The sequence below is a fragment of the Henckelia pumila genome, chromosome 4 (genome assembly GCF_033568475.1).
Source record: "Henckelia pumila isolate YLH828 chromosome 4, ASM3356847v2, whole genome shotgun sequence".
Taxonomy (NCBI): Eukaryota; Viridiplantae; Streptophyta; class Magnoliopsida; order Lamiales; family Gesneriaceae; genus Henckelia; species Henckelia pumila.
The window spans coordinates 34,106,956-34,218,122 of record NC_133123.1 but is presented as its reverse complement, the minus strand read 5'-3'; the positions used below and the strand labels follow the sequence as shown (position 1 = coordinate 34,218,122).

Below are 111,167 nucleotides of genomic sequence, written 5' to 3'. Positions count from 1 at the left end.
TGACATGAATGCAATTCTTTTTAGAGTGGTGTCTAGTACGAAAGTATTATGACAACTTGTATAGAAGAGCATTAATTGATCTGAAGAACTTCAGAAACAGCTAGCAGATTGAGTAGAAAAGAATTATGTAGTACCGAAATGATTCTATGACGATAAGTTATGTTGAAAATATTATATTCGACTATTGTCAGCTCAGAATTAATAAATGAACTCATATCATTAGAGAATCAGAAAAATTAGTTACAGTTGAGCTTTATCTTCAATTTTGCTGAAGCTATTACATCATAGAAATCATGATTCTTGAATTTCTTGATATCGATTCAGAGGTTGTGTTATTTGACCTCGATTGATATTGATCGACTCTTATTTTGCTAGAGTCTGCTTTGATTCACTCGCTGTCATTCAGAATATTTGATTTTGACTGACATTTCCTTGAGCGAGTTCCTTTGATTTGAAATTTGAGAATTATTGATTATTTGATGTGTTTATTCGGTGTATCTTGATGTATTTGGCTCGTAACTGATAGAAATTCAGATTCAGACTAGAAGCAAGATTTATGGGTTTTAGATAATTGATGAATTTATTGGGTACGGATTTGTACTTGTTGAATATTTATGCTTGACAGATACTTAAACGATCAGACTTGTTGCGATCCAAGCTAAACTCGATTGGTTTGGAACGATAAAAGTAACATTGATCTAAGATCAAGCAATAGAATATTGATTGAGAACGCTAGATTAAGATAAGAGATAAGACAGCAGAGCAGAACAGATGAATTTTTGCGGTGAATAATCGTTGGATTATGCCAGATATTCTAGATATGGAATATCAGATTCTGAAAGAGGCATATGACAACAGATGAATATCCATTCAGTTGTCTAAACATGTATGATTTACATGTAGTATTACTTGGAAATAAGTATTAGTGAAAGAAATGAAAGCATATACGACAGAATTGACGTTACCAATATTAGAATTCCAGTAAAAGAAGCAGAAAAGAAGAACTCAAGTGAGTTATGTAACAGATTAGTTACATAAAAGTTGAAAGAAGATCAACTTTACGAACAACTTTAGTTCAAATCTACTTGAATCGTCATGATTGTGCAAATTTAAATTTTAGTCGATTTCGACAGATTCAAGAATATGGTGTATTAGATATGATACAACCATAAAAGATAATGGTTATGCATTTAGCAAGATGATCAGATTACAGGAATGAGTGAAATCTATTGTCCAGATAGAGACTTTAGATTGGTTTTCTAGATTGTGGCAGTGATTGTCAGATGTTCTGAGTGTTGGGTTGTATGAGATTTCATTATAGCATCCTCTGATTAGTGGACTATCAGATGTGATTATCCAGATTTTCGAGGATATGCTCAGAACTATAGTACTAGATTCGGTACTAATTGATTGATTATGTGCCACTTGATTACTATGATTCCTGTAAGAGCTCTTGAATAGCTATAAATACAGTATTTTGATGATTGATTGATCAGAAACACAGAAATGTCTTTATATAGAAATGATCTTTCAGAACTATCAGCTATTTGACCAGTTATGAGTCAAGAAATGATAGAGAATGTGAAGATTGTTTTGAACAGAAATAGAACAGCAGTGACTGAGCTAGAAAATGGGCAACAGATATAGAGATTTGAAGCTTGAGCAGAATGATCAATTCAGAAATTGTTTATCGAGCATCAGTAGATTTAGAAAGAAATTTCAGAATTGATTTCTATGAGTATTTGATCTAGCTTATTGATTAATACTCAAGCATGAAGTATTAGATAGATGAATTGTTATCCATATGCATTGGCTGAATAATATCAGCTAGAACATGTATGTGTATTCAATTCAGATGCAACAGAAGTTGATAAGATTGTAAGCAAGACAAAGTAATTGATGCAGAGTTAGATCACAAGAAAGAGCAACTTAGATATAAGTTGACTCAACAATTATATGTGAATGCGAATAGATATGATTGCAGAAACAATCAGAAAGAAGATTAAGCTATGATAGAAGAGAAGATATCAGAATAGATATCGATAGCTCAGAGAATTGAAGTCAGTATTACTTCAGTCAGCTATACAACTTATGAGAATCAGCAGTAAGATCGAATGCGATTTCGAGGACGAAATCATTCCTTAGAAGGGAGGAATTGTAAGGCCCGAAAATATTAAGTTCTTAATTACGGGATTTAAGATTTAAATTTCGAAGAAAAGTGAAAAGATGAATTTAAGAATTTATGGAAATTGGAGATTTCAATTTCGGGTCAGAAATATTTAATTTGAGGATTTTTGGATTTTAAGATTTTAATATCCGGAATTCTTAAATTAAAAGATTAAAAATATTTGCAATTGATATTTATGGAATTTAAGATGTGAATTCCAATATGATAAATATCACAGATTTAATTTGAGGATGAAATCCGAGCAAGGGCCAATTTGCAAATATTGGGTAGTTCAGGGACTATAATGCGATAAGGTCCGAAATGATTTAATTTTAATACGAGAATATTTAATTTGAGAATATTTAGAGTTTAGAATTAAATTCTAATATTCTTAACTTATTTAGGATTGAAATTGAATTAAATCGCTTGTCCGGGGACTGAATTGCAATTAGGCCAAAGTTTAAGGACCAAACTGCAAATTCCTTGCAACTTGGCTGAATAAAACGTGTAATCAGAAGGAAATTCATCAGATTTCCAGAAAGTGGCCGAGAAAGGAGGAAAGAAAGGGGTTTCAACCATTTTTGCCTTTTTAAGTCCCGCTTAAATTCAATCCGCCCGGTAGAATTTCCGATTGATCGTATATTTGCGATCACAGCTCCGAGTGCTACGTTTTGACGTAAGTTTTATGAAGTTATACCATGTTTGAATTTTATGTTGTTGTTAGAATTAAGATTTGATTGTATAAACATGTTCTAGCATATACGACGATAATATATCTAAGACGGATCGAGAAAAGATCGTCGTTTGGACATGTTTTGGAATATTGAAAGAATTATCGAAATTCTGAATTTTGAGGGCTGCAATTCACGTGATTAGGCTGCTGAATTATGGATGTTATGATACTTATAAGATTGTCTAATTGATGTTTAAGCTTTTAGAATTTCCGGTTTTAATCCGTTACGCCGCCGGTTCAAGATTTTGAATTGTTATTCATTCTATATGTCTAGAGCTCATATTCAAGTGTTTAGTGGATGAATTGAATATGTGGTTATATTTAGAATGAAGGTATAATGATATTTGAATCGAAAGATTTATCGAATTCGAATAGTTGTGACGTCGGTTTGAATTTCGATTGTGTTAGTCAGATTTGAAATGTATCAGCTTTAAAGAAACATCGATTCAGATTGGAAATTGATGTTTAGATATGTTATACATTATTTTCAGATTTGACTTGAAGATTATCGAAGTTGAATTGACGAGTTCGAGTTCGAATGACTTAAAGTGTTTGAAGTTGAATCGAGAATACCTTCAAGTAGCACTGATTGAAATAAGCAGAATTTGATGTCAGATTTGGACAGCTTGTAGTTGATCAAGAATTGACAGAGTGTCAGCTATTTGAATCAGAAATGCAGGTATGAATAGACATTAATAAGATGGGCAGAATAACTCGAGATTGTTTTGCTTATCGAGTTGCCTAAAATCACATACTTTCCTGTTTTTATATATGTTATGGTTTACGTTTACATAAATGGGATAGATTATTCAGGATAGCTATTTTCTTGAATTTCCCAAAACATTTATGTAAATGTTTACCTGTGTAAGCTGATTTGTATTATTTGCTGTATTGAACATGTTTTACATGTTTTATGAGATGCTTGCAGATTTATTGCTATCTTTATGTGATTAGCTACTTTGTTTTGCTTAGTTGGTTATTGAGCAAGTGTTCAAGGTGTTTTATAGCTTTTAATGCATACAGCTTATATTTCATTCATCTTGAACTCCAGCCTTAATAGCACAGAGAGCAGCCATCGCCTAGAGTGCAGATGACGTTTGGAGAGCTGTAGTGAGTGGCATGGAATGTAGATTTATTTCTATAGTCAGCTTGACTCATGGCACAGAATATGGATTTATGTTCAGAGCCAGAAGACTCACTATAGTTGCACCAAAGTCAGAGGAGTAAAATACTTGATGCTGCCTCGAATGGGAGTGTCGGTAGTTTGAGAGCTATTTTATTCCTCGGGATCCCAAAGAACCAAGCTTTATTGGTATCAGCTTTGCTAGTCTATTCCTTGGCACATGCATTGCATTTATGCATTAACCTAGAGACTTATATGGTTTAGATTATGCGTTTATAAATGCTAGCATGTTATGTTAATTCAAGATGTGAATTAGTTATATGTTTAGATGATGTATATACATGCTATTTATACTGAGATTTATTCTCACCGGAGCTATCCGGCTGTTGCTTTATTTGTATGTGTGCATTGCATCAGGTTTGGGGCATGAGCGAGTCAGATGTGGCTTGGATAGCTCAAGATTGAGAAAGATTAGCATGTGGTGACTTCGGGCTAAGAATAGATTACTGTCAAATGCATGTTAGAAGGTGTTGATTTAGTTTGAGCTTAGAAAACTTAGAATTGAGTTTATTGTATTGCACCTTAGGAACATGTATGCGATTATTGTTATGTCTAGATATGCATGTGTTTATGCTTCGGACATATTGAGATTATGTATGCAAATTTTCAGATTTGAAATAGCCCTAGCAACTTTGATCTTTGTTGTAGCTTTTGATAATTTTTGTAAATTTCTGCACCGACCCTTCTTGGTAGAATGAGCATAACTTTTTATTGAAAATTCCGATTAGGGTGCGGTTGGTGGCATTGGAAAGCTAAGACAAATATCTACAACTTTTATGTTTATCATTTTACCAGATTCTGTCCGAAACCTATGCGCGGGCGCGCCTGAAGTGGGGCGCAGGCGCGCGTGGGGTTCTGAAAAAAAAAAAAAATTGGTTTGAATATTCTTTTATTATATGATTAATAGTTAATTAATCGTTTATTGCCCTAAGATGAGATTAGCAACCCGAGGTCCCCACAAATAATGTCTTCTAGATGTAAGTATATGTTTTTAATTTATTGGGTTGTTCTCTAAATATTGCCCTGAGCTCAAATTCAAGCCGAATTGAGAACTAGTTCGAATAACTCAGCATTCAAGCCGAATTTGAGCAAAATACATATAACTATTCAAACTTACCGAGCACGTACTCAAATTCGAGCTTTAAATTTTTTTTATATCTGAATTGATTGAAATCATTTACACGCCTAGGAAACCCCAAAGGCACAAAAACAGTAATGCCATTATGAATCTATGATGGCTATTACGGTAACATAAAAGGATACCATCAACATTAAATAGTAAAGTTTTGCCAGATTCTTCATAAGATTTCACTACATAAGACAACATGGTGAAAACATTACGACATATGGGTACCCCTGGTCGGGCGACAGACGTGGTTCCTCTTACGAGCATGTTCTTCGTTATGGTGTTGTGTTCGACATGCTGATCCATACCAGCAGTCTTCCCTCTGTAGTGCCTCCGAAGGTAGGTACTACAAAAATTTACAAATAGTTTAATCATTCAAATTACCATCAACATAAACATCAACAAACAACGATTATTTCCAGGAGGAAAAGAACCTGGACTTAGTTCATGCATATTGATGAGTCAGAGGTTAGAATTAAATGATTTATGACAGAATCCGCCGGTAGGAGTTAAAATAATCAGAAAGAAAGTAGTCAAAAAATTAAAAATTGCTAGGCAACAATCAGAAACCTGGACTTAGTTCATGCATATTGATGAGTGAGAGGTTAGAAATTTAAATGATTTATGACAGAATCCGCCGCTAGGAGTTAAAATAATCAGAAAGAAAGTAGTCAAAAAATTAAAAATTGCTAGGCTACAATCAGAAAGATAGTTTGTTAAAAGATCTGCTATTTGATGTCAAACCAGTACAGTTTATAAACTTTCAACTCACAGTGCAGAAAGTGAGAAAACTATGAGAATGAGCCACTGAAATTGAAAATTGCCCAAGGAAGCAGAAGCTTACATGTTTTGGTAATGTGACACGGAACCAGTATAAGAGAAACGAGACTAATTTGTCGTAGCACTCACTGCATTTAATCAAAGCCCAACAAAAACAAATTTACTTTGTGCTTGGACTCAGTAAAATAGAGTTATGAGAAGAAAGAGTCAAACAATTTTGATCGTCATGTGTGCTAATTAGATTTAATGGAAGACAACAAACATAGCACGATGGCAGCCATTATCTTCAACAAACTTTAAGGGGTCTAATTATATTCAATAACCACTAAATTCCAAGTTCAGAAGCTAGTACTTTTTCAGCTTTACATAATATGACATCGACTGGATTTGCATAAAAGCAGACATGTATAACATAGTGATGTACAGAATAACTAACTTACTTGCAGACGTATGTCTGCGGATTGATCATCTCAGAATGATTCAATGGTAGCCTTGTCCTGTCTGAAAAGAAGAAGAAAACCAAAACAAAATTTAAGTCAAAAGTTTTTATTCCCAAAGCAGATACGCACCAATTAAAATCCTAAACCAACCCCGAGCAACATCAAGGATATCCAAGATGTGTCAAGTGACAAAAGACATTGGCCACAATATTTGTCTTAGTTCAGGAAAAAAATATTGATAAAATTGATCGAAAGAAGTGGTGAAAGAGGATTTGCCTATTTCTCGGTTATTCATTTTTGTGAGCCATTCTGAGATGACATCCTGCAATGATTTTCCCATCTGCCTTAAGCATTTTTCAGTTATCTGCAAAGAGGAAAGAGAATATGTGAATATAACAAACAAAAAGAAAGAAAGAACAAAGAGAAGTATGAAGATTTCAATACGTCTTGTTCGTGTCTATTCTTTTCGTGCACCAAAAAGGGTATCCTAGAGACTGAGCGCTCAGTAATCTGCAGAATAATATTCATCAAGAAAGAAAAAACAAAAACATAGAAAATGAATTTTTCAACAAAAAAGAAGACAATATTTACGCCATGAAAGATATGGTACTCCAAACTGCGCAATTGTCCAAATGATAAGACACGCATTAAAGTAAGTCAAAGACAAAAGTCCACGAGCACTCAACCAGCAACTGAGATAATGATCAATGAGCATGCGCATCAGGAGAAAACAATGTGCTTACGGGTTTCAAAATTTCACGACTGCAGACAGGATGGATACCACTTCCTGTAACCCCCAGGGAATGCCAATAGGCACCACAAAATGCACGATCACATCCTAAACCTTCAAAGAAAGGAATCTTCTGAAGTTCATACAGATTTGTTGAAATATATGGTGAAAATATATTTAAACACCGAAGCAGTGCACACCACACAGCAAATATACGTACAAGAACAAATGGTTTTCCTACCCGTGCACATTGTTTTCACATTCACACCACTTATGGTAATTCCGAGTTAGATTTCTTCCTTCCTTCTAGTAGAATATATGATCATTTACAAAGTAAATCACAACCTAACCATCACCAAGGTAACATACCACTTGAATGGCAGGTAGACACGAACCATAGTAATGAAACAATACTTCAACTATGTGTTAAAAACTTTGACACTTTAGTGCTTAGGCTTAGTCCTAAGAATATCTATTCAAAAACGAAAATGCAGGAAATGACTTTTTTTTCGCTATGTCATGAAAATAATCATGAAGGTCATCTTCAGTCCCAATAATCTTAGATATGATTTCACTCTGAAGTATCACACTAGAGATGTCTGGACCTACAATGAAAATGCCTATTTAATGTTTCAAAAGAGTTTTAAGGAAAACTAAATTTAGATGATCCATAACCAATTTCTGTTTCCTCCCTCCTCTTTCTTTCTTTTACTAGTTTCTTGTTTATTAGTGGTTAGGGTTCACGTAGGAGGCTTTTGTTGAAAGTTTCAGGTTTGTTCAACCTAATATACTTATGGGAAAGAAAAAAAACAAAACTGTAAAGAATTTACAATCAGAATACATCAAAATTTTGCTACTGCCCTAGTTCTAACAACAGTTGCAGTGCCCACACCTCCCACCCGAAAGAAAAGAAAACTGTTGCATTCTTTCAAATACATAAACCAAATCTGCAGCCAAATTGACAGAAAATGAGAATCAATAAGCCATTACAGTGTTGTGGTACACTGGCATTTGATCTGGAAGGCATCATCCCACCACACGTTTGACATTGAAGATGAATTGTGTTTTGGTTGCATTGGAAACCAGCATACTCGTTGTCTGAGATACATGCATGCAATTCACAAATGAAAGAAACATCTAAAATTTGATTAAGCTAGTGAGAATACCAAATAACTGATGAAAAACTTAAAACTCAAGATAAAAGCAGCAATGACACTGAAACTCTATCACCATGAAATGAATGAGAATGCAAAAGTTTTGAGTCATAAGTAGCTAATGGTTTCCAATGAAAAAACAGTGGTTTATATCTGCCTCCTCCAAAATTAGCCACACTTTTGATGGTTCAAGTCATAAATAGTTTATTATTACCACATTGAGGGCATGGTGCATTCTCCTCATCTGGTGGAGCACGTGCTCTCTTCCTGCTAAATTTCCTTCCGCTATTGATTACCTATAAAAAGTAAAAACACATTAGCAGTCAGCAGTCACTCCAAGTTTATGTACCGACAGCTTAATGAACCTATAGCAATGTGTAAGATGAAAAAATTAGACATAATCCACGTAGAAGGCATCTACACATATGGTTCAAGAGCTTTTTATAGTCATCCATGTTCAACTCAATCAGAAACTTATGAAATACTTAATATCCAAATGCTTCTGAAGCGAGAAGAATTGAATGTCGATTACAAAGTTGTTTGTAGATAAGTGGAAAGTGGGAGGGAAGGTCTAGGATATCTCTATTTAGTGGGATGGGTATATGCAGAACAATGAATAGTACAAGTAAGTTACTTAAAACATCTGAACACACAGTGCAAAATAATCCTACAATAAATTATAGTGTTCTTTAGAGGAGAGTAGAAACAAAATGTTAAATGCTTTGTCACTAATTTTATAAATGCATATATATGACTCACAAAAAAAAATCAAGAATGGCAGCAGGTTTATAGTTCAGCAAATAAACGAATAATATAACCTCAATGACACAAGCAAAGAGATGACGAATTCTCAAGTTCAGCATGCTAAAAATTCATCCCTTATTGCAGCTTCAATCTGACTTATTTTCTGATCAGGGCAACAGAATATACCACTTACAAGGGGAGATTTAATTGATGCATACGAATCTAAAAGTGCAATGTCTTCACTTGAACGCCTTAGAGTAGAATCAGCTTGCAATATATCCTGTGCAGATAAAATATGAATTTAAGGCATAAGGAACTGTACTCCATACCTTCTCATTCCAAACAGTCAAATAACTGATGCAAGAGTGCATTCTACATGATTGAACTTTATGCTTTACGGAACTCAACATCATGAATACATTTCTGAGCTTTTCTCAGCAGAAATTAAGTTCAAATACACAAAATTCATATTTTATCAAATTTAATAGACCACCAATCACCGAAGAACCGGATAGAAACAACCCACGGGTATCTATCCGCCTACATGTTTGCATGATCAAGGGAAGAAAAAAAGTGTTGTTATAGTCTGACCATGTGAAAATCGACAAGAAAGTAAATAGGAAAATTCTTGACAAAAAATTATTCTAGTTTGCTACCACTTTAAAAGAAGAACAAAAAATACAACACAGATGAAATAGTCAATATGTATGTGTATTAAAAGATGTAGAAGATTTAAGAAAGTCAGACAAGATGGAGAAAACATTTCTGATTGAATTTGTGTGCTAATAACAAATAAAAAGCTATACACAATGCTGGCAGCAGAAAATCCCATACCTCTTCAATGTTATGCAAAAAATGGTTCCTTCCAACAAACTGCACAACTGCTCTACACTCAGGACATAAAATGCTAGAATGTTTCTCTTGACACCGTTTCAACCACTCCGAGAAGCACCCATTGCTGGATGAGACAAGAGGTAACTGATAATAAAATATGAGATGGAAATTGGTAGGAATAAGAGAAGGTTGAGAGACATACCAAAAATTGTGAAGGCAGGGTGCTACAGTTACGACGTCATGCCAAACACTTAAACAAATAGAACATTTTGTATGTTCTGGATCAAGAACTATCTGGCATAGACAAATTTACAACAATGTCAACTGTATCAACAAATTTAAGAGATAACAAAGATTATGTTTGAGGCCGGATTCGGTCACCTGCAGCTGTTTCTGGCAAATTTCCTCAGCTGGCATTACTTTAAACATGTACCTCATGAACCCTGATAGCATGCAAAGATGGGTAACTTGAGTCCCCAATTTCTATGAAATGTATAAAAGATTATTTGTTTCAAGTAACCATCAATCGCTTGTGATGAAACAAACTTCTTACAAATGTGGAGATGTACTGAATTTTAATAGATGAATGGTCTTGGGGGAATAATTACAAACATCAGAGAAATTTTGTAAAGTATACTTCAGAAAGCTTTGTTATTGATCAGCTGATAAAGCAATCTCAAAGCCAAGGGACAAGTTACTATTATACCAAATACTAATGCACTTCATCTGATCACATTTTCAAGCAATCTTATAAGAAACCGAATACCTGATGGATTTCAACTCTGCAGTGTATGATAAAGATAGAAACGTGTGAAGCCAACATCATTAGTGTTCGAAAAAAATAATATGAGCTACTTTGGAAATTGGAAAGGCAGAGCCTCAACTATATGGTGTCCTGGAAAGTGCTTCAGCTTAGACACCAAGATGGAGAGAAATGACATAGACTGTGATTCTTTTTGATAAATTACGTTCCGTATAAATTCTGCAAGCATTCACAGCAATTTACTGGTAAAGTTCCTCCAATGCTCGTTGGCGATGTATCACTATTACATGTTTGAACTAAATAGAGCTGAAGGCTAGTGTTACGCTGATGGTGGGGAGAAAGAAGGAAAAGGACAGGTTAAAACAAGAGACTTCGATGAGCATGGATTATACACTTATTCCTTCATTCTAATACATGTCTTTTCTTTAGTTTTCTCTCTGTTTTGTACCAACTCAGCTTCAGTTTCATCAAAATAATTAATCATTTCCTGCAGCTTTTCTTATAAGAACCTGCAGGCATGAACACTAGTTGCCATTGTCGAGGATCAGCTACGACACATACAGAGGTGGGTTAGACATTTACCACCAACTAATAGTTCCATAATATGACATCCATACTGAGTCAAAACACATTATCAACTAAAAATTGAAATGACCAACATTAACTCTTACCTTGAGCCTCAGGACCCAGGATTATTTCGCTGCCACAAGTGATGGTAGCTGTTTCATCATCTTCAATCACCGTGTCATCAACAACTATCGAATGAGAACTAGCTAGCAAAAAACAAAACTGTCAAGTGCTTGGAAATTTTTAAAAGTACGCATCTTGTTCTACAACAAAATATAGTGCACCTCAAAAAGAATCGACCATGCAACTGTCGTCTAAATATCTCAATCAGTCTCAAATGTCAAGCAAATGAAAGTGTTGCAGACCAAATTTAATGCCTGGCACATAGATACTTTTCAATGGAACAGTTATTGTTCTAAACTTTATAAATAGCACTTGTTCTTTGTTAAAAGAATCAAATTATTAAAACCATCACACAAATGTTCCCATGGGGAAATAAATAAAATTTGAACCAGTCATAGTAAAACACTTTATTCAGCAATTATATAGAGGATTTCAAGATCATTCCAACAAACTTTCATAAAGATATTGACTTTCAGATGTGAGCAGATACAATTCTATCACGACAAAAACTTCTGCCCAAAACTAACACAAAAGCAGAGAATTCAGCAAAAACGCAAGTACAAAAAAAATTCACAAACCACATATTCTTCATCAAGGCAGAAATTTTATTCTTATTCTTTTCTATCCTGCACCACTCTTGCTTTTCACTTGAAGAACTATTGATCTCTGATAAGACAGTGACATTATCAGATCTCAACTCTACATCTGGATAGCGTGAGTCCAAGGGCACTGCAGAAAGATGGAAGCAAAAATTTTATAAAGGCCAAGTTAAAGAAACAATGTATCTAAGTCACCGGCAAAAATTCAAAATAGTACAAGGGAAACATAAAAAGATTCCAGCTTGCTACCATTCCCAAAAACAGGCAATCGTTCGAATTGACAAAAAGATATAATCCAACAAAATTAAAATAAAATCCAAGAAACACTACATAACACACCTTTCGTTATGCCAATTGCCAAGCAAAGGTCACACAACAGTACTTGATCAATCTTACTCTAATATATGATATCATACACTGTATAAACACACGTTGATCATAAAATTTCCAGAGACCCAGAAACTCTTCACATCATAGAGTTGACTCAATCTAATAAAGATTCAAGCCCACAATCGAAAAGAGAATAACGAAACAGTTAGCTTAGTCTTTTAAACTTAAAAAACATAAATAAATAAAAAATATCATGTCTTGATTCTTATTCTTTATAAATTACCCAGTTTCGCCCAAATATCTGCACTAGCGGCGGCCCCTGAGCTTTCTCCTTTCTCCATTCTCTCTTCTTTCTTCTTGATTCTGCAACCGCCGTCGACTTGTATTCTTCTTCAAAGGCCTGATGATAATTGGTTTATGTAGATGACGAAGGTTGCAGAAAATTAATTAATAAATTAAATCTAATTAATAATTAATTATAGCAAAAACTTGATTCGGAAGGATTTTAAACTTCCAACAACGTTTCGTTTCAAGAAAGTCATTGCAGTCGCAACGGTGTTTTTACAAATACTAGCAAAAAGAACTGCGATTCACGTTGTCATCAATTAAATATAATATAAATTAAAAACATATATATATAATTAAGAAAGTTTATATCTAAAATTTGTATTATTAGCAAATGATAATATAATAACATAACGCATATATAACAATATGGATTGAAATAAATATTTATAAAATGTTTATCAATCTGTAAACCATACAATAAAAATTAAAGAGTAACAAAACAAAATAAATCAACAATTTAGATAGATATAATATAATTATGACTAATGTTTACATTAATATGTATCAAACTATTATGTTCATAACTAAGTACTAATAAAATATGTCTATAAAAAAAGTTGAACATATAAAATTAAATTAATTATCTACGATCTTGTTAATTTTTTTAGTACATTTATATGGAAGAAAAAAATAATTTATTTTTAATTGTTCATTATTATTTATTCTTACTGTTATTTAGATAGAAACTATTAGATATTAGACTGTCTTTTTTAATAATTTAATTTTTAATATACTATCATAAATAGTTTATTGCCAACAAATTAGAATATTAATAAAAAAAATTAACCAAGTATTAGATTTTTTTTCTTGATTTTCAAATTATACAAATTTAGATAATGATTATAGTTTATAATTAGATGATATCCTTCTAATTACATTTCATTATACGAATTTTTTTAATAAATTATAAATTAAATTAAATATATATTTTATTGGATATAATTAAGTTAATTAGGACAATTATATCACTAAAATTGATATGATATAATAAATTATAGAATGCAAAAATAGAATAAAGCATTTAAAATATTGCATTAGTTTTAAGTTTATTTTTTTTTATTAATTTTGTCATTTTATCAATAGTTATTATTTCTCCATTAGAGAAATTTTAAATTAAAAGTGAGCATGTGCACGTGACTAATATATATATAGTTTCTTTCAGCTGCCCACCACCATACTCACCAATGATGTAATACTATTCTATTAGATGTGATAAAAATGTGATAAATTGTAGGTTCAACCTAATTTAATAATTTTCTTGGACTCCAATTTAAATTACGAATTAAATAAATAATATTATTTATTGTTCTATTTCATCAGCCATTGAATAAACTTAATAAATTATTAACAATAATTATATGTAATTAAAAAACTCATATGGTAACACAAAAAAAGCACATAGTTAATTATTAATCATGAGTATAACATAACAACAAAAAATAAAAAGCTAATTGTAACATTGATTGAAATAAACATGTGACACATAGAATAAATATATATCAACTCATTTTTTGATTGATAAATTAAAAAAAAACTTAAAAAACAGATGTCTAAAAATTGAAACTCGGTGAACTTTTTTCCTAGTAAAATTCATTGCACGATATAACTATATTGATATATTTTACGAATAGTGAATTATATATTCATAACAATAATTGGGATGATTGATGTTAAATAAATTAAACCAGAATAAATTATGTAATATATTTTTTAAAAAAATATAATGCAGTCAATAATGAATAATTAATAATGAACTATGGATTATAGCACTATAAGATTTGGTCAATTTTTAAGTGAAATAACCATTAAAACATTATAAGTTCAATGGTGAATAAATGATGTAAATTTTTTTTAAAATAAATGTAATGCAGTCAATAATGAGATATGAATTAGAGAACTATAAAATTTGAATGGGCCACACTTCATAATAAAGAAATAAAATCAAAATACAGAGGTAAGATTTTTTTAAAAAATTAGTTTGAAAGAAGTAAATAATTTGGTCAAAATAATAGTAATTAAATAATTTGGTTAGTTGAGAAAGATGTGGGTCAATAATTTAGTGGACCAAAGTAAATGTAAAAATATTTGTAGGAGGTTAAATGTGTCAATACACAATTAGAAAACATGTTCTTCTATCCATAATTTTATATATAAGTTCAATAATGAATAATTAATAATGAGATAAAATTAGAGCACTATAAAATTTAAATGGGTCACAATTCATAATAATGAAATAAAATCAAAATAAAGGAGTTAAGATTTTTTTAAAAAAATTAATTTGAAAGAAGTAAATAATTTGATCAAAATAAAAGTAAATAATATGGTTAGTTGAGAAATATGTGGTTCAATAATTTAGTGGGCCAAACTAAATGTAAAAATATTTGTAAGAGGTTAAATGTGTCAATTAGAAAACATGTTCTACTATCCATATTTTTATAGGTATATAGATGTCGATTTTTTTAAAAATAAATATATATTCTAGTTAAAGAAAATGAAATTAAAATAAACAACATGGTATTTTGAGACTTCTGGAAATTAGATCAATACATTGTATAAAAAAAAAAATTATATTTTGAGACTTCTGGAAATTAGATCAATACATTGTATTAAAAAATAATTTATTATCTATGTGAGTAGATCTTTTGTGAGACGGCTGATTTTTATTTATGAGACGAATTAATCTTATCCATATTTACAATATAAAGTAATATTTTTGAAATAAAAGTAATATTTTTTCATGAATAATTCAAATAAATGATGTGTCTCACAAAATTAACCCGTAAGATTGTTAATTCTTAATTAAGAGTGATAGATAAATTTATTTATTTTTTGAGGCAGATAGATAAATTTATTTTAATCAAATATATTATATTAAAAATTTTAAAATACTTAACTTTAATTATCATCCACGCAAATATTTCAAGCATGCATGATTTAATAACGTTTACTAAATAAAATATTAAAGATTTTATAATTTTGTAAAAACTATCTTATTGGAAAATAATACTTAACCTCTTTTTTAACACCCGAAATCACTTAGCATGTATTTTGTCTCGAAACACTTACCATAATTATTAAAAACAAATGTTGTAAAATCAATTCCTTATTATTATTATTATTATTATTATTATTATTATTATTATTATTATTATTATTATTAAATTGTTTACATTAAAATTTAATTCGTACATGGGCTGCTTATTCCAAAATTTAATTACATAAACTGATAGGTGCATGCAGCATGTCAAACATTGCTGCAGTCTTAATTTCAGCTGCTGTGAAAGGGGCACTTAACACTGCATTCATATGAGCATCGACTCTTGGTTCAACACAATAAACATGAACAAACAAACCCAATAAACACAATAAACATGAACAAAACACAATAAAGAGCATTCATTCGGTGCTGTTAATTCTCAACAGTAGAGGATCCGGTTTCATGGAGAGCATCACAGGGTTCTTTTTCTGATTATCTTTTTTGTTTTCTTGTCCTCGAATATATATAGATAAGAGGCGAATTCATCGTGATCCGGCACTCCAGCACTCTTGTGTTTTTATCGAAATCCCACTTGTAATCTCTCCCGGGAAGGCAGAATTTTTCGAGGGGAAGAATTGGGTATGGAGATATTAATGAAGGGTTGGGACGTTTCGGATGAGATATTGGGCACGTTTGTACCGATAATTGTGTATTGGGTTTACTCAGGAACGTGTTCTAAAAGGTGGCTAGTCGCTCCAAACTCCGACTATATTAACATATAATATATTCTTATTTTTTTAATTTTAATTTTTTTAAAAAAATTATTTGGCATATTTTCCTATCAATAAGTCATGTAATTCGAGTTTGGATTTCATAAAAAAAATTAATGGAGAAATATTGAGATAAACAAAAATAATTAGATATGCAAGTGATTTGATAAAAAAAAAATTAATGGAGAAATATTAAGTTTGATTAGATTATAATAATCAGATATTTGGGTTAAAAAGAAAAAACTTAGGAGACCGCATTAACGTACAGCTTTTTAGAACATTGTTCATGAATAAATATTATGTTAGGAATATTTCTCGATATTTACAGGCTGTACACGTCCACGAAAGATTCAAAGCCGGCGTCCTTCAGAAGGCGCAGTTGTGTCCACGGTTCTCTTTGCCGTGAGTTATTCTTTATTTTCTTGATTTTGTTCAAGTATTTTGTTGATGCATATGGATACAATCATGAGTTCTAAGCATGTAGAAATTTATCTTGGATTTAAGAAATATAGTTTAGACAAAGTATTGATTAACAAATATATATTGTATGTACGTAGCGTTTGTTGAGATTTACTTCATGAAAGTGTTGTTTATGATCTAAAAGAACTCTTATATATTCCGGTGGTTCTATGTTTTAATTTATAAAGTGCTCCTTGTATATTTTTATTTTAGTGATTAAATAGATGAAGCATGACTATTGCTTTATTTAACTGGGCTGGTCTCTGTCGGGCTTTGTATATTTAGACACGTACCCGAGGGTGTTCTTGCCCGGAAATATTTTGGGGATGTTTCGAATTTTCTATATCTTGACTTTTGAAGCAATAATAATTTTCCAAATGTTCCATGTCTTAAAATATGAGTTTTTCTAGCTCAACCACGTGTAATTCTTTCCCTAAAATTTTATAAATAGTAACTGTATTGTCATGTAGGTTACTGGAAGTTACAATGATGCTGCACAAGCACAACAAGCCTCCCTTATTCTTCTTGACCGACAGTTTTTTGTCGCTATGGTGGTATTAGATACCTGGCAATATTTCATGCACCGTTACATGCACCACAACAAATTTTTGTACCGGCATATACATTATCAGCATCACCGGCTTGTTGTTCCAAATGCTTTTGGAGCTTTGTACAACCACCCTTTGGAGGTTCTTCTTGACACAATCGGTGGAGCTTTATCATTCATGATCTCAGACATGTCTCCTAGAGCTTCCATCTTCTTCTTTTCCTTGGCTAAGATCAAAACATTTGATGATTACTGTGGGCTATGTCTATCTACCCGGAAATCTATTCCACATTTTCTTTTGAAACTCAGCCTAGCTATCATGATAATCACCATCAGCTATATGGTAACAAATATAACTTTTCGCAGTCATTCTTTGTCACATGGGATAGGATTCTCGGCACTTACATGTCTTACTCACTCGTGAAGAGATCCTCTGGGGGGTTTGAAGCTCAGCCTATAAAAGTTGGCAAGGAAAAGTACTAACGAAGATAAGCCACTGCCAACCACTAGTGTGTATCGGTATAGGTTTTTGTCTCTTTTTTACCATACTAGGAAAAAAGCACAAAAACACGTGCGCACGTTGTATCAGAATTGTTTTTAGTCAATCTTTCAATCAAATGTTATATTAATAATTGAATATTTGCATTTCATAATTAATATTCAATTAAATGTAGTCATACTTATTGAAATATGAATAGAAAATTATATTGATTAGTATTGAGTTATCTGCAATATATAATACGATGAAACGATATTTTATTATAGAGAAACTTTATACAACTGCACATACTCTATAATTAACTCGTTTTTTAAAATCAAACACTCATCTAAAAGAGTGAATAAAAAGACAAAGTTTTACAATTGTGAATTGATAACTTTGTTCTTCTATAGTTTTATTCCACATTTTATGTAAGGTTACATAAATATATATAGATATTTAAAAGTAAATAGTCCAATTTAGCTAGGACATAAGAGTAAATATATTTTTATCTATTAAATATAAATACAATATTTCTGTTATATATATTTATGTCTATAACTTAATTGCAGTTAGTGGTGGGTCGGTTGACCCATTGAACAACTATTACTATATTTAATTTTTTTTATTTGATGATAATTAAAAAAATAATTCAATGAAAAAAGATTTCGATGACTTACCATTAAATATTTTATCTTTCTAATTTTCCATTTATATATTTTTAGTGTAATTAGCCATCAATGTATTTTATATGAACATCTATGAGAAAAAAAGGAATTAACTTATCTATTATTACATATCTAAAAGTGTAAATGCAAAAACATAATTTTAAAATTGTGAATTAACAATTTTGTCATTTTATTCCATATTTTATGTAAGGTTACATAAATAATATGTATGTATAATAATAATAATAAAAAGGAATCGATGACTTACCTCTAAATGCTTTACTTTAAAAATTTTCATTTATAACTGTTAAAGTCCTTGTGTTTTCAAATTTTGAACATAAACACCCATGAAAATACGTACGGATAAGGGGATGAATGCTCAAATTTGAAAACATGGGATGTATGTGCTCAAGATTTGAAAGCACAAGGAGTTAATAGATAATTCGTTTTTCATAAGGAATTTTTAGTAATCTTGAGATGTCACAAGGGTATGTATGCAATTATCTCATATGAAAATATAGAGCCAAAATCATAATGTGAAAAAAATAAACAGACCAAAATTGAAATTTTTTCTTTATTTTTCCATAATCATCATTGATTTATTTATATTGATGAATGTAATTTATAATATTTAATTTTTTTAATTTCAAATTAACTTTAAATTTTATATTTTATTTTACCTTAATTTTTTACACTCATTTTCCACCAAATGTTTATGCAATTATTTATCGATTCTTTTTATTCACACTTTTAAATATATTATTAAATATACATTATTTTTTTTCATAGTTTCAGTGAAAATTTTTTATTTTATTTTTCAAACATATATTCACTTTATATATATCAATTTTTATATTTTTAAAGCATTATGTATAAAATATACATACAATTAATCGAAAGAATATATACAATCTAAGGGCAAAATAGAAATTCATAGTGAAAAAATTAGTCATTCTATTTACACTTTAGTTATAACAAAATAAATATATATTATCTTGAATAATTTTAAGGAATACATATTTTATTTTTCAACATCTAATATTTTTATGTTAATTGTTTTTCGATTTTCCTAAAAATTATGTTTCAAACATATATTCACTTTATATATATATATATATATATATATATATATATATATATATCAATTTTTATATTTTTAAATCATTATGTAAAAAATATTCATACAATTAATCGAAAGAATATAAAATCTAAGGGCAAAATAGAAATCCATAGTGAAAAAATTAGTCATTCTATTTACACTTTAGTTATAACAAAATAAATATATATTATCTTGAATAATATAACTTTAAGGAATACATATTTTATTTTCCAACATCGATCTAATATTTTTATGTTAATTGTTTTTCGATTTTCCTAAAAATTATGTTTCAATAAAATGTTATATCTTTAATGAATTTTTATTATCAAATATCTATTCAATTTTTACGTATCATTGTTTTCGATCAAATTTTTTTATAAGTATGTTGTAATCAAATTTTATTTTCTATTATAATTTTTTTAAATAAACCACTTTGATATATACTCATGTGTTTTAAATTTTATTTTCTTAAATTCATAGAAAATAATTCAAATCAATTCATTGAAGTTGAATTTTTATAGTTAAATAAGAGGCAAATTGACACAATATATTTTTAATAACAAAGAAATTATATGAAAATAATTTATTCCTTGATTGCACTTATATTTTAATAGTATATGATTAACTTTATAAATGATATATGATATTTAAAAAACCAATTAAAATGTTGTGTTTAATGAGTTCAAAAAATATTATATATTTTTTATTTTTTTTCTAATATAGCATGCTTTTATTAGCATATTAAATTATGAAACTTATTCTTCATAATATTTATGGTGATTTTTTATATCCATATATTATATTAAACACAAATTTTGTAGAAGTGTAAATATTTCTTATAAATTTTTAATGATCAGTTATTTTTATTGTGATAGTACAAAAAATATTTGAATTCTTTCTGTTGCTATATTTGTTACGATCTATATGTAATTCATTATCTATTTCAACATGATTAATTCTTCATACTAAAAATAATTATATTTTTATTAGTATCTTACTATTATATTATCATAATCACAACAATATTTTTTTTCTTTTAATTTACCTCATAATTCTATTTTTTTAAGATAAAAACTCATTACTAACAATACCCATAAATTTTAGTATTAAAAAAAAATCACTTAGAACATAATCAACACAAGTTTTTTTGCTTCTTAATTTATCTCATATTTTTACATTTTTCAAGACAAAAAATAATAATAATTCATTTATAAAATTCAAAAATAGTCTATAAGAAAAAATAGATAGTAAAAAGGCATTATTTTATAATTTTCTTCTCATTGTTATTTTTTAAAGAATGAATTTAGGAATATGATGACAACCATTAAAATGTTGTATTCAATGAATAAAATAAATAAATAAATGCATCAATTAAATGAATAAGCAACACATTGATTTCTAAAAATTTCAGATATTTGGGTTAAAAAGAAAAAACTTAGGAGACCGCATTAACGTACAGCTTTTTAGAACATTGTTCATGAATAAATATTATGTTAGGAATATTTCTCGATATTTACAGGCTGTACACGTCCACGAAAGATTCAAAGCCGACGTCCTTCAGAAGGCGCAGTTGTGTCCACGGTTCTCTTTGCCGTGAGTTATTCTTTATTTTCTTGATTTTGTTCAAGTATTTTGTTGATGCATATGGATACAGTCATGAGTTCTAAGCATGTAGAAATTTATCTTGGATTTAAGAAATATAGTTTAGACCAAGTATTGATTAACAAATATATATTGTATGTACGTAGCGTTTGTTGAGATTTACTTCATGAAAGTGTTGTTTATGATCTAAAAGAACTCTTATATATTCCGGTGGTTCTATGTTTTAATTTATAAAGTGCTCCTTGTATATTTTTATTTTAGTGATTAAATAGATGAAGCATGACTATTGCTTTATTTAACTGGGCTGGTCTCTGTCGGGCTTTGTATATTTAGACACGTACCCGAGGGTGTTCTTGCCCGAAAATATTTTGGGGATGTTTCGAATTTTCTATATCTTGACTTTTGAAGCAATAATAATTTTCCAAATGTTCCATGTCTTAAAATATGAGTTTTTCTAGCTCAACCACGTGCAATTCTTTCCCTAAAATTTTATAAATAGTAACTGTATTGTCATGTAGGTTACTGGAAGTTACAATGATGCTGCACAAGCACAACAAGCCTCCCTTATTCTTCTTGACCGACAGTTTTTTGTCGCTATGGTGGTATTAGATACCTGGCAATATTTCATGCACCGTTACATGCACCACAACAAATTTTTGTACCGGCATATACATTATCAGCATCACCGGCTTGTTGTTCCAAATGCTTTTGGAGCTTTGTACAACCACCCTTTGGAGGTTCTTCTTGACACAATCGGTGGAGCTTTATCATTCATGGTCTCAGACATGTCTCCTAGAGCTTCCATCTTCTTCTTTTCCTTGGCTAAGATCAAAACATTTGATGATTACTGTGGGCTATGTCTATCTACCCGGAAATCTATTTCACATTTTCTTTTGAAACTCAGCCTAGCTATCATGATAATCACCATCAGCTATATGGTAACAAATATAACTTTTCGCAGTCATTCTTTGTCACATGGGATAGGATTCTCGGCACTTACATGTCTTACTCACTCGTGAAGAGATCCTCTGGGGGGTTTGAAGCTCAGCCTATAAAAGTTGGCAAGGAAAAGTACTAACGAAGATAAGCCACTGCCAACCACTAGTGTGTATCGGTATAGGTTTTTGTCTCTTTTTTACCATACTAGGAAAAAAGCACAAAAGCACGTGCGCACGTTGTATCAGAATTGTTTTTAGTCAATCTTTCAATCAAATGTTATATTAATAATTGAATATTTGCATTTCATAATTAATATTCAATTAAATGTAGTCATACTTATTGAAATATGAATAGAAAATTATATTGATTAGTATTGAGTTATCTGCAATATATAATACGATGAAACGATATTTTATTATAGAGAAACTTTATACAACTGCACATACTCTATAATTAACTCGTTTTTTAAAATCAAACACTCATCTAAAAGAGTGAATAAAAAGACAAAGTTTTACAATTGTGAATTGATAACTTTGTTCTTCTATAGTTTTATTCCACATTTTATGTAAGGTTACATAAATATATATAGATATTTAAAAGTAAATAGTCCAATTTAGCTAGGACATAAGAGTAAATATATATTTTTATCTATTAAATATAAATACAATATTTCTGTTATATATATTTATGTCTATAACTTAATTGCAGTTAGTGGTGGGTCGGTTGACCCATTGAACAACTATTACTATATTTAATTTTTTTTATTTGATGATAATTAAAAAAATAATTCAATGAAAAAAGATTTCGATGACTTACCATTAAATATTTTATCTTTCTAATTTTCCATTTATATATTTTTAGTGTAATTAGCCATCAATGTATTTTATATGAACATCTATGAGAAAAAAAGGAATTAACTTATCTATTATTACATATCTAAAAGTGTAAATACAAAAACATAATTTTAAGATTGTGAATTAACAATTTTGTCATTTTATTCCATATTTTATGTAAGGTTACATAAATAATATGTATGTATAATAATAATAATAAAAAGGAATCGATGACTTACCTCTAAATGCTTTACTTTAAAATTTTTCATTTATAACTGTTAAAGTCCTTGTGTTTTCAAATTTTGAACATAAACACCCATGAAAACACGTACGGATAAGGGGATGAATGCTCAAATTTGAAAACATGAGATGTATGTGCTTAAGATTTGAAAGCACAAGGAGTTAATAGATAATTCGTTTTTCATAAGGGATTTTTAGTAATCTTGAGATGTCACAAGGGTATGTATGCAATTATCTCATATGAAAATATAGAGCCAAAATCATAATGTGAAAAAAATAAACAGACCAAAATTGAAATTTTTTCTTTATTTTTCCATAATCATCATTGATTTATTTATATTGATGAATGTAATTTATAATATTTAATTTTTTTAATTTCAAATTAACTTTAAATTTTATATTTTATTTTACCTTAATTTTTTACACTCATTTTTCACCAAATGTTTATGCAATTATTTATCGATTCTTTTTATTCACACTTTTAAATATATTATTAAATATACATGATTTTTTTTCATAGTTTCAGTGAAAATTTTTTATTTTATTTTTCAAACATATATTCACTTTATATATATCAATTTTTAGATTTTTAAAGCATTATGTAGAAAATATACATACAATTAATCGAAAGAATATACAATCTAAGGGCAAAATAGAAATTCATAGTGAAAAAATTAGTCATTCTATTTATACTTTAGTTATAACAAAATAAATACATATTATCTTGAATAATTTTAAGGAATACATATTTTATTTTTCAACATCTAATATTTTTATGTTAATTGTTTTTCGATTTTCCTAAAAATTATGTTTCAAACATATATTCACTTTTTATATATATATATATATATATATCAATTTTTATATTTTTAAATCATTATGTAAAAAATATTCATACAATTAATCGAAAAAATATAAAATCTAAGGGCAAAATAGAAATCCATAGTGAAAAAATTAGTCATTCTATTTACACTTTAGTTATAACAAAATAAATATATATTATCTTGAATAATATAACTTTAAGGAATACATATTTTATTTTCCAACATCGATCTAATATTTTTATGTTAATTGTTTTTCGATTTTCCTAAGAATTATGTTTCAATAAAATGTTATATCTTTAATGAATTTTTATTATCAAATATCTATTCAATTTTTACGTATCATTGTTTTCGATCAAATTTTTTTATAAGTATGTTGTAATCAAATTTTATTTTCTATTATAATTTTTTTAAATAAACCACTTTGATATATACTCATGTGTTTTAAATTTTATTTTCTTAAATTCATAGAAAATAATTCAAATCAATTCATTGAAGTTGAATTTTTATAGTTAAATAAGAGGCAAATTGACACAATATATTTTTAATAACAAAGAAATTATATGAAAATAATTTATTCCTTGATTGCACTTATATTTTAATAGTATATGATTAACTTTATAAATGATATATGATATTTGAAAAACCAATTAAAATGTTGTGTTTAATGAGTTCATAAAATTTTTTATTTTCTTTATAATATAGCATGCTTTTATTAGCATATTAAATTATGAAACTTATTCTTCATAACATTTATGGTGATTTTTTATATCCATATATTATATTAAACACAAATTTTGTAGAAGTGTAAATATTTTTTATAAATTTTTAATGATCAGTTATTTTTATTGTGATAGTACAAAAAATATTTGAATTCTTTCTGTTGCTATATTTGTTACGATCTATATGTAATTCATTATCTATTTCAACATGATTAATTCTTCATACTAAAAATAATTATATTTTTATTAGTATCTTACTATTATATTATCATAATCACAACAATATTTTTTTCTTTTAATTTACCTCATAATTCTATTTTTTTAAGATAAAAACTCATTACTAACAATACCCATAAATATTAGTATTAAAAAAAAAATCACTTAGAACATAATCAACACAAGTTTTTTTGCTTCTTAATTTATCTCATATTTTTACATTTTTCAAGACAAAAAATAATAATAATTCATTTATAAAATTCAAAAATAGTCTATAAGAAAAAATAGATAGTAAAAAGGCATTATTTTATAATTTTCTTCTCATTGTTATTTTTTAAAGAATGAATTTAGGAATATGATGACAACCATTAAAATGTTGTATTCAATGAATAAAATAAATAAATAAATGCATCAATTAAATGAATAAGCAACACATTGATTTCTAAAAATTTCATATCCCAAATTTGACCCTAAATTTTACACCATTTTTCCACTCATGCCCATGCAATTAATATCAATCATTATTTTATAATTTTCTTCTCATTATTATTTTTTAAAGAATTAATTTAGGAATATGATGACAACCATTAAAATGTTGTATTCAATGGGTAAAATAAATAAATAAATGCATCAATTAAATGAATAAGCAACACATTGATTTCTACAAATTTCATATCCCAAATTTGACCATAAATTTTACACCATTTTTTCACTCAAGCCCATGCAATTAATATCAATCATTCATATTTTTTGGACAATGTAGTAAATATACAATGGAAAAACTGTGCCCTCTATTCATACTTTTATAGTAGAAAAATTGGTAAAATAAATAAATAAATAAATAAATAAATGCATCAATTAAATGAATAAGCAACACATTGATTTCTACAAATTCATATCCCAAATTTGACCCTAAATTTTACACCATTTTTTCACTCATGCCCATGCAATTAATATCAACCATTCATATTTTTTGGACAATGTAGTAAATACACAATGCAAAAACTTTACATTCTATTCATACTTTTTATAGTAGATTTTATAGTAAAAATAGATTCGTAATCTCTACATCTTACACAACATCTGATGTATTAGGGAATATGATCATCTACTGTGGCCCTTGCCACAGCAGACGGTGTTGTGGTGTGCTTCGTTTCACACCACATCACATATTTCTTTTTTTTTTTAATTTTTTTTTTTATAAATTTTAAATTCATTTGTTTTATCTCCTTTTCCATTTTTTTCATTTTTACCTTTTTTTATACACTCTAAATCTTTTTATATTGTAAATTTTTTTCTTCTTAACTTTTTGTTTTCTTTTTTATTTATATCATATTTTTTTATTTTTTAAAAATATAAATTAGTTTTTTTTAATATTTTCAAATTTTATTGTGTAATTTTATTGTTATAATTTATAATGACAATTTTTAGCATAACTACACAATTTTTTTGTAAAAACTTTTTTATGGTATTTTTTACATATATTTATTTTAATTTAATTTTTTCAGTTTTTTGGGCTTTGGTTTCCTTCTATCTTTAATTTCCTTTCAAAATTTTAATTTTTAAAAATTTTTAGACTATTTTTTTATATATTTTATATTCTTCCATTTTTTGAATTTTTTGTTTCCCTTTTTGGGATTTTGTTTCCCTCTTTCGTTTCAAAATTTTTTTTTTCTTCCATTCATTTTATAAAAATTATAACATGGGATTATAAGATTTTTATTTAAAAAATATGATTTTCTTGATCATTTAAATTTCATTTTTTTTCTAATTGTTTGGATCCGAACATGGAGTAAAATATATAATTATTTATTTTTGTTTTCATATCGACATATTTAATAAGTTCATGCATTATCTATTTTATTTTATAATAGATGATGATATCATAGATACTGCTTTGATATGTAAAAAACACACGAAAATATTCTTTCACAATTACTCTCTTCACATTGATTTTTCTTTTAATTTATCTTTTTAAGTCTAAATATTTAAAATACAAAAATCAAATTTTACTTCATGATAATTAATTTTTCAGAACATACACAAAGTCTGTGATTCGATTATTAGTTATATATATTATAGGATAAATTATAACAAATAAAAAAATGAATTTAAAATTTATAAAAAAATTAAAAAAAAATTAAAAAAAAAAAAAAAAGAAATAGATTCGTAATCTCTACATCTTACCCAACATCTGATGTATTATATTCCGCCTCTTTTCCGTCGAAATGTTTGAAATAAAAGATCGAGGTTGAAGCTTTTCTCGGAGACAGCTTGACTCCACGCTGCACGATGATCTCGTCTGTTGAACTCGAACTTTAGTTTGCTCCTTGTAAAACTTCAATTTGAATCTTGAATGTGGCTATAGTTCCGATACGATTCTTTCAATTGTAAGGCTACCTTTTTCAGAATATCAAGTCCATCAATAAGAAAATGTTTCCCATATTGGTCCCCTTACTTGATATCGAGTTACTAATGTGCGATGAAACATCTAAGGTTGTATTTGGACTGAGGTGTTTGAAATCATGTTTTTCAAATCCATTTGAATGTTTTGATGATTTTATATTTGGTGAATTGCAAACCGACCCTTGGTAATTGAGATGGATTTGAATAAACGCGAGATGAGTGTCATTTCAAATCCATTATTTAATCCTATGCTTCTTCTTGGTAGAAAAAGACTTGGATTAACGGTGAATGGACCCTTCTTCGGGTTTAATTCAGTGGGGCTGCGAACGGGTGATTGTCTTCTTCGAACTTATTTTCAGGTTTAATTCTGCTTCAGAATTGGCTGCAGTTGTATTGGTGAGCATTTACAGGAAAATGATCCATTTTAAAACTAGCAAAGACAAAATAAAATGAATCAGCCAAATCCAAAATGTCAATTAATAGGCCAATTAGCAAGCTAGGTAACCAAATCAAGAACTCAAAATGCTCTCTATGATGAATTCGCGCCACCTGAATTTGCAGAAGACTCTGCGAAATCCTTCAATCTCAACGCCTCTTCAACCCCCTTTCCCTTCACAACTGAGCTGTCCACAGCTCCATTCAGTCTATTTAGCCACACATCATAATCAACAGCATAAGGTGTTCCACATATACTATCCACATAGTCGGCAAATGCCTTCAGGAGAGGCGAAACCTCGCTTAAATGCTTCTGTATTGCACGTTTCGTCCAGCATCGCTGCCTCCATTTCAATGCTGATTCGATCGAGTCTTGCTGCTGCATTGATCCACCAGAAAGACAGTATACGAGGTAGATGAGGCTCTCTATGTCTGAAGATGGACAGAGCTTGCCATGCTGAAGTGCATGAGCTGATGAGAACTGTAAGTTCAACGCAGGGCTGTCTCTATCTTCTAAAATGGCACGACCCCACGAGATGAGAAAGAATGATCTGCTTTTACTTGATTTTTTGTTGTTAACGACGTGTATTATGTTTTCCGGAGAGATATCACCGTGCATGATGTTAGCCATTTTTGCGCTTCTCAGAGCTTCTAGGCAATCTCGGCAGCAGCGTATTGCTTCTTCATTAGAAAATGGGCCATAATGAGCTATGATGGATGAAACTGGTTCACCTACTGGAGATGCAACGAGAATCGGGGTTCCACACCACGGATGATCACAACATCCTTTCGAGGTTTTCTTTTCACAATGGCCAGAGTGCATGACTCGGCCTGATGCGATAATTTGAGGTAGATGTTCGCCTGAAATGCCTTGCTGTTTCAAGATATTCAACACTTTGGTTTGCCTTTGTACTTGGTACCATAGATTCATGTCTTCCCAAGATGGCTCCAGACGAGATGGATGAGCACCAACATATAAAGTCAGCAATTCTGTAGGATTCTCTGCAGCTGCAGCAATGTATGAGCAGCCACTCCTATCACCCATAGATTTCTGAATTTGGAAACTTTTGTGTCCCTGGTTTTGATCCTCGAGCAATATTATTTCACCCGGTCTAAGCTTTAAGTGTGGACTTTTCATCTTCATGTTCGGTTTGTTCTCATGGTCTAGTTCAACGATTTCTCCATAGTGGTTGCTACCATGTTCATAAGCTACAAGAGCATTTTCTCTTTCACTTAATTGACTCTCCATTCGGCGTTTTTGGACACGGCGACTGTGATTCTCTGCTAGGGAAGCCATTGACTTTCTTGGTGGCCCATTCCACCGAATCATGGAGTAAAAAATGGACAGAAGAATCTGTAAAGTTCCCAAGTCCCCCCAGTTCACATTTCCGAGCTTGTTCCATATTTGGTCTACAGGAGAAACACTTACTTCTGCATGAAATTTGATCCACTCTACTACAGATTCATATGGGTTACTAAAGTCCACTTCAAGTTTTCCAAGATTGCCACCAAGTTTGACAACACCTCCAAACTTAGAGTCGACAACCGATACAAAAACATAATCACCAGCAACACTATCATACTTGGTCAAACTCCTGGATAACAGTACGTGAATAGCATAGAAAAGGGCTTCACAGATAATGGAAGGAGAAAACCCCAATTCATTACCTTTCAGAACATCTCGTTTGAACAATAGGAGCATCACAACATCATCCCAATGTGCATTTAAATTGCCATTACTGTTTGACATTAAAGCTGCACCACAAAGCCCCTTGAGTCTTCCCTTTGATATTGCTTTGTCTACTGTATAAAACTTCGATCCAGGATAACGAGGACAAGCTACAAAATATGGAAAAGGCTTATTCTTATGCCAAAATGCACGCCACAGTCCTTCTGCGGCAGTATGAATAAAATCCTCCAGTGCAAGATATTCGTCTTCTTTCAGATTGTCAGAAGAATAAGGTGGATATGGCATCCGTAGTAGTTGTTGAAATAATACACTCTCCATCGCAAAGTCAAAGGTTCGCAGTTCATCGATCAAGAAGGGAGAGCTAAAACATTGTTCCTCATCACTTGTTTTACCACAGATATTCTCCCTAACCCAATCCTCAAGATACTCAGTAAATATATTAAGATCAACCATTCTCGTTGCATACTCCTTCAGGACTTTATGCACCCTTTTTGAAGTTGGGATAAATTTGCTTGAAGTGCTCGAGATTGAACGTGTTAAAGCTGCAGCTGTTGTGAAACTTGTCATGATTTAAAAGAGGAAAAACTATAATATATAAAACTTGGAAGATTGCTAGTCATAATATTAATGTTATTCCCCTTGCATCTTTCCCCCATTTTTTTCTCCTGCTCTTAAAGTTTCAAACAGTATACCAGAAAGAACATTCAAATCAATTAAGATGCAAGGTTAATGTAGAGTCCGAATTTCATAATCATTCAATTCCTAATAATTTTCAATGTAAATGCATATGAAAATAGAACAACTGAATAGAACAAACCAGATCCCAGCTTTCTAAAACTTCCATCCAAACTTGGCCCGGGGGACGAGTCAGAATCATTTTTCTGGATACCTGTTCACAAAAAATAACACACCCCATGAACAGAATGCTACACCTTGAAGAGTAAATAAATATACAGATATTCCTAAGGAGCCTTGCTCAAGACCATGGAAATGATAGCTGTTGCACTCTTGATATACAATCGCCAATGTCACCATGTCACAATAGTGTGATTTCATATGTTTCTCGCCCGAATCCCCACGCATCAAGTCTTCTAAATAGTTTTCTTTTCTTCAACGGATTAACCAAAGAGTAAGATCAATAGTTAAAACCCAAAATGTATAATGCAAACTCGAGCTCTGGTAGCTCACTGGTGTATTACTTTTATGGTAACTGTGTATCCCAGTTCACTCAGCTAGCTACTCTCATTAGCTCAATGTAAATACAAATCATTTAAAGACAAACTCAGTGCTGGAAAATGGCAAAGAAAAAGGCAAGAAATCAAACTCCTCTTCATTGTTTAGAATCCTAGTCCACTCTTTAACATCATAAAACCTAACTGACCACCAGACAATTGTCACACAGGTTAACTTGCCATATTGTGAGTGTCAATTACAAATTATTTCCTGTTGGAGATTGAAAGTATTTTGTATGTGGATAGTATCTTTATGTCAGAGAATTTAATGTAAGCATGTGCAGATTAATCGCCACTTAATCATAGAAAAGGTTAAAGATGGAAGTGTATGTATGATATATCTTCCCACGCAAATGCAAGTTGTAGATATTTTTGCTAAAGGTCTCCCAAAACAATTTGCAGACATGACACACCAGCTTGGAACAATGAGCATATTTCGAGATTCTGAAAGTATTGATATGTGAAGTGCATTTTTATGCTAGTCATGTGAATTCCTCGAGTGGACAAGAATGTCCCTTCTTCCTCCATGAATACTCAATTCAAGGTAACAAGCCAGGGCAAGATACAACAGATAAAGAAAAAAAAAAGCACATCCTTTTCCCAGCACATTCCCAAGTCAAAGATTCATCCTCCATTAGTCCACCCTCAACTTCAATTCACTCTTATCGCTCACTCTTATACACAAATCACTCAATAAAAATGTAACTTTCTATTATGACATCACCAAAGGAAAAAAATAAATATAAAAAGAAAAAGACCCAATGGAACCAGCAAACGCCATTAAAGAAAATGTGTAGACTATTAAAAGGTATTTAAAGAGCAAATACAACCCACCTGGTCTCATCTTAAGAACTGCTCCAAAATGGTACTAATTTGCAACAAAATCTGGCAGTATTTAAGGTTTCATCTCATACATGGAAAACACATTCTTACGACTCAACGCTTTCTCGCATACATCCAGCACGCAAAATGGGCCAAAACCCGCAAAAAAAATATCAAAATGCGCCAAAAGGTAAAGTGCTCTGGCGATGGAAAACATGGGATGTACTGAAAAATTATTCCGGGCAGTGGAAAACAGAGCGAATAGAATACTTGGATATATAGTTGTTGAATGATGATGCTGATTGTGCCACTTTTATGTGTGTGTGTAAGGCACGAAATCATTAAATAAAAAGTTTTGAAATTTGTATAAATCGTGTAATATTTTATGTTGGTTTTCATGTTTCAGGTCTGTTTCTGCTTTGTCCGCTTTCTCATGTCTCACCATTATTAATGCAATAGAATAATATTGGGCAGAAGCGAGCTACTGCGTAAGAGACAATCTTGTTTGGGTAATTGCAGATGCACCCTTTAACTTCCGAAAATTCAATAATCTATATAAATTGCTTAAATTGCCAAAGAAAAAAATTATAAGAAAGTGTGTGTAATAAGGAAGGGGGGAAAGGGTAAAAACATACAACAAATGCACACTAAAATTGTTAGTTTTGTTTCCGCAAGAAAGGTGCAAAAATATATGGGCCTCAATGGGGTTTGACTAAAGAACGAGGGGAAAATTGTAATTACCCGTAAAGTTGCATGTGTACAGATCACGGGAGTGGGAAGGCCAATAAATTAGAGTGTGGGGAGCAAGGAGTGCAACACACGACTGCTGGTCAATAATACTTTGGCGGTTGGTCCCAATTCAACTTTCTAGTATTCGTTTTGACCTCGTTTGATAATTTAATGTTACATTAGTCGATATTCATGTAAGTGTTCATAATAGATGCTTACATATATTATTGTAGTGTGAACACTCACACTGTGTTTTGTATGTTATTATAAAATATATGTGTGCACTATAAAAACTTATTTTATGATGCATTTGGATCGAGGCATTTTGAAAATTATTATGATTAACACGATTATAATGTACTAAATAGGAGATGGATTTTATTTCAAAAATAAAAAATAGGAGATAGATTTTAATTTGCGATGTTTTAAGTTATGTAAAGAGTGAAAATGTATTTGACTCGATTCAAATGCATCATTAGTAAACTTATAATCCATATATAAAGGTCTTATATTATATGTTCACATTTTGAAAACCTCAGTATTACTCAACATTTTTAATTCCGGTATTATATGATTTTAAACTTAGGAAAATAACGGACAAAGTATGCTTAATTTAATTATGATTAATGATAAAAAATTTCTAAAAAACAACTACGAGAAAAATCTATGTATGCAAATGATTGCATCCGGAAATTGATTTCTGAAATTAAAATTAAACTTTCGGTTTCGTAATGCTTTAATTCATTTATATATATATATATATATATATATATATATATATGTAAAGCAAACCAATAGGAAAAAATAAAAAAAAACCTCATGCAAACAATTTAGATTAGAAATAATAGAACGGAAATGATAAATTTTTCTATAACAAAAAGTAAATTCAGATCGATATATTATTTTTTCACTTTCTTAATTACTTAGATCGTCTCCAACTCATATCTTCTATTTTTCATCCCACATTCTCCAAAATAGAGATAAGTAATCTCAATTTTCGAAAAATTTCTCCTAATGATATCCTCAAAATATTACCAAATACTCTAGTTTTATTCCCTTAACAAACACAGACATATATATAATTATATAATTACATATATATATATAATATAGTGTTCAACTGAATTAATTCGATGACCTTGAAATAAAGCGTATAATAGTTTATTGATATTGAAAAACAAAGGAATACAATATATAATGAATTTAAGGAAGACAATAAAACATTAAGGTTGAACCCAATGTGTGTTGATGAATTGACTTGTGCATATTTGGTTAAAGAGCAACAAAAAAATTTTGGGAAAAGATTAGCGAAGGGGAACGGCTCCGACAGGACTTCTAGTATTTCATTTAGTATTGTCTATTTTTCTATGTCAAAAATATCACATGTTTATTAAATTAAATTAAGTCGATAATATGTGTTGGTGATAAATTGTGTTATGTGTTTTTTTGTCATGACATTGTTCATTATTCTATCGGGTGTTTATTATAAATATTAAAATTACAATTAATTAACGAATAAAATAAAAAACTTCAAATAAATTGAAAAATTGAAAAAAAAATTAATAAAAAGAATTATAAAAAATGGACAAAAAAATCTGAAAAAATATACAAAAATACCATTTTACAATTTTTGAAGATGGCCATTTTGTAATTAATGACATCATCTAAAATTGTGCTCTATATGTACATTGATCCTCAATATATGGAAAATAACGATAGCACTCTCCAAAATGGAAAAGACATATAGATAGAGCTGTCAGATGGGCTAACCCATGGCGGGGCGGATTGGCCCACCAAAACCCACCTTTTGGCGGGTCGAGGGCGGGGCGGCCAACCATTCCGGCGGGTTGGAAATCCTCAACTCAACCCAACTCAAGGTGGGTTGCGGGTTAGGCGGAACGGCTTGCGTGTTGGCTCACTACAAAGAAAAATAAATAAAAATTATTATACTTAATTATAAATTTATTTCATAAATAAATATTAATAAAAATTTTAATTATTGACTTCATACGTTTCATATAAAGTAATTAATACAAAAAAATTCACAATTTTCATAAAAAAAATACATATATCAATCATAATAAAAATAAAAAATAATAATAATTTTCCAGACCCGTGGGCCTAGGATGGTTGGCCCACCTTTTGTTGGGTTGAAAAAATTTCAACCCAACCCACTTAAATTGTGTGGTGGGACGGGTCGACCCTACGGACCTAGCTAACCCAAATTGATGGCTCTACATATAGAATAGGGTTCGAGGGGTGTCCCACCTCTGTAAGGGATAAATCCTCCATTATAGAAGACGTGAAACGACCTTAACTCTATAATTAATAAATAAATATGCGGAATTTTTTTTTTTTATACTTACTAAATAAAATATGTACATATATGCCCATACATATATGCACAGAATAAAAAGATTTAAAATAAATAAATAAATAAATAAACAATTAAATACTTAAATAAAAATGCATTCTTTAAAATAAAATAAACATTTGAGTCAAACATTTAATTAAAAATACTGCATAAATAAAATGATTAAAATTTGCATGCACTGACAATATTTCATAAAATATTCAAAATTCACAACCACTAAAAAAAATAATATAAAATGTAACATGCATGTGACTCAGCCATCTATCACGGTCACGGGGTCACTGCATGTCCGCTCATACATCCTCGCCTCCGGTGGGTACAACATCATCCTCAACGTCCTCACCTGCACCATACCAGTGTAGTGAGCCTAGAGGCCCAACATGCTAACATAACAAGGGTTTAAAATAATTTAAAACAATTAAATACTAATACATACATATACATGAATGAGCATGCTTAAAAATTACATAACATAACTTAACTTAAATAAACTTAAATAACATAATACATAACATTGTTGAGCAATTAATTTTCTAACATCGCATGGTTGTATCCGTAGTGTAACCTTAAATCATACATTAAATACTGATCAGCGTGGAAACCAACGTACGTGGCGGTGACGAATCACCTCTTAAATTGGCAGTAAACTGCCCTTCAATAGGTCATATATGGGGACGAATCCCCCTTAAATTGTCACACTACTTCAACTTCCAACGTAAAATATTTATTATTGCTCAACCTTAAACATTCAATTATGCATAAAATTATTTCATGGATGCATGTACTTAAATAAAAGGTGTGTCCTTCATATATATTTAATTTAATTTCTTACTAACATATAAATATTAAAATAACTTCAATGCATAAAATAATTAAATATATAATCAGGACACATGCAAATTTCTCACGGATGGTCCTAGACTGCTGGCCCTAACACTCAAGCCCATTTACTTAAATCTGGCCCATTAACACTGAGACTGGCCCAATAACATACTTAAGCCCAATAAAAATTATTCTAAGCCCAATTAAATAATTAAAGCCCACTTAAAACATTCTAAGCCCAATAACAACTTAAACTGGCCCAATGGGCTCAAAAACCCAAAGACTGGCCCAATAACTTTTATGGGCTTAAAAGCCCATAAAATTAATGGACTAACTTAATTAAAATTTTAAAAGCCCAAATAAAATTATTTGGGAACCCAAATAATTTTATTTCTAATTAATTGGCCCAAAAACCAATTAATTCCTAAAATACTTTAAAAATAAAAAGACTCGAGCCCGGCCCACCAAACCCGGACCCGGACCAACTTAACCCGACCCACTAACCTACTGACCCGACCCAAGCCCCACAACCCGACCCGGAACCCTGCAGGACACTAAACCCGACCCCCCCTCCTTGATTCCTCTCGGCCGAGAGCAGCAGGCCTTCTTGGCCTGCTGCCGGCCGGCTCCGGCCACCCCTGGCCGGAGCACCGCCGCTCAGATGTAGCCCACATCTGGGCGGTCCCAACCTATCATGGCTCAGCCCCAGCCATGGCCCCTAGCTCGAACCCGAACCACTCTTCCACTTAACCCTAAACTGCACTCACAGCCCCTTCCAAGCAAAACCCGATCGGCTAGCCCTCGCCCAGCCTGCAACCTGACCATGGTTCGATCCTTAGGCACCCAAGGACCCCTCTTGACCGAACCCTCAGCCCTGAACCAAGCCATGCCATCAAAACAACGTGAACCATGAACATGAATGCAAACAACAAGCTTCAACCATTTTCTGAAAAATACTTAAAGAATTTCGATGCCTTACCTTAACCTACATAATACATACTGATATGATGTTAAAAACAAGATTAAAATCATGCCTTTCACCGAAATAGTAGAGAAAACGAGAAGGCGACGAGTCCGGGACGACGGGACGATGATTCGACTTGAAAACCACAAGAGTTGAGGCTATGGAGGTGCTGGAAGCTGCTGGAGCGTGGCAATGGAGGCTGAAGAGGATGAGGAATAGTGGGGAGGCGGCTGATAGGTCTTGGGCGTGGAGTTGGGTAGAAATTTTAGGTTTTTTAAAATAATTAAAATTAGGTAGATAGATAATATAATTAATTAGGTTAGTAATATACAAAATAATATAATTTAAACTCCACTTAAAAGATTTAAATCTGATACTAAATCATAAATCCCGTAATATATAATTAAGAAAATTTTAAAAATAATAAAAAGTCATTATTTTGGCTTATTTTGAATAAAAACGGACTCCTAAAATTATATAAAATTAAATACTAAAAATTTTGAGGAACTAAAACTCAAAATAATATTTTTGGGCTCTTAAAAGGCTCATGAAATAAATTGGATAGGAAGTTGTCATCTCGTCCGTCCACGGTCCCGTCTACGCGATAAAATAATTAAAATACTAAAAATCATAAAAAATCACTAATTATGGGTTAAATGCTTAAAAATTAAATTAAATCATGCACAAATAATTCACATAATTATTTAACCCATAAATCTAAAATTTAAATAATTAATTATCCTAATTATGCATGCGAATTTACGTATTTAAAAATACCGGGTGTTACAAGACGTTTGGAGATGAGTGGCACCGTTTGGTGTAAAGGATAACACGTTGATTGATGAATCATCCTTGCTATGTACAATGTTTGGCTCAAGTTCTTCCAATGATTGATGTCATGCACCATTGTCTAATACAAGTATATTGATTTAAAATCCTTAGATTATTTATCCATCATCATCCAATTCATGAACCAAAGGGCGCCTATATTACAATTACAATACTATATTAATTTCCAAACTACCCCTATGGTTTATCAAAATTGTCAAAATACCCCTGTGATTTATAAAATTTCAAATACCTATATTAATTAGAGATTCAAATTGACACGATTTCAAAAAAAAAAAAAAAAGGGACAAAAAATAATTATAAAAAATAAACCCAATCAATTTTATGATTTCAACTAGAAAGAAAATTTACAAAAAATCAAATACTACTTGTAAACTTGCAACGTGTGCGTCGGATGACTAATATACATAGGGGTGCAAACGAACCGAATCGAGCCGAATAATGATAAAATTTTAAGGCTCGAATTCGGCTCGATAAGAGTATATTCGAGTTCGAGCTCGATTCGAAGTTCGATGATTTCAAATATTTGGGCTCGAGCTCGGCTCGAAATGAAGTTCGAGTTCGAGTTCGGTTCGAAATATTCGAACCTATTCGTGAACTATTCGAATATTATGGTTCGAAAAGCTCGAAATATATATATTTATTATATAATTATATTATATTAATTAAATATTAAAGTTCGCAAACTATTCGCGAACTATCGAACAGAGTAATTTCGGCTCGAACTCGACTCGAAAAAAAGTTCGAACATGTTCGAATTCGGCTCGAGTTCGATAAGTTCGAATACCAATCAAATATTTATCGAACGGGCTCGTAAAGCTCACGAACATATTCAATTCGTTTGAACTTTAAGATTGGTCTCTTCGTATGGCCTTACCAAATCGAACTTCTCCCCTTACAAATTGCTTGAAATTGCAGTTTGATCCTTACCAAATTGCATTATGGCCCTTCAGCAATTTTTAATTATTTTAATACTTTTATTTTAATATTTTTAAAAAGTGATTAAGCTTCAAATAATTTCACAAAATACAAGACTATATATATACAAGCATCTAGCACCTGCGTCCAAATACTAGTCATGATTAATAATTGTCCACGACTGGTAAAAAGTCGATATTGTATCAACATGGGGAAAAAGATCAAATTCAGAAAGTTATTTTAGGGACCAATTTTTATTGGATGATTGAAACAAATAAACTCTTAAATGTTCAATTATCAATGAATTTGTTAATGTTAAAGCGATCTATTTTTTAATTTCTGACATTAGTATTAGTAATTAACACAACCAAATCAATTTAATAAAATTGTTCCAATATATTAATTAATAACTTTTATGCCTTATTAATATATATCATTTTCTATCCTGTTTATATAAAATGGGAGAAATATTAAATTTTATTGTGCTAATATTTTTGTCTGAACATGATCTTCAAATTGCCTACCTCTCCATTTTAGAAAAGTATAAACTTTTATTGCAGTTATGTACATATAATTGTGATTAATTCCAAATTAAACCAACCAATTTCCCAGTCATATATATTTCATTATTAATTTACTCCTCAAATTTGCTTAGGAGTGTAAATGTGTTATTCCTTTACAATTAGTCGTACGTGAAGGTATGAGATTTTCCGATAATATAATCATCTTTAGAAAATTATCAAAAAACTAAATTAATATGCATCAACCAAGCTTAATTAGTCCATACATAAGTTAAATAATAGGATATGAAACCATTATATATATGATGATGATACATAAATTAAATTAACCTTCAATTAACACCAATACAACATGATGAGGTCCTTATATATAAGACCTACATTTATTTATAAGTAAGTGAAAACATGCAAGAAAAAATATATATAATTAGCATATGATATTTTAACATCAATATGGGATTGATTTGTGGATCCTCATACGGGTGAGTGACTGAAGATGCTCGATGCTTCCTCTATCCAACTGAAAAGCTTTAGCAAGAACGTCGGGATAGATCGGAGGCTCGACTCCGAACAACGCGTCCGGTAGGTTAAACGCTCCCGGATTCTGGCTGTTGAAGGTAGCAAACGCAAGTGCATCCGTCTTCCCCACGTTTCGCTGGAAGTGCAACAATCCCCGCGGAAACACGAGCACGTCTCCCGGGTATAGTATCTTGGCGTAGAGCTTGTTGGGGTCCGAAGGGTTCGAGCCGCCTATGAAACCGGCGTAGAGGGTGCCCTTCATGACCACAATGAGTTCAGTGGCACGAGGATGAACGTGTGGCAAGTTGACACCATTCGGCGCGTAGTCGATTCGGACTATAGTTAGTCCTTGGTGATTGAGGCCGTGCAGCTGATCTTCAGAGACAGTAGTTATGTTTATTCCCAATGGATTTGAAGTGTTGGCAGGTATGTTGAGGCCAGAATAGATGAAGTTTTCTACTGTCACGTTTTCGGGGTTCTTGCAAAACTTTCCATTCACCACCACTGTAATATAATATATATATATATGATTGGAATTATTACGTACATTACAAATTAACAATATCAAATATGTATGTACGTATGCTAAAAAAATGCATGGGAATAATTAAATTTTAGAAATTTGTAATATGAAAAGATAGCTAGCTAGCCACAAACCAGCGGCCTTTGGATCATCGAATCCAACGCAAAAATCCTGCAACGGGTCGGGATCGGCGGCGTAAGCACGTGAACAAACCACGGCCAAGATGGCCAAGAACAGTACCACAACTCGAGTCGTCAACATGGTATTTTTTTTCTGATGAATTAATTTAATTTTCTCCCTTTGTAAGCTAATTAGTACTGTTGTTTTGCTCAAATCTAGGCTGCATATCTACTGAAGAAAACTGGGTTATTTATAGTGGAAAACTTGGGAAAAATTTATGCAATCACTTGATCTTTAATTTCAGGCTTAATATGATATACAAGAAAACTCAGGCCCACCTACTTATCGTTAGTTTGAGAATTAAATCACAAGTAAAATTAATTTGCTTATACGTACAAATGATATCACAGGAAAAAGTCATTTTCCCGCATTACATTGCTTGATTCTTTGTAGATGTACAAAAATAGTATTATGGATTGTTAGCTCAAGCTAAGTCTTTCAACCGAATTTCAAACAAATCATATATATATATATATATATATATATATATATATATATAATTTTGATATTCTATGCGCATATTGTAGAGAGCTCTTTGGGCAGTGCAAGATATTCTCATATTCATATAACTTAACAATTATTAAGAATTTTATTTTCAATTTTATATCTAGATTTGTTTAAGATTAATTCAAAAGTTTGCTCTCCAGTCACATGAAATAAAAAAAAATTACTTCGAGCTAGGCTGTTAGTGAGAATCATATGTTTTTTTAAAAAAATTGAAAAATTGTATGCATTCATAATTAATATTTAAGATAACCTTTTTTTCATATGAAATTAAATTTTCATACTAAGAATACTTTTTTAATTTTTACAGCAAACTTGTGTGTTTTATTGAGTAGACAAAGTGTTATCAGATACTTCATCCGTTCCAATTATATTGTCCATGTTTTCTTTTTTGTTTGTCCCAAATATATAGTCATATACCATATTTAGTAATATTTTTTTACACTTCTTTACTAATATACCCCTATTAACTACACCTTGAAAATTATGTAATCAGTTTTTAATACATTAAGACACCATTTGGTTTGAGGTATGGTATAAATAATATATAGATAAATAATATAATGTAATAAAAAATAAATAATAAATGATAGTTAAAATAATATTGGATTTGATTGATATATTATGATTTATTTGATTTGATTTATTATTAAATGACTATTTTGTCCTTTTAATAATAAATAAAATAAAAATTATATTATTTATAAGGGATAATATAGTAATTTGAGTTCAATGATTTGATTGATGTGAGATAAATAATTAATGATTTGATTGATGTAAAATAAATAGTTCATATATAGATAAATAATATGACGAAAAGAACGTGAGATGAGATGAGATGATTTATACTTATATTAGTAATATAATGAACAGAACGGTGCCTAAATAGGGATAAAATAGAAAATTTATATAAAACTTATTTTTTCAATAATTTTTTCTTAATCTGTGTGAAAAAGAAAATAAGACAATATATATGGGACAAAGGGAGTACAAGTTTATCTAGCCAAAGAGTGGATTTGGAAAATAACATTAATTAGGTCGTAATAAATAGCACTGATACGTGATATAAATTTACTTAATTCTTATATGAAGTTACATGTTTAATTTTTTTAAAAAGAAAATTAAACCCTAAGGAGTATTACTTCCTAATTTTCATTAATCGAATGTCAACATCCAGGTTATGTGGAATCAAATTGAAATTACCTTCAAAATTTAAAAGAAAATAAAATAAAATAAAGTTGGGCACAATTTTATTTTAATCAGGTGCACTTAGTGGTAAAAAAGATGGATTAAAATTTTGACTGAAATTTGTGTCATAATAAAAGTTAAGCTGGTAGCTAGCTAAATTGTACGTGTGTCGTCCGTTAACAAATCTTCGTCTAAAAGAAGTTAATTGGTATTCGTTTTCAATGTTTGGGCTAGAGCTCGAGCCCAAAAATTTTTGTGGTCGACTAGAAACATAGCAAAAATCTCGAAATAATAACATATATTTTGATAAAATTATAATTTTGTTACGAATATTTGTCTTCTCAATTAAAATCACAAAATGGAAAAAGTATTCAGGACTAAAATTATAAATTTTCTAAATATTTTTGGTGGTTGGGCTTAGAATGAATTACTGTACGTGGTATGAATTAATTTGAGATGAAATTCAAAATATATATTAATATAATAAAACTTGGTTTTGTTTCTAATAATTATTAGTGAGACTATCTTTCAAAACAAAATAGAAGTATGACTATAAATATATTAAGATACCAAAAAATTGAAGAACATAAATATCTTGACTTCGATCTCGAACTTTTATGCTAGATTTTTTGTTTATAAATTCATCCCACTATACATAAAATCTTCCTATATATGCTCTTGATTCTAATTCTCGCGATTATGACGGAGTAAAAACCTATATATGAAAGAATCGTCGATGATGTATAGCTCATGTTTATCAAGATTTCAAGTATGAAATCACAAAGTCTCGCCCAATTGTGACAATATCATGGAGGACAAAAGCCATTAGGAAATGTCCTCCTTTCTCATAACTTAATCGGGCTTCACATAGGTTTTTTAACTTTTTTTTTTAAAAAAAATCAGAATTTAATTTTTTAGTATTCATTATATAGCTTGATATTTTTTAGAGCAACGTCCTTAGATAGGAGTTGGTTACTTGGTTTGCTTGACCATTAACACTATGTTTGGATTAGTGGAATTAAATGGAATTGAATTAAATGGGAGAGTTTGAAAAATGATCTTGGTCAACCAAATTTTTTGATTTATGATCTTTCTTCAAAAAAAATTTGCAAAATGACCTTCAAATATAAAGGAAATGAAAAAACAAAACAAAGAAAAAAATTGAGAAGGTTATATTTCCAAATCATGGTCAAACGGATGTTATTTAGTTAAATAAATCCGATTTTTTTTTATTTGAAATTGAAAATACTATTTTAGTATTTGGCAATTTGAGATTTCAAAACGGTATTGATCTTAATTAGATGAGATTTCATAAGATTTTAATTAGTTAAGTGAAATCTTGACAAAATTGGTTGGATTTTACGGGATTTCACGGGATTTGAGTTTATTAAACAATAAATTATTTTAATAATAAATTCATATATTACTTATAAATTTTAAGTTTTTTTTATAATTATTCACAAAATATTATTTATCCAAATTTTATACTATTAAATTCCAAAATATATTTTAACTTTTTGCCAAACGAAAAATGGAATTACAATTCCATGAATTTTAAAATTCAATTCTAATTCTAATTCTAATTCCAAATCCAATTCCAAATTTTATTTTTTAGACATCTAAACTAATGTAAATTGTTATCACAATTTTCATGACACAATCAGCAAAATTATCGAATTTTGTCAACACATGCACGAAGGTAATCAGCATTTAAAACAAGAAATAATCGATTTTAGTGCAAGTTCTACTTTAAAATAATACAATTTTTATTTGTACCAAACACAACATACACATCCAAGGAGTTTACTTCAAATACTAAAACAAATAATCTCGTAAATAATTGACGTAATATTATTTTTTTAGTTTACATACGTTATTTCTTGTCCTTTATTTAATATCTATTTATAAAATTTAACGATATAACTATATATGACTATAACTTCTATGATATAAACAATATTATATTAATAAATGATATAATAATAATATTTAAATTGTTGATTTAATTATATATATTAACTAATTTATAGATAATACGAGTTAATCGAAATGAAAACTGAAAAGTTTCATAATAAAACATGCCACACAATAAAATAAGTTAGCGAATGAATAGTCAGTTGTTTGGTGCATTTATTGGCTGGAAGCAGTAGTAGACCCAGTCATTTAAAACTGCAGATGGGGAGCATTTAAGTCCATGCAGACAGAAGATGCAATTATTGTCATCAAATAAAATAAAATAAATCAGGAAACATTCAAAGTTGGTTGTTTGGTGCATTTATTTCCAATTTTCACTCTATAAATTGGGCAAAGTTTCATTCACATGACATAATATTCATTCATTATCTCATATATATATATATATATTCAAACAATGGCAGAAAATTATACGGCAACCATTCTACAGAGCCGTGCTCTTTCCAAGGTTACATTTCTTTTAAAATTCAGATAATTTTATACATAGCTAGCTGTTCAGATCTTTCAAAATCTTTTGCTCCAAAATAGTAAAAGGGTCATTTTAGTCTCACATGTTTTTTGTGTGTTAATGTAATTGACTTCATAATTACTGAAGCGTTTCTTTAAACTGCAGTACATTTTGGAAACAAGTACATATCCCAGGGAGCATGAACAACTCAAAGAACTAAGAATGGCCACTTTCGACAAATATAATCTCGTGTAAGAACATGTTATATATCTTTAATTTCTCGATTAAATACGCCGAAAAATGTAAAAAAAATCAAATAAAATTATGCAAATAAATTAATCAGGAGCCTGATGAATGTACCGCCAGACGAGGGATTGTTCATATCAATGTTGTTGAAGCTCATGAACGCAAAAAAGACTATCGAAATCGGAGTTTTCACCGGCTACTCGCTTCTATCGACTGCTCTAGCACTTCCCGACGACGGAAAAGTACATGATTTAATTTTATGAAGCGGATCTCCATATAATTTCTGATTTATAAAACATGAATATTATGGAGACTTGCTAATATTTATTTTTTATTATTTTTATAAGATAGTAGCAATTGACATAGATAACGAAGCATTTGAGACGGGATTGCCATTCATCCAAAAGGCAAACGTGGCACACAAAATCCAGTACTTCGAATCTGAAGCCGACATAGTTCTCAAGCAACTTGTTGCTAATGTAAAATACTTTGGTTTAATTATTAATGTTACATGCATGCATATTATAAAATCAGCTGGTAATTATTATATATAAATTAAATGAAACTAAATTAAATATGGATGATGCAGGGTGAGAATGGGACATTTGATTTTGCATTTGTGGATGCTGATAAAGTAAACTACATAAACTACCACGAGGAATTATTGAAATTGATCAAGGTGGGAGGAGTTATAGCCTACGACAACACCCTGTGGAGCGGAACCGTGGCGATGGGCGACGGAGAAGAAGTAGAGGATCATTTGAGGCGTTGGAGGAAAGAAGTGCTGGTGGGATCCGATGAATTGTTGGACGATATATTGAATTATACGAGGGCTTGCAGGCAACCAGTGTTGGAGTTTAATGATTTCTTGGCTAAGGATTCTCGTATTGAATTGTCTCTTGTCTCTATTGGAGATGGACTCACTCTTTGCAGGCGTCTCATATAAGACCAAATTCAAACATTAATGTTCCCAAAAAAGAAACTCTGGTTCTAAATTTGCTCTTCTTTTTCTTTTGGAAAAGCTCTTATTATTATTCAGTTGTGATTCAATGAACAAAACATTTGTATTAGAAAATTTAATCATTTCATGTTTGTATTACAGCTCCAATTGGTTTAGTCATACATATTTATCTGGTTTAATCAAATGAGCCAACGTTTTTTTTCTTCATTTCCATTAATTTTTATTCTTTTTTTAGAAAAATTACTAAAGTAGGAAAGAAAATCCAACTTATTGGACTAAAGAACCAAATCTAAAACATGTCATCCAATGGATGAAATTTCCAATTTTCTCTCAAGTTAAAATTTGAATTTGAAGTGTAACACTAAATATTTTCTGTTTTTTCTTTTTTAAGAAACACTAGACACTTTCAAGAAAGTTAGATAAATGGACAACTATTGCATTAATATATTATCCCACTAAGCACAATTTATGGCACCAAAACTTTCCCATTCCAGCAAGTTCACTTCATGAGTCCCATATGCATGTTATCCACGGATTCTTAAAGCAATATTGAAATACACGTACAAAATCAAACATGTTTATTTGTGTATATATATAATCGGCCACTCGAAGGGCCTTATTATTCATTCAGTCAGTAGTCGATACAACATATATATAAAAGTAAAACTGCATGAAACACGGTACATTTAAAAATACTCATGAGTTGTTCATGTCCAGGTTAGCGATTGGAGATACTCGACGCTTTTCACATCAATTTGGAATGCTTTAGCAAGCAACACAGGATCAACAGGGGGCTCGGATCCGAACAACGAACTCGCTATCCTCACCACTCCAGGATTCTGGCTGTTGAAGCTGGCATATGCAACAGCTCTGGTTTTCCCAACATTGTATTGGAAGTGTATCGCCCCCCGCGGGAACACGTAAACTTGTCCTGGATACAGTATCTTAGCATATAGCTTGTTGGGAAGATTCGGGTTCGACGGATTCGCGGCTACGAAACCAACGTACATTGTCCCTTGGTACACGAAAATGATCTCAGAGGCACGAGGGTGAGCGTGGGGAGGATTGAGGCCTTTAGGCGCGAGCTCGATTTTGACCGTGGCGACTCCCTGATGGTTGAGGCCTGGTAGCTGATCCTGGAAGACTTGAGTGAGATTTGATCCCAGAGGATTGGAGGTGTTCCCGGCTATGTCGAGCCCGGAGTAGACGAAATCGTGCGGAGTCACGTGTTCCGGGTTCTTGCAGAACTTTCCATTCACTAGTACTACAATATATCATGACATATAACATACTAGCCATATCAATATTCTAACTACAAACTTCCATGACAAGAATAATATATATGAACCAATAAAGAATGTTACCAGCTGACTCAGAGTCATTGAATCCAACGCAGAAGTCCTGCAAAGGATCAGGATCCGCGGCGTAAGAAACAGAGGAAACAGCAGCCAAGATGACCAAAAACAACACAAAGCGACCAGCCAACATCTTTTAATTTGCAAGAAGAATATGTATCAAGTTATTTTAGCCTTTGTTTCTTTTGAAATTTATGCTGCGCGCGTATGTATTCAAGAAATCAAGCTGGCTATTTATAGTTGAAGATCGTAGGTATTGATTATGGAATTCTCTGTGCGGTTCATTTGAGGTTAGTGTGTAAGAAATCCGAGGCCTAACTAATAATTAATCATCAGTTGAACAGTTAAATCATTACTCCATTAATTCAAAGCTTGTGATTACAGGAATAAAATAACATGTATATTTAGGATGAAGTAAAATTTCATCATCGTATTGCTTGATTTTTTCGTACATGTATTAATAGGTATTATTGGTGGTGCAAGTCTTTCCACTTAATTTTAATTAATCTCAAGCGTGTTGATACATGCATGGAGTTTGGATTTGGATCGATGAATTTGATTTAGAACACAGTTTTTATTTGGAGAAAAGATTTGAAGCACGTATTTTTAATTTAAACTCGTATTCGAGTATTTTAATGCACCACAAGTCCACAACTACTATTAAAATTATTTAACTAGATACAAATGGATTTGAAATTCCTTCATATGGACTATGATGTACCTAGCCCTTCATATGAATAAATTAAAAAACATCAAGAGGATCAAGTCGTAAAATTTTCATACTGTATATCTATGGAAATCAATTTTTTTCTCTCTTTTTTTCCTTTCCTTTTCAATTTCAAATTAAATTCTAACAGTACTTTAATTGGATCGATTCCCCGTTTTTACAGAGCCTAACCTGTCGTCTATTATGTCTTGTGTATCTTCTCTATTTTGATTAGTTATGGAATTTGCGTTTTCGATTTGTTTTTTGGTAAATTGAATACAATTATATTATACAATCAACATAGTACAAATATAGTGCCAATATCATGCTCCAAGAAAATATTAATAAAATAAAATAATTTTATTATAAAAAAAAATTCTACAAAATACTCTGGCTATGCACAATCATAAAAAGTGTCGATACTCAAACAATGATACAATATTCACATCACCTTCGACTAAATAATTGATATATAAATTGTACATAAATCTGAAAACATGCAATTTAATTTTTTTTTAAAAAACTGTTATATCTAGAACCTCGTCAGAATTCTTAAAACATTTTAGCGTTTCGGGCTATCAAAATACAATGGTAAGTAGCAGAAAATGCTAGAGTTCTACCCTTGGTAATCATCCAAGAAGTCCCTCTAAATGCTTTCTTTAACCACTAGTGAGCACTGTGAATCGCAATCCAAGAAGTCCCCCTTCACATTAGCTAATCCTGAAATGAAAATGAGAAAGGATATATGCTTCCTCCAGGAAAGGCTCCCTTGTGTTCTCCGAGAAACGGTTATGGTCATGGATCAGACTTAAAAAACACAACAAAAGCATCCAATCCTGATCATCATTTCAAAGAGCTTCCAAGAACTCAATCCCAGGCAAGTTCACATAGCACAGGAGTTGCAAGTTGGCCGACGGGGTGGCAGCCATTTTTGGATTCGTATATTAACACATTGTCATGCCAGCCGCTGTAATTTGAAAGAGTAGCAACTCACTCAACTTACTCATATTCCACAGTTAACACAAATGCCAGATCAAGAAAACCTGTTGCTGACTGAGACTGGCATGGTTCGTCCAATTCGAAACAATTTCATGGATTAGAGAAACTAGTTGACAGTTCAACTGTCCTTGGGACAGTTACTCGTTATGAAACATTACATCTATGATCACATTGATGCAAATAGCAGAGTTCAACAAGTTGCTTACAAACCCTAAAACGTCAAGGAAGAAAGCCAAAATGAGAGAAATTTAGGAAAATTGCATAACCCGCATTTATAACTTGTAATATGGTATGCATCAATAATGATTGGTAATGAAAAGCTAGTCGGTATAAATCTCATGTCCAGCAGTTCTCAGTTAGGAGAGTAATATCATGAACAGACACAAGCATAAGGCTACCAATAATTAAGGTATTTTACAGAGCTGTGTTAAATTTGCATCATTCAAACAGATGAACAGTTTGGATCCGTTTCATCAGGTAATTCGTGTTGGACAATAATAATTTCCGTCTCTTGAAACTTCAAGAAGGTGGTTTCCCAAGGACACCTGCAGAAACACAGAGCAAAGAAATAAGAGTGTTTGGAACCCAAGAAAAACAGCAAATGCCAAATTGAAAGAAAAATATTCTGTCATTTTTTCTTTAGGAAAAAGAAATCGGTGGCACGTGCATTGGCTAATGGGGCATGGCATTTATACGGTGGATTTAATATTTCTTTGAAGAAGTCCCTGAATCATGCATTTCCTTTCTAACTCTAGATACAATTGGCTCAATGAGATTATGCACAAGTAGGGGTTCACCGTTTTAACATGTATGATATCTTTCTTTTAAGAAAAATCGCGCTTTCATCAAGTGATTATGACCCAACTATCCATTATCATTACCACTCGTCTGAGTTGGGACATCACAGTACACAGAAATACGAGTAGATAGAGGCAAATCTAGGCAACACAATCCTGAAAACCTCCGACATAAATAAACGGGAATTTTAGGAAATTGATTCTTTCAGCAGGAAATTGATTCTTTCAGCAGGAAATTTTAGGACATCACAGCACACGCTTGTTTACATTTATCAGAGCATCCATTCCATTAACACTAAAATAATTTCAAACACTCCTCTTAAATTAACCACCATAAATTTGAGTATTAAATATTTTTCTTTGTTTATTTGGAGTTTTTATTAGATATTAAACAAAAAGATTGAAAACAATTTAGAGAAATTGGGAAAACAAATAAATGATCAATTCTTCAGGTGATAATAACTACAGTAATAATACTGACAGAGAGGATATTCTATATCACAACTTTATTATTTCAAGTGGTGTATCTTGTTTATACTTCTTGTAGTATTGTATATAGATAATTTCTTGATCTTTCATAAGTTTTCTAGCTATATATTTAAAATCGATTGTAACAATTATTTATTCACACATAAAAATGTAATTTATTCATATTATTCTAAAATTGATTGCTTTAGTCGTCAATCTTTTTCACTATACGTTAATATAAAACAGTTAGTCAAGCAATATCAATATTTTCACATTAATAATTTTTTCTCTCTATTATGTTAGTGTCAGTTTAGTATATAATAACATATATAGTATTTTTAGTATGCTTTATCAATAAATCATTAAAATGGGAGGAGGGGTGGGGGGTTGGAATAATTTTTTATTTTAGAACGACTTATCTAAATTTTTTATTAAATCATATCCTATATTTAATTTGTTCCAAATGTTTTTTGAATGTCCAAACCATCGGAAACACTTACTAAATGACATACCATTTATAACTCTGAAATATGAAATACATCTTACAAGATGTTAGAAACCATACTTTTCTAACATTCATTATATTTTTCATTACATCATAAAAAAAATTAGAAGAAATTGTTATTTATATAGAAAAATATTTTTCCTCCTAATTTTTTCAATATAAGACTTTAGTCATTCATTATATATCTGATATTTTTTAATATTCATACGTTAATTATTTCTTTATTTATATTCACTGTTTTAATAGCTATATGATAATGATCGACAATACAGTTTAGATCCTGACTCTTACATAAACTAATTTGTTTAGTACTGTAACTTTACCGCAGTTCATCACGCCTAGAAAATACAAATGGTTTCTATAACATCAGGATACAAAGCAATGAATAAATACTAAAACAAAAGAAAAAAAAAATAATTACATATGCCCTAAAAACAACAATTCTTCCTCAATTTCTATTTTAATGGAACTCAGAAAAAGATTATATTTTGTTGTGGTACTTTGCTTGTTTCATTTAACCTTTGAAACAAAAATTACTACTAAATTATAATATTTTGATTAAACAAATATCTATGCATTTTCTATGTATCATTTTGTTTAGAGTTCCTTAAAATAATGTCGACAAAATGTTATTTTTCTAAATTTTATTATCAAATATCTAATCTTTTTTATGTATAACTGTTTACAGATTTTCTTAGAATTATGGTGCGACAAAATGTTATTTTTGTCAAAGAACCACTACTTTGATCCGTGTGTATTTTGATCTTGTTATCGTAAATTGATAGGAAACAGACCAAAACAATTCACTGAAGCTAAGTATTTTGGCAACTAAAGAAAATATTGATTTCTGTGGTGCAACATATCTGCTATTACTGATCATTTAATGGTAAGAGATTTGATTGATTTTGATTTTTAGTATATTTTGTAACTTTTAAATAAAAGAATATTTCATTACATAATTTTGCAAGTTATATTTTTTCGTTTATTTTGATTTAATATTGCTTTAGACAATACATTTGATGACATTCAATAAATGAGTATAGTGTACATTCAATTTTCTTGGTACATTTATAAACTTGTAGCCATTTTTCATATATCCATAAATCTTATGTTTCATCTTTGCCCTAATTTTTTGCTCCCATTTTCCATCAAGTGCCTACACAATTAATCTAGACAACACAATTTAAGGGCAAAGTAGAAAATCACGGTGCAAAAGCTATGTCATTCTATTCACTTTTAGAAATAAATAAATAACAACAACAACAATAATAATAAATATATATTGTCAAACAATCCTTGTCTAGAAAATGTATCAAACAACATTAACAAGGCTTCAACATGATTGAGCTGAAAGATTCAAGAGGGCAAAGATTCAGGAGTTGATTTTACCAAATCAAAATGAAGTAACACGTTGCACTTAACAATCTTATCTGAAAATAAATTACTTGTGTGGGATGAGAGATAAATAAAAAAAATTACATGGGAAAACCCATACCAGTTATAGTTGAACTCGAAAATGCTTCGAAATCCTTAACAGCTTGTCCAATTGCATGAAGAACAATTTTCTTCACCTTTAGACAAAAAAAATTTCAAATTAAGGTCTATTAATCATTAATCTTGAAGCAGTCATAGCAATAATAAACAATCATCAATGTGCTAGAGATGGGTTTCAACTGAGACTCCACAACCGCTTGAATGAATGTAAACCGGCTATATGGTGGTTGACTTTTTATTATTATTTTTTTGGATAAGAAGCGATACATTATTATATACGTAAAGTCTATTTATTACAATAAGCATACTAGGGGGAGAGGCTAAACAAGACTCTGATCATATCAACAATAGACAAAAGTTCAATCTCTCAATAAATCCAAGATTGCAACATTTTCAAACTCTATATGAGACCCAATCCAAGTAGATGGTCTAATCTTGATTTTTTTTCCCAGCATTCTTCGCTCGACTCTTCAATGTTATAAAAAATTCTTCTATTTCTCTCTAATCACACCGACGAACATATGACATGAACCACCATCCTTCAAAAAATTATGCCCCTCTTGTCAAGAAGATTTCCATGTTCCGTGGCGAATAAATCTTGTGTTGATCTCGGCACCACCCACACCAGTCTCAATTCATCCAAAGTTCTATTCCACAAACCACTCGTGAAGGTACAATGTATCTCAACATATGGTCCTGTGTCTCCCTCTCTTTCCAACACAACACACACCAATTTGGAAACAGAGCACACGCGGGCCATTTCTTTTGCATAATCTCCGAAGTCGGCAACTTACCAAGAACCGCAATCCACAAAAAAACTTGAATCTTTGTTGGGACCAAAAAATTCCAAATAACGTGGAAAAAGGAAAAGACGGAAGAGTTACTACTCAAAAAAAATGACTCGAGGAAAGACTTAACTGAAAAGAAACCAGATGAGACGACTCCAAACCCACACTCCGATATCATCTACCCCTTCAAGCAATCTAACCATATCTAATTCTCCTAATAACGCGCTCAACATATCTAACTCGTAATCCGTCAAAACCCTACAAAAATGCAAATCCCATGAAGGAGAAAAGGACGAATTCTCAAACATAGCAAAATAAGATATAGACATATTATGTATTATGTGCCGCAGAGAGCTGAAATAAAGACGGATAAAGATCTCAAAAGAAAAGAATCCCCCACCACCTCTCCTCCCAAAACCTAATCTTGATACACCTTTAAGCACAACCCTCATTAATTGATGAAAAATCGGGTAAGATCTAGAAATAAACTTCCATAGGCACCTAAACGTAACATTCCCCGCTAACCAAGCATCTCATCCACTCTCTTGGAACCCGTATTTACTCACTATGATCTACCACAACTGCTCGTCTTCTGCATAAAACCTCCACCACCATTTCCCCAACAGAGCCCTATTCTTCAAACAAATGTTCACAACGTCCACCAAAAATTTCATGTGGTTCGCCTTCTTGACAAAGAACAAGGTGACAACCACAAACTATATATGAGATATCTCCGCCTTATCTAAACCTGTCTCCAAACCTCGAATGTAGTCCATGGCCTTGGCCTTATCAATAAATTTCCCCAACACATCTACCACCAAATTAAACAAAAATCAGGACAAAGGGTCCCCTCGTTTAAGCCCTTTCTTTTCTTAAAATTTACCCCTTCGCCACCTTTTAATCATAACCGAGAAAGACACGTTCGAAACGCAGCACTTGATCCACCTCCTCCATCTCTCACCAAACCACTTATTCCTTCGAATAAAATCCAGGAAATTCCAATCCACATTATCATTTTTTTTCAACATCAACCTTAAAAACCCACTCTTTCTTCTTTTTCCACCTCCCCTCCTCCACTATCACATTCGCAATGAGACAACAATCAAAAATTTGTCTCCCATCAATGAAGGCATTATGAGATTCAGCTATTGTGTATGAAAAACTTTCTTCATCCGTGTAGATAGCACTTAGTTATAATCTTATACAAGCTAGTAATAAGACCAATAGGTCTAAAATCTTTACTTTTAATCGAATCTTGTCTTTGGAGTCAAATAGATATACGCCGCATTGGTAATACCATTTATGGCAGCTCCTTCAAAGAACTCACTAAAATACCCTCATTAAAATACCTTCATTAGGACATGTCAGAGTTGTCAAAGGCGAGAAGTGCCACCAGGCGAGAACCCTATGCCTAGGTTCATACCAGGCGCATTGATTCAATAAGGCGAGCCCAGGGGATTGGAAGTTTTCCCAGTGCACCTGGGTTAATTTTATAGAAAAAAGGCCTTAAAATTTTCTATTTTAAAAAAAAAAATAATTTCCTTAAAAGAAAAGGCCCAAACCAAACCATAGCAACCTAACAAAGGAGTGAAAACTTAAGAGAGACTAAGAAATCGAAGAAGACAACAAACAGAAAGCTATGCATATATTAATTATATTTGGGCTTTGGATTGTGATGAGTCAATGGAAGAAGACAATTATGATTTGAGTGATTGAGGAATTTTAATCGTGTTACTACGAATTTGTTGATTATATTTTGCTTTGGGTGACTTACTTGTTTATATTTAATAACATTTGTCATATTTTGATATATTTATTTTAACATAAATATATTTTTCTAAAAATGAAAAGTGTGCGCCTTGATTCGATAAAGCTCGCGCCTTGCCTGGCACTTTGCGCTTCAGGCTCTAGGGCCCTTGTGCACCTCGGTGCACCTTGTGCCTATGACAACTATGGGACATGAGAGTTGAAATTTGAGCACCAAACCAAGCCAATCAGCTTTAATGTCATAAAAGAATGTACTATATGACAAGGACATGTGAGTTCATGTAAATTTAAAAGATATGCAAACAATACAACGAACTATAGATGGTGCTACCATATTTCTTCTCCAGAACACAAACAAGTATGGCTCAAGGTTCCAAAAACATACACAAACAAGTTGTACCTCTAACTTGTCTTCCTTAGCCAAGTGATTTCGGGGAAGTAGGCGGTATTCCTCAGTCAACCGAACACATTCTTGGACATTTTCTGGTGAGACAAAGTCAAGTGCAACCTTCATGCATGACTGCCAAACAAAAGGAAACAGTTTTAGCCAAACGGAAAATAAGAATAAGGATGCAACTCCTGACCTCAGAGCTACAATTGTTCTCACGAAAATATCATCCTACCATAAACTAGTTATTGCCAGTTGTAAAACCAAAAAAACGATACAAAGCAAATACCTATAGAGACACTCAAAACATAGCACTGAGTAAACTAATGGAGGCAGACTTCGTGTGTTCCAATTTACCACACAAGATACAACATTTCCTTGGTTTCTATGAAATCATAGCTTAATAAAAAAGAGAATGCTCAACAAAAACAACTTAATTAGATCGAATAGTGCTTTAGTTTTTTTTTTCTACAATCAATCTATATGTCATTTTTACAGTGTTTGTACTGTCTAATTCGAGATACATCATATTAAATCCAAAAACCATTGAATAAGTGGTGCAAATAATAGTACAATGGGTGAAGCAATCTAGTTAATGAAACCAGGGGCTCCTGTGTTCAACTGATATAATTGAAGAGATAAATTGATCCAAACAGTAATATAAGGAGAAGTGAGCATAATTGGAATTCAATGTTTTTTTAACTATTTTATCAGTGACCACCTACCACCTCGGCCGCCTAGGTGGTGCCAGGCGGTTGAATTTTTTTAATCAATTTTTATATGTAATTATATATAATAATGCAATGCAACAACAAATAGTCATGATATTTTATGTAAAATATGTAATTAAATAATGTTTATGCATAAATAAGTTTCATATAATATATAATATAATATAGACAAAGTGCAAATAAATATATGCATACAAACTAACAAGATGATTAAGGTGGTGCTTGATGGCGGCGGGCGGCTGGAGGCAGGTGGTGGCTGATGGTGGAAGGCACATGAAACCAAAAGTAAATAGAAAAGAGAGTGAACATTGTTTTTATTATATGTAGGATTTTTTAAATTGATTGACTTTGACAGGTTTTTAAAATTATTTGACTATCACTGTTGACTGGGATTTTTAAATCATTGACCGCCTCAGCCGCCTGCCTCCGGATAGCCTCGGACCGCCTCATACAAAAGCGGGGCAGTCAAGGGCCGCCTACCACCTAAAAAAACATGGGGTAAAGCTTTTCCTTCGACCTATGTTCCAAACATAAGTCCAAGCATGGAGTAGCATCATAGAAGACGTGAGGTGGTTGAGACACAGAGGGTATACATAAAGGTTGAAGTAATTGCTTTAAGCAATCTTGGTTAGGACCCCTCTCCATGTATGTTTGTTTTAAATGTCAAATAAGAAAAAAAGGATTACAATTAATTCTAAGTGGATAATTGCCAAAATATACGAGTTAACTATACAATAAGTTGTAAAATTATAATGAGTTGAGTGACTAGTGTCAAAAGTAAATAACTCGAGTTTTTTTCATTTATAGAAAACGAAAAAATAAAAATAAAACTCAAGTTGAGCACAAATATGTTCAAATCTAAATATCGGTCTAGGCGCCAGTCGGCCAGCCTAGGCGCCTCTAGGCAGCCCTAGGCATTTACTAATCTGTCCAGGGACCAGGCGGCCCTAGGCGCCCAGGAAGGCTTTTAGTTTGGGCTTTTAATTTAAAAACCCAAATAAAATTAAAAAAACTCAAGGTAATTTTTTCCAACTTTTAAACCTCAAGTTTTGTGTGTTGGCTTAACCAACACCCAGTTTTATAGGCCCTAAATTAATGTCCAACAAGAAAACCTACTTGTTGGCTAGCCCTAACACCAAACTTCATCTTCATCTTTCAATTTTTTGTTGCCCTAACTTTCGAAGCAAGGGGATAAATCGATTTGTATGGACATATGGAGTGTGTGTGTGTGTGTGAGTTAAATGCGTAATAAAATTGATAATCTCATATCCATGCTTCAATTTCTACTTAATCCGTGGAATCCGCCTAGGCGCTGGTCTGCCATCCGACTAGTGTCTAGCGAATTTTAGAACCTTGGTTCAAATATATGTTACCAACTAGATGAGCTCAAGAACTAGCCACAAATCACAATTGGACTATTTGCTTAATAGAACTCAACATCAAGTTTGAACAATACAATAAAAGTTCAAAAATCCAACTATTTTCGAGCTAAACTCAAACAACAAAATAATCTATCTTCAAACAACTCTTTATTATGTAACTCCCCTGCATTTCTTTTCACAAATGTAAGTTTGAAATAAAACCAAAATTTTCAGGAAAAAAAAAAGTAGAAATAAGAACATATTTAAGGAGAATGAACAATTTTAGAACTTAATAGTATTAGATCAATGAAAGAAAAAAGTATAAGCTACACACATACATATAATTGTTCCAGCTAAACATCTAAATTTACTTTTTCCAAAAATTAGATCTGGTGAACAAATAAATGCTACGCACATACAACAATTTGCAAAAATTTAATTAAAATTTGGACCCAGCGCGCCATTGAATTTGTCTTGACTGCAAATTTATTTGAACAGCAGGCAGACCACTCCACATGAAAGTTTGAGCGAGTGGGGTACTTTTTATTTCCGTAAATAACTAATGGGGCTACCTTCTTTGATAAACACTTAGCCTATTTCGGTAAATAGAGTTTTTTTCCACGACTACACGAGTTTGCTTAAATCCCAGAAGAGTACCCATAGAATATTGGTATTGGGTGGATAAATCATTTGGATCAGTGACGTGAACTGGGAAATCTATCAATGAGTGTTGTATGATAAACAGACAATTTATGCACAATTACTCTGTTTGAAATCAAACATGGGTTAACTCGTACTTCAACAGGAAGTCTGGGTGAGATTAGCAGTTTCTAACCAAACCAACATCAATTAAACTGCAGTCAGACATAACTCAACGTCAAGAAGTTGAATTTGATTATGTACCACAATTACAAAATCATGACTTTGAATGTAGGTCATTATGTCGAAAATAATTTAAAAATTTTAGGCATTGATCAGACTCGTGAGTATGCTCCTCCCTGATATTGCATAGAATAGAACCATTGAGTAGTTTCAAAATCAACACTGATTGCTAAAGTATACACAATCTTACCTCTGATGGCAGTAGATACCCAACTACTTATTTTCTCACAGTGTTGTCTAGTTTACTTTGTGCCTCACACCAAATCCCCTTAAATGCCTTTTTCATCTCTAAATTATTATCCCATTCACTATTTTTACAATAAATAACTCATTCAGCAGTTGGTCTATGGAGTAATGAATAATGGAATCAGTATATACATATATAAATTGATGGAAAGCCCTCATGATCATGGCAAACTCAAGCTCAATACACAAAACATCAAAATTCAGGCAATCAAAACATAACAAGACTCTTAAAAGTACTGTACCTTTAAATTTCTGACTTGATGCGGGCAGCCAGCAGGAATGAAAACTGCATCACCTAACTTCTGAATAAATGTCCATGGTTCAATTCCTAAGCAAAAATAAGCAATACAAAAAATTGAACAATAAGAAACTATACTATTAATCAAAGATATAAGGTACAGTAAGCTGGGAAGATTAACCATATTCTTCCTTGAGCTTCCTCTTATGCTCCATAGTCAAGTAAACAGTTTGATCGTGAATAGGATGGACAATCTACATTAAATGAGAACATTAAACAACAATAAATTGTCACATGTGAAAGAAAACTGTGGATATAAGACTTCCTGGTTTCCTGAGAAGGAACAAAACCATAAATTAACAAATGACAATCAAATAAAAGCATGTCAACAAAATTCTTTCAGAAGATGCCGACCATGTATTGTAGCAAAGCAGACTCAACCACGGACATATTTAAACTGCTTGTAAGTCATCAGATTGTCAAGACCCACACCCATCACACCGAATGAAAGAACACTGGTGACTGAACCAGTGAACCTTTAGTGGTGCTCTCAGCATATTGAGAAGGGAATGCTACAAGAAAACTAAGATAATGCACGGTTATTCATAACTACACTGGATCCAATTTCCCTGTAGGATCCTGCCTGGCTGATCGGTGATCATACTCTGGAAAACATGATTGTCTTCTTTTAATCAACGCTAATTGCAAAATAGTGCTAATGTTATGACTTGTATATTTTCCTCTTTAACACTTACTAGCAAAACATACAGGTTTTTGTGAACCATTAAATTGCTTAGTTTTCCATATTGACATTACCTGTGGCACGGGATTGCCGTAGATGTGCCTGAACTCCTTGTAGTGCTTCCTCACATATTCCTCCAATTTTGGAACATCTTGCCTCCTAAAAATATCCCAGAGAGCACCACCATCGTCGATGTCTTCAATATTTTCCAACACAGTTTTTGAAACCAACATTTCAACATTTTCTTTCTTTCTATATTCTTCCTCTTGGCATTCTTCCACCATTTCAGAAGCTTCCAACAATTCCCGTCCCGCATTCATCATCTCCATATCATTCACGTTCACCATCTCTACTTCAGGGCAAGAGTTTCCACCCGATTCGTAGGTGGAATTGTTGGTCTCAGCCATATAATTTTGGCTATCTGTGGTTTCACATTCATTCCTTCCTATGCTGAGCTGCATCTGGAGCTCTGCATCAGTGTCTTTTTTATCCAATATTTGAGTTTCCATTCTGGCCTTTCCATCAGGTCTGTCATTTAGTAAGTTTCCCTTTTCCAGAATAGGAGCTCTATATTCATCATTCCTATCAAAGGTCGGCAAGAAGGCCTTCTCATGCACACTAGACAATCCATTTTCACTGAGTGGCTGACTTTGGAAGATTTCAGTTGATGCCTGATTATTTCCATACAATTCAATGTCATCCTGAGCAGCATGCTTCTTTTGCAGTTTTTCTATAATCAAAATATCCTCATCTTGGAGGGTGACAGACTTAGAATGGGCCAATACATTCACCTAGAGAAAATGAAAAAAAGAGGTAAATGACTGCTATCTGATACAATTGTAGAGTAACCAGCTTAGCTTATGGAGTGAAACGGAGTTCACAAGTCCTATCATAATTAGCATAAAAAAGGTAGAAAAATAATGCAAAGTTAAATGCGAGAGCATACTGCATCAGACATATCACAGTGTAGTTTTGTAACAGAATCTCCCCGTCCCAGTTCCCGGGCAAACCCATAAGCAATATACGTCTTTGGCCCCATATCAGGTTTAAGAGAGTTCTCGGGCAGTTTAACAGCAAGGTTTAAGTAACCACCAATAGGATGTGTATATTCCTTGAAAGGCAAGCAACAGAGAAACTCAGCACCATGGCGAGGTAACTGCTCCTCAAACAAGTTATATGGAGGCCAGTCTTTCAACTTAAGAATCAGAGGCCAATCACAAGCGTCCTTCTGAACATTTGAGTATCCATGGAAAAATTTGTGGGCATTAATGTCAACCTGCATGTCAACAACTAATAATTCATCCATCATTCACGCTTCTAAACATCGGGACAAAAGCATGAAAAACTCTGAGAAATTCAAGTTAGAATGAGAAAACATACAGTCTGGAATCGGAGCAGAATTGTTCACTGACATCGCTAGCAGAAAGTTCTAAAGCATATGATATTATAAGCTTCAATACACTGCACTGTTTTAATCAGTGACTTACAAGGTTCAGTGTGAAACATAAAACTATATCATAAACCATCCAATATATAGCAGAAAGTAATGGCCTGCATTTATTTCAAAAGGAAACAGCACAAAAAAAAAATCCCAAAGGTGCATTAAACAACAAGCAGAGTTTGAAGTGGGGCACTGCATGAGACAATCAACAAAAAGACCAAATGAGAAATCGCATCACAAGAGTTCGTAATTAATTAGCCACTCAAACTGAGCATAGTTGCATCACACATAATTTCATCACGTATACAGAAAAGGCCAGAAGTTTAACAATCTTAAATCTTGTTTCAGTATGACATCAGACTTCCGTAAAACAAAAATGAAAGAAAAGCGAACTGACCTGACACCAATCCAAGCAATTTATAGCAGACACATCAACTAGATATCTATGTTTAACCCCACTTTTCTGACGAAAAGCACGCCACATAACCATAGGTTCCCAGCTCAAACCCGATGCAGTTTCAAGGACATCACTAACGATTACCGGCTCTCCCTTGCACCAATGCGATTGAAAGTGCTCCAAATCAGTCTGCTTAAGGTCTTTTGCTGATGGGTTATATAAGAAATTGTCTTCAAAGTTTCCTCGAGAAGAAACTTTTCGTGATCTGACCTTGTCAGAATTTTCACCCCCGAATTTCGAACATGAACACTCCAGCTCAATATTTTCAGGTACATCCTCAAGGTCTTGTTTTCGGTGTATTTCTTCCACTTTCAATAACAAATCAGAGACCCAATTATCTGGAAAAATGCACTGAAATTCTAAAATTCCTTCACCACAGCCACCAGCACTTGGCGGCGGGCATGGGATGGCACCCGTGTCCGTAGATTTCCATCCATCTTTGAACTTGGCAACGTCCCCAGCAATAGAGTCAACTACTTCTCGACAAGCGTAATTGTCATGCAAAATTGCATCATGCAACTCATGATGATCCCTGGTACCGACTACATTTACTTCAAAACCATGCAAGTATTCGAGCTGACGACGATCATACTGCATGATCACTTCCTCATCACCTCCTCGAAGGAAACCATCCCGAAGCTCTCGGCAACATGTGAGGCACAGATCATAGGAACATCTTGGACAGCTTCGATAAAAATCAACAATGGAAGTCTGACAGTTATCGCTGCATAGATTCATAGAAAAAATAAGACTAAATGCCAAAGCTTCCCTATGGATGAAGGAAAAAACAAGAGTTCCACCAATATATACCAGTATATCCTCTCATTCTCCTGGCAACTTGATTTCTTCGGTTTTATTGCTGAGACTGGTAACCCTGCTAAAACAAACTTTAACGGTCAAAGAATTTCAAAATTGGAAGTTGAAATTAATCAAATTTACATCTCAGGGGGACAGAATGTTGAGATTGCATACGAGAATTGAACACATTTTTTAAGTAAAGAGGTATATTCATCTGCAAGATAATTCTACAAAAATCTACAGTATTAACATATTAAGTCTGCACAGATGTGTTCCCGACTACGTAAGAGTAAAACTACTTCTTTGCAACACTTGATCTAAACAGCATAGTAAAGAAACACCTTTTGCGGTTCTCATGGATAGCTTTGAACTTTAACAGTGACAAAAAAAAACCATTATTTTTCAAAAAAATCATATGATTCTATCCTGTTAACCTGTTTTATTGCCTATACATAAAAAAATCCAATATGAACCAGCGGATGAAAAGAATTTCAGCCAAAAGATGAAGACCGAGGCCATTCCACTCCCAAAATCATAAAGATACCTTGTATTTTGGCTTCCATTTCCTTCTCAGCCAATTGTTCATCATGGAATTTTTTCAAAAAGGGCAGAAGGATTCGCAGAATGTACTTAGAGTATTGCATCTTCTCTTCACTACTGATTGTCAGCATCAATTTATTCGATTCCTGTAAAAAGAAAAATAAAAAATATATATTTCACGTTCAGGAAAGGGAAAGGAGGAGAATAAGTAAAAACCAACCGCTATTTCTGACACATCCAACCGCAGGCAGCTTTTGCAATTGCAATTGTTACAACAAACAGGGCAGGCTTCAACAAAAGCCTCTTCCGGCAACTGCGGATACCTAAGAATGTGCAAAGTTGAGCCGATGCCAGTCCATGATTTAATGAGAACAAGAGAAAAGAAAGACATCATGTCAATGGTCATTTCTATGGCATGTGAGTCTACAACATTCACAACTAAATAGTGATGTGTGGTATCAACATTTTTGGGAAAGAAGGTTATTATTCACCAAACTGAAAGGTTCTAAAAAGAACCACAAAGCGTGGTATGCTATTCCAGCAAGAATTTCAATACCATCTAATTATGCAAGGAATACAGTATCTTCGCCTTTTACATTTGGTGCACCGTACAACTCTCCCTTTATCGTTCCTCTTGCACTGGTGGCAGGTATTTCGTTCTATCTCCTTGTCCTGCACAAAATCCGAAGGCAAATCAGAGTCAGCCAAAAAAGTTAGCCAAATGGCATGGAAGAGAGATCACAAGTTGCTAAGACTTTAACAAAGGACTACAGATTTGTTTACGTCTTCACCCTTGAGCTTGACTTCATTCTCCAGCCTAGCCCTCTCAGCTCCAAGTGAATAACTTCCATCTCCATAAATCTCCACTTCCCCCACTCTTTTGTCCCCTCCTCCCTCCTCTTTTATGGCTTTCGACGCTTTCTTTCTGCAGCTTCCCCGAATATTGCCACCATTTTTTTCTTCTGCGTCAGTGTTGCCATCATTCTCCTCATTTTTTAGTCCCATCCTTTTTGTTGGACGCCCCCTTACCTGCTTTTCCTCGATTCCCCGCTTTGCCACAGTTTCATTATCATTCTGCCCATTCTTTACTCCCTCTCTCTCGGGGAGATTATGGCTTCCCGGTGTCTCCTCATTGACACGTTGTGCCACATTCTCAATATCATTCTCATCATTTTTTACCACCTTAATCTTTGCCGGACGCCCCCTAGGCCGCTTCTCCCGTGGTGTCACAATCTCATTATCAATCTCCTCGTTCCCAACACCCTTCATCTTCCTCTGACGACCCCTACTCCGCTCCTCCTCGGATTCCGAGTCGTATGCATCGTCGTTCCAGTTCTGGATTTTCATTTTCGCCAGCAGACTACATTTCCTTGAAGATTGCCTGCTGCTAGAAACACCATCTTTCACCATACTTTCGACCATCTCATCAACCCCATTTGCCTTTCCCATTTCATTCCTCTTCCTTCCCCTCCTTTTCCTTCCACTTTCCACTATTCCAGATACTCCATCAACCTCCATTTCTTCTCTCTCCCCAAGTTCCCCCTTTTCTTTTTCCCCCTTTTCTTCCTCTTGCTCCTCCCCCTTCCCATCTTCTATCTCTTTAGTCAAGCTCTCCGTAATCTCTCCCGCATCAAGTTTTCCCTCCTCCACTAGTGCCGGAAAATTCAAATCCATTGTATCTCACTTCTCAAGAAACTCCGTTCAAAACCCACCTGATTATCTTCTTCGCGTCATTTCCGGTAGTTACACAGCCCTCGAGAGATTAACTGGCACACAGATTCCTGGGTGAACCCTTTCGAAAATTTGATTAGTATTTTGCTCGTACGGCGACTTTGGGAATCTCAAAATCGCATATGGTCCGGCTGAAACATTGGGCCACTCGCTACGCTCCGTCTGTTTTGAAACTGGTAATGGCATTCAACGCACTAAATTAGCAAATCCCAGTAGTAGCCTTGTGACTCGTGTGAGTGCTTTTGTTTGGTATACTGGATAAAGATGGGCAAAAATTATGATTTTGGACTTTAAAAAAGACATGTACACCTGTCAAAACGAGTCGTCAAAGACGGATCAACCCACGACCCATTAAAATTAATTGTGTGTATTCTACTTTGACGGCACTTAAATTTATATTTATATTAAAGGAGTGTTTGCAATAGATTATGCATTTGTAGAAGTGATTAATTTATAAATTATAAAAAAGTTAAGAAAAATCAAAAGTTGATAGTGTTTGAAAACAAATGTGAAAATCTAAAAATCAAAGTTGTATAGTGTTTGATAAATAAGTGATTAGAGTTATTTTAACAATGTTCTTTTTATTAGAATCACTTTTGTAGAATCATAATCACCACATGACTAGCTTTTGAATTTCAATTAAGTTAAACATAAACTAACACATAATCTAGGTTTAAGAAACACACAAAAATGATTTTTTTTAATCAAAAAGCTAACAATCACTTTTTTTTGGTATACTGGATAAAGATGGGCAAAAATTATGATTTTGGACTTTAAAAAAGACATGTACACCTGTCAAAACGAGTCGTCAAAGACGGATCAACCCACGACCCATTAAAATTAATTGTGTGTATTCTACTTTGACGGCACTTAAATTTATATTTATATTAAAGGAGTGTTTGCAATAGATTATGCATTTGTAGAAGTGATTAATTTATAAATTATAAAAAAGTTAAGAAAAATCAAAAGTTGATAGTGTTTGAAAACAAATGTGAAAATCTAAAAATCAAAGTTGTATAGTGTTTGATAAATAAGTGATTAGAGTTATTTTAACAATGTTCTTTTTATTAGAATCACTTTTGTAGAATCATAATCACCACATGACTAGCTTTTGAATTTCAATTAAGTTAAACATAAACTAACACATAATCTAGGTTTAAGAAACACACAAAAATGATTTTTTTTAATCAAAAAGCTAACAATCACTTTTTTTTTAGTGATTGCAAACACTTCCTAAATCGTTAGATGAATTCTTATGATACGTTACTTTCTTTTCTTATCTATCATTTATTTATTGATAATTCAATTATTCAATTATTCGAACAAGGATGACCAAGTTCAAATCTCACAGTTGTCTTAGATGTCGTGCTTTTATTAAAGTATCATGAACGATTTTGACATTAGGATTTGATTTTTTTTAAAATAGTTTTTGTAATCAAACACTCTATTTTTAAGGAAAAAAAAAATTTTATTTCAACAAAAATGTTTTATTCAATTGGCCTCTCTAACCTTAGATAAGTCTCCGGATTGTATGAAAAATAATCTTCCAAAAAAAATTGGTGAAAGGTGAAATTCAAATGCATGTGAAATGTGAACATTGGGAAATGCAAAGAACTGGTAACACTGGAATCATATAAATGGTAGATGAGAAAATGGGTATGGCATTAAACGCGATGTGTACAAAATGGTAAAAGGATCAAATTTATATTAATAGACATTGGGAAATGCAAAGAATTGGCATAATAGGGAAAATATAAATCTAATTGATTGGATAGAATGGATGAAACATTGATCAATAAAATTTATAAAACCGAGCTTCAGTATACGAGTTTTAAAATTAATAGTCATTTTTTAATAGAATTAATTGTCATTTGTTGCCCGCAAAAAATAGTGCAAGTGTCAGCACATGATGTACGAAATTGTTTGAAATCTAACTCATAGACCAAAGTGAGAAGAATGAGTCTCAACTCCCAACTCTTGATCAACGGTTACTTCAAGTTTCCTCGGAATTTATGTAATTTAACGAGAATTTAATTAATGTAAATAAAGCAAATAAAATTTTTAAGTGAGTTTTTTTAGAATAACAAATTTACATATATCAATCAATTACATCCGCTCAATCATGGTGAATAAACTTACAAATGATATCAATTGTATGATACATAATAGGGAGAATCAAGGACATGACCATGATCGCTCATGCAAGGATACGACTCGTCGTGTTCTCTTGTCACCTAACATATTGAACCCTGAACGAAGGTTTTACGACTAACCACTGGCAACAACTGGAAATGATCAAATCAAACTCAGTGTGATCAGTTGTCTTGGAGGAGATTGTTATCCACATATTTCTGTAGTATAATAGCTACCTTAGAATAATTGATTTATTTTTTTATGTGTTGAGATTTAATGATTCCTCTCTAATAATAAAAATTACACGCGTCTTTCTTATTGAAAATTATTTACGTCTCTTTTAAAAACTCACACACCCAAATAAATTTAAGCAAAAATATTTTTTGACACGTTTTAATTTTTCACATATGTCTCAAAACCCATCACACGAGACCCACTTTCTCCACCACTATGACTGCGTTTGGTACGTCGGATTATGTACATATTAGATTAGTAGCCACGCGTTTGTCTCGTTTTTACGCCAAACTCAGATACCCATGGGTCCGCGATAATGCCCTGTTGATGAAGGAAAAAACAGGTGAATTTATCCCATTTGAACGAAAGTATTCTTAGTCCAACTATCTACATTAGTGTAGATAATGAATTTTATTCCCCATTTACCCTTTGTCCTACTTTAATTCCCATGTCTCATTTCCACTTTAAAAAAAACTTCTCTCAAGATATGATGAGTGTCGTTGTGGGCTGTGTGATGTTGTACAAAATTGTTGTAAAATCTAGATCCTTCCCAAAATTTGTGTGTGACTTTTTTTTTACTTCAATCAGGTAAAAAGTTCAATTTCATAAATGTGAACTGAGATATTTTTGCTCCTCCTTAAATGTTTACATAAATTGTGCTTTAAATCTTACACATTATTAGCTCTCCTTCTTACACTGTTTTCTTCCACGATTTAATTGATGGATGCATGTTTAAATTTGAGAACAAAAAACTGTTTTCTTCCACGATTTAGTTGATGAATGCATGTTTGAATTTGAGAACAAAAAGTCAATGATTTGAGAGAGGTCTAATTAATATTATTATTTGGTTTGCTTAGCTCTTTGAACGAACGGGAGGAGCACCTCATTTGTTGGAAGCTTTTGTAAAGATCTATAAGCAAGGGTTGAACATTGAGGCATGGGCTATTCATTTGAATGGTACTTCTCAAAATTTTATTATATGTATTCCATATTTTATCTTTTACCCTAATCATCTTATCACATATATATCCTACATGTTTTTTAGTCATGGTAATTTGTATTGTACTTTTCAAAATGTTATTATAGGCATGTGTTTCATTATTTTTTAAAATCATAACCTAAATTTTATGTTCCATTCATTTTGTATATTTTCTTTAAAAAATAAAATATTTTGAAAAATTAAAACATACACGACACATATATAAATATATATTTCGTTACATATGCAAACATGCTGCGATTAGAGCTGTCAAACGGGCCAACCCATGGTGGGACGGGTCGGCCCATCAAAATCCCACATTTTGGCTGGTCGATGGCCGGCCGACCCACCATCCTGGCGGGCTGAAAATCCTCAACTCAACCCAACCCAAGGTGGGTTATGGGTTAGGCGAGACCGGCCTGCGGGTTGACTCACAAAAATAAAAATAAATAAATAATATTATAATTAATTATAAATATCATTTCATAAATAAATATTAATAGAAACTTATTAATAAAAATTTTAATTATTGATTTCATGTGTGTAAATTTTATATAAAGTAATTAATACAAAAAATTCACAATTTTTATTAAAAAAATATATATATCACAATAAAAATAAAAATAAATTAGTAATTCTTCATGCTCGCGGCGGGCCAATCCGCGCGGGTCGCGGGACTAGGCGGGTTGGCCCATATAGGTCCACCTTTTGTTGGGTTGAAAAAATTTCAACTCAACCATTTAAATTGTGTGACGGGCCGAACCAATCCGACATACCTAACCCAAATTGACGGCTGCGATGACTAATAATATATTATAAGTAAGGAACTTAGAAAAATTACACGATATAAAAATCGAAAAAATATATATATATATGTATTAATAATTCCAACACGGTTCACAGTCTCGATACAGTGTCACCGGCGGAAGTTGCCACACTGCCATCCTCGCCGGGATCCCCCACGGTCTCGTCGGAACCCAGAGCCGCCAGCACATCAGCAAACACAGTCCTCCTATTATCCGCATAAACTTTCCCGTTCCATTTCCTCTTCACCAGCTCCGCCCCCAGCCTCACCGCAGCGTCCACAGTCTCCTCCACACCTTCATGCGCCGAGTCCACAATCCCCCAATCCACTCCCATCTCCGCCGTGATCCTCGCCGACTTCAGAACCACGTCCCTCCAAACCTTCGGCGACGCAACCTTGCTCTTCACGATCTGCGTAAACCAATGAGGGATCTTGTACCCAATATCGAGCTCGCTCATGTACAGAAACCCGCGGCCTTTCCGCATGAGGAGGTAGTCGTGGCTGAGGGCCAGGATGAACCCGGCGGCGGAGGCGTGGCCCGTGACGGCGGCGATGGTGGGCATGGGGAGGGAGATTAGATCGGAGACGAGGAGGCGAAGCTTCTTGGACATGATCTTGGGTCGGGTTTCGGCCTGGGCAGGATCCGATAAGGCCCAAGAGAGATCGTAGCCATTGGAGAAGAACTTGCCGTCAGCTGTAGTGATGAGGGCAGTCGGGCCGGAAGAGTCCGGGTCGAACTTGACCCGGTCGAGGGCGGAGCGGATGGAGTCGATCAGGGTCGGGTTCATCCGGTGTTCGCCGCCTCCGGTGATCCTGAGGATGAAGATATCGCCGCGCTTCTCCAAGGTGCACATCTCGGAGTCCATTCCAATCCACGCACAGACGAATCCTTAGGGTGTGTTTGGGTGATGATAAATAATCTGCATTTTATTCACGAGGTAACGCAACCGATTTCATTCTTACCAAACCTCTGACTAATCTTACCCAAGGTTTCAAAAGTCCCAGATGATAGGCCTACTGTCTAGCATCTAAGGTATCGAGTGGGGGTCGATGATACCTTTAATGGTGCATCCAACCGTGAACCGCCTCATTTTTATTTATTTATTTTTTCACTCAAGATGTTCATGTATCTAACTGACAGTTAAACTAAGGGTGTAATCGAGTCGAGCCGAGTTGAGTATCACATTATTCGAGCTCGAGCTCGATCGAGTAGTTAATTTCGTACTCGAGCTCGAGTTCGAAAATTATATATAAATATATATAAATAAAAAAATTATATGAATAAATAAATAAAATATTATATATATTATATTTATATATATTTATTTATATTATATTTTATATTTATATGTGTTATCGAGTAGCTCGCGAGCTACTCGAATACATATATTTCGAGCTCGATTGTATGGTCTCGAGCTCGAGCTCGGTCAAATCGGGCTCGAGTCGAGTTTTGACCGAGGTATTCACAAGTAGCACGGCTCGTTTACACCCCTAGGTTAAACAACATGTGCTCTTATTGATAAATAAAAAAAAACATGTGATCTTAGACCAAGCACGTGCACATTCGGTATGCCCATATGCTAGCATCGACAAATCCGCAAATATTTAAGTGGCCGCTCTCTTAGGCGATTTTTTTAAAAAACATTTAATTAATTGTAAAAATAGTTTATAATATCTAAAATGAATCAAAATATACATAAATGTTTGCAACATTTTCATTGATTTTTTTTCAATCATGTTTATTAATGTGTATAATTGTTTACAATAAAAATATGCATAAATTTGATCAATCATTTTTTTAAAAAAAATTATAAATTTTTTATATTAAAAAAGAGGTACCATCTAAATCTTTTCCGCCTATGCAACCAATTTTTCCAGCAATCTCTAAAGCCATTAGTTTTTTAAAAATTAGGGCGATGGATGACTTGGATGACCGTCCATATTCTAAGCGACGCCTTTTAGAACACCGATATTACCCATTCAAAAAATTATAAACTAGATAACTTCGACATTTTAAATTGTGCATAACGACTCTTTAATTGAGTCAATACTAAAAGTTTCTAGCGATCTTTCTTCCAACATATAATTTCTTTGTAGTTTGGGCATATGCATATATGAATCCTCCACCCTTTGTTTGAGCCCATTTTTTATTGGAGCCCAGCTCACACGGATAAAGTAATGGATTGATGGCTTAAATTCATCGATATCTTCGAATTGTACAGACCAAAGTAATTCTAATAGGAGCTGATCGACTCATCCGAAATTCTGAATGAAACACGTCAATAGAAAATTAAGAGGAAAAAAAAATTAAATTACCCCCAAAATTACTAAATCATTATAAGAAAAAACTCAAAGATAACATTTCCAAACAAACAAACAAACACACACTAAAAGAGAAGGGATTTTATCCATTCTTTGAAGAAAAACATGTTGTGAAAAATGATGGTATTAAACATAAGCTCAGCTTCAAATTATTCAAAGGTAAAATATATGACTGCTAGAACTATAGTAGGTGTATGCACAAATTAAATGCCCATTGTTAAAGAGTAAAAGAATAAATTGAAGGATCAATAACAGTAGTGTAGTGGCCAAATAGATTGAACACTAGTTTTATATCATATTAAGTGACAATAATAATAATAATAATAATAATAATAATAATAATAATAATAATAATAATAAAACATAATAAAAGAAAACTTTCTATATTAACAGGGGTAGATGAGATCCTAGCATATGGGTAATACCCAAATCATGCATCTAACGGTTCGTATTTTTACACACAGGCGTAATTAATTATATATTGTTGGCGTGGCAAATCATGAGACATTAGATCTATCATTGGAGTATTACCCATATGCTAGGTTGAAATCTACCATTAACAGGATGGACTGATTTGGGTCAAAAATGAAATATACAAGTATATTTTGACGCAACTAAGATATTAGGACTAAATCAGGACGTATATAAACAACGAGAATGATATTGAATATGATCGATAGCTCTAGATTTTTAACGGTCGTTCGTCTCAAATATAAATTTATATATGTCCTAAGTATATAGTCAATGTCTGCATTTTCAACCTACTCAACTTTATTATATACTTTAGCTATTTCCAACAAAGTTTTACACTCATTTCTATATTTGAAACAAAATGACTGCATTCTTTTTTTCACCGGTCCCAAATGTACACTCCAGTTTCCATACGCAGTAATATTTTATCTACTATTTTACACCAATCTAACTCTATCATTAAATACATCAATAACTTCCCACTATTTTTTATTAATATTAAAACATTTTTAAATTAGGCTATTATAAAGTTTACTTTTCTGTTAAATTTTTTAACATTCATGGAAACATATGTAAGGTTATATATATGGAAGGGATGGAGGGTATCTAATTAAACACTCTTAAATTGGAACAAATAGACTTATATAGTTATATTTTATATGTAAATAACAAGAAATATTTAAATGATTTTCAATATTTTTAACGAGTAGTTTGTTTGGTTTTTCGGGAAACTGATATTTCATGTCTCTCTCCTTTACGAAGTAAAGACGAACAACAAAACCCCTGTGAAAAATATTTTCAACTATTTTATCCGCGTCTGAGTCTCGCTGGAAAACACCGAAATTGGTTGCGATTTCGCTTGTTTTTTATTCTTAGGTCGGCTGATCGATTCATATATCGGTGATTCGTTGAATATTTTAGGATTTGGCCGATAGATCGAAGGTCGATCTGAAAGTTTTGATCGATTTAAAAGCAGAATCGGAGAAATGGACCAGAGTAGGAGGGCCGTGGAGTCGTACTGGAGGTCGAAAATGATTGACGGAGCCACGTCGGACGAGGATAAGGTAACTCCAGTCTACAAATTGGAGGAAATTTGTGATTTGCTGAGGTCTGCGCATGTATCAATCGTTAAAGAAGTCGCCGAGTTTATCCTCAAGCGCCTCCAGCATAAATCACCAATCGTCAAGCAAAAGGTCCTTCATTTAACTTGGGTTTTTTTTTTAATCTCCTTTTGGTTTGCTCCAATTTTTCGTTTCGAGGTTGTTAAAACTAAGCTAATCTTGTTAATTTTGACTATGAATATGACTCGTGCGTCGAGAATATTTAGTTGCATGGTAGTTCTTATAATTTTGGAGTTGCAAGATACTGAATAGCCTTCTAAGAAAAAAAAAAACTTGCAAAATTTATAATTGTCATACTTCCTGATCTACTGAAACGTTAATAAAATGTATATTTTGATCTAGTGGTTCATAATTTTGCAGCTTTCACCAGCGTCTTAACAAATGACTCTGTTGGATAAGGTGTATTGCCATTTTTGTATGCATTCGATGATGCTGGATAGAATTACCTTGGATAGAATTACCTTTTCTAATGCTAAGTTATAGGAATGCCCAATTTGAGCCAAAGCCAGGGAAAAGAGTCGTAGATACTTTGTAGCTTATCAAATCAGATACAATAATGATCATTTGGACTTTGGAGGATTTCAGTAATGATCATGAATGTTTTACGTCCCTCGAGCTCAATTTGTATGCTTATCTGAGCCCTGAGGACTTTGGAGGATTTCAGTAATGATCATGAATCTTTTACGTCCTCGAGCTCAATTTGTATCTTGTCTGAGCTTTTTTGTTGAAATTTTATGGACTCCATTGAACTACATTTATTTATATATGGTTTGATAATGTATGCTGTAATATAAAGAAGTTTTTGATGTTCTGTTCTGCGATCCTTTAGTTGGAACAACTTAAGAATTTGAGCCAAACTCAATTTCAAACTAATTCGTACATTTATTGGACTTAAAGTCAAGTGGATGGTCACCTTTTTGAGGCAGCTCTTTTATACAACTATTTGATAATGTTTTTATTGTGGTGTTACTAATTGGTAGATTATAATGTTAAACTGAGATTTGTATACCTTCTTCTAGTTTCTAGTTTGTCCAAGTACTTCTTCATTTGTCATGAATCCATACCTACTGAACCTTGTTGATCGATGAAATGAATGTTGAACAATGGTGTTGGATGTATCATGCTTGCATCGGCTATAATTGGAAAATGTCTAATGTATTAATTTCTTTGATTGGCACAATTCTTTAGGCCTTAAGGGTCATCAAATATGCTGTTGGAAAGTCAGGCGTGGAGTTTAGAAGGGAAATGCAAAGGAATTCAGTCGATGTACGGCAATTGATACACTACAAGGGCCAACCAGATCCTTTGAAGGGCGATGCATTGAACAAAGCTGTGCGCGAAACAGCACAGGAAACACTATCTGCTTTATTTTCGCCAGATGAGAGCAAATCGACACCTGCAGAAAGTAGCCTGGCAAGTCGAATTCAGGGATTCGGTAGTACCAACTATGAAATGCCATCGGAAGATAGGAAGTCCTTCATCAGCGAGGTCGTTGACATCGGAACTGCAACAATCAAACAGGGACTTAGCAGTTTTATACAATCTCCATCCATGAGGAAAAATGTTGAAGCTGGAAGTTACAGAAGCCCGAATCTTCGGCATTCTTTTACCACAGAAAATGAGTACTCCGATCAATATGAAGGGATTGGTTCTCGTGCTACAAATGACAACAGTTCTCGATTCTCAAAAAATGCTGGTAGTGGAAAGTGGGGTCCAGAGATTAGTTCATCCCAGATAGAAACAATTAATGGAGACTCTGCTGCAACTTATGGTCAGAAGACTCGTGAAGAGAAATTGTTAGAGACCATTGTTACGGCTGGTGGTGTCCGTCTACAGCCTACTCGAGATGCACTTCATGTTTTTCTGATGGAGGCCTCAAAGTTAAATCCTTTAGCACTAGGGCAGGCCATAGAAGCAAAACTGAAATCACCAATGTGGCAGGTGTGTTCCTTATGTCGTTATGTTTTCAGGCTGCATTATGATTCAAGTAAAATGAGCTACAAAGGTGTAGGAATGCTGACTAAGATCTTTGATGTTTGATGCGTGTTTTCCTTCTTCATTCTAAAAGTTATGATGAAGTTTTCACTTACCATAGTTTAACAAAATCAATTGTTCAGGTTCGCATGAAAGCCATCTGTGTCCTAGAGGCAGTACTCCGGAAGACAGATGACCAGAATTTTTCCGTTGTAGCATCATATTTTGTTGACAACTATGATGTGTTGGTGAAATGTTCTGAATCTCCGCAAGCATCATTAAGGGACAAAGCAAATAAGGTAATATCTTGTGTCTATATTCCTTTATTGACGTAGAGATTGGTCCATAGAAGGGGAAGGAGAACAATGGATAGTAATTTCAACCACATGTCTCGTCTCTTTAAACATTCATTTGAAATATTGATTCTGATGAAAGCCATGAGAGTGTTAAACATAGTCAAGAGATAATCTAAAACAGTCGAATAAAACATGTACGTATTTTGAAAATCGTGCATCTGAATATTTATGTTATTGTTATCGATTCTGTGTGACGCCACAAACCACTAGACCTTTTCTCAATGTCGAATGAAAAATCTTCTATTCTCTTTCATCTGTCACAAATATAGTAGGATAAAGGTGACTGCTGATTGGGGAAGGTGTTCACACCATCCAGCAGATGTCAGATGTCAGTTTTTATGCGCTTGTTCAAAAGTGAGCGACAAAACATCCTGCTGGTAGAGATGTCAAAATGGGTCAACCCAACCCACCTAATCTATATGGCAGGGCCGGCACGCCCCTGCACCGCCTGACGGTGGGTTGTTGTGGGTTGACCCGCCCCAACCCTCCAAATTACACGTAAGTCCGTCGGGTTGGCCCGTCCCACAACCTAAAATAGGTTGGTCGGGTTGGTGTTTTCCCAACCCGCCTAAAAGTTCGGCCAGCCGACCCAGCTCGCCCCGCCTAGTGGTGGGTTTTGGGTCAGCCCGCCCCGTTGGCCCATTTTTAGTGTTTCTTCAATGCTCTTTCCTTTATCAGCTTGATAAGAGAGAATGCTTGCTATTTTTGTTTAAAAGAATGCCATGTTAATTTTTTTCAATAGTTATGTCCTAGAAAGAATTTATATTCGATTACTGCAGGTCTTGAACCTTCTTGATGGCGGACAAGTTGGTGTAACCAATCATGCAGAAAATACAGTGAAGCATTCTGAGACATCAGTGATGGGGGACTTGATAGACACTGGTGATCAAGATGATCTCGGTGTGGAAAATACAGAGAAAACAGCCAGTGCACCAAGAATTAACCAAGCATCAGCTTCTATCATGCCACTTGTTGGTGACTTACTTGGAGACAGTTTTGGTGGTGATGTGGGCACCAATGGAACAAAACCCTATGATGACCCTTTTGGGGATGTTTCTTTTCACACCAATGAAGATAAGGACCATACTACTGATCTCTTTTCTGGGATGGTCGTTGACAACTCTGGAAATACAGGAGTGAACGTTGCATCTCATAAAACTGAATCAGATCCATTTGACTTTTTCAGTTCGAGTTCTGAGGGCTACCAGGGGCATGGTAATCATGGAAAAGATGTCAATGACTTGATGGATAACTTGTCAATACATTCCGACAATTCATTGACAAAGCAAATTGGAATTACCTCAGAAAAGGGTTCAGAGGACAGAGGTTCAATTTCCGCTACCTGCCCAGATAATCGAACTTCAAATGATGTCTTGAAAGCAGAATTCGCGGCTCCAACCCCTGGGATGAATGCAAGTCCCATGTTTCCTTTGGGTGCTATGGCTTATAATTTTCCACCAGGCTTGATGTTCAATCCGTTAATTGCTTCTCATCCTATGAATTATAATGCTATGGGGAATCTTATTGCGCAACAGCAGTTCCTTGCAACAATGTCCAACTTCCAACAACCAGGGAATCTGCACTCCCATACAAGTTTTAATTCTGCTGGATTTAATGGTGGACATCCTTCGCCCCTTCCGGACATTTTTACCCCAGGGATATCTAACCAACCTCCAACTTCTCTGATGAGTGACTCAAAGAGAGAGGAGAACAAAGCATTTGATTTTGTCTCGGTGAGTTTCTATTACCACCTTGTTTTCTATCTTTTTATCTGAGGCACATTGTTACAACATTTTATTCTCGAAACTGAGTTTCGCTTTTCATTTGGGGTCCTGATACCTAAAGATCTTGACTTTGTGATCATACGTGTAACTCTATGCTTTTGAGTGCATGAATTTGATGGAAGGCATACCTCATATAAAGCCTGATGGTAAACTATATGTTGCTATTACAGGATCATTTAGCCGCAGCTCGTGAACAAAAGCGTTTGAGTTGAATCTTTTGGTCTTTGTTTTGCCATCATGTTTGTCAGAAACGGAGCAGCTACTATGTGGCAAAGATGAATCTCCAATGGAAAGAAAATCCTACTTTTTTTTGGCACAATTCTGTGTCTCATGTGGTAAGAATGACTGCTGTCATAGAAATCGCAACCTCGTGGTTGTGTAGCCGGACTACTTATATTTATTTTGTGCAGTCCTTGTATGGTTCTTTTTCCTACAATAAACCTGTTTATAACGATTTTGGTTATTTTGCTATTTTCTTTGTTTACCCTTCCCCCTTACAAGTCCAAGCATGTTCCTGTAGGTTTAAATGGGGTGAAATCTCCTCGAGGATATTAGTTTTTCTCTGTGGTGTATACTGTATTCCAATTCATATGCTACAATATGTTATTTCATGCATTTGATAAAAAGACGTGGATCTTTAAAATTGTGTTTTAAAATTCAATTGAATATATATATAGAACACACCTAGCCTGTAGGGTTCAAGCTAGTTGAGCACAGTGGTGGCTCGGTCAAACTTAAGATCTAGCTTGGGTGGTTCGATCGAACTTGAGTTGAGTCCAACTATCGTCTTGATTCAAGCTTGAACAAGGTTTTTCTTGAACTCAATTTGACAAAAATCGCCGCAAAAGTAGGGATTTTGTTTTCGGGGTCCTTCAAAAGGAAAATACTACCCAAATTGTTTTAAAAAAAAAGCTGGAAAATTTAACGCGGAAACACAGCTAGAACCCATCCATAATCTAAAATCAAGCATTGTAATAATTTTTTTAAAAAAATATAAAAAAATCAATGAATAATAAGACGCCAATATGATTCTCAACAGTGTCCGACACAAAAAATTATTATTCTAAATATTGGGAATACGTAACAAAAAACATATTAATGGAAATATTTATGTGTGTGTGAGTGTCGACTAAAGTGGTATCCTGTATGATGCACTTTCATAGAAAAAATTGACGATGACACAACAAGACTATCTGAATAATGACCAATCGGTCATGACCATAACAGCTTGAAACGTTCTTGCTTTTTCCATCGGATCTGTTGCTTCTTCAGTACTGTTCACAAATCTCCAATCCTTCGCCACCGCAACCTTCCTCAACTGATCCTTTCTCTCATTGATATATTCGGAAATTCTGAGCAACAAGGCGTCACACGTTTCCGTGACTTCTTTCCCCGACTTCTCCGGTGGAGGACGAAACCACAGCTCCACGCACTTCTCCGCGGTACCACTTGGGAATCGTCGTGCTAATTGTCGTGCATAAGCTTGTTGTTTCATCACTCGATGGTGCTGTGACGGAGGCACTGAAACGACTATGAGGAAAACGAGGAAGGCGGCCGTCATGGATGCCATGATAAGAAAATACATCATGGCATCCGACTTGGGATACCTTTTACGGCCTACCATGGCTAGTTTATGAATGATAATGGTATAATGGTGGCTATTCATGTGTCTCTTATGTATAGTATACTATTTGGTATTTTATTTTGAGAGGAGTCTTTTGATTCTTGAAATTTTAGGATTGGTAATAAATTGTTTTCTATTAGGATTCTTAGTAACATGTTCGAAGTGTATATATATTATTGATAATATGCATTAATTATCAAAAAATTTGGATTCCGTAGAAGCAAATATATAAATAGCAAGGGAGAACACAAACCCGTCCAAATTAAATTGTTCGTTTCGATCGGTTTTTCACTCAATCATAATTTGGATCAGTTTTAAAATAAATCAAATCAAAAGAAGTTGATTTGGTTTGAAGTTTAGATTATCTAAACCATATCCAACCACATTAATTTTTATAACACTGAAAGTATATATTATATTTTGTGAGAATTTTAATCTACAGACGATTTTTTCAACCATATATACTTAATTTGTTTTGTTTGGTTTTATTTATTTCTCTTTAAAAAATTTGAGATATTTAGTGATAAATATAAATAATGGTTATAGCGGATGGCCGTGGCTCGTGGCGTCTCTTTTGAAGCTAAATTAATTAATATTGAGTTCTATTTTTTTAATTTTTTTTTTGAATTCGAGGAGTTTTATTTTTTTATGTTAGATTTGTGATGAAAATTATTATTATTATTATTATTATTGATTGTCTGTGAATTGATATTTTATGTTTGTTTATTTATAAGTGTAATGATGCTAATGTTATATGTACAACGAAATTTGTATACCAAATCTTACAACATAAAAAAATACAAAAATTAAATTCATCAAAATCTCATAATACATTGAATACACTCATAGAAATTGTTTGTGTTTCTTTTCGTTTGGTGGCTATTCATGTGTCTCGTGTGTATATACATATATATATATATATATATAATATACGATTTGGAATTTTATTTTGAGAAGATCTCATAAATTCTTGAAATTCTAGTAGCCGGTAATAATTTTTTTTATAGTAAAATTCTTCGTAACACGTTCGAAGTGAATATACATTAGAGGTGTCAGGTATGTACTAATTATATAAAAGGGAAAATTGCACATATCATCCCTGTAAAATCTCGTGTTTGCTGATAACCCCCTTATGAAATTTTTTTGAGCTAAAAGCCCCTTATGATTCTAAATCTGTAGCATACACCCCCTTCTGACTAAAAAATGACTAAAATGCCCTTAATGTTATAATACAATTTAATATTAAAATATATTTCGTGTATGACAAATATTATGATAAAATAATCATATATAATTTTCATAGTTATTTAAATAAAATATGATTATTTTAATCAATCAAATATAGAATTATAAAATAAAATTAATTTAATTATTTATTTAAGTAAGAGTATTTTTGTTAATTTTTAACTGAAAAGGGTGTGTATGCTACAAATTTTGAATCACAGAAGGTTATTAGCTTAAAAAAATTTCATAGGGAGTTATTAGCAAACTCGAAATTTCACAGGGGTGATATATGCAATTTTCCCTATATAAAATTTTGGATTCCATAGAAGCCAAATATATAAATAGCAGGGAGAAGACAAACATGTCAAAATTAAACTGTTCGTTTCGATCGGTGTTTTACTCAAGCATAATTTGGATAAGTTTTAAAATAAATCAAATAAAAAAAAGTTGATTTGGTTTGAAGTTTAGATTATCTAAACCATGAGTTTTGATATAATGGGCAACAACCATGAACAACAGCTGACGTGACAATCACTTGTAGGTGTCCATGGTGGTTATGCATGATATCAAAACTCTCTAAACCATATCCAACCATGGCGGTTGCGCATCATATCAAAACTCTTTAAATCATATCTAACCACATTAAATTTTATAAAAGTGAAAGTCTATAATATATTTTGTTAGAATTTTCATCTACGACGATTTTTTCAACTATAGATATTTAATTGTTGTATTTTATTTATTTCTCTTAAAAAAATCGAGATATTTAGCGATAAATAATGCTTATAGGCATAGCGGATGGCCGTGGACCGTGGTGTCTCTTTTGAAGCTAAATTAATTAATATTCAGGAGTTTTATTTTTTATTTTTTTTTAATTCGAGGATTTTTATTTTTAATGTTAGATTTGTGATGCAAATCTCATTTATTGTATATATTGACCGATTAACTTGTTTCAACTGTCGCATCAACTCTCACAAACATAGATGTCTGAGACCGTAATACAAAAAACTTATTTGAGACTTTACTCATTAAATCTATTCGGTAAAGTGAAAAAGCTCTACACCTAATTTTTTTAATTCCATTTTTATTTTTCTTTTTAAACATTAATCTCATGTAATAAAATTTAAATTGGTATTACGTTTTCGTCGAATTATCTATCATCCAAAAATTTCGAAAGGTGCCGATTGATGATTATTATTATTATTTTGCCTTATAGAAATAAACGTGCTAATTTAAAATGACAAACATTCGATTTTATAGCTTAAATTTCCTAAAATTAGGGATGACAATTTCCTCCAAACCCGATGGGAAACCCGATATCCGACCCGAACGGAGGAGGGTATGGAGGCATTTTTTGGACCCGATTAAATAAATGGGTAAATGGGTATGGAGATCTCGTAAATGGGAATGGAGGAGGATGTAGTAGTATCCTACCCATATTCGACCCGATACCCGATTATATATATATATATATATATATATATACACATACATACACATATTAATAGAAGTTTTATTTTTTATATAAGTCTTTGGTTGTAAATTTTCTTCGGTGTTTTATTTTTTTATTATCTTAAAATTTTTGATATAAAAAATTAGTAAATAAGTATAGTTTTATCAAATAATTAAAATTTTAAAAAATTTATTTTTATGAAGTATATACAATAAATGGGTATATGGGTAGGGTATGGATATCCGATCATCCGACGGGTAAGAGGATGTAGATGAAATTAAATATCCGATGGGTATGGGTATAGGTATGGGTATGGTGATAGATTTAATAAATGGGTATGAAGATGGAGGCACGATATCCTACCCATACCCGACTCATTGCCATTCCTACCTAAAATTATTAAACTTCCCTAAATTCTCAATCAATATTCAACAGTCAGTCTACTAGAGTCTCGAACTCTCGGGCACTCCGTTCAATAATAAGCTACAATTTTATAGTCTCCCTATAGATTGGGCTAAAAATTTTAACATTACTTTACGATTTCTTTCCCATGATATTTTTTTATTCTATTATTTAATCATGTAATATTATGCCTAAACTATCACACAAATTTTCAGAAAAAAACCCAATCTAATCGAAATAAATTTTAATTCACTCGAGGTGCTTTTATGATAATATTTTATACTTGAAACATTATAAACATTAATTAACAAAATATCATTTAAAATGAATTTTTTATTATGGATAAATTAATAACTTCTCTAGAAAATATTTTTTTTGTCTCTATTTGGCCAATGTACTAATAATGTTGATATATTAATAAAGTGATAATTTTTAGAAGACTCTTGCTTATACCTATTGTCCATCAAAATTATAAATAAATATATCACTAAAATAACAAAAAATAACTAATACAATTTAGTAAAATATGATTTCATCGTTGTTTGTTTTTAACGAAATTTAATTCCATTATTATTTTTGTTTATATGGTGAATTTAATTTTATTATTAAAAACAATGAGCATCACATATATAATCAATTTTCAATATATTAATTCAAATAATATGATGAAATCAGTAAAACACAAATTAATTTTTATGTGATTAAAATTTCTTTTAACTGAATAAAAAAATATTATTTAAAATACTAAATTATTAATTTATCGATTAAGCTCTAAATTAATAAAATTTCATGGTCTCAACATTATTAATTTATACCGGTCTTACTGTATGTATAATGTTTACTATACAATTCATTTAATAAATTAGTAATTAATTGCTTATTTATTAAATAAAAATGAATTTTAGTATTATATCTAATCACTCTTACAAAACATAATAAAATAATCAAATATTGTGAACTTAGACCGTCTACCTGACTAGTTAGATGTATGTTGTTTGTAAGGGCATTGTCTTAATACAAGTTTAACGGTTGATATTTATCAATATATGTAGGATTAATTATTTTTTAGTTAACTTTGACATATATTATTGATGAATGATCACATTTATATCTATTTTGGAACGGTGTCTTTGTGATAATATGAAATATTCCTTTATCTATCTATTATATTTAATATTATAATTAAAATAAAGATGTTAGGTCACTGCTCATAGTTTATTTGTCGTCAGAGTCATAGATTTTGTCGTCAGAGATTTAAGACGAGAAATTAAAGCAATGTTTAATTTAATTATAACAAACAACTTTTTCAAATTTTTGTTTTTTGTTTTTGTTTATTTAAAAAACATAGATGCTTATAGAAATTGATTCAGGGAAGTCAACCAAACTTCCAACCCAAACTAATTATATTTAAAAAAATTTAAAAAGTATTAGACAATAAAACATATAGTATTTAATTTTCATATTATATTATGCATTGCATATTTGCATATGCTCGTTAATTAAATTAATATATATTATATGAATTAAAATTTAACTATATAAAAATCGTTCTAACATGATGTCGTTACATAAAATTAAATTTACTTTTATAACTTTAAGTTTAAGTGGATCTAAAAACATCACCACTTTTATTAATTTTTTTTCAAAAAGTATACAACGAAATCCTACCAAATGATTAATACACAAATCGTTGATAATGTTTGTATCTCAACATATATATATATATATATAATTAATATTATATAATTAACATAACAAATGATGAATTATTAAATCTTTTATTAAAATAATACTCGAATTAAACGGTACATGATTGGGTATATAAATTAGGGCTAACATTAGTTAAAGTTTAATGAAAATTTAATGCCAAACGCTGCGTTTAACGATTGGATCAGCTACATCTTGTGCCGAAATATTCTTGTCGTTATTTTCGTTCGCAAATTCCTAGCAATGGCGGTCTCCGCCCGCGTTTGCCATGTCCCAAATGGCCGTATATTGCCACCCCTCCGCCGCAAGAATCCATCTTTCAGCCCCCCATTTCGCAATACTCAACCTATTCATTCTTCTTCGCAGTTTTCTTCACTGGCACTTCACCCGCGGATTCCCTCCATCTTCAGACCTCTGGCCTTCAATCGCTCCCCTCCGAGCTCTCCGTCGAAATTCCAAGCTGGCCGCTTCACGGACAAGCAATTCGCCAGCGTTTCTTGGGGACCTAAGGAGAATATTTTCCACTGGAATTATGTATGCGTGGGTGATGGGAACAATGGGGTTGCTACTGTTGATGAGAAGGGCCCTGAGGTTGCGGTGGTTCTTTTGGGGTGGCTAGGGGCGAAGACCAAGCATTTGAAGAGGTATGTTAGCTTGTATAATGCGAGGGGTCTACACGCTATCACCTTCGTGGCTTCGGTGACGGATGTGCTGGGGTTTGATTTGGGAAGGAGGATCGAAGAGAGGATCCAGAGGTTATCCGATGAGCTGGTCTCGTGGCTGTCGAGGAACGATGGGCGGGAGAGATTCTTGATCTTCCACGCGTTCAGTAATACGGGTTGGCTTGCGTGAGTAGATTCTTGCTGTACTCTTACTTTCTTTACAAATAGTGCCACGAGTTGCGTCTCCACTTAAATGAAACAAGTTCAAGTTTAATGCATAACTTTTACAAGAATGCAACTTTTGCACCAAAATATATCAATCAACTTTCCGCTTACTGTAATCTGTTTCTGCTTGCTAGATTTTATGATTTTGCGTTGGCATGTTAAGGGATTGATTAGTATGTCTAATCTTGTAAAGTAGTACCATTCATGGTCTCGTGGTGGACTGTTATTGACATTTTGTGATGTAATGTTTTGTGATAGGCAGGTATGGTGAGGTTCTCAAAAATTTGAGAGAGAGAAAAGATATAATGGAGAAGATTAAAGGATGTGTGGTGGACTCTGGAGGAGACCCCAATATTGATCCCAAGGTTGCTTTAAGTTTGTTTTCAGTGTTGACTGTTGAGTTCTTTCGCTTTTTGCTGGAAAGTGGTTTATTTGAGCCATGTGTTCTAGAATGACTTTTGGTTGATTGCATGTAGAGTTTTGGCTACCTTGATTCCATAAGGTTGACCATGGTAAAATATTTTGCTGCTTGTCAAATCTTGGAGGGTTTTGTAGCAAGGTCGAAAGGAATTATAATCAATTTTTTAAAGTGTTTGTTGTGAATTTCAAACTTTGTTATTGCTCCACAGAGACGGATGTCTACTAAACTGTTTGAATGATAATGTGGGTAAAATACTTTCTAAGCTCAACCAAACAATAATCTATGGTATTGAGTCTTGATTACGTTTCTATGATCATGTTGAGTTTAGTGCAAAGCACGGATGGTCGGACCTCCATTTTTTTGAAGGCGTTGGACCTCAATTTATGTATCAGCAATTACCTTCCTTTCCCCCTAAATTCCTCCAAAAATAAAGGCAAATTCTTTGTTGGAGACTGATAGATATGAACATGATGTCCGATATGCAATAATATCAAAAAGTTTATGTTTGGTGGTCTGATTTGTTTTCATCCATCTAAGGTGCTAGGCTTTCCAGGATAGTATTTTCTGGTTTGCCCTTGCCCTTGGCTATGTTGCTGCCGAAGAAAGTGAGAAATGGCCCTTCCATTTCCTCCAATTTTCTATTTTCTATTTATTGTATCCTCTAATTTTCTGGCACAGCCATTCCGTATTGCAAAAGTTTCACATTTTCTGCACCTTCAGGCTGAGGTCAGAAACATGAAGCTCGCATTAACATGTTCGTGTAATTTATATGATATATTGATATTGATGTCATACAGAAATGAAATTTGTGAGTAGCTTTTGCCGCACTATGCGAAGAAAAAGCATGTTCTCAAACATCCACACGATCGTTTCAGGTATGGGCAGCAGGATTTTCCACAGCTTTGTTGAAGAGAACTATCTCCTCTACCTCTCCTTCAGTAGGAGAAGGAACCGAACCAACAGTTGCTGTAGAGGGAACAAATATAGAAGAGAAGAAACCTTTTTTTCTCGAAATCTTGCTGTTATCTGCATTTGTGAAATTTTTCTCCTTCCTTCTTAACTTGCCTAGTGTACATCGGTAAGCATTCATTTAATCTCCACGCAATTCTCCCGATCGACAAAAAATGCATTTTAGTTCTGAAACTAGGAGAGCATGGCGTTTTCGGTCATTTCTATTTCCGCTGACAGTTATTTTCAGTAACCTGAGGAGAAATAGCTTTTATTTTTGTTATTAGAATCTCCTTAAAAGCAATGAAAACCTTGGAGTAATCATTTAATTTTGGTTTAACAGGAGATTGAGAAAGTTGGTTTCAATCCTTTCACATGATCAGCCTCCATTGCAGCTTTATCTATACAGCACTGAAGACAAAGTCATTCCATTCGAAGCTATAAAATCATTCATTGAGGGCCAAAGGAGGACCGGGAAGAAAGTGATCGCTTTTAACTTTGGCTCGTCTCCTCATGTGGACCATTATCGAACTTTTCCTGAGCTTTACACCCTTCAACTTGACTATTTTTTGAAGGAGTGTCGATTGATCTTGGTAGACTCGCAGAAACATTCGAATTTATAATCCTGTGTTGGATGGGGACATACTGACATACTTGGACCTTGGTTATCCTACGAGAAAGTAACTAGGTGACTACATCATCCCCAATATACATGTAATAGGGAAATAAGTCGCGCAAGATAGACTACTATGAATAAAATCTCAATTTAGAATATGTACCCATGTCTAAATTTTGCGAGTTTTCAATCTGAAAAGGTGAGTACATTTTCTTCTCTCTTTTCTTATCGAAAATTTTGTGCTTATACCTGTAAAACAATTCAATACATAGCAAAGGAAGAAGAAGAGTAAAAATCTGTAAAGTAAAAAGCCAACGGAGGAAGAGCAATACTCATATATTCAACATAATGAAAATAATAAAATAAGTAGACTTAAACTACAGAGAACATAACCTCCACTACCACACGTTTACAATCCACTACATCTAATTAATAAGACTTAGTCAAACATAATAAGACTCAGTCAAATAACCTACTGTACAATAATAATATTTAACATCCTCCCTTAAATTGATATCTACAGATATTAGTTTAGGAATCAATCTGACAACGTGTTTTTTAGAATAACTTCAGCTTCCTTTGATGAGCAAACTCCAAGCATACTTCGAAGCTTAAAAAAAACAGGAGATTTGAGGGGCTTGGTCAATAAGTCTGCCAACTGATCTTCACTTTTGCAATGCACTAAATCAACAATGCCATCCTTGCATAAATCACGTAAGAAGTGATACCTCACATCAATATGTTTGCTTCTCCCATGTAAGACTGGATTCTTTGAGAGTTTTATTGTTGAGAGATTATCACAATACATCACAGTTGAACCTTGTTGCTTGTTGTATAGGATTTCCAGTAGCCTTCTCAGCCAAATTACTTGACATGAACTCGAAGCAGCAGCAACAAACTCAGCCTCTGTAGTTGATAGAGTCACTATCTGTTGCTTCTTTGATGACCATGTTATAGCTCCAGAATTCAACATGAATACACTACCAGAAGTGCTTTTTCGATCATCAATATCATCGGCATAATCACTATCTGAATAACCAACCAAACTCGAATTTCCACTCTTTCTATAAAGAATTTCAAAATCAACAGTACCTTTCACATATCGTAGAATTTTTCTTTGCAGCCAAAAGATGAACTTCAGCTGGATTCTCCATGTATCTGCTAATTAAATTAACAACATACATAAGGTCTGGCTGTGTAGAAGTCAAATACATGAGACTCCCCACAATTTGCTTGTATAAAGTAGCATCCACATTCTCTCCTGCCGCGTTCTTTGAGAGTTTAAGACCAACTTCAGTTGGAGTGACTACAGTATTGCAATCATTCATCACAAACCTGTCCAAAATTTCTAGAGCATACTTCTTTTGGGAAATGAATACACCAGCGTATGATTGCACTACCTCAATGGCAAGAAAATAGTGCATTAATCCCAAATCAGTCATATCAAATTCTGTCATCATAGACTTCTTAAAATCAGCAAGCATGGATTTATCATTGCTCATATAAATCAGATCATCAACATACAAACACACAATCAATATCTTCATATCATCATCATATTTAGTGTAAAGAGTATGCTCATATGGACATTTAATAAAACCCACTTTAAGAAAATAAGCATTTATATGACTGTACCAAGCCCTTGGTGCTTGTTTCCGCCCATATAATGCTTTCTTTAACCTGTATACTTTTGTTTCACTGCCTCGCTTCACATATCCAGGTGGTTGTTCAATGTAGACTTTTTCTTCCAACTCTCCTTGCAAGAATGCTGACTTCACATCTAGTTGATGGATAGACCATGAGTTTTGGGCAGCCAAGGATAATACCAAACGAATGGTATCAAGTTTTGCTACTGGAGCAAACACCTCTTTGTAATCCACACCAAATTCTTGTTTGTATCCCTTTGCAACAAGATGTAATTTGTACTTATCAACTTCTCCATCCTTGTTCAACTTGGTTTTATAAACCCATTTAAGACCAATAGTTTTTTGCCCTTTTGGAAGTTCGGCCAGTTCCCAACTATTATTCTTTTCGATAGACCCAATCTCCTCATTCAAATCCTTTTGCCACTTTAAGTCTCTAACAGCTTCTTGGAATGTAATGGGATCACAATCTGATAACAAAACATAATGAGCAATTGAGTCAAATTTATCAAATTGAACACCAGTTACCTCATAATCGTGCATCCAAGTGGGTCTCTTTCGAATTCGACGATGTTGTGAATCAGCTATAGCATTTGCACCTCCTGTTTCTGTTGGTGAAGTTTCAATAGATGCACCATCATGTTGTTGTATTTCTTCATCATCTTCAATGAGACTGTCTAAAACAATGGGAAAAGACTGTTGCCCTTTCCAATTCCATGTGTTTTTCTCATAAAAAATAACATCTCTGCTGGTCACAATCTTCTTTGTGAGTGGATTAAATAATTTATAAGCTTTGGATACTTCACTTACACCAAAAAAAACACATTTTTCACCCTTATCATCAAGTTTATTCCTCTTCTCTGTCCGAGACATGGGCATATGCAATGCAACCAAAAATTTTGAAATGATCCACAACTGGTTTTCGTCCACTCCAAGCCTCTTCCGGTGTCATGTTTTGAACAGAAAAAGTAGGACTTCTATTCAACACATGAATACTCCAATTTACTGCCTCCGGCCGAAAATTCTTTGGAATCTTTCCTCTAGCCAGCAAACTTCTCACCATATTGAGGATGATTCGGTTTTTTCTCTCCGATACACCATTTTGTTGTGGTGTATATGCAGCTGTGAGTTCTCTTCTTATTCCTTGATCACAACAGAACTTTTCAAATTCTTTTGAACAGTACTCTCCACCACGATCGGTGCGAAGAGATTTAATTTTTCTTTATGCTTCATTTTCAACATTTGCCTTGAAGCTTTTAAAAATATCAAAAGCTTCTGATTTCTCCTGCAGAAAATAAACCCAAGTCTTGCGAGAACAATCGTCAATGAAAGTAAAAAAATACCTTTTACCTCCATTAGAAGACGGATTAATTGGTCCACAAATGTCAGAATGTACCAACTCCAAAACTCTCTTTGCTCTCCATGATTTTGCTTGCGGAAATTGCTCCCGGTGTTGTTTCCCAATAATACATTCTTCACACAAATTGTTTGGAGGAACAATTTGAGGAAGAATAGTTACCATATTTTTCTGATATAGTGTTTTCAAGCCATTAAAGTTCAAATGACCATAACGAAAATGCCAAAGCCATGAAGTTCCATCTACTTCAGTAATCAAGCAAGATTGGACACTTTCAATTTCTAATGAAAACAACTTGTTCAAACCCATTTGAATAACAACAATAGTATCTCTTGAAGGATCATATATCTCACAAGCCCCCTGTTTAATTGTTATTATATAACCCTTCTCTTGCAATTGACCAGCACTCAACAGATCACTTTTCAAGTTTGGAACATAAAAGACATTTGAAATTGTTTCTATGAAACCATTCTTAGTTCGAATATTAATGTCTCCTTTTCCCATAACGTTCAGTCATTCACAGTTGAGTTGCCATCAAAACTTACTGTAGATCGAAAATCTTCATTCAAGAAAGAAAAAGAACACTTACTACCACACATGTGGTTGCTGCAACCCGTATCCACATACCATACCTCTGCTTGAGGTTGTTCATCGATTTGAGCAGCCATAAACAAAGTTTCACTTCTTTCTTTTCTGCAAAATTTGATTTCTCTTCTTTTTCTTTATCATTAGGCAATTTAGTATAACATTCAGAACGATAATGACCAGGTTTATGGCACCGAAAGTATTCCACCTTGGATTTGTCAAATTGTTGATATCTGCTTCTGCCTCTATTTTGATAGCCTGGTTGCTCGTTATCGTTTTTGAAATTTCCTCGTCCTCCTCTTCCTCTACCTCCATCTCTACCACCTCGAATTCCTCTTCGATCCTCTGCCTCTACCTCAATCTGCTGATCTATTGGCTGTCCAAGCATTGCTATTTGTCGAAGCTTTTAAGGCTTGCTCCTCTTTATCTTCCTGTGACATTTTCTGTTCATGAACCAACAAAGACCCTTGCAATTCATCAATTGATAATGCATCAAGATCTTTAAATTCCTCAATAGAGCAAACAACATAATTAAACTTTGGTGTCATTGATCGAAGGATTTTCTCAATAACAATCACATCATCCATCTTCTCACCATGAATGCGCATTTTGTTAATGATTGCCATAGTTCTTGAGAAGAAATCAGAAACTGATTATCCCGACTTCATTCGAAGTGTCTCGAATTCAGATCGACGTGCCTGAAGCTGCTGCCTCTGTCCTTGTTGACCCTTGAAACTTTTTTTTCATCGAATCCCATATTTGTTTGGAAGTTTCTTTGCTAAGAATTATTTCCAAGATTGATCGATCGATGGATTGAAATAGAAAGTTTTTCGCCTTGAGATCTTTAAGACGTTGTCCTTCAAGTGATGTTTTTTGTGCATTTGATAATATGGCACAAGCAACTGAGTCGGGTATCCCTTCAGAGACTACTTGCCAATAAATTAAGTAGACTTAAACTACAGAGAACATAACCTCTACTACCACACGTTCACAATCCACTACATCTATTTAATAAGACTTAGTCAAACATAATAAGACTCAGTCAAATAACCTAGTCAAATAACCTACTGTACAATAATAATATTTAACAATACCATGTCTAAATGTACTGAAATGGCAAAAATAGTAACTTTTGCTTTAAAAATACATCCTAGTAGAGAAAATGAAAGGAATCTAGGAACAAACTCTCGAGTATGTTTATTTATAATTTAGTTTATTATGTTTTTAAAGATTTACGACAGAATTTTGTTTGGGAGACTGAGAATTTCCCTTCTTGGATAGAAAACATTGTAAATTGAATATTTTGGAATAATATAATTTATATGTTTTTTGTCAAAAAAAAAAAAAGATTTACTACAGAATGAATAGATTATTTTATTCGATAATTGGTGAACCACTCATAATTTGTAGTATTTTATTGAGATAGTATAATTATATATTTAATAAATATATGTTGAACACCTTGTTAAACAATTTTTTCCGACTGTAATATGTAGTACAATTATATATTTAATAAATATATGTTGAACTCCAAGAACAATTTTTTCCGATTGTAATATTTAGAATAACTTGCAAAAGAGTATTTCAAGCCAAACTCAAACTCGAATAAAAACTATTTATTTTTGAGCGTCTGGATCAAACTCGAGCTCCAATATGCTTATTCGAGCTCCCATTCACCGTTAATATTAGAGAAATCACCGAAAATAACTTGTCAATACATTCCGACAATTCATTGACAAAGCAAATTGGAATTACCTCAGAAAAGGGTTCAGAGGACAGAGGTTCAATTTCCGCTACCTACCCAGATAATCGAACTTCAAATGATGTCTTGAACGCAGAATTCGCGGCTCCAACCCCTGGGATGAATGCAAGTCCCATGTTTCCTTTGGGTGCTATGGCCTATAATTTTCCACCAGGCTTGATGTTCAATCCGTTAATTGCTTCTCATCCTATGAATTATAATGCTATGGGGAATCTTATTGCGCAACAGCAGTTCCTTGCAACAATGTCCAACTTCCAACAACCAGGGAATCTGCACTCCCATACAAGTTTTAATTCTGCTGGATTTAATGGTGGACATCCTTCGCCCCTTCCGGACATTCCAACTTCTCTGATGAGTGACTCAAAGAGAGAGGAGAACAAAGCATTTGATTTTGTCTCGGTGAGTTTCTATTACCACCTTGTTTTCTATCTTTTTTATCTGAGGCACATTGTTACAACATTTTATTCTCGAAACTAAGTTTCGCTTTTCATTTGGGGTCCTGATACCTAAAGATCTCGACTTTGTGATCTTACGTGTAACTCTATGCTTTTGAGTGCATGAATTTGATGGAAGGCATACCTCATATAAAGCCTGATGGTAAACTATATGTTGCTATTGCAGGATCAACTATCATCTTGATTCAAGCTTGAACAAGGTTTTTCTCGAACTCAATTTAACAAAATCGCCGCAAAAGTAGGGATTTTATTTTTGGGGTCCTTCAAAAGGAAAATACTACCCAAATTGTGAAAAAAAAAAAACAGAAGTTGGAAAATTTAACGCCAAAACATATCCAGAACCCATCCGTAATCTAAAATCAAGCATTGTAATAATTTTTTTTTTTAAAAAAATATAAAAAATCAATGCATAATAAAACGCCAATATGATTCTCACCATTGTTCGACACAAAAAATTATCCCTCTAAATATTGGAATATGTAACAAAAAACATATTAATGGAAATATTCATGTGTGTGAGTGCGGACTAAGGTGATATCAGGTACATTGCACTTTAATCTATGTTAATCATCATCGGGTTCTTACGTCATAAAAAAAATTGACGAAGGCGCAACAAGACTATTTGAATGATCAATCGGTCATGACCATAATAGCTTGAAACGTTCTTGCTTTTTCCATCGGATCTGTTGCTTCTTCAGTACTGTTCACAAATCTCCAATCCTTCGCCACCGCAGCCTTCCGCGACTGATCCTTCCTCTCACTGATATATTCGGAAATTCTGAACAACAAGGCGTCGCACGTTGCCGTGACTTCTTTCCCCGGCTTCTCCGGTGGAGGACGAAACCACAGCTCCACGCACTTCTCCATGGTACCACTTGGGAATCGTCGTGCTAATTGTCATGCATAAGCTTGCCATTTTATCACTCGATGGTTCTGTGTCTGGAGGCCTTTTCACCGCCGAAAGTCAAAGGAGGACGAGGAAGGCGGCCATCATGGATGCAATGATAAGAATATGCATCATGGCATCCGACTTGGGATACCTTTTACGGCCTGCCATGGCCAGTTTATGGATGATAGAAATTGTTCGTGTAGTTTTTTTGACAGAGTTGACCATATAATGGTGGCTATTCATGTGTCTCCTATATATGTATAGCAGATACTATTTGGTATTTTATTTTGATAAGTCTTTTTAATTCCTGAAATTTTGGGATTGGTAATAAGTTGTTTTCTATTAGGATTCTTAGGAACATGATGTTCGAAAGTTAATATATATTAGTGGCATGTATTAATTATCAGAAATTTTGGATTCCGTAGAAACAAAATATATAAATAGCAGGGAGAACACAAATGACAAACCCGTCCAAATTAAATCGGTTTTTTACTCAATCATGATTTGGATCGGTTTTAAAATAAATCAAATCAAAAGAAGTACTTGATTTGGTTTGGAGTTTAGATTAACTAAACCGTATCCAACCACACTAATTTTTATAAATTGAAACTATATAATATATTTTGTGAGAATTTTCACCTATACGACGATTTTTTCAACCATAGATACTTATTTGTTTTATTTTATTTTATTTATTTCTCTTAAAAACAATTCGAGATATTTAGTGATAAATAATGGTTATAGGGGATGGCGATTGGCCGTGGCCCGTGGTGTTTCTTTTGAAGCTAAATTAATTAATATTGAGAAGTTTTTATTTATTTTTATGTTTTTTGAATTTGAGGAGTTTTATTTTTTTATGTGAGATTTGTGATGTAAATCTCATATATTATTATTATTATTATTATTATTATTATTATTTATTATTATTTATTATTTATTACTACTACTACTACTACTACTACTACTACTACTACTATTATTATTATTATTATTATTATTATTATTATTATTATTATTACATTTTTAATGATTGTCTGTGAATTGATATTTTATGTTTGTTTATTTATAAATGTAATGATGCTAATGCTATAGGTACAACGAAATTTGTACACAAAATCTTACAACACAAAAAATTCAATAAAAAATTAATTTATCAAAATCTCACAAATCACAATATATCGAATAGACTCATGGAAATTGTTCGTGTTTCTTTTCGTTTGGTGGCTATTCATGTGTCTCGTATATATATATATAATACTAGAACAAGACCCAAATCCTGCAATTGCTGCAGCTGCGACAAAAACAATATATGAACTGAAGAAACAGTGGGAAATAGAAGAAGATGATACCTGGAGATACATGATGAACCAGAGCCTGCCGGGTGAAATAGTCGATGGGGACATCGAAGATGATGCAAGGACCGATTGACAATACTGAATTCACATATTTACTGTAGACTAGTAAGGTGCACGTGCGATGCACGTGATAAACCAAGAATTATATATATGATTATGAATTAACATCCAATAAATTTGATGTTGGTCATAGACATTATTTTCAAACTAAACAAAAAGATATAAAATCAATATGAGAAAAATTATAATGTTCATTATAGATTTAAGTTTCAAAATTAAACATAAGGGAAATAAACTCAAACACTAAAGATAAGAAAAATTTACAATTCTAGTTTTATAAGTGAGCATATTTTGACTATTAGTTATGAGGCTTGTAAAAATATGATTTTTTATCAAATAACTTCTAATTTTTTGTTCTTTTTTGCCTGAAACATCTAAATAAATAGAATATGATTTATTTGAAATTGGTGGTTTTGTTACATAGCACGTGTGTTGAAATAAATTTTATATTACACATTAAAATTCATCGAAATTAAAAAAAAAAGAAAATAAAGCAAAATTATCCTCAAAACATCAAAATAAGAGGGAAAAGTTTGTTGCTTTCCTTTTTTTTTTTTGGGGAAAATTTCATTCTAGCATATACAGTGTAACATCATTTCAACGAAAATGAACTAAAATAGCTAAAAATCTTAGCATACTAAACTAAAACTGAAATATGAAAATATGAAGGACCAAAATCACAAATTAACAAAATTAATTAACTTTAGGTAAATTTTGGGGAAAAATACTTTTTTAGTCCTTATACTTTCATATCAAAACACTTTTGGTCCCTAAACATTTCAACACAACACTTTTAGTCCTTAAACTTTAAAAATGGTAACAAAATTAGTCCTTGCCATTTATTTTATTGTTAAATATATTTGTGAGGACTAATTTATGATATTATTAAAATTTAGGGTCTAAAAATGAATAAAATTAATAATAAAATATTGTGAAAAGAAAAAAAAACATAAAAATAGTAAATGAAACTATATATTTTTTTAAAAAAATGTTTTATCTTTATTTAAAATTTTTAAAAAATTAAAAACTAAATTTAAAATTAGAGTTTCAACTTTCAAGATTAATTTGAATACCATATGTATTTTTTATTCGTTTTAATTTATTATTGATGTTTAATATTTACAAACTTAATTATATATATTACATATTTATATTTGATATTTTAAGAAAATTAAAATTTATCTAGTTCGTATCTTATTATTAAATAAAAGTAAATACTTAATTAAATCTGATTTCAAATCAGTTATTTAGTATCAAAGATATTAAATAAATTTTATTTTAAAAAATTATTAGAAAATACATTAAGAAATGTGCTTATTAAAATATTTATAAGATATTTAATTTTAAAAACATATCGATTATTTTTATGAAAAAATCTGTATTCTAAAGTAGATATTTTATCTTTAATAAAAAAATCATAATAAATTTTATTTACATATAATAACATCATAAAAAAGAATAAATATGTTACTAAAAGAAAATGTTTGTGTTGTAGATATTATGATCTTTATTTTTCATGTTTTTTTATTTATTTAGGTCTCTATAATTTAAAAATATAATAAATTAGTCCCCAAAAATATATTTAACCATAAAAAACTATAAGAACTAATTGTGTTGCAATTTGTAAAGTTTAAGGACTAAAAGTGTTGCTTTGAAATGTTTAAGGACCAAAAATGTTTTGATTTGAAAGTATAATTCTACAACAAATATGGCCATACACAACACTAAAAAGACAACGGTTTTCTGCGAAAACCGTTGTTGTTTACTATTTAACAACAGTTTTATTTAAAACTGTTGTAATATGTCCAAAAAACACGCTCATATACAACGGTTTTCTGAAAACCGTTGTCTTTAATAGGTCAAAGACAACAATTTTAAAAAATCGTTGTCTTTGAGCGGGTTTTATTTAGTCTACGACAACGGTATTTAATAACCGTTGTCTATGAGCGGGTTTTTTTTAACCTACGACAACAGTTTTTATTAACCGTTGTCTATAAAAATTTATTTGGTGTTATACGACAACGGTTGTTCCACACTTTACTAATCCGTTGTGGTTTGATTCTAATATTAAAAATTAAATACACTTCTTTCTCTCTCTCTCATCATTCTCACTCTCACTCTCACTCTCACACTTACTCCCCTCTTCGCCGACCCGCTCCAAAACCCAACCCTAGCTTCTCCTCACAGCTCACCGCCCCACTCCTTCCATTTCCTCCACTCACCTCCGCCCCTTACCCGAGCTGAAATACCACCCACCCATCGCCGCCCACTACCTCCCTAGAATTCACTGCCGTCCCTTGAATTTTCCCCTCCTGTTTGCGCTTGTGGTTCGTTGTTAAATGTTTGGGTAAAAGTACGCTTCGGTTGTCCTAACCATCGCGTTGAATCCAATGTAACGAGGAATTTCGACCTGAATCTTCAAATCGTGCCCCTATTCGACCGTAGTTGCGTGAGAAGTTTGATTTTTAAATTTCTTTTCATTTATACTTTTCTGTTCTTTTATGGAGTATTTTAAGGATCTGACTTCGAATCCTGCCTATATTGTTGATTTATCTTGCCATATTTCATTCTTTTTTGTTGTTGTAAATGTTTGGCTCTTTTACATATACAGACAGAATATTAAAGTCTTTGACCAAATATTTACTTCATTTTCTTCTGCATTGTTGTTGACTACCAGTTTTTAAGTATCTTTCCTGTTTGGACTTTTATAAATTGAATTGGTGATTATTTTTCAGGTTATTTGCGTTATTTTGGGTTAACTCCCATGGCTTCTTGTAAGGATTGTCCTAAGTGAATATTTACCTAGAGCTATTATTTGTTTGCAGCTTTGACCAAAATTTTGTTTGTTGCAGCATTTTTTCTACTCTTGTAATTCTGGTAAGTTATTTTTTGAGGGAATGTAACTCTTGAACGTGTGAAATAAGGCACTGTGTATGTATAAAGATAAGTGTCATGTTAAATATGTTTTTCATGATTTCCCAAGTGCTCTATTTTTATTTTGAAACTGATTGCATTTTTAATTATTCTGAACGTGATATTGTGTTCCAAATCTCTTCAATTCGAATCTGCAGTAATATTGTGTTCCAATTATTATAGCTTTATAATGATGACTGAGGCTGTAAAATGGTTGGATTTGTGGTGGTATACGTGGATATGGCATTTATGTGCTTCTTCTCGCCATTCAAAATCTTGAGCGGTCTGTTATTTTCCCTCTTACGTTGATATAGTTGGTTTGAACATGGTGTAGACTGTTATAGATGGTGGTGTGGGGAGTGGTATTCTATTCAAAACATATGTTTGGTTAATTAATTTTAATTGCAGTTACTATCTTGTACTTAATATTCATAGTAATTATATAATAGAGAGATGGTAATTAGTAAGCCTGTGTTTTTAATTTCTTTTCATTTTTACCTTTATGTTCTTTAATTGAATCTTTTAAGGATCTCTGCCACTAATTTTTCAGGTCTTGAGATCTTTAATTGTCAATAGGAAGAGGAAAATCAAGCTGGGCAGAGGAAAATGATTCCAACGACATAGATTTGAGGCCTCGCAGTATTCTCTAGATTTGTTTCATTCTCTTCCTGCCAATTTCATGGTGAATGTGAATGGGTTAAAAGCCATGCCATAGCAAAGTAGCGGCAATGTTTGGCAGGTACTCCACTTCCTGGTTAGGTTGGTGATTTACATAAGGATTTGAACTGCTTGTGATGTTGTGTAGTAAATTTAATTATTGGAGTTCTGCATCTGAATGATGCATTAATTTCTTGTGATTTATGAGCTGTGGAATAACTTGTTTTCTTATAGTTTTAATCATCACCAATTGGGATGATATTATGAAGAATAAATTGTCGTATAACCTTTCAGACTGGTTAATTTGATACTTCATCTTTGGTATGAGTGTATTACATATTGGCATATCACAAGGTATGATCAGATCTGATTGAACTTGTTAAAACATGTCTATGTTCTGTATAATGTATGTTTAGAACTCATAAATCCGATAAAAAAAGTGGTTGTCCTAAGATATAGGTGTTGAAATTGATGAAAACTTTGATTTTCATCGTCATGATAAATCACTTTTTACATTATGTTATATAAGAGGTCCTAATGATTTTCTTGTACTTCGATCGGCTCGAATTGGGGAGAAGATCGATCAGTGTTCATACTGCTCCAGCTTCGATGGCTTTCAACCTAGATTTCTTCGAAGCTTCCAATACTTGAAGCAGCACTCTTCAATTCAATCCACCCTCCCCGCTTCCTGCCTCCCACCACTTCAATCCCATGACTGTTGATCATGTTGCTTTCTTTGATATTTAAAACTTGGATATTTTTGAAGCACTTTTTGAAAACGGTTCCTTTCTCAATAAACAAAGCCAAGATATTTGGTTTTATTTTGTGAGTTTTGAGAAAAAAGTTAAGGGAATTTTTTGGGAGAATGTTTTTTTTGTTTTTATTTTGTGAAATAAAGTTATTATTAAAGGTGCTAATCCATGTCAAGAATGGTTGAATAAAATTATAATAAAATGTGAAAATTGTTTTTTTTTGTATAGCACGAGGTTTTTGGGGAAGAATGAAATTGTTTAGTTAGGATTAATAATTATCTCGGGAAGTACAAAAACTATTGAAAGTTTGATTACGAAAATGAGAAGGTGAAATTTTGTTCAGGGAATGAGATTAGTTTGTGGAAAAAAAATGAAGATCACATTCCAATACAATCTCAATCTCCCTAAATTTGATTTGGAGACTTGGGAAATGCTTGACATTTAATTTTTAACACTTTGTTACTACTCTCAGTGTCGTGTTATGCACACTTCTTTTTGTGGTTTTCACAGAATTGTTTGATGTACGAAGAAAGTCTTCCTCAGACTTCTTATTATTAAAATAAAATGAACAATGAACAATTACCAGTTCTGTTTATTCCCGAATAAATTAATTTCAGTTGACTATTTTGTGAAATTAATTTTCCACGAGATGACTTGTTGTCTAGTCAGTAGTACTCAAGTTGAATATTAGCTAATTGTCTATTTCCACTAAAACATGGCTTATTTTTGAGTTTTCACTATGCATATATTTATATCTTACAGCTACTCCAATAAATAATATAATAATTGTATGTGCTTGGCATTTAAATTCATCAATTAGTCCCTAAAACTCGAGAAAGAAATTAAATTACCATCATCTAATTTGAGTGCCATGCCACTGAATTGGAGATTCTTCAAAATCCTCTACCCTATGTCTGTGAGTTTATACGTTTAATGTTTAGTGTTATGCATCTCCATTTTACTTATTTTCAGGAGGGAGGATTTGACTTAGATATGACCTATAATTGAGAATACAATCGCAATGGGTTTCCTTTCCGGTGACCTGAGTTATGGTTTATTTGGTTATTTTGAGGTGAGGCTCGTTTAGCACTTGTATCATACGTTTTAATTCAATCAATTTAACAAGAGTAATTTTTGGAATGTGTTGTAGGGATTCTATCGAAATCACATGGAGGAAGTCATCAATTTTTTTGAAGCTCATCACAAGGTACTTTGGCTATTATATTTGTATTTACAGCAAACGTAAATGACATCTTGGAAGGGTAGCCATATCAGCCCCCTGGAAAATCAAGGGGTGGGTGATAATAGTAATAGGATGTCTTGGGTGGTGGGTTTGCTACATATAATCTTAAACTATTGACTAACAAATTGCTTTGCTTTCCTTTCGAAAGGATGATGAGTTTGCTACATATAATTTATGCAGTTAACATCATCATGGAACCATAGAATAGGCATCAACTTCAGTTGGTTGCTACAGTCCGAGGTATTGTAAAGAAAGATGGTATTGTGGATGTCGAATCCGCTGCAAATTTGCAGGGTTCTGATGGTGAAGTGAAGTTGTACTATGGCATTGCAGCGGATGGCTCTGTACGTGGTTTACTCTGATGATTTAGAGGTGATCAAAGAAGGCTGTGCCAAGTCATTTGCTCCATTTCCAGTGATTTAGAGGGAATGGAGTTCTTCACAGAATGCGTTGAGCTTTGGAATTCATGGACTGAAAACGTGACAGAATCCGGCTAAAGAGCTGCCACGGACTATATTTTGGTGTCAGTTTTTCCAAATCTGATCTAGTTCATAATTACAATATATATCTAGCAAATAATATGTAGTGTATTTAATGTTCTAAGTTCTATCTTGTATCTGAAGATTTCATTTTCAAAGCAGATCCGTGTTTCTTACTCTTATCATTATATTCAGTGATGAAATAATCTTCCAGGTTGCAGAGCCTTTAAGAGCCTTGCTAGTCAAATATCCACTAGAAGATGCTCGACAACTTGCACAGAGATATGATAGAGTAAGACAGGAAGCTGAAGCTTAGGTAACACCAATACTTTGAAATGCGATGCATGCCATTTGACTATCATGGACAGAGAAGTTTTTGAAAATGCATTGACTATGCTTTCGTTTTTTGAAGTTACAATTTGAACAAAAGTTTTAGTATTAGCTTCGATTTGGTACCAAGATCAAGTCATTTGATAAAAAAATTGAAAGAGATATACCCATTATTCTAAAAATGGTATGTGTTAGAATCTTAGTTCGTGTTCGTGCAATGGCAAACTATTTTATTGAAATATTGTATTGATTGAGAGATAATTCGAAGCTGATTATTTTTTCTGTATTCTTTTCCTCCCGATTTATATCAATAAAAACTGTTACTTTTAATTAGAGCTTTGGTCCATTGTTCTCGTGTTCTATAAGTTCCTCTCATAAAAATGAACAGTGGAGACATGTTCCAGTGGCATTGCTTTTTTCTTGTGGTTTAGATTTTATTATTATTGCTGCATTGGTTCGTCACTGCATTAATAAAGAGTGTGAGTACTCTTTGCAAGAAAAATTATGTTTTCCTTGACTTTCCTATGTTTCCATGTGCTAAAGAAGAACCTTTGCATTGTGTTTTTTTGTGTTTTTTGTATTAACATAGTGCCTCATTTAAATTTGAACCCTTGTTGAAATTGATGCTGATTTCCAAAAGCACCTTCTCTGCTCTTGGTAAATTATTTTGTTAGAAAACTTGTTTGGCACTACTTTCTTATGCTCGAATTCTTTTGAGATGCTGAAATCGTGCTTGCATGCTATATTTTGACGATATTAGGTCTACTTGGGGCCAAAGGTGCTTTTGTTTTCTTATTCCCGTTTCTTATTTCAATTGATTTGAATTTGTTTAGTGTATGCAGATTTGGAAGATTCGATAAACATAGCCTCGATCCTCTTGATCTTTTTTAGTGTAAAATGTGCTCATCATGGCCATGGTAAAACTTCGCATCGCATTAATTATATTGTTGTCTATAATTTATTTATATGTTGGTGTTCTTTAAGTACTATTTTGCCAGGGATGTCACGCGGTCTTTGTTGCTTAGTTCGATTCTTTGTTTGTCTTCTAAGATGGTTCAGTCATATGTTGATTGCTTGGATCACTATATTGGAATTTACCATCAAGTCTTCCCATGCAGCATTTTCATTTTATGGATTCAAATTCCAGAATTTGACATCTTTTCTGCTACTTGAATTCGTCAATTTGTGCAGATAATCGTGATGCAGGAGATAATGGTGGATGTTAATTTACAAGGAGTGTTCCAAGTTAATTTATATATATTAGTTCATAACTCGATCTATAGAAAAGTTTCGAGTTAATTTATATATATTAGTTCATAATTCGATCTATATATTTTCTAGTGTAGATAGATTTATAATTTAGAATTAGATTATTGATTTGTAATATTGAAAAATTGTATATTAAATTTTATTTTAGAAATTTTAAATTTTGTTTCATTTATAATATTAAAAATTTTTATATTAAAATTAATTTTTTTTTTGTTTTTCATTTGAGCAACGACAACGGATAAAATCCGTTGTCTTTGTCATTTTAAAACTGTTGTAATTTTCGGTGTTGTTAAAAGTTTGATATACGACAACGGATAAAAATCGTTGTCATTTCAAGGAAAAAACAACAGATAAAATCCGTTGTCTTTTGAAAGAAACGACAACGGATAAAATCCGTTGTCTTTTCTGAGCAACGACAACGGATTTTATCCGTTGTCTTTGGGTATACTTTTGACAACACCCAAAAGTACAACGGTTTTTATACTCATACGAAAACTATACTTTTCCCTAAATTTTTTAATGTGAAACATAAGCTTTATTTTTATCACATTAGAAATATAAGATAACATCGGTGTCAAATAAACATTCTCTAATGTATTTAATGATTTCAAGTAACAAAAAAAAAAAACAACTTATAGGATGAAATTCAAACTTTAACAAGTTATATAAAAAAATCAAAACAATCCAACTTACAGGAAAATAACACTTTCCCCTAAAATATATTATGCTAATATAATAAATATGTAGGATAATAAATTTTTTTTTTTTAAAAATGTACTCTCTAGTTTAAAGTTCTTGATCCATTTTAATTATATAACGTAGATAATGCCAAAAATTTTTATTTTAATTTAAACACTTGAAAAATAATGTAATTAAAATAAATGTACATAATAATTTCAAAATTATGTATATAAGTGTTTAATACAAAAATTAAGTGAATCTAAATGACAATTCAAAATGGGTTAATTAATATATTAAAAAAAACTATTGTGATAAAATGAAGTAGATAGGCATTAATTGAGAGTAGACAATAATATTCAAAGAATTTATAATTGAGAAAGTTCAATAAAATAAGTGTAATTTCTCCTTGAAAAAAAAAAAAAATACTCTGACACGTAATAATTATTTGATGCATGCTGTTGAACTGAACCGATTGATTTCGTTGAAGAATCTTGTTGTTTAGTTAGCTCATCCAGCTCTTCTATTGAAGATGAAGATAGCTGTCTCACGGCCAATGATGATCAAACATCTACCAATGAAAAAGCATCTGAACAATTTTCTTCAAGTGGACAGATATATGACTTTAACTCAGATGAATTTATACGAGAAGAATGAGTCAATGCACTATACAAAATGACCAATGAGTACCAAAGATTGTGCTTAACATTTGAGAAAGTCAAAGCAAAGCAAAATGATCTTCCACACACCATGACTGAAAATTCAGTAGATATACTAAATCTTAAGGCATAGATTGTTAAGTTCAAAACTGAAAATGCTGAGATACAAGTGGAAAGTTAATAGTTAAAATTAGAAAATCTGAAGCTGACTGAACTGATAAACACTTGGAATAAGTCCTCAGCCATGCTAACTGAGATGAAGGAGTCCCAACAGCCTTCTGGAGACAAAACTGGTCTCGGATTTGGTGACAAGGATTGCAAACCAGTTGAGACAAGTACTCAATCATGTCTGGATCAACAAGAACACTTCAAAATAAGTGAAAATTTTCAGGTCCAACATGATATATGAAAATTTAGAACCCAAGATTCATGTAAGTTCGACAATATCTCAATCAAATAATCTTTACCATCGTAGATTGGGATATGAAGAACATGAGAGTTCTAAGTCTAGTTGGATCAAGAACAGACCCGCTTGGTCTAGATTTGGTCAAATCAGACAAGGCTATGTGAAGGTACATCATTGACATCTTATTTAAAAAATACATCAGTTCAGAAGAGATATTGGAAGCCTAACTTGCAAATTCAGTCTAGCCAGACACCTCAAATGCACACACAATCATATACATGCATATCATACACATCACCCACATATATGTTTATGCACAACCACAGTGGAAACAAATTATTGTGTCGATTAATTTCTGCTGAACACAAATACAAAAAACCAGTATCCATTTGATAAGTACTCACTTTTTTAGTTGACCTATTTTTGCACAAGTGCATTTCTTGGTCAATTAACAGAGATACGCGATAAAGACCATAGCTCAGTTGCTAACCCCACTGAACTCACCACTGAAGATTCCAGCAGAAGTCTACACCAGTAGAAATAGAGTAGCAATCAACGATAAATCGATCCTGACATACGCATTAGTATTTCTAAAGTTAGTAAATCTTACCATTTATATCTAATTTGTAACATAGTAAATACATGACATAAAAGATGTCTATACATTTACATAATTCAATAACTAACTACACACAAAATACATGTATAATTATATATATATATATATATATATATATTAATATTAGAACATGTATAGTTAAAAAATCAAAATTACATTTTTTCATCCATGAGAAAACAATAAAAGAAATTCACATAAAAATAAAAATTTTGACAAATAAATTACATTTTTTCATCCATGAGAAAACAATAAAAGAAATTCGCATAAAAATAAAAATTTTGACAAATACGCTAACAACCACAATAGATAGAAATAAAATATAAACAATAACAAATGATTATCAACTAAAATTATCTAATGTAACAAAATTATCTTAGTAATTCAAAATAAAACAACAAAAATTATTCATTAAATTTGATATTTAATTATGTTTTCGTCAAATTATAACTTCTTCTGGATTTTGGGTACCTTTCCTGGTTTTCCATAGAATTACATAGTATGAATAGTTAATTTTATATTGGAACGGATATTTTGTGAATTAATATTCAATTTCATGTGAGCAGTAAATTTCAATTTTTAGTCTGATATCTTTGTTTTTATGGTAATTTTAGTCATTTTTTCGACATGGTACTGAAATGAAACAAATATACTGCTGATGAAGCGTTGTCTTGTAAAATGTTACATTATCACTACCAATGAAATATGACGAAAGTTGCAAAATATAAAAGTTTTAGGGCTAAAACTGAAATGTGATAATATAAATGACCAAATTTACAAAAATAACATAATTATAGGATAAAAAATGAAGATTCCTAAAAAAAAGTAAGTGTTTAAAATTTACTGTTAAGAGAAAAATAACGCTCTTCAATTTTGTATGTGAAAATTTTAAGTTAATATAATTCCTCAATATAAAAATTAATTAATCGAAGATATATTACAATACAAAAGAACTTAATAGATTAACACAAATGCATTGTAATTAGGGATGAAATTTTTAGATAAGAGAAAAACATATTTGAAACAATCTTCATCCGAGAAAAAATATCTGTATTTTATGCAAATCATGTTTCTTCGTAATAATATTAATTCTAAATATTAAAATATTTTAAAAAATACAATTTAACAAATTTTAATAATAATATTATGACGACCCGAGTTTTAATCTCTCATTAATCAAATCATCGTAATAATAGTCAAAGAATCAAAGACTAAATACAAGAAATTATTATTTTTTTTTTAAAAGGGAGCACCTCGCTCGATCGGGGAAAAACACCCGATCGAGCGAGCCATGAAGCCCAACTCTCGGGTGAAAGCAATGTTGGCCTCGCTCGATCGGTCAAACATCACCGATCGAGCGAGCCCAATGTGCTCACCTCACTGCCTTAGAATTAAAGGCCTCGCTCGATCGGTAGGAATCACCCGATCGAGCGGGCTCATTTTCCAAAAATTCCAACTGATGCAATTTTGCTGCCAAAATGAGTTCCTTCCATTCATTTTCATCTAACATCAACTCATACATAGCCTATACAAAATCACAAGCTAACATGCATTCTATCATGACATAAGTTGATAGAAGAAGATCATCTCAAAGCCTTAAAATCAACATGATAGGCTCATTTATCAAACATGGAACATTGTATACAATATCAAGTCAAGTCCTAAGAAGTAGCAACATCATCTCAAGTCTTGTACATATCATTAAGACAATAACTACATCAACAATAAGTCTTGGTACAAGTAACTATAATATGATCATGTCTTTGGACTCAACTCTAGCATTAACAGCTCACAATCATCTAAACTCGGATCATCACGCTATTCTCTCATCCCTTGTTCTTCAAGATCGCTTTTGTCATGTTCCACTTCCGGCTATTGTCATGACACATACAATACAACAATAGCCGGATAATTCCGGTGATAAATATATTTCCCAGTAAAAGCAACTAAACATGCATAGCAAAGCATATATCAAATTCATGATATAAAAGTAACTACAATGCATGTTTTAAAACAAGGTTCTCTAACAATTCTCTCATTTCATCGGTTGGGATCCCGAGAAGAAGATATCATAACTAACTACCGACTCTCCCGATCGAGGTAGGGCTACTTATCTTGCTTCTCTAGACTTTGAATCCATTATATATGTAAATCAGATGCTAGGCTAAGTCAACCACCCAGGCCATACATATATAATCCCTCAAATCGTCTAATCGAACGTTTTCATTCATTTCAAAATCAAGGAATTGGTTTCTCAAGATGAATGCACATATAAAATCAATATAGCATTCATTAACACCATAGACTCATTCAATAATTCATAGAAAACATATAAAAGCAAGTAATCAAATAAGTATGTGATTTAGGGAACTCGATACAAACCATCTCGAGTTATAATCCCAGTCGAATCCTAGTTCACTTTTACCTTTGAAATATGATGTTTAAGATGTCTTCTAGTTGTCCAAATCTGAACCAAGAACAACATCATCTTGTATTAAAAATCTGCTCAAGTTACAGCTCATCTTCAAAGCAAAAATACCACAAACCTTCTTCTTTCTTCTACCGGTTCCAAAATCGGAATTCTCAAGTTGACGTGCCCTGTTTATGCACTGTAATCATAGCATATAAACCAAAGAAATATCAGCTAACACTCAGCAACATCTCAGTCCGACAAACAATAACAAAACAACCTCAAATCATAAGTTCGGCGGAGTAACGGTACAAAATCGGTAACCGAAACTAATTTCTAACAACTATAGCAGCACATATCCATCAAACCAACATATATATGTCAAAACTCAGCAATATCAGATGCTACTAATTTCGAATTGAAGCTGCTAAAGCATCACAATAGCATACAATCACCATTCAAAATAAATGATATCAGACTTCATTGGTTTCCACCAATATCGAATCTTCAAATCGTTGTACATCTTTCTCCCACCAGGATGAATACTATAACGACTACAATGCGCCTCTTTCAGTAGTTGTTGTCTCACATCAGAAATATCAGGCACTACAAGGCGATTGTTTACATACAAAAGATCATCTCGAACCTGGTATTCAGATACATGCCCTGATCGGACTTTCTCAATCGAATTCTGCACATTTTGATCAAGTTTTTGAGCATCTTTAATTCGCAACAATAGCGCTGGTTCAACTTGAATTTGATAAAGTCGTAGAGGCGGACAATTTGTGTCAAATACTAATCCAGAAAGACAACATTCTTCAATCAAATGGGATATACCAATCGTCGATAGCGATAAGGAACATACCTTTCGACTCAGTGCATCAGCAGCTGCATTCGATTTCCCCGGATAGTATTTAATTTCACAATCAAAATCTTTAATCAAGTCAAGCCATCTCCGCTGTCTCATATTCAGTTCTGACTGTGAAAACAAATATTTCAGACTCTTGTGATCAGAATAAATCTCAAATTGTTCCCCGTATAAATAATGTCGCCAAATATTCAAAGCAAATATGATGGCGGCCAATTCAAGATCATGAATCGGGTATTTGGTCTCATGAGGCTTTAACTGTCTCGAGGCATAAGCAATCACACGCCCTCGCTGCATCAAAACACATCCCAGACCTCGATGAGATGCATCACAATAAACAGTGAAACCACCAGTACCTGAAGGAATCGTCAAGACTGGTGCACTGGTCAGTCGCTTCTTCAACTCAATAAAACTGGATTCACAGGCTTCAGACCAGATAAATGGAGCATTCTTTTGAGTCAACTGAGTAATCGGCTTCGCAATACTGGAAAAATCTTTAATAAAACGACGATAATACCCAGCCAAACCCATAAAACTACGAATTTCAGGAACAGATGTAGGTCTAGACCAATTGATCACTGCCTCGAATTTACTTGGATCAACAGATATACCATCTCCGGATATGATATGTCCAAGAAAAACAACCTGTTTTAGCCAAAACTCACATTTCGACAGTTTAGCATACAGTTTCTCAGATCTCAGAGTCTTCAACACGGTTCTCAAATGTTCAGAATGATCAATCAAATTCTTCGAATATATCAGAATATCATCAATAAAAATTATCACGAAATCATCGAGATATTTTTGAAACACACGATTCATCAAAGCCATAAACACAGCTGGAGCATTTGTCAGAACAAACGGCATAACTATAAACTCATAATGGCCATACCTGGTTCTGAACGCAGTTTTCGGAATATCAGAATCCCTAACTCGCAGCTGATGGTATCCAGATCTCAGATCGATCTTGGAATACACAGAAGAACCCTGCAACTGGTCAAATAAATCATCAATACGAGGCAAAGGGTATTTGTTCTTTACCGTTGCCTTATTCAGTTGCCGGTAGTCGATGCACAATCTAATTGAACCGTCTTTCTTCCTGACAAACAATACTGGAGCACCCCAAGGAGAAACACTGGGTCGAATGTATCCCTTGGCCAGTAAATCTTCCAACTGATCTTTCAACTCTTTCAATTCAACTGGTGCCATTCGATAAGGTGCTTTAGAAATCGGTGCAGTACCTGACATCAGTTCTATGTTGAAATCAATCTCACGATATGGAGGTAGTCCTGGAATCTCATCAGGGAAAACATCCGCAAATTCACTAACCACTGGCAAGTCAGCCAGGTTTGGGCTAGTTTTCAAAACATCAACTGCATATACAATAAATCCCTCCGCTCCTTTCTGCAAAAGTCGGGTCATTGATAATACAGAAATCAGAGGAATCTTAGCACGAGAACCCTTACCATAGAATTTCCATTCTCCAGCCATCTCAGGTCTGAATCTCACTATCTTCTGGAAACAATCTATGGTAGCTTTGTACTTGTTTAGCATATCAATCCCGATAATGCAGTCAAAATCAGACAAACCAAGCACAAAACAATCTATCTCGATCTCATTACCATCATACCATAACACACAATTCTTAACTGTCTGAATAGATACAAGACCTCTCCCCAAAGGAGAAGAAACAGATACTACAATAGGTAATGTTTCAACAGGCAAAGAATGTAATGAAGCAAATCGTGCAGAGATAAACGTATGGGATGCACCTGTATCTATCAAAACATATGCAGGATAACCATAAAGAGAACAGTTACCTGCAATCACGTCATCTGGTGCTCCCTGTGCCTGTTCCTCTGTCAGTGCAAAGACATGAGCCTGTTGTCTTTGTGGCTGACTACCTGTCTGACTTCCTCCTGGCCTTGACTGTTGCTTGGATGTGGTGGTTGAAAGGAATGAACAGAAGAGGCTTGCCTCACAGGTTGAGCCACTGATCGTGATGACTCTGTACCTCGTGACTGTCCAGAACCTTTCTTAGGACACACCCTCGCAAAATGGCCAGTCTGATGGCATATATGGCACCACCCAGATACACCTCGGCACTGATCGGTTGGATGACCTCCACCGCAATTATTACAAAACACTCCTGACTTCTGTTTCGTGCCACTGGAACTCGAAGAACTGCTCCCTGACTTTTTAAACTGTTTTCCTCGAGCTTGCAAATATCCTTTCTTGCCACTGCTACTACCACCACTTTCAAATCGAGGAGGTTGTTGCGAGATTGGAGCTGAGGTTTGTGTTTGTCTCGGAGGCTGAGCGGTATATAAAGTTCCTCGCTGTTGTATCAAACCAGCTTTCGCTCCTTTGGCACTGTTCAAAGCATCCGCAAAATTATTCGGTCGCCTTGTGTTCACCAAAGTAAAGACCTCCGGACTCAGTCCATTAATGAACTGATCAGCCATTGCCTCATCACTATCAACAACATGTGGAGCAAAATGTAGCAATGCAGTGAATTTTGCAACATAATCTTCAATATTTAAGTTGCCCTGCTTCAGGTTCGCAAATTCTGCACCTTTATCTTTGCGGTAAGACACTGGAAAGAAGCGTTGGTAAAACTCAGTTTTGAAGACATTCCACGTCAGTACAGTTCCTCTACGCTCCAAAGCTTTCTTGGTCGTGGACCACCAGCTCTTCGCAACCTCATGCAACTGATGTCCAATTAATCTGACTCTCCGCTCATCACCATAATCAAGCGAATCAAACAACATCTCCATGTCATTGAGCCATCCTTCACATACAACTACATTTTCAGTACCTTTCAGTGTAGGCGGATGGTATGATTGAAAGCGTTTGAGCATTGTTTCCATCGGAGTGGCAGTCATATCTGTCATATCTCGAGAGGTACTTCCCTGTTCATTGCTCGGGACTGCAACTTGAGGTACTATCGGTGTTACCACTGTTTGTTCCGGCAGAGGAGTATGAACTGTCTGCTCTGGTATAGGACTAGGAACCTGAGGTCTAAGAGGAGGTCGTTCTGGTCGTCGAGACATATCTGATTATCAAAATGGTTAGTGTAGTAGGCCGTACCCTAATTGAGTAATTAAAGGATTAATGCTAATTAAATAAATTGGGTATCGGACGGATCGGAAGCTCCGAAGGCACGATCGGAAGCTCCGAACAGGATCGGAAGCTCCGATGAGAGATCGGAGGCACCGATGATATTACGTCATCCATGACGTGTGGTTAGATCAGAAGCTCCGATCAGGATCGGAAGCTCCGATCACCCCTATCCGGAGTCAACAAGTGATATTTTGACACGTGGCAGATCAGGATCTTCGGAAGCTCCGATGGCAGGATCGGACGTTCCGATCGAGGTTCGGACGTTCCGATCAAGGATCGGAAGTTCCGATCGTTGTCTATAAATAGAGGGCCGAGGCTTCATTTCCAATTGCCAATTCCGAGTATTTCCCTCTCCTTTCTAGTCTATTCGAGTAGTTCTAGCCTTCCTAGGCTTGACCCAGCGGTCGGCGAGGCGTTCGGTAGTCGTAGCAGGGTTGTGCCCAAGTTCTGGAGGCATCGACATCAAAGGGCTAACGACGGACGAAGGTATAGCTTTTGCTTCCTATAAATATTTAGGAGTATGCAATAGCTTAGTTAAGGCTTTTAGAGCGCTTTAATGATAGTAGTATCATTTGGCAGTGTAGAGCAGACTATAGGCGTGTACCTAGAGTTGGTAGAGCTTGCACTGAATTGAGGTACGAAAGTACTGTTCGAGATATCCTGACTGAGTATGCATGTATTATGTGACTGCATGATTTATATGTCATTGATTTATGCTGCATTCATTTGCATCTTGCTGTATCTCTTTCGAGATGTCTGTTAGTAGGGTTGTACCCTATCTTGTTAGTGGATGGACTTCCATCGATTTGGGTCCAGCGTATCCACGGTTATCTTGATATGGGAGCCACCTCCTGAAGCGACGGCACAGCGTGCTACATACCAGGGCCCGGTCTGTCTCTGTTATCTGATCCTTGACCTCGAGTTTATAGGGAGTTTACTTTGCATGCATGTATACTCATACTCTCGTACTGAGCGTTTTATGCTCACGTCTCGTACTCTGTGTTTCTGGACACCCTATTCCATGGGGCAGGTTTGCAATTGGACGAGGAGGGTGGATCCAGGAGGGGCTAGTCAGTGGTTGGCCAGCTGGAACTTTGTCTAGGTTTTATTACTGTTATTTGGGTTGATACAACTATTCGATTTGGTTGTATATTATTTGGATAAATTACAGATTCCTTTTCTTGGGATTGTATAACGTTTATGGTTTCCGCAGTTTTATTTTGATATCTGTTTAATTAAGTTAATTGCATGTCTAAGTTCTGTTTAGTAGGTGATCCGGGTAAGGGTCACTACATTTATGGTATCAGAGCATGCAAAAGTATTCTTGAGATTTAGTCTCATCATGAGGTATTTTTGTAGATGACAAATCGTGATGACCGGAGTTCTCATGGCAGTATTGGTGGGCGTTGGGGTGATGCCGACCGGGAGCCTCGTCAAGAACGGCGTCATCGTCATCATGACGACGA

At 32.9% G+C, this 111,167-nt stretch overlaps 9 protein-coding genes, 1 long non-coding RNA gene and 2 pseudogenes across 15 annotated transcripts; 5 read left to right on the top strand and 7 right to left on the bottom strand.

Moving 5' to 3' along the window:
• Positions 1-5,222: 5,222 nt before the first annotated feature.
• LOC140863637 (uncharacterized) lies at positions 5,223-12,848 on the bottom strand. Of its 4 annotated transcripts, XM_073267205.1 has the most exons (15): positions 12,557-12,844; positions 11,923-12,073; positions 11,326-11,423; positions 10,273-10,334; positions 10,094-10,185; positions 9,892-10,015; positions 9,251-9,337; positions 8,528-8,609; positions 8,150-8,257; positions 7,173-7,273; positions 6,874-6,939; positions 6,706-6,793; positions 6,430-6,490; positions 6,054-6,117; positions 5,355-5,555 (listed from the first exon to the last, which is right to left on the bottom strand). In XM_073267205.1, the coding sequence occupies exons 1-15, from the start codon at positions 12,612-12,614 to the stop codon at positions 5,421-5,423; spliced, it is 1,377 nt and encodes a 458-aa protein (XP_073123306.1). In that variant the 5' UTR covers positions 12,615-12,844; the 3' UTR covers positions 5,355-5,420. The 4 variants fall into 4 exon arrangements, with proteins under 4 accessions (XP_073123305.1, XP_073123307.1, XP_073123308.1 ...); XM_073267204.1 differs by lacking the exon at positions 6,054-6,117 and having other exon boundaries at positions 5,223-5,555; positions 12,557-12,847; XM_073267206.1 differs by lacking the exons at positions 6,054-6,117; positions 8,150-8,257 and having other exon boundaries at positions 5,223-5,555; positions 12,557-12,848.
• Positions 12,849-16,239: 3,391 nt separating this feature from the next.
• LOC140860812 (sphinganine C4-monooxygenase 2-like) lies at positions 16,240-17,857 on the top strand (annotated as a pseudogene).
• Positions 17,858-21,191: 3,334 nt separating this feature from the next.
• LOC140860811 (sphinganine C4-monooxygenase 1-like) lies at positions 21,192-22,299 on the top strand (annotated as a pseudogene).
• Positions 22,300-27,886: 5,587 nt separating this feature from the next.
• LOC140866683 (uncharacterized) lies at positions 27,887-32,044 on the bottom strand. Its single transcript, XM_073271718.1, has 3 exons — positions 31,590-32,044; positions 30,341-30,412; positions 27,887-30,071 (listed from the first exon to the last, which is right to left on the bottom strand). Exons 1-3 carry the CDS (start codon positions 31,597-31,599, stop codon positions 27,928-27,930), a joined length of 2,226 nt encoding a protein of 741 aa, XP_073127819.1. The 5' UTR covers positions 31,600-32,044; the 3' UTR covers positions 27,887-27,927.
• Positions 32,045-34,107: 2,063 nt separating this feature from the next.
• LOC140894304 (uncharacterized) lies at positions 34,108-36,684 on the bottom strand. The gene is made up of 3 exons (XR_012153777.1): positions 36,482-36,684; positions 34,923-35,023; positions 34,108-34,220 (listed from the first exon to the last, which is right to left on the bottom strand). It is a non-coding gene; the product is annotated as an uncharacterized lncRNA (long non-coding RNA).
• Positions 36,685-39,202: 2,518 nt separating this feature from the next.
• LOC140860809 (germin-like protein subfamily 1 member 16) lies at positions 39,203-40,061 on the bottom strand. The gene is made up of 2 exons (XM_073263815.1): positions 39,931-40,061; positions 39,203-39,777 (listed from the first exon to the last, which is right to left on the bottom strand). The coding sequence occupies exons 1-2, from the start codon at positions 40,055-40,057 to the stop codon at positions 39,203-39,205; spliced, it is 702 nt and encodes a 233-aa protein (XP_073119916.1). The 5' UTR covers positions 40,058-40,061.
• A 3,956-nt stretch (positions 40,062-44,017) lies between these two features.
• Positions 44,018-45,466, top strand: LOC140864888 (flavonoid 3',5'-methyltransferase-like). Of its 2 annotated transcripts, XM_073269289.1 has the most exons (5): positions 44,018-44,090; positions 44,256-44,341; positions 44,434-44,578; positions 44,684-44,815; positions 44,926-45,466. In XM_073269289.1, the coding sequence occupies exons 1-5, from the start codon at positions 44,040-44,042 to the stop codon at positions 45,280-45,282; spliced, it is 771 nt and encodes a 256-aa protein (XP_073125390.1). In that variant the 5' UTR covers positions 44,018-44,039; the 3' UTR covers positions 45,283-45,466. The 2 variants fall into 2 exon arrangements, with proteins under 2 accessions (XP_073125390.1, XP_073125391.1); XM_073269290.1 differs by lacking the exon at positions 44,684-44,815.
• A 538-nt stretch (positions 45,467-46,004) lies between these two features.
• On the bottom strand, positions 46,005-46,785 carry LOC140860808 (germin-like protein subfamily 1 member 13). Its single transcript, XM_073263814.1, has 2 exons — positions 46,662-46,785; positions 46,005-46,561 (listed from the first exon to the last, which is right to left on the bottom strand). The coding sequence occupies exons 1-2, from the start codon at positions 46,783-46,785 to the stop codon at positions 46,005-46,007; spliced, it is 681 nt and encodes a 226-aa protein (XP_073119915.1).
• A 1,878-nt stretch (positions 46,786-48,663) lies between these two features.
• LOC140865055 (lysine-specific demethylase JMJ27-like) lies at positions 48,664-63,976 on the bottom strand. 2 transcript variants are annotated; one of them, XM_073269553.1, is made up of 13 exons: positions 62,772-63,976; positions 62,557-62,672; positions 62,221-62,323; positions 62,005-62,146; positions 61,473-61,536; positions 60,603-61,386; positions 59,711-60,040; positions 58,839-59,555; positions 58,204-58,276; positions 58,027-58,112; positions 54,577-54,696; positions 51,623-51,698; positions 48,664-48,902 (listed from the first exon to the last, which is right to left on the bottom strand). In XM_073269553.1, exons 1-13 carry the CDS (start codon positions 63,672-63,674, stop codon positions 48,877-48,879), a joined length of 3,540 nt encoding a protein of 1,179 aa, XP_073125654.1. In that variant the 5' UTR covers positions 63,675-63,976; the 3' UTR covers positions 48,664-48,876. The 2 variants fall into 2 exon arrangements, with proteins under 2 accessions (XP_073125654.1, XP_073125655.1); XM_073269554.1 differs by having other exon boundaries at positions 62,784-63,976.
• Positions 63,977-67,730: 3,754 nt separating this feature from the next.
• Positions 67,731-69,044, bottom strand: LOC140866344 (enoyl-CoA delta isomerase 1, peroxisomal). Its single transcript, XM_073271323.1, has one exon. The coding sequence runs from the start codon at positions 68,746-68,748 to the stop codon at positions 67,975-67,977; it is 774 nt and encodes a 257-aa protein (XP_073127424.1). The 5' UTR covers positions 68,749-69,044; the 3' UTR covers positions 67,731-67,974.
• Positions 69,045-71,406: 2,362 nt separating this feature from the next.
• Positions 71,407-76,547, top strand: LOC140860288 (protein MODIFIED TRANSPORT TO THE VACUOLE 1). The gene is made up of 5 exons (XM_073263223.1): positions 71,407-71,868; positions 72,985-73,737; positions 73,914-74,069; positions 74,906-75,859; positions 76,081-76,547. Exons 1-5 carry the CDS (start codon positions 71,662-71,664, stop codon positions 76,120-76,122), a joined length of 2,112 nt encoding a protein of 703 aa, XP_073119324.1. The 5' UTR covers positions 71,407-71,661; the 3' UTR covers positions 76,123-76,547.
• Positions 76,548-82,499: 5,952 nt separating this feature from the next.
• On the top strand, positions 82,500-85,350 carry LOC140865247 (uncharacterized). The gene is made up of 4 exons (XM_073269814.1): positions 82,500-83,168; positions 83,470-83,572; positions 84,504-84,706; positions 84,920-85,350. The coding sequence occupies exons 1-4, from the start codon at positions 82,564-82,566 to the stop codon at positions 85,197-85,199; spliced, it is 1,191 nt and encodes a 396-aa protein (XP_073125915.1). The 5' UTR covers positions 82,500-82,563; the 3' UTR covers positions 85,200-85,350.
• The last annotated feature ends 25,817 nt before the right edge of the window (positions 85,351-111,167 follow it).

Excerpts from the sequence above, each read along its gene's own strand:
- LOC140860288 (XM_073263223.1), top strand. The coding sequence starts at position 71,662 with ATGGACCAGAGTAGGAGGGCCGTGGAGTCGTACTGGAGGTCGAAAATG. Across the intron at positions 71,869-72,984 it reads CACCAATCGTCAAGCAAAAG|GCCTTAAGGGTCATCAAATA; the intron begins GTCCTTCATTTA and ends ACAATTCTTTAG. Across the intron at positions 73,738-73,913 it reads TGAAATCACCAATGTGGCAG|GTTCGCATGAAAGCCATCTG; the intron begins GTGTGTTCCTTA and ends TCAATTGTTCAG.
- LOC140866344 (XM_073271323.1), bottom strand. The coding sequence starts at position 68,748 with ATGGACTCCGAGATGTGCACCTTGGAGAAGCGCGGCGATATCTTCATC.
- LOC140865055 (XM_073269553.1), bottom strand. The coding sequence starts at position 63,674 with ATGGATTTGAATTTTCCGGCACTAGTGGAGGAGGGAAAACTTGATGCG. Across the intron at positions 62,673-62,771 it reads GTGAAGACGTAAACAAATCT|GACAAGGAGATAGAACGAAA; the intron begins GTAGTCCTTTGT and ends GATTTTGTGCAG. Across the intron at positions 59,556-59,710 it reads ACTGTGATATGTCTGATGCA|GTGAATGTATTGGCCCATTC; the intron begins GTATGCTCTCGC and ends CATTTTCTCTAG.
- LOC140860808 (XM_073263814.1), bottom strand. The coding sequence starts at position 46,785 with ATGTTGGCTGGTCGCTTTGTGTTGTTTTTGGTCATCTTGGCTGCTGTT. Across the intron at positions 46,562-46,661 it reads CAATGACTCTGAGTCAGCTG|TACTAGTGAATGGAAAGTTC; the intron begins GTAACATTCTTT and ends GATATATTGTAG.
- LOC140866683 (XM_073271718.1), bottom strand. Across the intron at positions 30,072-30,340 it reads TTTTAGAAAGCTGGGATCTG|CTGCAGCTTTAACACGTTCA; the intron begins GTTTGTTCTATT and ends GTTTCACAACAG.
- LOC140864888 (XM_073269289.1), top strand. The coding sequence starts at position 44,040 with ATGGCAGAAAATTATACGGCAACCATTCTACAGAGCCGTGCTCTTTCC. Across the intron at positions 44,091-44,255 it reads AGAGCCGTGCTCTTTCCAAG|TACATTTTGGAAACAAGTAC; the intron begins GTTACATTTCTT and ends TTTAAACTGCAG. Across the intron at positions 44,816-44,925 it reads TCAAGCAACTTGTTGCTAAT|GGTGAGAATGGGACATTTGA; the intron begins GTAAAATACTTT and ends TGGATGATGCAG.
- LOC140865247 (XM_073269814.1), top strand. The coding sequence starts at position 82,564 with ATGGCGGTCTCCGCCCGCGTTTGCCATGTCCCAAATGGCCGTATATTG. Across the intron at positions 83,573-84,503 it reads ACCCCAATATTGATCCCAAG|GTATGGGCAGCAGGATTTTC; the intron begins GTTGCTTTAAGT and ends CGATCGTTTCAG. Across the intron at positions 84,707-84,919 it reads AACTTGCCTAGTGTACATCG|GAGATTGAGAAAGTTGGTTT; the intron begins GTAAGCATTCAT and ends TTGGTTTAACAG.
- LOC140860809 (XM_073263815.1), bottom strand. The coding sequence starts at position 40,057 with ATGTTGACGACTCGAGTTGTGGTACTGTTCTTGGCCATCTTGGCCGTG. Across the intron at positions 39,778-39,930 it reads CGATGATCCAAAGGCCGCTG|TGGTGGTGAATGGAAAGTTT; the intron begins GTTTGTGGCTAG and ends ATTATATTACAG.
- LOC140863637 (XM_073267204.1), bottom strand. The coding sequence starts at position 12,614 with ATGGAGAAAGGAGAAAGCTCAGGGGCCGCCGCTAGTGCAGATATTTGG. Across the intron at positions 11,424-11,922 it reads GCCTTGATGAAGAATATGTG|TTCTCATTCGATAGTTGTTG; the intron begins GTTTGTGAATTT and ends TTTGCTAGCTAG. Across the intron at positions 7,274-8,149 it reads TGCCAGTGTACCACAACACT|GTTTAGGATGTGATCGTGCA; the intron begins GTAATGGCTTAT and ends CTTTCTTTGAAG.